A 115,595-nucleotide genomic window follows, 5' to 3' on the forward strand; every position below is an offset into this window, starting at 1 on the left:
AGACAATTTCCTGTGAGGGCTGCACTACGAAGGTCCTAATTTGAAGTCTACTCAATTTCATAATTTTCTTGGATAGATGTAACTTTAGCCTTGGTCATGTTTGCTTAGCAATTTCACAGGTATTGACACTAAACCATCTTTGATTTACAGAATTGATTAGTGAGTCCATTAAAAGAAGCTTACAAGTTGCGAGAGGTACCCCGTAAGAGTATTTCTGTTTGGCATACAGGTACCTTCTATGGCGATTTGGTTAGCCCTACAGTTCCCTGGTATATCTCTGTGGCCTGCATAAGATAATGTGATACTGTGGAGACATCTCATTTAGAGATTGGCGACAACGAAAGACACTTCTTGATGTTATTTGGAATGCATTCAGAGTCCGTAGCGCAGCTTGGCTGTCTGATAGAAAGCAGATATCTTTTGATGATATTCTGTTTATATTATATTATATCTAACAAACTTAAGGCTTCATGAATTTCGTTTGTTTTTGCTTGAAGAAATTTAGCACAGTTCGTAAAAAAATCCTTCTACTTTATCTTTTGGTGTAAGGCAACACTAAAAGGAGATCGGATGTAAGGTTTTCGTTGGACGTGGTGCTGTTTCTTTAGTTATTTACTATTAACCCAATATATGCGGTTCAATATGACTAGGAAAAGTTTTGGCAAAGAAGAAGTGATCTCATTAAATAATGTGCAATTATTGATCATGGAGCTTCCACTTGCCCAACTCCCCAGAGTTGAGATCGCTAAGTGCATAAAATTTGGAAAGAGCTTGAAGATTGAACTGGATAATAAAGCTAACGGGAGTACCCCGGGTTATGAAAGGCAACTACAGACAGCTTGAAAATATCTGAAGGCATGTGCGCTGGAGTATATGGCCCTAACACAAAGCTATCTGTGCCGATGTGCAGCTTTCTTAGTATCTTCTAAGCGGAAGTGTATGCCATCTGCCAATGTGTAGAGATGAATTAGGAAGAGTATTCGAGAGCGACAGATTGCCAGATTGCACTTAAGACTTTGCCATCCTATGAGGTTAAGTTCTTAATGGTCCTGGATTGCATAGCGAGATTATCATTATTAGGAGCGCGCAATCGCCTTAGGTTTATATGGGTTCCGGTGTTTAGGTGGTTACCTGGGAACGAATAGCGGGAGCATTGGATAGAGAGGCTGGGGTCTCAGAACTGGAAACACCACTACATTTGCTGCTCGAATACGATGCGATAGCGAGAAGAAGAAGTAAACGTCGGCCAGAAGAAAAGCAAGAAGGCGCAGTCCAATTCAGTTCCAATCCCAGGTTTATTGAGGAAATTGAGTTTGGATGAGTTATTGTGATGAATATAAGGCACAAAAGATCTCAAGGTCGAAGTACATAAACACATTTTATTATATTTTAACTTTTTCGGTGTGAATGCACCAAATAATCATGGATACAACTGGGGTGATAGGAGATTATGGTAAAAGTAATATTCTTTGATTGCTCACCAGTTTGGATGGATCACGCCTGCTTTAAGTCTGTCGGGAAGTAGGAAAATTTTACTCAACACCTTCTCAATAGTGATGGGCAGAAAACAAGTTATTATTACGTCCGACGATATCAACGTTGTGGGAAATCTACCTATTTGGTGGAACCAACCTTATAAAAGTTGGCTAACAAGAAAGTCTTGTTGACTCCAAACAGCACTGAATTCTTTTTTTCTGGCTTCTTATAAAAGTTGGCTGCAAACGGAGGAGGCTTTTCGTAAGCTCATTTCGAATGGGCGTTAGTGTGCTTTGGGAAGAAGCAAGCTGACGGAGTAATACTATCTGTGGTAACCTCCTTAAAGTGCGTATCCTTCTTTGATTTCCCAAGGCAAGAGTTTGTTGAGTTTGTTGTTTAAGAATATTCAGCTACACAAAGCAAACACCACTGAATAAAAAGGCAGTCCTATGTTGAGAAAGGCTATATTTATATGTATTTGGTACTTAAACCCATTTTTTTGTCTTTAGTCGAGTTCCTCTTTCTATTAGTGGCGTGCGTCTTGATGTTCTACCATTGAATGGAGGGACCTACAGTTTTATGCCGCCTCTGAACGGCTGATGGTTTTGTATGAGGAGTTTTTTACGATGACAGAAATATACTCGGGGGCTTGCTTCCTGCCAAGGAACGACGGCTATTAAAAAAAAACTTTTCTATCACTTGGTGTTTTATGGCCGTAGTTTCAAACCCGGCATTACCGAATGTTAGTAAGACACCGAACCATTAGTCTGCAGCGGGCGCCGTACAAGAAAGTAAAGCTAAACCGTGAGTCCGAGGCGATGGAATAGGAGTTGAAATCTTGGCATAAACATCGAAATCGTTCATTTAATTCTTAGATGCTTTCAAAAAAAGGCCTAAATAACATTGATACTCAAGATGATTTATGAAGGTTAGGCTCAGCCAGAAGAAATGGGCTGGAAATCTTTCTGCGACTTGTTTAACTGCAAATGTCATACCTAGCCGGGTCTCTAGACCAGTAAAAGTGGAAATGTTGATGAGTTTTAAAGGAGTATTGAAAGAAGGAAAATTATTTAGAGTATCTCATCAGAAACTACCTTTTCTTTTATAGTTTCGAGCTTAGAAAATGCAGTACTTAAACGAAAATAAGTTCAGAACAGCTCCTTTGGTCTGCACTCCCACCTCGTAATGCACCCCTTTCCAGCGAAGCCACCGTCACCACGTTGATAGCCGGTGTGGGTTGCTTACCTTCTAATTTCCGTATGAATTACAAAATTGTATGCTTTCAATTTACATTTCACAAAATATCTCTAGACGCCCACGAGCTTGCTTGTGATAAAACTAAAAAAAATTGAGAGCCCGCGATTACCCTACTCAGACCAACAAAAAGTGCCCGCGAAAAGGATATTCCATAGCAGACCAACACAGTAACATTTACATTCTAACAATAAACTATCAGCACCAACAACTACACTTTCAGCTAATTGCAATGGCCAGTAGTTACTCATCCGCTTGTGGTTAACAGGCCACAACCAAAGCCAAAGCGCTATCAAGTCACAACAACCCCCGCCATCAACAAGCCAGATTGTTGGACCATAAAAGACAACTACTACGAACACGTTAATATTTATCCACCATTGTTATTGTTGTTAACCAGTTCCAGGCTGGACTTGCGCGCATGTCCTGCCGAATGGCGCAGCATACGGGTGGATTACAGACAGGCAGGCGAACAGACAACTATAAAGTAACAACAAAGCAAACATTTGCTGTAATTCATTGTGAAAAGCTGCTGTGTGATGTTGTTGGTTGTTTTGTTTTTTTATTGCGAAACTGTAACCACCTTTTCCTATGGCGGTTTTGACCAACATTCGCTGGCAAATTCGCAGCTTACACTGCTCTACTCTAGCCGTACAGTCCCCACCACCAGTCAGTCACGTCGATTGTCTGCAGAATAACAAATGTCGCTGCTGCTGCTGCGTATTGACTTCTGCTCGGCTGCTGTTATTTCTCAACGCAGTTGCTTGTTCTTCTTTCACTCTTAGTTCGTCCCTCGCTGCTTGTTTTCACATTCGTCGCTTCTTGTGTTGGCATTTTATGGGTCCTGTTGCCTAACTGACTGCCAGCACACATACACACCCATACACGCACACACACACAAAGTATTCTTTGGCGAAAGCGAAATCAATTTTGCGAGCGAAAGTGTTGTGTTTTGTTGGTGTTGGTGCTGGTGTTGGCGTTGGCTCGACGCAGCCATGCCACATGCCCTTTGCTCTGCCTCGCACTTACCAGCCGACTGTTACCGTCGCCGCCCGGTCGCCCTTTGTTTGCTCCCAGCTCATTATTGTCGTCCCTGTTGGCGCTGTCGTCACTGTCGCCACTTTTGCCGTTGCCATTGTCGTTTTTGTTGCCGTTGTCGTCGCTGTTCTTGCACGACTATCTGACTATAAATACAAATGTTTTGGCCAGGACATGGCTTAAAGCGCCACAGTTATCCTAGCCGTTGTAGACGCCGCGAGCGAGAGCAGTGAGATCAGTGAAAATAAATTTGAAAAACAAATATAAGAGAGTTTTCATTTTGGAACTGCAGCTAATTTATTTACTTAGTAACTGACAATTTTGAAGAGAATTTACGATAGCGATCGCAAAATATTTAATTGCAAATTCTTTGCTAGAAAAGCGAATTCATTTTGAATTTAGTGACTTGACACAGTTTCGTGGAAGTGAAACGGACATTCAAATAACGGGCAGTGTGTCAGTGTACAGTGATTTTGAAATCATTCAAAGGTGAATAACAGTAAAAAGAATTCAAACTGCAAGTAAATGTAATTCAGATTTAAAGTATAGCAAAAATAATATTTAAGAGGTGTTAAAAATTATTTGGTTTGTGTTGCGGAACAGGAAATTTAATGAATGCTAAATTTTTTTCAGAATTTAAAGACAAACTGTATTAAACAAGGTGGCGCAAAATTAATCACCCGAGCTTTATAATTTTTTGCCAAAGGTGTCGTACAGCTATCTAATTTGACATGTGTAAACTAGACAGCTGCAGAATACAAACACACAGCGAAAATAAAGTTTTTCATCACTCCAAATATATATTTTTCATTTAGTAAAGAAGTTATCAAAAAACGGATGATTAGTTTTGCGCCACCTGTAGTTTTTTGTGATTTTAAAATAATTTATAGCCTTTGCGATGAGTAAGATGCCCTTTTCTTAATTGTCATAACATAACATTCATGACATGCCAAATAATACAGGAAAAGGAGCTCTCGAAAATTTATGAATTTATTTGCACACTCGTTCTCTTTGTTTCGGAATGAAGTGCTTGTTAGTTTTTAATTTGATTCCAACTTCAGGCTGTTTATACCGAATTTCTAAAGCCTTTTGATCAAGTCGACCATAATATTCTTCTATTTAAGCTCAATAAATTTGGTGTGTCCGGCACATTACGGAATTTCTTCAGGGGTTTTCTAATCGTTAGAAAGTTATTAGTGAAGTTATTAGTTATTAGTTAAGTTTGGCGAACTCTGAGATTAAGCTCATTACCGCATCGGGTACTCCTCTAGGAGCTCACATAGGCTCTCCATTATTCTTAGTTTTTATTAACGACCTATCATCGCACATCCCATCGTCGAACTGCTAAATGTTTGCAGACGATGTTAAGCAGACATCCTGTACTTCCTACCAAAAACACAAGTTACTCTGATATAAAGGGAACTCAATCGTTTGAAAAATTATTGCAATAAGTTATACAAAAAATACAGAGTTTCAAAAGGTTAGGAACTTTCTGATGTTCGTAGGAGGCTTGAATTTACGAGGCTTTATAAAGTTTTGCATAATAGGTGGATTGAGCGCAATATTAAACAGAACCTCAAAGCCTTCTGGGCTTTTAAATTGGAAAAATTGACTTACCGTTTTGTATACCAAGCCAAATATATGGCAGCTCCGCAGGAGAAAAGATAAATCTTTTTAAGGATTTTTTTAGTGCAAATTTCGAAACTGATCAAAGCTATACAGGCTGTTCAGATTCTTCTTTGTTCTTTGACGCTACTCTTTGTTCAGAGCAACTCCGGATGAGGGTCCATAACCGATGCTGATGGCCTTTAAACTGTTTTCCTCAAAAACTGTTTCTCACTTAGGTACACACAAAGCCACTAAGGTTAATTTTTAATAAATCGGTCTCAGCTGGACTATTTCTAAATGATTTGAAAAGAGCTCACACAACTCCAGTCTTTAAAAGCGGGAATAAGAAAGACGTCACAAACTATATACCTATTACGAAATTAACAACAATTTCGAAAACATTTGAGACTTTTGCTAGGACAAAGCTGATATAACGTTTACGTCCTCTCCTTGTTTGCTCTTTGTCCCAGAGTTGCTGCATTATTTCGGCAGCCATGGGCTGTAATTTGCTCCGTTTGTTCTGACTCGTCAACATCAGTGGCACTAGATTCTCGGGCGTGACGCTGCAGCCGAGGTTATTTTACAGTTTACACATTGCACCTCTGAAGCGGATACACAAGAAAAGCACATGCCCCACATCTTCGTCAAATGTTGGTGTGCACTGCTCGCAGTTCCTTCGTGCCCAAAGCGGTAAAGGTGCGCTTGAAAACCTTCGATTTGGGTGAGTTAATAGTCTACTTCTGCTAGACTAACCGAAGCGGTTGGTGCGTGACTACCATTCGGGCGTGCATAGGTATGAATTTCCGTGCATGAAACGGCAAAATGATAGAACCTGCCTTTCTTTGCTCTGTCCCATTGTGTCTGCCACTTTCAATCTGCACGGTTCATAGCAATAGACTTGCAGCTCCTAACTTGTGTCTTTTTCAGATCGGCTATGACCTGGTAAAGCCAGGTCTACGTTGCACTGATTTATGGCTTTTCTGTGTGCCAACTGATCGCTTTGGGCTTGATTGTGCGCCACCGTTCTCACTTCATACATCTCGAGTGGGCATCGCTCAGCTATGATGAGCGTCGCATCTTCTGAGACTGTTCTGAAGGCAGAGCAGTGTCTAAGAGCACATGTTTCGTGCGTAAGTAGCGTACTTGAATGCGTCACGCCAGACTGTCATGTCATATAAGATGATATAAGACCTCTGCTACGACGGAGTAGAAAACGGATTGAAGTGGTGTTTCATCCAGAACCAATTTGTTGCCACAACCTCGCTTCCAACTTGTTCAACGGTTATGTACATCATGGCTACATTCAGTCTGGGCGGTTTAGGACTTAATTAGGTTGTTGACGTCTAAGTCAGATAGTTGTTCGAGCTTCTCGAACAGTGCTTTGCCAAGGGTTGACATTCTCGCCTTCCATAGGGCAGGGCATTCTCAGAGAAAGCGGAAAATCGTTTCGTTTTGCTCTGGTTGTTTACAACTGTGACAGTGTGTGTTGTGAGTGGTGCCCATTTTGGGTTGCTTGTTCCCTGATGGACCAGAAGTCAGTTATCACTGTCGTGAGTCTGCAGGCCACTTCGTTTCATATTTGTCGACGTTGACGTTTGCTTGTGGATGTTCGCATGCCATCTGATATCTTCATCTGCAATCCGCGTTTCGTAGATATTTTGAGGCGATTGCACCTAGTGGTGTGAATAGGGATTTTGCGAGAATGTTATTCAAGGCAGATCCGGTCAGTTCATTCGTTTTTTCTCTTCCTTCAATGTTCCGATGTTCCGGGACCCGGATCAAGGTAACTTTATGGTTCACACTCAAGGTGGTAAGGCTATTTCTTCTTTGCTTCCACCAGTTTAAAGCTTGTTGTAACTCAATCCAGTGCATGGATTGCAGCGATCTTGCCCTTAAAAGAGCAATCTGCGATTATTAGCCTACAAGCTTTCCCTATTACCAGTACATCCGCCTGGAAAACACTCCAAGTATTGGGAAGACGCACATCATCATCATCATCATCAAGCAGAGATTACATCTCTGGGTGAGTTTTAGCTTCGTCCACAATCCACTTTCTATCTGCACGGTTCATAGCAATAGACTTGCAGCTCCTAACTTGTGTCTTTTTCAGATCGGCTATGACCTGGTAAAGCCAGGTTAGCCTTGACCGTCCTCGGGCCCAGGACGTTAGAGAGTTTGTTGTTAAAAAGGAGTTTTGAGGGCGGCTGGGAAGACGCACAGATTTTTCAATTCTAAGTCTATGAGAATATATATCAGCTCCAACAGCATAATACATTTTAGAGCTCTGTATAGTCTGTAGTGTCGAAGTTCTTTAGTGAAAGTCTCTTACTCCATTCCTCCCGAGATGGAAAGAGAGTGGCAAAATTCTTATTGAAAGTCACAGCCGCGATGATCTAATCCATTCTCCCCGAGGTGAACTGAGTTTGTCGTAATAATAGACTAAGTTTTTCTCTCCAGCGACCTGCTTCATTCAATTCAAATGCACTCATGACAGCCATCTTCTTGAGCGAGATCTACCGGAGCAACATGTGTCAGTGCATTATGAGCCTCCCTAGGATATAATCAAGTTGCTCCGACCGTAATTGCACAGGCTGCTCTTTTAATTTTACTGAGTAGTTTGATATTGTAATCCCTTTCAAGCACTTTCCAACAAATTACCGATTCGTTTGATGAAACTGGTTATACAGCCATAAGGTATCTTTAGGTTGAAGACCTCATCTACTTCAAAGCACACGTTTGCAGGCATACCTACATAGCAATTTCCATTTTCCTTACGCGTTCTTCAATGTTTCCAGTTTCCAGCTAAGTTTGGATTCCAACATTACTCCTCAGTACTTTGCGCTGGATGAAATTGGGAGAGTTTGTCCATTACGTTGAGACGGTGAGTTCACAACTAAAATTGAAGTTGTAAGCACTTCATTATCCTCCGTATTCACTTGACCTAATGCTTACTGATTATCGTTACTCGTTTTCAAAGTTTTGATTGACTCTCATTGTCCCGGTTTTTATGCCACCGGTTTGATCAACCTGATTTGCTCATAGGATAAAAGTATTTAGGTAATATCGGTGGTGCATAATTTGTCGGAAGAATAATTGCTTTTATGTACAGTATGTATTTGTAGGTAAGCAATCTAGAAAATGTTTCTTTCTTTTAATAAATTTCATATTCGACGACGTCAAATCATACAAATAGCCACTTTAGTTTGTCAAGCAGAAATATTCTTTGACCTATTCCGCATAAATGTATACAGTTATCTGCATAAAATATGTATGTATGTAGGCATTAATTACCGCTGCCATAAATAAAAGTATTCGCACTCATTTGTACCCGCAGCAGTTATGATTGCCAAGCTAATTAAAAAGTCTAAGTACATTCATGGAGGGCGGCATTTGCATAAATACATATGGATGGGATGGATGGGCATATGCAGGAATAGCATCTTGCTTTAGAGTCACCTATTTGTTAATACGAGTACACATACATATGCACCTGTATGTGTGTATGTATGCCGTACGTGGTGTGTAGACATTTCTTCGACTCGCAGCCAACAAAACCCTCATGCGAATACAAAAATTATGGTTTAATTATGTTGAGTCAAAGAAAAAAAGTACAAAAACAAATGAATGAAAAACTAAAAAATGCTAGTTGGTACCTTCTTTCGTAATGCTTACCGGAGTGCTGTGATTTTAATTGAAAATACACAGCCAACAGCAACAACAACGCAGCTATGCACCATACATTTGTAGAAAGCTATTAATAAGATGAAAAAAAAACAATTCGAAAAAAGCTACAATTACAAAATAGATAAATATACACTACTTTTAATTTCATCTGTACCGCAACGGTTCGTTAAATTTGCACAAAAAATCAAATGCATGCAAATGAAAGCGAGAAGTGCCACAGATTCAACGAAAGACACACACACACACATGCAAGGAAATTAGTAAAAAAATTGGATATGAAAGAAACTGTTATTTTGGGTTGTCAAAAAGTTAGCGTGCAAATCTACGTAGTGGCTGCGCAGACCCACATACAGCTGCGATGAAGATAATAGCACCATAGGGTGTTTCGAAATTCAAATTTCAAAAAGTTTGAAAAGAACTCAATTTTTTGAACATAAAAAAATGTTAGTTAATTAATCTATCAACATATTTTTAATAAGAAGAGACCCCATATTTCCTGTATATTTCAAAATATATTCACTTAATAAGTTATTTCAGTCAAAATAAGGCGGTTACAAAAATAGTACTTAAGGGTGGTTAAGTTTTAAGGGCCGGTGTTGATTTTGAGTAAAATACATTCTTTTTAGGAAGTCATTATCATTTATCTTTATTTAGATAAAACTGGTATGGCTCAATTACGCATGGAACAAAATATCGGCCAAATGACAGCCGCGGCCTCAGCGGCACACCTCCATCCGATGGTCCAAATTTTCGATGACGCTGAGGCATAATTAAGGTTCTATGCCGTTAATGTGCCGAATTATCCCATCCTTTAGCTCTTGAATTGTTGCTGACTTATCGACGTACACCTTTTCTTTCAAATAACCCCTAAGAAAGAAGTCCAGCGGTGTCAAATCACATGATCTTGGCGGCCAATTGACATCGCCGCGACGTGAGATTATTCGGCCATCAAATTTTTCGCGCAAAAGAGCCATTCTTTCGTTAGCTGTGTGACAAGTGGCACCGTCCTGTTGAAACCACATATCGTCCACATCCATATCTTCCAATTCGGGCCATAAAAAGTGCGTTATCATCTCACGATAGCGAACATTATTCACAGTAACTGCCTGACCGGCCTCATTTTGGAAAAAATTAGGCCCAATGATGCCGCCGGCCCATAAACCTCACCAAACAGTCACTCTTTGTGGGTGCATTGGTTTTTCGGCAATCACTCTTGGATTATCATTCGCCCAAATGCGGCAATTCTGCTTATTGACGAATCCAATGAGGTGAAAATGTGCCTCATCACTGAAGATGAAGTGCGCGATATGCATTTTGATTTGAACGCCCGTTTTCATAATAAGTCTAAATAGCTTTAACGCGTTGCTCGATTGTGTATCTTTCCATAGTTCAAATTGCGTTAGTCTAAAATTGAAAAATATGAAATGAAATGCAGAAAAAAGCTTGAAGTTTAGGTGTGATTCACATTCAATATCGGCTCTTGAAATTTAACCACCCTTTATTTCAATCACAATGTCGAAAACAAAAAAAAGTACCTATAAATGTAAAACAAAAGTACTTTTAATCCATAACTGTGCTATTTAACTAGTGCGTTAATACTTTGTTGAGTACCCATTATTGGCAATTGCGACGGCACAGCGCCTTGGCATGGAATCCACTAAATACTGGCATCTAGTAATCGGAATTCTCTCCCAACTTTCCTTTACAACGAACCAAAAGGCCACATTGCTAGTTGGATTCACCCTTGAAATCCTGCCTTTTTAACACCAGTCCACAAATTCTCAATTGGGTTGATATCTGGATACTGTGGGGGCCATTCCATGACGTTGATGGTGTTGTCCCCAAACTATTTTTTAGCATTTTTGCTGTTGTTGTTGTTCTTGTAGCAGCATAAACATTTCCCATACTTACATGCGGGGAATGCTGCTGGAGTGACAGTCCGTAGCCGGATATAAATCCGGGTCGTTTCGGTAACGTAGAATCGACTGCCGTGGAAACGATTAGTCGAATAAATCTTTCGCCTTTAGCCTTTTTGCTCAAGTGCTTGGGGTCATTGTCCTGCTGGAAGACCCATTTTAATGACATTTCATCCTCTGCATGTGGTAGCATAACATTATGTAGGATATCGACGAAGACGTGCTGATCCATGATCGTTCTAATCCAATGAATCGGACTTACTCCATGATAGGAAAAGCACGCCCATATCATAATGCTGAAACCCCCGTATTTAATGGTTTTTTTCGTGTACATAGGACAATATTCTTCATTTGGTGGTCTTCTAACGTAACTACGAGAGCCAGTGCCCCCATACAACACAATTTTGCTTTCATCTGTCCACAATATGTTTCTCAGCGTGCCCCTTTTTGCAACAGCACACTGTCCACGGAGCATATTTTAAACGACTGCAGTCAACTAAATGTCTTTCGACTAAAATTTTTCGGAACTATTTCACCCAGCACACTTCTAACTACTATAAACCTTGAAAACATGTCTAAATTTATAAACTATCTTAAATCTTGTAATATACTACATAAAATCTAAATAATTTTAAACGTTGTACTTAGATATTAAACATAATACATGTATATGAACATTTTACAGGATTAACAAAAACGCAATTTTAAAAGAGAGTCGAAGGCCTTGGCTGCTAGCACTCCTGTTAGTTATTAAGTATAATAATTGTATTATTGTACCTAATCATAACAAATAAATAAATAAAAATGTTTCTCAATTTTTCCACTGGCCAATTGGAGTGTTGCTTAGCAAATTTCATGCGTTTAGCTGCGTGTTTAATGGTCAAAAGCGGAACTTTGCTCGCACTACAAGCGTTAAAATTATTTTCTCTCAGTCGTGTTAAAATTATTTTCTCTCAGTCGAGTGTGAATGGTTTCAACAGATGCAACAATATTTAGGTCCTTTTTAAGCTCCGTTGCTGGCTTGAATGGCTCCTTCTTGCTCTGTCTAACTAATCGCTTGACGAGTAATGGCGACATAATGGACGACGAGACTCTACTTTTTGGACGAATTTCTTGGCATTACCAATCATTTTGTTTGAGCAGCCCACTTATTTCAGTGAAGGTTTTGCCCTCCTCAAGCATTTTTTAATAATTGTAGTTTTTTTCTTCACTGCAGTGCTTTCCGCGGCTCATATTTGAAAAATAGATATTAATTAGATGTTTTACCTTTTAAAAAATCACCTTTTCTAACAAAAACTTGCGCTTCCCAATGATAACACAGTCCTGCGAGGGTGAGTTTCTAGAATGGCTGTACTTGTTTCTTGTAGTTTTTTATGCGCTGAAAACGAATCGGACCTTCAAAATGCTCCATCACGTCAGGATTTTTGGTAAATGAAGCCTAAAAGGTCAAAAAATGGCCATTTTAGCCATTTTTGATAATTTTTTTTGGGATAGAAAATTTTTTTTTTCAATTTTCGACGAAAAGGTCGCATAGTACAACTCTTTAGCTTTAAAACCCATTTTTTTAAATTATTGTACGATTTTTTAAAAAAAAGTTATGACATTTTGAAATTAACAGTTTCAGTTACGTATACGTTGGGTATAACGTCTGTTGGCGTAACTGAAACTGTTAATTTCAAAATGTCATAACTTTTTTTTAAAAATCGTACAATAATTTTAAAAAATGGGTTTTAAAGCTAAAGAGTTGTACTATGCGACCTTTTTGTCGAAAATTGAAAAAAAAAAATTTCTATCCCAAAAAAAATTATCAAAAATGGCTAAAATGGCCATTTTTTGACCTTTTAGGCTTCATTTACCAAAAATCCTGACGTGATGGAGCATTTTGAAGGTCAGATTCGTTTTCAGCGCATAAAAAACTACAAGAAACAAGTACAGCCATTCTAGAAACTGAAAAAAGTTAAATTTCGCAGGCCTGTGTAATTTTCGCGCAAATGCTTTTTGCGACAAAAACGTGCGTTTGGTGCTATTATTTTTACTGCGCTATTTTGCATTCCTCTTTCAATTTTGCTTCGTTTGAGACTGCCAGTAAGACAAGAGAAAAGTAGCTGCAAACCAAATTCCTTTTAGTCATGTTTTACTGTGAAATAAAGTGAGTTGCTTGTTATGGTGCTATTGTTCTTAACGGCACTGTACATATGTACATCTGTGGACATATCTGATATAATTAAAATGTTAGAAAATATGATTTACATTAAAGAAGAGCTGGTTTTCAACATACATAACTCTCGGGGGAAAATTCAGAAGAAAAAAATAATAAAAGGAAAATAAAAAATTAAAAAATAAATAATTAAAAAAAGAAAAGTTACTGGCGTCTTTTAATAGTTTTCTGATTTTATTTTCCCTTTTATGGTGTCTCTTGTGTACCAGATCCTTAGTTTCTGACTGTAATTGCTTAACTGATTTTTTTTACTGTAAAAATGTGCGCTAGCTATCCTGTTGTACGTCAGCCTAACTAACGTCAAATGGAAGCCCCAAATGAAGTTAAATTTCTTTACTCGTCTGATCTTTGGAACTAGTTTGGGTTAGGATAAATGGATGCCACAGTGAGGGCCCCCTTGGACAAATAATGAAATTCGTCAATTGTGATGCCATACAGAGGAAAAACAGAGGGGGATGGGGGGTTAACGAGGAGAGGAGAGGGGATGCATAAGGGGCTTTGGACTGGAGATTAACGATCAAACGGTCGCTAATTAGATTGCGTTTACCGCTTCAAGCTACTAATGAATTCAACAATGTCCGGCCCTTTTTTTTACTACACCTGCGGATATAGCAGATTTCAACGTTACACAATCTGTTATAGCCGCAGGTGTAGTAAAAAAAAGGGAGCCCAGAAGTCTAATTCTTAGCCCGGACAGCTAAGAAGATGGTGCTGCGATGATTTCACCTCATCTTCCCGACAGCTTCTGCAGAAAGGACTTAAGGCATTCCCAAGTCTAAGTGTGCATGCTCACCTTCCGGGCAATGTCCGGTAAGGATATCCACCAAATTCGCGAGCTGCGGTTTTGTTTACCTCAGAAGTTCTTAGTGTTTAGTTCTTTGCAACTAGGATAGGTTAGGTTAAATAGTGGTGGCAAATCTGTAAAAAGACCCCTAGGATCCATTCTGTTATCAGTACTATGTATCTGAAGCCGAAGATATCATTTTATATAATTCTTAATGCACGTCTTCCCGAGTCTTAACAAGCTATTCAATGATTTGCCAGCAGGGCAAGCTGATCCTAGGAACATTTGTCGAGCCTTACAAAGAGCAAAGTAGTGGAAAAGTAGATGTTCCAAAGTAGCCCTGGCATTCACTTCGTTGCATGTGTTACACGCATAATTCAGGACTAATCCCATTTTGACTGCTTAATGTGCGTCGCGACAGCGTCCCGTCAGTACTCCAACCAATATTTTACGGTCTTTTCCAGATAGTGATAAAATAAAGTTAAGATTATAAAGTTGTTGTGATGTTGTTCTTTGGAACTAAGGTGACACTTAAATTTGCACAAGTGGACAAAATAACTTCGGCCTGAAGTACAAACCTTCGTTTCATTTAAATCTGATTCTGCCTCCCGATTCATCAGGCTATCAATTTTTTTCCATAACACAAAAAAAAGTCCATTTTATTCGGTGCTAGAACTGCCAGGCAATAAGACCTACATAATAAGGGATTTATAGAGTATCGTTTTTGTATGTCGAGAGAGCTTTTTCCTTTGCATTGGCCAGTAAAGCATCCTCTCCCAGTAACTCTCATTGAAAGAAGTATGCTTGAATGACTATAACACTACTGTAGGGTTTTCTAAGCCGACTTCTATTCAATTTATACCACGACAAAGCCTTGTTTTTGTTGCATCTGTTCACTAGGCCTGTCAGTGGGGTGTAGTCACTGATTGTCATCGTCTATCATATCTAACGGTCGACCCAGCAAACGTGTTGTTTCGACAGGTTGGGTCTAACATTCTGTACTGCTGACATCATGCCCGACCTACGGTGTGGCGCAGAAGTTTGGACGACGCCAATATCAGATGCGGCGTCCATTGAAATGCTTGAGAGAAAGATTCTACGGAAGATTTTTGGACCTTTGTGCGTTGGTGGCGGCGACTATCGTAGGTAATGGAAGAAGACCTTCTCTGAGTTAGAAAGATCAGATGGAGAAGGACTTGGCTTCACTTGGTGCACCTAACTAGCACCGGTTAGCACGAGAATGAAACGACTGGCACGCTTTTTTAAACTTGACAAACAATCAAGAAGAAGAAGAAAAGGTTGTAGGTCGCTATGGTATCATAAGGGTCCAGTTTGGGCTATATGTACGCTAAATTTGTAGCAGGTACTTCAGCCTGGCGGCCAGCGTAGCCGAATGGGTTGGTGCGTGATTACCATTCGGAATTCACAGAGAGAACGCTGGTTCGAATCTCGGTGAAACACCAAAATTAAGAAAAACATTTTTCTAATAGCGGTGGCCCCTCGGCAGGCAATGGCAAACCTCCGAGTGTATTTCTGCCATGAAAAAGCTCTTCATAAAAATATCTGCCGTTCGGAGTCGGTTAAAAAATGTGGGTCCCTCCATTTGTGGAAAAACATCAAGATGCACACCACAAATAGGAGGAGGAGCTCGGCCAAACACCTAAAAAGGGTGTATGGGCCATTTATATATATATACAATATATATATATATACTTCAGCCTAACCGAACAGAATGCAGATTTTAACAAGATTTGAAGTCCCTACTTTGGACCGCCATGTAGCTTTCTTACGCGTTATTGTTCTCATTGGGTGCCCAGCTATCCAAATAGTCAGAAGACTAAATCGGGGGAAAGAACTTAATCCAGAAATATCAGCGAGAAGCTCGAAGTTACTTTTGAATCTTACTAGACATGGCACAAGATAGGTTTTTTTATGTAAGTCCACTGATATATTTCACATTGTGTGGTGCAACTTGTGTGGTGGAGAACAAGCAGTATTTAGGAATAGCGTGCGTCATTTAGCCAAAGTTCAATAACCGAACAGCGAAGGAAGGAATCCACTCGGCTATTCCTAATCCCTCCTCCATTAAACTAACTGCATTTAATCTCATGAGTTTAAGCTTTCCCACAGGGTATTTGCTCATAGGAAAACTCATGCAAGTATTCACCAGTGCGTATGGCCCACATCAAAACTAGATAATAATTTCCACTTCGTAAGCACAACTCTTCTGTGGCAGCCCAACCAATCACACGGCTGTTGCTGGTGCTGTTGTTGCCCCACGGGGATCTGCCCCTAATCTCCAATTGCATATTGTTGTAAAAAATGTTGCTCCAAATTATACGCGCTTCCTTACTTTCACTCACACTTATACGCACATACACACACACACACACACACATAATTTGTATAGTCATAAGCGCGCATTTGTGCCTTTGGTTGTTACCCTTGTGGGGTCATAAATTACCGAGTTATTGCAGTTCAATTTATTGCAAATTGTGAAATTTGTTACCGCACACAGGCAAGCAAGGGCATTGAACGCATTTAGTGGACACACTATCGCATGCATACGCATATGTTTGTGTCTGTGTAGGTGTGCGCCAAAGCACCATTACATTTGCTTTGCATTGGCCTCGACCCCATGTTGGTTGGACAATATTACAGTTTTTATTAAACACTTTTCCACTCCTTACGATACATTTCCGGGCGCGTGTACCGCAACTGATAAGCGGGACTAAATTGTGGGATCGCCAAAAACATGTGTAGAAGTCAGTATGCAGCGAATTTATGATGTTATGAAATTAATTGCCTATGAAGCTGCTTTGCAAACAGTAAGAAAGGGTTACTTCCCACGCGGGAACTAAGTGGAGGCGAGTGGAAGTGGGCGCATGTCATGTGTCACAACTCTGCATATTTGAAAGTAAATACTTGCGGGCTGAAAGAAATGTTTCCTTTGCCCACGCGCAACGCAACTTTGCGAAAATTTAAGCATTGTTTGCTTTGAATGTCACCTTGTATGCACCTTGTGTCCAGCGTATGGAGTACCAATGAGGTAATCGTGGCAATCTATCTTTTTCACTACAGCAACAACAAATCCAATTCCGGTGAAATATTCATCACGATTTAATGTTTTTATGGTTGTATCCATTTTATCCAGTCATAAAGATGATATTTTCATTGCACTTTTATTGCGCGCGCGCCAGAGAGTGGACAGTGCGTCGCGACATAAATACATACAAGCGGCCAACAGCAGTGGAAGCAGGGACCTTTGCACGCTGACTGTGCGCTGACCGTACATGAATGTCATTGCATTTAATTTCGCAGCATTTTTAATAATTAAAAGTTAATAAATAAGTAGACACTGTGGTTTAACCAGCGTTTGGAATATTATTTATTAAAATTCGCCTACTTGCTCGAAAGGCATGAATATTTTTCAATGAATTTTTTCTTTTTTGGAAAGCATACATTTTTCCACTACATATTCGCAACGAGATTTCATTCATTTGAGTGATTCGGTTGGCTTTAAAGTATCCCATTCTGTAAACCGGATTTTATATCGCACATTTTCGTGAGTTTGCGTTCTTTAGCTCACAACTTCAATATCTTGTTTCAATTCTGGCACCTTCGCTGAATACTTGGCGTAACATTTACTCTTAATGACGGCCCTAAATGTCTAGTGGAGTTAAATTACAGTTTTTGTAGGGGGACAGCTACATGATTAAACTGTGCAACAGTAAAAGTTTTCCCATAAAAATTGCAAATGCACCGGAAACTACGAGTATACCTCTTACATAGTAATGTTGCCTACTCAGAGTTATACGGACTACTTACCCAATAACCGAATACTTGAACTCAAACATATTACTTAGCCTTATGACCCCGCACCTGAACTTGAACATAGTACTCATCCTCATAGCAGAGAATATCGAAATCAGAAAAACACTGGACAGCTGAAGACAGCGAGGGACAAAGAAAAATCTATGTTGCTCACCTATGCCGGTTTATTTTAAAGGGTGGTTAAGTTTTAAGGGCCGGTGTTGATTTTGAATAAAATACATTTTTTTTAGGAAATTATTGTCTTTTCTCTTTATTATGCTACTACTGGTATGGCTCAATTACGTAAGGAATAAAATATTCACCAAATGGCAGCCGCGGCCTCGGCAGCACACGTCCATCCGATGGTCCAAATTTTCGATGACGCTGAGGCATAATTGAGATTCTATGCCGTTAATGTGCCGAATTATCTTATCCTTTAGCTCTTGAATTGTCGCTGGCTTATCGACGTACACCTTTTCTTTCAAATAACCCCAAAGAAAGAAGTCCAGCGGTGTCAAATCACATGATCTTGGCGGCCAATTGACATCGCCGCGAGGTGAGATTATTCGGCCATCAAATTATTCGCGCAAAAGAGCCATTCTTTCGTTAGCTGTGTGACAAGTGGCACCGTCCTGTTGAAACCACATATCGTCCACATCCATATCTTCCAATTCGGGCCATAAAAAGTTCGTTATCATCTCACGGTAGCGAACACTATTCACAGTAACTGCCTGATCGGCCTCATTTTGGAAAAAATAGGGCCCAATGATGCCGCCGGCCAATAAACCGCATCAAACAGTCACTCTTTGTGGGTGCATTGGTGTTTCGGCAATCACTCTTGGATTATCATTCGCCCAAATGGGGCAATTCTGCTTATTGACGAATCCACTGAGGTGAAAATGTGCCTCATCACTGAAGATGATTTTCTTCGAAAATTGGTCATTCACTCTTGCCATTTGCTGCCACCATTCTGACCATTGACGACACTTGACACTTTAGTTCTTGAGTCAATTGCACCTTGTAAGCGTGTGAATGCAAGTCTGTATGCATAATCTTCATCAACGACGAGCGTAAGAGGTGCAATTGTTGGGCACGACGACGAGTTGAGATGGACGGCTCTTCAACCACACTATCGCGAACAGGAGCAATATTTTCTGTACGAACTGTACGGGCATGCTCCGTTGTTTTCACATCTCCTACAGACCCGGTGGTGTGATTTACATTCAACATCGGCCCTTGAAATTTAACCACCGTTTATAAGAATAATCAAACTATTAGAATCTTACGGTTTCTTACCAACCTTGTTAATGGCCCATAGGAGAGCAAGCTGCCAAAATGGGTATCCCTTACAATTCAACCTGTCATAGTTGTAAAATAAACGTCGAAGAGCTGGCTAGTATAGCTGTAAGCAACCTTAAAAGGTTTCTCAATCGCACAGACTGCCGATAGCAGTGAAGGAATACGGGTCAACTTGTTTGTGGCGAGGATGTGGCAACAAAATGGTGCGGAGGCGCTAAATTGGTTCTTGGAGAATCACCACAAAAATGCGATTCGAACCCACGCTTAACACAAATATTTTTTAATTGCTGGATATATTGTCTTTCGTTTGACATTTAAATTAATATCATAGTGGGAGTATAAGTATCTATTTAAAAAAGTTTTATGAAAACTTAGTGGGTGAATACTTTGAAAAATTAAATTTACACGAAAATCAGAATCTAAACTTCTCAGCATTACTAATAAAATCTTAAGTTTCACTTGCATGCGAATTTTTTCTAGGATACTCAAAAAAAGTTGATTTGTGACGCACGGTGTTAGCATCAAAACCAAACACCCAAGAACCAGATCATCCAATTCAAATGTAAAATCGGTTGCTGAATCAGAAAATGCACATACTTTTTTCTGCCAGTTTTCAAGATAAGACTAAATGATAGTTCTCAGATTAAAGAGAAGAAGTTAGATGAATTTCTAATATCTGAAGAATCCCTGAACCAATCAGAATAAGAGGTAATCAGATTAAAACTAAAAGTATTCACGTTATTTACAAATATAAAAATAAATCTTTTCTTTTGCAAAAATATCAGAATTTTCGTTTGTTGATTTATTTCTTAAATATTTAGAAAAACTTTGGACACAAATTGAAAAAATTCTTCATATCTCAATTTATGTGAAACCTTTCGAAAATTGTAAAAAATGGATTTGTTTTTGCAAAAATATTCAAATTTTCAATTTTTATCATACAAAAAATAATAGTAATAACAAAGAAAAATATTTGTGAAAAAATTTTGTTCAACATATCTATAAAAAATTTGGCGAAAAAATTGAAAAAAAATTCCTCAAATATAAATTTTTCGAAGGTAACAAAGAAATACGTTGCTTCACTTGTTCCCCATCGATCTGGCTGGCAAACCGATTGCAGCGAAAGCAGCGACACGCATGAATGCTTTATAGAATTGGAATAAGTATCTTGGCCATTCGGCCATACTGAATAGGAACACTGTTATCTCTTCCGACATAGACTATCATGTAAGTCTTCCATCACCACCCTTGATATTCTCCTGTTCACTCCCAACTAAGGAAGAATGGAAAGGAATGGAAATCTTACCGAAATCGATGGCCCTCCGATTATATATACAGATGGTTCAAAACAAGATGGTAATGGGGGATTTGGAATATTTTCCAATTCCCCTCATATCCATCTATCATTTAGATTACCCGACTACTGTAGTGTATTCCAAGCGGAAGTATGCGCTATCTGGTATGCTGCGAAAACTATCTTAGAAAAGAGAATATCACTAGAGGATATCCGCTTTTTCACTGACAGTCAAGCGGCCGTTCGAGCACTCAGCTCCTCTTATACCCACTCAGATGTGATTCGATCCTGTCTCTTATCTCTTAACGAGATAAGTGTTCAGAGTTCTGTCCAAGTTATCTGGATACCGGGTCACAGTGGATTCGAAGGTAACTGCAAAGCTGATGAGCTCGCAAGAGCTGGAGCTGCGCAATCAAATGTTAGTAACTTACCCACAATCCACATTCCGCTCTCAACATGTAAAATGATCATTGATCGAGAATTTCACATCATTGCTGATCGGAGGTGGCGAGTGGAAACTACTTGCGTTACGACCAGACAAATCTGGCCATCCTACAAGCTGAAAAAGACAAAAACCATTAGAAGTCTTTCGAAACACGAACTAAGGCATATAATATCTCTTATAATCGGCCACTGCCTTTTGGGCACTCATGCACGTCGGCTCGGGGTTCCTCAAAACGACCTGTGCAGATACTGCGAGGTCGAAGATGAGGAAGTATCGAGCAGGCATTTGCTGTGCAGTTGTCCCGGCCTAGCCAGAAGTCGACTCGCTTTTCTAGGCTCTCCAACAATTGACAATCTGTCAGTACACGTGGACCTGAAAATCGAAACTCTCATTAAATTCTCGAAACGAATTAATATCTTTGACCAAAATCTATAATAAAAATCTCCCAACTTGCGGTCTATGTGGCACTCCGATGCGGGGTCACCCTTAAACCAACCAACCAACGAAGAAATCTTTTATGCAAAAATATCAAAATTTTCGATTTGGGTCATAAAAAAATACAATAGTAAGAAAACAATTTTCGTTAAAAAGTTCTGTTTACTTATTTTCTTAACCTTATATATCTAGAAAATAATTTGAGATAAAAATTACAAAAAACCGTACGTATAAATTTAGGTATACATTTTTTAAAAATTTTACAAAAAAATTCTTGTCTGCAAAAATATCCAAATTTTTTATTTATATCGTAATAAATAACAAGTACATAAGTGATTTTCGAAACATTTATGTTCACTTTTTTCTTAAAACATATACATATAGAGAAAAAATTTGGGATACAAAATGAAAAAATTCTCCAGGTATACATTTTTCAAAAGTTGTAAAAATTGTTTTTTGCAAAAATATTAAAATTTTCAGTTTATATTTATTATGATATAAACAAGCAAACTATTTATGAAAATTTTTAATTTACTTAAGGCCTTACATATCTAACTTTCTGACAGGGTAGGGATTATGCTGCCGCTACCAGTCGTAAGCAGTGGGAATGCCCACCTGTCGTTGCTTAGGCACAACGCCTTCTTATTGCTTGAAGCGCCATCTGTGTGTCACATTTTCCTGGCAGAAGGATCGCACAGATGGTTGAGGACTTCGCTAAATTTGGTGTGTCGGCGCTATTACCGCGATTACCCGCTTCCTTTTGCTGGCGCCACTGATGCAATGTGTAACTGTGTCTTTTTCTTTGTTAGTTTGCTTGTTTTAGCAGCCACAATGCCAGTAATGCGCTGATTTTTTTGTGCGGGAGTTAGGATTGGAAAGATAAAGGTTGTTGGGGTTGTGAAATGAACTTTTTTTTATAGATAAGTGGAAGGAAAAGTGCGAGATGTCTACATGGATGGACTCGCGTTGTCTTACACCATCCCGTTCCCGCTCTTGCCTTGAGGGTAGGAGGGCCACGAACGTTGTAATGGCAGTTGCGGGTGGGAGTGCATAAACCACCAATCTGGGAAGCTTAGGGAGCTAGGATTTTACCGCGGCCGTAGTCCATCTTTGACTATTTACTTAAGCTATTTAAGCGAGCAATCTTGGCTGCAGATCCACTGCAAAGAGGTTTAATGTCGCATTTAACGTTCCACGATATTTATATGAATATAAAAAGAAAAATAATATTTTCAGCTATTAAAAATTCTTTTTAGCGGGGAGTTTCAGTGGTTCAAAATTTGAGAAGATTTTCGATAAGTGTTTTGGTTTCTGCTGACGGTGTTAAGCTTTTTATCCATATAACTAAAGCTCGAAATTTTTTTAATGCAAAAAATTAAATTGGCGAAAAACAAACTCTTATAACAAAATTCAATGGCCTATAATACTGAATACCCAGAATTTTTCTAAAAAATGTGATTAAAAAGTTTGAAATTTTGGTGAAAGTTTTTTGAATTTTTTCAAATTTTCTACAAAGCTTAAAGCTTTAAGTTAGATGGTTTTGTTGAACTATTGTTTTTTGTTTGTTTTTGTGGTCGAAAGAGACTAGCAAGTACAGTACTCAGACACAATGAAGTCCATTGTACTGTACTCGGGTGCACTTTTTAATTTTCTTTAAATCTACTCGACCTCCGAAGAAATTTGAGTAGATCTTATGGTGCCAAGGAGCCAAGATGGTCGCTTCTTAAAACATCAGTGCCAAAGATCTGAAACCTGATGCGAGCGAAGGCGGGGCAGACGCACGGGAAGTGATCCGCCGCACATAGGAGTATTTGTATGGAAAAGCCGGTCATAAGTCGAAAAAAATATGTGTAATCTCATTACAGAAACTATCTTCTTAAAGGTAGATAATCGGTTTATCAAATAACAGACAGACGCCAGAATTTTCACAGCGTTTGGTGCCTGAACAGTGTTCATTGGAACCTAGTCATTGTTTTAACCATACATCTTTCTTATCGTCAATCTTATATTTTCATAATGTGTAATGGCTAACTGTGCTTTTATTTTGTGAAGTGAACGAATTGTTGGCATGGAAGGGCAAGGTATGTACTTTATGATAGCAATCTATTTTTTTACAATAGTTTCATGACAAGATTGCACTCCAAGTGAGGATTTTTAAGTTCTAGTAAAAAGTATTTCTTTTTTACTAAATTTAGCAAACAATAGTGTTTTTAAATAAGTGTCAGACCTTCTCAAGTAAAATTGTTAGTGTGATCATAATATTTGGACCCTTGTCAAATATAAATGGTAATAAAATTTCCCCCGCATGTCCACAATTTTTTTTTCTCAATATGCACTGCAATAACAGGTTTCTTGGCGAAAACTCCTAATGGAGCTACTAAAATAAAGCTCACTTTACTGCAACGCAGCTACAGATACAACATCCACTATGAGGTGCTACATATGTATGTAACCAAACTTCGAAAGATTTTAGTAAGCTGAAGAAAACAACTGAGATAAATAACCAGGCACTCAAATTTTGCCTCTCGGTCCTCCATGTTAGAATTCGTTTCTTCGAGCCCCTATTGAATTTATCGTATAAGCTAACATTAAAAAAATGGCAAGCGCGATCAAAAGAAGCGAGAAAAATATTGCAGCAGACCAAAGAAAGTATTCAAAAACGTTTCAGAGAAGAAATGGGTATTCTTGTTGACATTCCGAAAGCCGGTTATGGTGACACCAACGATGGCATTACGTCAAGAAGAGTTTTTGAAGACCCAGAAACCTCTGTTCGGATCACTAGAATTAATCAAGAGCTTATAGAGCGATTGAGAGATATTTTAGAAGTCATTTCAACAAATTACAGCAAAACTTTACACAGAATTGTATGACTGGCACCCAATGTCTCCTACACTCAATAAGGTACAGGGTGGCTGATGAATTTTGCTACATTAAGAAACTCAAATAACTTTTTTTTAGTGTATGGAATTCATTTATTTTTTTTTCAAGTTGAAGGTCATTAAATTTTATTAAATGTAGCTTAACTAGTTTTAAAAATAATTGAATTTAAATGCCCCCATGCTCGTTGACACAAGTGCGGCATCTTAGTAAAAAGTTGTTCATTGCTGCTTTGAGAGTTGCGACAGGAATAGCCGCAATTGTTGCCCGAATGGATTGTTTTAGTTCATCCAAATTTGTTGGCTTTGTTTTATAAACTTCTTGTTTACATAAACCCCACAAGAAAAAGTCAGGTGCAGTAAGGTCAGGCGACCTGGGGGGCCAACGAAATTCGGAGTTTCTTGAAATCAGTTTATTGGGAAATTTTTGTCGCAACTCTGTCATAACAGTCTGGGCTATGTGAGACGTTGCCCCATCTTGTTGAAACCACACAGAGTTGAAAGGAATTCTCTTTCGGCGTAGTTCTGGATAGAAAAATTCTTTCAGCATTTTCAAATAATGGTCTCCAGTAACCGTAACGGTGTGACCATTTTCTTCAAAAAAATAAGGCCCGACAATACAGCGTGAAGAAACCGCACACCACACTGTCACGCGAGGAGGATGCAATTCCGTCTCGTGGAGTATCTGTGGGTTAGAAGTACTCCATATTCGACAATTTTGTTTGTTCACATTGCCGTTTAAATCGAAATGGGCCTCATCAGACATGAAAAGGCAGTTTAACATGTTTTCTTCTTCCACCATTTGCAGGATCTTCTGGCAAAATTCCAAGCGAATCGGCAAGTCTGCTGCATTCAGTTTGTTAACCATTTGAATTTTGTAGGGAAATAAGTCTAAATCTTTGTGCATTATTGTTTGCAAAGACTGTCGGCTGACACCAAGTTGAGCAGATAAGCTTCTTGTTGAAACCCTTGGATTGCTTTGTATAGCTGCAGCTACAGCAGCGATCGTTTCCTCCGTCCGAACTGGTGGGTTTCGATGATAAGGCCTTCTTGCGACTGTTCCTTGCTCAGCAAAATTATTCACCAGTCTCATTATGGTCCATCTGCTCGGGGGATCGCCGCCAAACATCCGCCTGTACTCTCTCTGTACCAAAACTACGGACTCCAGTGCGTGATAGCGGCGGACTATCCAAATTCTTGTTTGCGTGCCCCAGTTATCCATTTTAATAAATTTTAAAGATAAATCTGCAAATTAAAACAAAAATGGAACAGATAACTTAAAAAGAAAAAAAGTTACTCAATTTTTTTTTGGTAGCGGCTTTCATCAGCCACCCTGTATTAATACACGGTGTCAGGGTGATCACTCATGCCATTTTACCAATTGGACAGCTACCAGAAGAGGCAGCCGAGGCCAGAAATAAACACTTCCGAAAATACCGCCTGGATTTTTCCTAAAAATTTTCTAGAGTAGAGTGCAACAGAGATATTCTGAACAGGTTGTTACTAACATCTGACCCATTCTTGAGCTGCACTAGCAAAAAGAAAAATAAGAGAAAGGAAAAACCGTTTTCTGAAGACGCAAAGAAACTCCTGATTCCGGGTACATTGACAATGGACGAAGATTAAGTCACAGCTTATTCAAGTACTAGAAAAAAAATCATAAACCATTAATTATATGCCATTTATCACAAAGTAAGTGTGAAATAAATAGATATATTGTTTATTTAAATGATAATTTTTATTTAATTTGTTTTATTATTGTGAAATATATTGCCACGTGTTTTATTAATAAATGTATTTGAAAAAAAGCACTTAATAATGTTGACCGGTTTTTGCACTGAAATACTCCTATGTGCGCCATCTTATCCTCCTCTCCATATTCAGGGCGGAGTGCACTGTCTGAGATACACACCTTTTCCATGTGCTTCGCTCACAGAAAGTGACCCGTCATCAGTTCAACCAACTGTCTGCAGTCCCTTCAGATTTGTGACAACCGGTCGGACATGGCAGATAACATGAGTTTAGTTCACCTGCAGCCGGTTTCAGACTGCCGAGCTCACTTGTGGGTTAGAGTAACCCATTGCTCACTTGTGGGTTAGAGTAACCCATTGTAGTATAAATTTTAGTTTTATAAAAAATAAAAAAAATTAAATAAACTAAATTTTATAATTAATAAAACTAATAATATAACAAAAGCTCGAAATGTATTTACAAGACAAAAAATGATTTTTGAATCACCTCAAATTTTCATTTTATTATATTACATCACAACTCAATGGGCGGCCGCCGTAGCCGAATGGGTTGGTGCGCGACTACCGTTCGGAATTCACAGAGAGAACGTCGGTTCGAATCTCGGTGAAACACCAAAATTAAGAAAAACATTTTTCTAATAGCGGTCGCCCCTCGGCAGGCAATGGCAAACCTCCGAGCGTATTTCTGCCATGAAAAAGGTCCTCATAAAAATATCTGCCGGTCGGAGTCGGCTTGAAACTGTAGGTCCCTCCATTTGTGGAACAACATCAAGGCGCGCACCACAAATACGAGGAGGAGCTCGGCCAAACACCCAAAAAGGGTGTACGCGCCAATTATATACATATATATATATATAAAGGGCTATAAAACTGCATACCCAGAGATTGTCTAAAAAATTTTATTAAAAAGTTTGCAAATTTAACGAAAGGTTTTTGATTTTTTTTTAAGTTTTTTGAAACGTTGAGTTACATGGTTTTTGTTGTAGTATAAGCCATATTTTTATAAAAAAAAATAAGAAAACTGAATTGTGAGCACACGGATGCGTGCACAAGTATCATGATTCCGTTAGATCACATTTTGTGTAAAAAAAGAAGATTTTTCAATTTAGTACACACAAATTTTATTTTTATTGTTCGTACATATGCAGGTTTATTATGGTGTTTAGTGAATTTTAAGGCGTACAATTAAACTTTTTTTCACTTCCCTTTTATTTTTCTTCTTCTTCTTCTTCTTTACTTTCATGCTGATCGCACTTGAATTTTACTGCCGATTTCGCAACATTTCCAACATTTCGCATTAATGGGCCAAAAGCTTGGAAACCAAATACAACAATAACAACAGCAGGGACAAAGAAAATTCCGTCAGCTAAATATAGCAAAAGAGAGGAAAACAGCAACACAGAAGCCACAAAAATTGGCAATTGACTGTAGTAAAAATTCGGCGCCATTTGGGGAAGTCAACGACGACATTCCACCAAAACAGTAGCAGCAACAACAAACAAAGAATACAAAAAAAAGTAGCCGATACGCACCAGCACCAGCAACAACACTAACACGCACACCAACAGATACCCTAAATAAAAGTGAAATTTTTGCCACACACCGCCCAGTAAAACAACCGGAAACACAATGGTAACAGCACAACTGGCAGTTCGTCGTAGCAACAACAACAACATTACCAACAATAATAACAGACACAAAATCAACAACAAGAAACAGAGTGGAACTATGCGCAGCAGCAGCAGCAGCACCAGCGCCCAAGTGAAATGTCGCCGCAGTGGCGTTGGCGTCGCCTCAGCGTCCTCTCTCAGTCTGGGTCTTTGGCTATTGCCAGTGCTGTTGGTTTTGTTGGCGTGGCAGCAGCAGCCTTGCGAGGGACGTTATCTGCCGACAAGGTCACATGGCGACGAATTGGATAAATTGCGTGAGCTGATGTTGCAGGTGAGTGCAAAAAGAAAAAAACAAACAAAAATAAAGGTAAAAATTAAAATAAAATAAAATAAAGACGTAAGTGAAAGAGGAAAATGCAAATGAAAAAATACCGAAAAAATATCGAAAAAAATACCGAAAAATACTGTGAGTCAAGATTGGTGAGCTGCATGGGCGGACAGCGCTTGTGTGGGAAAGTCTTAATGCAAAGAGTAGAGAAAAAGCTCAAGAAAAATGCGCTTGGCACGGCAACATTTTATATGTACCTCGCTCCCCCTCTATCAACTAGCCATCCGGCTCCTCCACTATTTGTATTTGCATTATATGCACTTTTTCTTGCTGTCAACTCTGACAGCAAAATTCCACCTACTTACATATTAACACACACATACACACGCACCTATGTCCGTGTGTGTAGCTTGGGTCTGGGTATGCCACCTGAAGTGGTTGAATTACTCCAACTGCCAAAATTGGTTGATCGCCCAAATGTTTGCCAGCAACAGCAGACACATACACACATACAGATGCACAAATACGGCAGCTATTTTTTCTCGCCTGTATCGAATTGCACACGGACATGAATGGGGCGTAATTGATGCAATAAAGTAGCAGCAGCAGCGGATCGGCAGCAGCTCGCTGCTACCAGCAATAAAAGGAAATATTAAATGCAATAAAATTTTAAAATAAAACTAAATAAAATATTAATCAGTCGCAACGAAATAAATGACAATTCCAATCGACTGTGACGCGCATGCGCGAGCCACTTAAATTTCAATTATGCGCGTGTACGCAGTCCGGACAGTGACAGTGTGTGTGGTCGGGGCAGAAAAGGAGAGAAATAGACAACAACAAAAAAAAAACGCTTCGATTGACTTGGCATATTTGTGATGGGATAATTGTATCATTAGTGGGAATATTTTCAAGAAAGGCCTTTGAAACAAATTTATTAAATTAATGGAATTCTGTGCAGCTCACGAAAATGTCATTTTTAAACCGCGGGGATTAGGTCGATTTGCTCTCTTATCTGTTCGGCATACATTTTTCAGTTGCTTTTAAAGAGATGAAACACATGGGCTGAAAAGTCAGGTCCTAACAAAGAAAACTCATTTTTTTTGTTCAAAATTAGCTTTATTCATCAACGTAATTTCCATAGAGAGCAACGCAATCATTCCAGCGCCGCTCTCACATTTGAATACCACTTTTCTAGATCGAATTATCTTTTGCCTCAAAATAGGCCTTAGTTTCAAAGATAACCTCTTCGTTCGAGCGAAAGTTCTTACCGGTGAGCAGTTTTTGTGGGCCTACGAACATCCAGTAGCCGCTGAGAGCCAAATCTGGTGAATACGGTGGATGTGGGAGCAATTCTAAGTTCGATTCATTTAGTTTTGCCATTGTTTTGATTGACTTATGATTCACTTCTTTTTGGTCAAGAGTGATCAAACGCGGCACCTACTTTGAACAGAGCTTCCTCATAGTGATGGCGCGTGTTTGGCTGAGCTCCTCCTCCTATTTGTGTTGTGCGTATTGATGTTGTTCCACAAATGGAGGGACCTACAGTTTTAAGACGATTCCGAACGGCAGATATTTTTATGAGGAGTTTTTTCATGGCAGAAATACACTCGGAGGTTTCCCATTGCCTGCCGAGGGGCGACCGCTATTAGAAAAATGTTTTTCTTAATTTTGATGTTTCACCAAGACTCGAACCAACGTTCGCTCTGTGAATTCCGAATGGTAGTCACGCACCAACCCATTCGGCTACGCGGGCCGCTTCAAGTAATATGAAGCAAAGACGCCCTTCTGCTATCTTTACGATGCCAGCTAACTCACGCAACTTCACTTTTCGATCATTCAAAACGATTTTGTGGATTTTTTTGTGTCTTCTGGTGTTACTGCCTCATTTGGTTGTCCACTGTGTTGTGCATTATCGGTGTCTCTACGACCAAGCTTGAAGTCAGCAAACCATCGTTTTATTGGTGTTTCTGATGGAGCGGAGTCCCCATAACACTTTGCTTGAACGGTATTTTTCCCCATCGAGTAGTAGTGTACGAAGTTCTTTTTGATCCATTGTTTTGAAAATAAAAAAAGTAGAACGACTCTTGGCACAATAACTCTCGAACTAATGAATGGAATATCATCAAATTTTAACAGCTGCCTTTTTAAGGTTAGTACAAACTGAAAAAGAAGTGAGTGCAATAAAAGTAATGCCATCTATGTGTTAGGCCTGGAACTTTTCACCCCATGTGTTATGTACCAAAAAATATAGTGATTAATTTACTTTCCATCCTTCATTATACCAAAGATTGTGAAGGCGAAGCAAAAAACCATCGCCCATTATTCATTACGAGTATAATGCACACAAAGGAGGCGTCGATTGTTTGGGTCAAATGCGCACACACATTTCACATTAAAACGGCCAACAAGTCGATGGACCTTGGCTTTCTTTTGCAACATGTTGGGTGTCATAGCATTGGCAACGTTTTGTATTTGCAAGGAAGTTGATGAGCTCAGAAAAACTGATTCGAGACGAAATTTTTTGTCGACTTTAGCGAACACATTGGTCCTTGCAAACATCGAATATCGTATGAATATGATTTGTGAACATTTGTCTCCATATAACAAAGGACATTTTTTTTGTACGGAGAGAATGCAAAACCTCGTCAGGGCAAAAAATTATCAAAAACCAATGAACATTTTGGGCCTCTTCGAACTTGCACTTTGTTGCACTAAAATTTAAGAGGCTATAAAATTACGTACCCGAATTAAAAATATTTGAAAAAAATTTGCAGTACTTACAAAGTGCGAAACTTGGACTATTATGGTGTTTATTATAGAATAAACTATATTTTGATAAAAAAAAATATTGAAATTAAAAAATTAATAAATAAATAGTAAAAACTCGTCAATATGTGTAGCCCTTATAATAAGAGCCCCTTATAAATCGACCCCCATATGGAGCCCTAATTGTAATAATTTCGGCGTTTACTACTCCAGAATACTACCTTCACGAAATAATAAGGAGAAAACGATTAGAATTGTAGAACCAATGATAGATGTACCTCCAATGCAAGACGTCCGCTCATTCCACATTATCTGTCAATAGTTTACCAGACAATTACTATATGCCTATGTTAAATCATCCACCAGAATTTGCGCCATGTGATCTCACTCTGTTTTCTGAGCTGAAGCTTGCCTTAAAGAGAATAACACTTGAGGCGGTTGAGGCTGTGACAGAGAAATACGCGGCACGTGTTGTGAAGGAGCCAAGAGAAGACGACTTTCAGCAGTGTTTTTTTTTTCATGGAAGATCTGTATGCAGCAGTGTAGGGCAAGAGGCGGGCGAGTTAATATATTTAAAAAGTTTTCCTTTTACTAATTTTTCTCCGATTAGACGCTTTTTGCAAATATATAGCATTTTTGTTCAGAATTTGGACACTGTTTCGAAAACTACTGCAGGGAAGAAGCTTTGTGAGGTATACCAAGATTTTGATGAAGAGTCACGCAAAAATCGTCAAATCATAAAAATTACACTTACATCATAGTGGTAGGCGCCACCACAAAGAAAGAAAAAAAAAACAAAAAAAAATTAAAAATGAGAGAAAAAACGAGTAAATACAGCCATATAATAGCAACTAAGAAGAGACACACATACATACACATATGCACACACACTTACTCGTATAGCCCAACCTGGCGCTGTTGGCACGAAAATAATCGCAACTGCAGAAAAGATCATAAAAAGCGATGCAAAAAATAAAAAAAGCAAAAAAAAAGAATGCAATGCAACATATTGTGGCAGCAACGTGGAGACTGCAAAAAATGTTAAAAAATGCGTGCAAAATTTTGTTAATTGGCCGCAACGCCAAGTGGAGTGGAAGTGGAATGGCCACTGAGGTTGAACCTCAACTCACGCTGCCTTGCGCGCCTACTGTGGCATCAGCTGCAGCAGCAGCAGTATCCTTATTGCCTTGTGCTGATGATGCCGTTGTGTCGAATCGCGAGGATTGTTGATGTTTTTGGTGTTGCTTTCTTGTTGCAGTTTCTTTGGTCGTACCACAGTGCATTTGCCATAATGATGATGCGCTTGAATTGCACTTAATGCATCACAATAACACAACAGCAACAACTACAACCGAGGGGAACAGGTGAGCACTGTGGTGCCTTTTCAAAATGTTTTTTCAGTATTATTATTTCTTGCCGGTTTTTCCTTCTCTTCTTCCGAGTTGCACGAATTTGTAGCTAATTGGTGCCACTTGATTTCTTGTGGCTGGTTGCACGTGTGCGCGCGAATTGGATGCAAAATTTCCTGTTCTTTTTCGTAATCGTATTTTGATGCGGAAAAATGTGGTTTCCTTAGTATAAAATGTGAAAAACAGAACAAACAAACTGCAAGTATTAGAAGCTTTGGAAGCGGAGAAGTTGCTTTAAACTGCTATAATTAAGAAGCGCTAGCGTTGAAGTGGTTATTGCGCATGCGTAAATGTGCCAGTGGGCAGCGCAGTTGTTTCGCCTTTTTTGGTGCAGACTGTGCAGTAAATTGTGCGCGCGTGTGTGTGTGCATACTTGGTAGACTGCATTCACTGCACGTTGCAACATCAAATTGATTATTGCTACAACATATTTTGTTAGTGGAGTAGAATGGCGAGGCGTTCAGAAGATCCACACATTTTGCAACGGTTTGCATGCGTTAAGTGATGCGCCGGAATTTGAAATTCCAACGATTATGCGTTAACTAATAAAGTTATAGGCAGGCGATTGGTTTATTCTTTCACAAGTGGATTCTCAATTAAATATTTGTCAATGGAGGTTTTTGTGTGTGGTTTTGTTTTTGAGTAGGACGGCTTGTGTCTGAGCTGGCGTAAGTCATGTCTAGTGAGCCAGTTAATTGTGAACAATCATTATTGGGCAATATCTGTGCAAGTCAGATGAGGTGCTCGTATATTTTACACAAAAATTGGAAATTATGCTAAATGCATGAAGTGGCATTTGGCGATTTGCGCAAAAAACAAAATAGTTTTTAAAAAAATATATACTACCCAAAAATTGAGTAGGCAACAATTTTAAACCTCTTTTTATAATCTATTTTCTGTAACTTTAATTTCACTTTCCTGAAATTTTTTGACCTATACTTTACACTTTAAATTGTAAATATAATAGGTCTATTTATAAGTTCGTGCGGTTTTACAACAGATGGCGTAACTTGATTATTATTCCATCGATCCACATTTCCAAACATTCATTGGAGAGCTACTGTCGTAAGGCACAAACGTCAGTATAAGTTTTTTATTTGAAGCGTAAACAACAATATTTTTACCACACTTGAAAATATCGAATTTCGTGCCAAATAATGTGTTTTTGCGGGGAATTCTTCTTCATTATTTTAATATGAAGAAAAAAGCAGCCGAAAGTCATCGTATCTTGGTGGAAGTTTATGGTGAGCATGCTCTATCTGAGCGAACGTGCCAGAAGTGGTTTGCACGCTTTAAAAGTGGTGATTTTGGCTTGGAAGACGAAGAACGCGAGGGTGCGCCGCCAAAGTTCATGGATACCGAATTGGAGGAATTGCTGGATCAAGATCCGGCTCAAACGCAAGAAGAGGTTGCAAAAACTTTGGGAGTTGATCAATCAACCATTTCCAAACGTTTAAAAGCCATGGGAATGATCCGAAAGGTAGGCCATTGGGTGCCGTATGAATTGAAGCCAAGAGACGTTGAACGCCGTTTTATGGCATGCGAACAACTGCTTCAACGGCACAAAAGAAAGGGTTTTTTGCATCGAATTGTGACTGGCGATGAAAAGTGGGTCCATTACGACAATCCAAAACGTCGGGCAACGTATGGATACCCTGGCCATGCTTCAACATCGACGTCGGCGCAGAATATTCATGGCCTGAAGGTTATGCTGTGTATCTGGTGGGACCAGCTGGGTGTTGTGTATTATGAGCTACTGAAACCGAATGAAACGATTACGGGGGATGTCTACCGACGACAATTGATGCGTTTGAGCCGAGCACTGCGAGAAAAACGGCCGCAATACGCCGATAGACACGACAAAGTTATTTTGCAACATGACAATGCTCGGCCACATGTTGCACAAGTGGTCAAAACATACTTAGAAACGCTCAAATGGGATGTCCTACCCCACCCGCCGTATAGTCCAGACCTTGCGCCATCCGATTACTATCTCTTCCGATCGATGCAACATGGCCTGGCTGACCAGCACTTCCGTAATTACGATGAAGTCAAAAAATGGATCGATTCGTGGATTGCGGCAAAACCGACCGAATTTTTCACAAAGGGAATCCGTGAATTGCCAGAAAGATGGGAAAAAGTAGTAGTAAGCGATGGACAATATTTTGAATATTAAATTTGTAACCATTTTACGTCAATAAAGTTTCAAATTTCGAAAAAAAATCGCACGAACTTATTCATAGTCCTATTATTTGGCAACCCGGTTTAAAACTAAATTAATATAAATTTTTTCGTATGCGTACCCTCAATTCTTTAGTTACCTTAAATTATTTAAACATATTGTAGTGCTTAAACTTTACTTTATTAAAAACTGGTTCAATTCATACTTTTTAATATTAAAAAAATACATGGCAACTATATCCAAAAATATTTTTAGAAATCTCAAATAATATTACTTTTATAAATTGTATATATCTACTTTAAAAATCATTAACTAATTTTTTGATATTTTATTTTAACTCATCACCTGCTGTAAATATATGCGGTAACCCTGTTTATTATAATTACTTCACTTCATATTTTTATAATTGGTTTACTTTACATTTTTTAATATTAAAAAAAATATGTGGCAACCCTATGCAAAAATATTTTTCAAATCACAAATACTATTTTTATAAATTATACATATCTACGTGTAGTACCATTAACTATATTTTTTTGACATTTTATTCTTACTTACCACCTGCTGAAAATATATGAGGTAACCCTGTTTATATTAGTTTACTTTATATTTTTACACTTATTTTACTTCATATTTGTATAATTAGTTTACTTTATATTTTTTAATATTAAAAAATATATGGCAACCCGATGCAAAAATATTTTTATAACTTTTGTAAATTAGATACTATTAACTATTTTGTTTGGCATTTGATTTTTACTGAAAATATATATGATAACTCTGTTTAAAGGTTTACTTCATATTTTTGTATTTAGTTTAGTCTATATTTTTTAATATTAACAAAATATGTAGCAACCCTATACAAATCTATTTTTATAAATTATTTAGATTAGGTACCATTAACTAAATTTTTGGACATTTTTTGTACTTATCACCTACTGAAAATATGTGTGGTAAAGTTATTAATAGTTTGTTTAAATTTTTATAATTGTTTTACCTCACACTTTTAAATATAATGAGTTTACTTTATATTTTTTAATATGAAAAATATGTGGCAACCCTATGAACAAATATTTTTATAATTTATCTAGGGTAGGTATCTTAACTAATTTTTTTAGCATTTTGTTTCGTATCACCTACTGAAAATATTTGTGGTAATTCTGTTTACTCGAAAAAAAATTTCAATACTTAATAACATAGAGCAAATATTAAACTTAATTTTTTAGCGCACTTTTGTGAGCGTATGTTAGGTTAAATATACATATGTGGCAACCTTGCTGACTTCAATAATATTTTGCTGCTATTTTTTTGACTTTCCTTTTCCAATTAAAAATTTGTGCGGCAACCCTGCTTAAGACTACATTAGCTAAACTACTTGTATGTACCTTAAACATATTTAATTACCTTGTTGTAAAGTTTTTTAGTTTACTACTGAGATACTAAGTTTACCTGATAGTTTCTTAAACATGTGGCAACCTAGTGAAAAAATATTTTTGTAATTTCTCTAATTAGTTACCTTTAATTTATTGGTTTCGAGAAGTATTATATAAGGCAACCCTGCTAAAAATTACTTGAGTAATTATTTAAAAACTTAATAACCACATATAACAAAAATTAAATGTCTCTTTTCCGAAAATATACTAACTTAATTATTTTTATCGTACCTTAAGTAAAATATATATGTATGGCAATCCTATTCAAAGCTATTTCCATTCTGGAATTTTTTACTTTTCATGTAATTGCGCATAATCCAGCGTTTAAATCAAAATTTTGTAGAAACTTTAGGAATTTAGGAGTTTTTGGGAATTAGATCTAAAATCAAAATTGGGTGGTAACCCAGTTCGAATTCAAACATATTTTGGCACCTTTTTTAGGGTGCCGATAGTGTAAACTTTTTTACTCTTTATTAAATAAACTTTTTCTTTATATTAAAAGGTTAAGTTGCAATCCTGCTCTAGGTGCTGTTTGAGAAGTCGAGTGCTTCGAAACATCTTTCTTGGAAAACTCGCATTATATCTGCTAATCCCGCTCTTTAAGTAATTAATAATTTAAAAAGTTTGTATTAAACGATATGTGGCACCTCTGCTTTCATTTTTTTCTCCCTTCAGCTATTCTAATTATGTTCTGTTAGTTTTATCCACTATGATAATTTTTTCATCATCATCATTATCCAGCCGTTTGCTGGATGTTGAACATAGGCCTCCTCCACTGATTTCCAATTTTCTCTATCTTGAGCTGTTTTTACCCAATTTTCTGTTATACTTTTAATGTCATCGCTTCATGTTGTGGGCTGTTTTCCCATTTTTCTCTTGCCTTCTCGTGGTCTCCATTTTAGGATTATCTTTGTCCATCTGTTATACGTAAATCGCGCTATGTGGTGCTAATGAAGATGCTCTCATTTTGCTTTGGTAATCCCTCCGATTACATCGGAAACTTTTGCTTTCTGTCTCAGAGGATCTTATCTAAAAATGCTTTATAAATACATAACATTTTGTGTGAATTAAAAATTAGAATTAAATTGATAGATATGTGACCTGGAGTATGAAATCGGGGCTTTGCCGATCCGGATAGAGTGCGAAACGCTCTTTCATATGGTGAAAACCAGAAAGTCGCAATTTGTTGAAAAGTGGACTAAGAGTGGCGAAAAGAAAACACGGAGAAACTCATGAAACTCCTTGAAAACTTTTTTTCGCACTTAAGCCCTCTGTTCGTAGACTAGGTCGCTTATAGTGAATTGCTTGCGTCACTCTTATATAATATTTTCAGCTTTGTGTTAAATCTCTGAGAATTCATGGCCAGCCGGAAAGGGGAAGCTCCACGAAAAATTCGAGGTGTTAATATTCGACTCACAACCTTCAAAAAAGAAGGTTACTAGTCAATAACACCAAATTTTCGGAACGATAAACCTTTTCTTGAAAATATTACAATTTGGGAGAATCTCCAACAAGAACAGTAGTACATCTTGTCTGAGCTGGCTCAGGTTTTTTAAAACTAATTAGTTAGATTGGGCTACGCTAAGTAAAACCGTGACCGCAGAGGCCCATTGTGATACTCAAGAAAGATTTGGTCAGAACTGGTACACAATGGGCCCTAGAGGTCTAAGTGAGATCTTTTTATAGATCAGCCAACACTGCCTAACCTAACCAAGTGTCTGTATATTTAGATAGACAGATTTTATAAGAGGTTTGCACTTGGCCTTTTGTGCTCTCTACTCATCACAGTAGCTCACCCAGACCCAGCTCCCTTATTAATCTCAGGATAGAGCTGGGGGCACATACACCCCTTCCTCTGGCTGCAATTGGCCAAGATCTCTCAACCTTCTCCGTGCTATGGCACTGCATTCCAGGGGAAGGTGCATTGGAGTCTCCTGAGATTGGTCGCAGGAACGACATTACTCCGTAGACCACATCCCGCCTGTGAGCATCCTCCGCCTATCCTTAGCGAGGGTTGTGAGTTTTTTAAATTTCTTTTGCCAGTAAGGTTTTTGGCGTAGCCCTATAGTTTGGTGCCAGCAAACCTCCCTTGTCCGTATACACAGCTGTGAATAGGAATGAATAGGTAAAAGTTGATAAGCCTTCTACTTATCGCTTACTAGGTATTTTCAATTAAGGGAAGCACTTTTTAGATAGAGCCCTAAAAAGTAGCAAACTTCGCAATTGGAAATTGGTCTGATGGGAAAATCTGTGAAACCACAATTTACTTATTATTTTGGCCTTGGTATGCCGCATTTTTCCAAGTCAAGTCTATCTTCTTGCGATGTACTTGACATTAGATTTACTTGTAATCAAATAGTAATCCTCTGCTTTTCTAACTACCTCGACCTCTTGCAAGAAACTCTCAGCTGGCCAAAGTAAATAGTCTGCGTATGCAGTAAAAGCCTCCAGAGGGGCTGCTCATGAACCAGTAATTTTTCAATCTTATTCGTACCAAGAGTAATTATAAAAGTACCAAAAGTGAAGCAAATACGAAAACAAATCTTGTTTTCGACAGGTTACAAGAGCTGACCGCGTATGTGGTCATCCGCAAGCAGAGCTTTTATTGTAACATGCAGTGTAATCTCCTGTTCCCATACATATATATCATTTATGGATTATCTCAGCAACTAAGCCGCAGCAGTTTCCTTTAAAAAAGTAAAATTTTTGTACACAAAAGTAATAAAATTGAAAGTTGTAAGCTAACTGTCATTTATTGTAGTTGTTTTTCAGATGTGCCTCCTACTTGTAATTTATGGCTACTAAAATTCGACACACCGACACACTCGCTTACGTAATCGGCAATGCTTTGATCTGGTCCCATTTTATCGTGATACATCTTCTTAGTATTACGTCCAGGCATATTTCTTTATGTTGATTTTTTTATTTTCATACGGATCACAGCTTCTATTGGTTACATTTCTCATTGTTTTACTGTCTTAATGTGCTGCAATGGATCTCCATTTTTTTAATTGACTCGTAAAAATTACATAGAGACTGTGCAAATCTCTTTGAAGAAGAAAGCCATTACATGCGATTTGTAGTCGTTTATGCAATTTGCGGCGTAGTTATTTCGCAACAGGGCACCAATAACGCACAGTGTGCCGGTGTATTGCTGTCGTTCTCAAATATTGCTTTCTCCTACTTGGTTATGGAAGGTGCGTTAAAAAGGATAAAATATTTAAAAAGGAAAAATTAATATTTATAGTTTCACAATGAGAGACGCTTCACTTAATGCCTACGAAATGCCTACAATATTTTGATACAAAGCTTAGGTGAGCTTAGGGCGGCCGCCGTAGCCGAATGGGTTGATGCATGTACCATTTGGAGTTCAGAGAGAACGTAGGTTCGAATCTTTCTGAAACACTAAAATGATGAAAAAGTTGTTTCTAATAGCGGTCGCCTCTCGGCAGGCAATGGCAAACCTCCGAGTGAATTTCTGCCATGAAAAAGCTCCTCATAAAAAAATATCTGCCGTTCGGAGCCGGCTTGAAACTGTAGGGGAACAACATCAAGATGCATGCCACAGTCAGTTAGTTAGAAGGAAGTTTCCGTTGCTTGCACGAGAGCACTACGCCATCTCTTTTTTTTTACTAAATTTTACGGAACTTAACCGCCAATTGCTCCCCTATTCATTAGATTTGGTGTAGTAAATAAATATGGAAAGCCTTTTGTGTTTGTACAAGTCATGCAAAAGGCTTTTATCAATGTCGTCCTCTTTCCAAAAGAATTGAGTGATCAATAAACAACTGAAAACGAACGAACTGATCTTCTCATTTCGAAAGATATCTCCAAGTTGGACGGAAGAGTTGGTGGGGGTATCCTCTGCGAGGAGCTCCCTATCAAGCTCAAATTTAGGCTTCCGGACTTCGCAAGTGTTTTTCAAGCGGAGGTAGCCGTAATTACGGAAGCAGTAGATTGGTTGCTTACTTTTATAATTACTGTAAAGTACGTAAATATCTACTCCGACAGCCAAGCGGAAATTACGGCATTAGATTCGTTATTTGTGCATTCGAAATTAGTGAAAATCCTGGGCTGATAAGTTGGCTCGAAAGTGGACCCTAGAGACATTTTCATTGCAAAACGAGAGGATTGGAGTTCCATCGAGTTCCCTGTCATCTACTCTTGCAAAGATGGGACTCGCGTCAACTCAGCGAGTGCTGAGCTAGTGCGAAAGTTGCGATATTCTTCTGGCCACGGGTAGATCGGGGGCCCTCGACAGAACTTCTAAGGCTAACAAAACCGCAGCTCTCTAATTTGGTAGGTATTCTTAACGGACATTGTCCCTTAAGGGTATATGCGGTGAGACTTGGAATCGCTTCAAGTACTTTCTGCAGAAACTGTCTGAAGAATGACGTAGAAACATCTCAGCACCTTCTTCTCAGCTGCCCTGCTCTCGTCGGGCAAAGATTTAGACATTTGGGCTCTCACTTTTTTGCTGCACCTGAGAATATTGTGGTTTTAAATATCACACACCTGATGAAATTCATCAGTAGCTGCAAGCGGATAATACGAACGTAATTAGCAAACTTGTTGGCCGTCATACTCTAATTCAAAGCCCTTCTTCCTGTTTCCACCTGTTTGGTTCTTTTCCTTCTGTTTTCCCCAAAATTTATATGTCAAATATTTCAATTGCATTGCCAATTACAGTGTCCTAAATTTTAGGGCATATTTCAGGGCATAATGCCAGTTCATGTTATGATCTGGTTTTTAACAGCAAAGCTATGAGTTTGGGAGCGCGTAATTGACCTTGATTCTGATTACTTGCAATAAGGAGGGAGCTGAGAATTTATTGGAGTCGCACTCAAGAGATACACTACTCTGTTTTAGTTACCATATATTCGAAATAATCTCGGGAGAAGGGACTCGCCATCCAGAAGCATTGGGAGTTCTTTATATTTTAGTGCTACAATAAGATATCATCTTCTGGAAAGATATTGGAAGATAATCTTACGCTTCTCTGTTATGATTCGATTTGTATTTGAAATGACAGTAAAATTGGTCCCTTAAAAGCTCTCCGTTCGTTATGAGTACACCATTCGTTCGGGACATTGAGATCGTTAGCATTCAACTCTAAAGTTAAAAGGCAGCTCCATGGTTTCTAAACGTCTTTAAGTATCGTCTTGTATCCTTCAAAATGTTCTGGTTCTTGGTACAAATTTGTGTTCTAAGAATCCTACAAATCTTAATCCTAATTCCTATGGAAGGGGTTTTATAGAGCCATTGGTGGATTTAAGTTTCGTGATGGGGTTCACATTAATAGTTCGAGACAAGGTATGCAGAAAACGCCAGAAAAGCTACTTACATCAAATTAGTTAAGCTGGTTATCTACAGATTAAATCGCTTCCTTTGATCAAGATTTGGTAGGACTGAGAAAATGCTTCGAAAAATTTCAAATTTAGACCTGTCATTCACTCACTCAGTCAGCTCACTGTGCCAATGGTATTTTTTGTACCTCAAACAAGCATTTGAAATGCTCTCAACAACGTAGACAAACGACTTTCGATTTAGTAGCTTAGTGGCAACTTAATGGTCATAACCAAATACTTGCCGCGAAGTGCCTCTTCAGTATATCACTCTGTGCGCAAATAAGTAATACGTAATGAGAAAAAAACCTAGGGAAATTAAATTCCACAATGATTATGATTTTGGAAGGTTCGTTACAGTAATCGGCTAAACGAATTGATCACACTAATCTTCACTCAAATCTTCTGTGAATGTGTTTGATTTGGTATTCATGCGTTAAATGTTTTGCTCGTTTGCTTAATCGTTTAATAAGCGAATCCCGCTCTGGCTCTTCGCCTTATGTTCTTCAGTGAAGGTATTTAAAAGCGAAATGTCTACCGGCAAGCAAATTATTGCTTTCGGTATCAAATTTTATACGCCACCATAAGGATAAGAAATAACTCTTGGACGTTGTGTTATATAAAAAGTGCTATGGAATGCTAAGACTGGGTACTGCAAGTTCAATTGCTTACACATTTCATGAATTCTCTGCTTATATTCTGTTGCGCCAAGTAAACTACAAGTCAAGGAGCATTCTTATCTCTGCTCTGCTATTATAAAAATAGTAATAAAAAAATAATAATTTTAAAAATAATAAACATTTCTTTTACAAAAAAAAAACAAAAAAATAATAAGAAAAAATAAAACAAATTTTTATTTTTTTTTTGTTTGTAAAAAAAATTTGTGTTCCTTTTTTGTTTTTTGTAATAGACTGTAAAATAATTTTTGTTTACAAAAAAGAAGCAAAATGTTTTTTTGTAAAATCTCGAAGAAAATATTTTCTCAAATAATTTTATAAAAAATATATTTTTCCTCAAAAATTTAAGTAAAATAGTTAAGTTAAGTTAAGTTATTAATTCAAAAGAATTTTGTTTTTCTATTATTCTATTATTTTATTTTTCTCGGTAGATAGCTGTAGTGATCGATAAAATATCGATCAAACAATTTTAAGTTGATGGTCGTTGTCAAGCTGACATTTCACACTAAGAAAATTGTTTTGCTGTTTTTTGTTTATTGCATTCAATTGTGGGCGACAGGGTCTTAACAATGGAAGTCAACAAAGAGAAAATACTGTACATTTTACAGTTTTTCTTTGATAAAGGGGAAAATGCAAGCCAGGCCACTGAAATTGTGAATGGTGTTTGTGGTGCCGATAGTGTAACAGCTAATTACGTGCAATATTATTCTGATTCCGTTCAATAAATTTTGATGTTATCGAAAATGTCCATAAAATCATAGAAATATTCGAAGTTGACCGACATGTTAGTAGTCGTAGCATCGCCCAGGAGTTAAAGATCGACCATGAAACAGTTTTGAGCCATTTTTCCAAAACTGGATTCAAAGAGAAACTCGATGTTTGGGTGCCACACCAAATAACTCCAAAAAATATGATGGCTCGAATTTCTATCTGCGAAGCCTTGGCCGAACGGAATGAAATCGGCTCACTTTTTAAACGGATGGTGACTGGGAATGAGAAATGGGGCAATACGACAATATTGTGCGAAAACGATCCGGGTCAACGCGTGAGGAAGCAGCTTAAACGGTGGCCAAATCAGAACTAACGGCTCCACTGTGTCTTTGGTGGGATTTGAAAGGATGGCCAAACACTGAATTCAGATCTCTACTATCAACAAATGGACCGTTTGAAGCTAGCGTTTGACTAGAAACGGCCAGAAGTGGCCAACAGAAGAGGTGTTGTGTTCCACACACGTCTGTAGTGATCCGCCAAAAACTCCTGGAGCTTGGTTGAGAAGGTTTAATGCATCCACCATATAGTCCGTAAGCGATTACCAACTATTTATTTTCATTGCAAAACTTCCTGAGTGATAAAAAATTGGTAACAAGAGAATATTGTGAAAATCGATTGCTAGAGGTTTTCGCCAATACAGGTCAAGACTTCTATGAGAGAGGCATTATGAAGTTACCTTTAAAACGGCAACAAATTATACAACAATACGGTGCTTATTTGATACGAATCGGACAACCCGAAACATCTTCAGCAAAGTTTTGAATTTTACGCAAAAACAATGGATTTCTTTTTCCGCCATTGGCATTCTTCACAAGTTTTCGAAGTACAGAAAAGAGTCAGAATATATTCCTCTTGCGAATACAGTTTCGCATTTTCAGAAAGACTTCCTTAGTCCTGGATTGTTTTTTTTTATATTTTGTCGTCTTTTTTCGCCAGCTTCGTCGATTCGACGGTGCCTATTTTAGGCTGATGTGCAATGATTCCGATGTAAAATAAATTCTGATGTTTTTATAAATTTAATTTAGAGTTTTATTTTTTGTATATATAATATTAGTTAATTTTTTTCAGTTTTTACACTTTTTTTTTTACTTATAGATTAAATACACCCATTTAACCTTTTTCGGTCAGGTTAGGTTAGGTTAGGTTAAATGGCTGCCCTAGCTAAAGGGCTCACTTGGACAAATGTTAGTAAATTCATCCGTTGTGGAAGGAAGAAGGAGCCTTGGGATTAGATACGATGATGACCATACATTTTACGACGGCGCCGACGGGGGCTGATTTGCGTTCGAGGTTAGCCGTAACAAGCTACTAATGAACTTCACCAACTTTATGATATCTACACCGGCTATATCCGCAGGCGTAGCGAAAAAGTGAGAGCCCAGATATCTAAGTCTTTGCCAGACGAGAGCAGGGCAGCTGAGAAGAAGGTGTTGAGATGATTCCACCTCGTCCTCCAGACAGTTTCTGCAGAAGGGACTTGAGGCAATCCCAAGTCTTACGGCGTGAAGACCTAACGGACAGTGTCCGGTAAGGATGCCCACCAAATATGAGAGCTGGGGTTTTGTTAGCCTTAGGAGTTCCCTTGAGCGTCCCCGATCTACCCGTGGCCAGAAGGATCTCGCGACCTTGCACGTTTACGCAGTAGCCCAGCGCTCGCTGAGTTGACTCGAGGCCCATCTTTCCAGGAGCAGACCACAGGTTCTCAGGGGAACCCCAATTCTCTCATTTCGCGACGAAACCGTCTCCAAAGATCCCTGTCTAGCCAGCTCATCAGCCCAGCAGTTTCCCTCTATGCCGCTGTGCCCGGGAACCCAAATGAGCCTGATGATGAAGTATTCGGATGCAATCGAGAGAGAAGCCAGACAATCTCCGACCAATCTCGAGCGCACAAACAGCGAGCCCAAGGCCCTAATTGCCGATTGGCTATCGGAGTAGATATTTACTTCCTTAATTGTAATTACCGAATTGAGCAACCAATTCGGTCAACTTAGTAAATTTAAAAATTCGATGAAGAAGTGCTGCCTAGGGTTAAAGAGGTTCTGGAGGAGTGAAAGAAACAGCTAGGATGCATCCATCTCTATCTATACTAAGAAGAACTGACTGTGTCGTTCTCGAACTAAAGACCCAATTTGGCTGGTCGCTTCCATCCTTAAATTCTATGATTTCAGAAGCTCTGAACGGTACTAAAAATCAACTCTGACGAGCTACAAAAAGCAATTTTTTGAAAGAAACCAGTATTCTTTGCTTACATGGAGGAGGGATACCTAAATTTTGTAGTGAACTTGTTTGCAGATTTATTTAGTTTAGCTTTAAATCCCAAATTTGGCGCGACTAACATCCTCTTGCATCCTTCCATTCCTCCAAGTCCGAGGGTTCCATAAAGAGTCGTTCATAGGTTAAATGCTCTGGATGGTTGTAGTATAAACACAGTCCATGTTTTTCATAACCCACTTCATAAGCCAGAGAGCTGCGGAGATTTTATAGGCAAATCAAACTATGAACAGTCGACAATAACATAACAATAACTACTAGTACATCCCCCACGGAAACTTTAGTCTCATCCATCTTTGAAGGATGTGGCATTCATTGTGTTAAACGCAGTGTTTCTGATATCAAACACTAGGTTAATTGGAAGTGTAAAAAAACTACTAGAAGCTTTAACGGGACGACCAACAAACCAATTTTATTGAAAGCTCTGAGCAACGCATTAGTAGCATTTCTTCTAAACCAACAACAAACCAATGCTGAGTATTTACACAAAAATAACTTCAGAATCTTACCAAAAATGAATTGAAGGCTTTTCAGGCATATCCATCCCATCAAAGTTGCATAATCGGCTACGATGGTATAAAAATTATTAGTACTCTACTCTTATGATGGACCTTTTCTTCTTTTTTTGATTGCGTTGTGTTAAGGTTATCCGTGTTCATAAAACTTGAGCCCCGTTCCATACGTCCTATGCGTTCTCGACAAACCCTTTATAGAATCTTACTGCGGCATTAACAAAGACCCAACGTAGAATATGAGCCAATAGGCGACTCAGGTTGTGCTGAAATTTCATTTAGGACACCACAGGATCACCTTGAATGGGAGGCTATACCAGATGATAATAATAATAAAAATAAGTGGAGCTTATACCCTTTGTTGGATGTTTGGCCGAGTTCCTCCGCCTCTTTGTAGTACTCGTCTGGATGCTTTTCTTCAAATAGAGGCAGTTTTATGCTGCCTCCGAACGGCAGATGGTTTGTTATGAGGATATTTTTCAAGACAGAAATACACTCGGAGGTTTGCTCTGGTCTGCCGAACGGCGACTGCTCTTCGAAACAACTTTTTTATCATTTGGTGTTTCATGATGTTACCGAATGGTTGTCACCAACAGATTCGGTTACGGCCTCACAGGTGATAGCACGCGACAAATACTGATAAAATACTTGAGCAGTTTTAAGTGACTGTTATTGCAGAAAATTACCTGAACAGCAAGAGAAGGCTTCAGGACGCCTACGCTTGACGCATGCCCGCTTCTTCTAAAATAGCATCAGTTATTATTTAGAAGATACTTCTCTCAACAGTTATATTTTTCATAATTTTCTTTTACTTTCTACGTCCTGTTAAAAGCGCAATAAATACGCCGAAAATCTATTCGTAAATTTTTCTAGATTCACTAATTTTTACCTCTTTATTTATTTTTTTTTATTTATTTTTAATTCATATTATTTTTGGTCTTCCTCTTTAAACAAACTCGCCATTTTATGCTTGCATTTTTTTTGTAATTTTTATAAGAGTTTGTACCATTTTGTTTTAAAATCGTCTTCATCATTGCCGTTGCAGAAGAGTTAAGATAAGGCGGGTGTAAAAATCATCACGACAATTAACAGCTTATTTGCAGATTTTTGTTTTATAGACGAGCTGTCCAAGTGAATAGGTATGTATGTATGTGTGTACGAGTCTATAGGCATTTCTATGAGCTGTGTGATTACAAGTCACGTTGTGGAGTGGTAAAAGTTAGTTGTATGAATTTATCAATGTACAAATTTCGCCACTTCATCAGCTCAGATGCTGGCTTGAAAAGGGGTAGCTGGTCAGTGAAGTAAAGAAATGAAGAATTGACACAAATGCGATTAAACTTATACAAAATACTTAAAATTTGCTTATGGCAATGCCTTTAGGCATAAGCGACGATGAATATGATGGCAACGGCACTGATAAAATGAAGTGCCATAGCGCCGTTGGCTCCAAGCATTGATATGCAAATTAAATTTTTATTCGAACAACGGGCTCAGATCCGATTTGTTGGAGTGGATGTTTTTATTTTATTTTAAATAGCGATTTATTTATGTCTTTTTAATTTTTAGCACTTTTTTAGCTCAACTATAGTTTTTGCTCGATTCGGCAGCATGGAACAGATTTCTTTTGTTTTTATGTTTTTTATTATTTTCATGCTTGAGGTATTTTTTAAATTTTATTTTTACATTTTTTTGCTTTTATTTTTATTTTCTCATTTCTCATTTCTTTATTTCTATTTTTTTGTTGACTATTTGATGTTGATGATGTTGTTCACGTATTTTTGCTTGATGACAAGCAAAATATTTTCCAATCCATTAATCATTTGGCAAAACCTTTTCAGGTAATTTTCGTTAATATCAGTTTTGTAACTGTTGCTTTTATAAAGTTTTGCTATTTCGAGAAAATACATTTTTTCACCTGAAAGCAAATATTACTTGCCACCTGTAAAATTTTGTTTGAACGGAAATTAAAAATTGGCATGCTGTGACTAACAATGAAAGAAAAAAATTACATAAAATTAGGAAAAACTTATCTAATCAAAAATTAATCATTTTATGCATGCCTCCCACTAGCCTTACTATCTTCAGACATACAGGGTGGTCTAAATGCGGGAAAACCAAATAATATTTATTACCTGTGAAACTGTCTTGAACGGAAATTAAAAATTGGTATGCAGTGACTAACAAAAAAAAACTAAAAAGAACAAAAAAAGTAAAAAACAAAATTCATATGCCTTGATTAACCAAAAACAAAAAAACAACAACAAAACCCAAAATCACATTAAAAAAAAGCAAAGAATAGAAGAAAAAATTAAGAATTAAAAAAAAAAAATTGATAAAAAATACAAATAAAATATTTGGAAAATCTCTTCCAAACAAAAACTTGAGTTTTATTTATATCTCCCGCTAAACTACCTATTTTTAGTTATGCAGGGGGTCTATATACGGGAAAGTCCATTTTTTTATCTAAAACCCAATGATATTTGTTACTTGAAAACTTTGTTTGAACGGAAATTAAAAATTGGTATGCAGCGAAGAACAAAGAAAAAAAACAACAAAAAAAAAAAAAAAGGCGTATGCCATGATTCGCTGAAAAACAACAAAAAATTTAGAGACAAAAAAAATAAATTGGTATGCCGTGACTAACCATAAAAAAAAAAAAAAAATAAACCGAAAAAAAGGAATTGGTATGAAAAACAACCAAAAAAATGCACACAAAAAAAAACAAAAAAAAAATGTTTCATTAAAATATTTCGAAAACCTTCTCCAACCAAAAACTTAAGATTTTATTTATATCCCCGTCTAGTTTGCCCATTTTTAGTTATACAGGGGAAAATAAATATGGGAAAACCCATTGCTTTACCTAAAATCCAATAAATTATGACAGCTGAAAACTTTGTTTGAACTGAAATGCAGTGACTAACAAAAAAAAAAACTAAAACGACATAACAAAAAAAAAAAAATCATATGCCGCGACTCGCAGGAAAACAAAAATCGTAAGCCGTGACTTACCAACAATAAAAAAATTTTCTTCTTCTTAATACTTATACGTATTTTCAATTGTTTTCAGAGCAGTGCTTTGTGTAAACCCAATATTTCTCTTCGAAAAGAATACTCCCTGCACTGAATTGGCTGTTCGACAAAAGCGTGCGGGTTCTATTATCCTCGGAGTGATATGGACATTGATTTAAGTTTCTACTCCATTTAAGTACCTATTGATCCACCGTTTCATATATTTCGGTGGGCATGAAAAATTCTTAGGGAACGTGGGAGCAAGGAGGATATTAATATATTTTCCGGTAATCAAGCCGCGATCAAGGATCTAACAACGCCATGGTGCAGATCCAAACTAGTCAATTTCTGTGAGAAGGAAATCAAATCTCTTGTGAGTGCACGTAACATTTCTGAGAAAATAGAGGGAAAAGAAAAATTGCTGATGAGTTTCCCAGGAAGGGGATTAAATTGGTCTAAGAGACGGCCTATCCGGTCATTGGCATCTCTCTGACTGTTGTTAGAGGGAAATTGCACAAATTATATCTCAGGAAAGCGCAGAAAAGATGGAGCTCCATTTCTTCATGTGCTATTTCGAAAACCCCAGTTCTGGGAACTCAACGGCATTCAATCTCCAAACTCGGAGTTGTGGTCACCGGTCATTGGACGATCGGCACACATGCGGAAAAACTGGGTGTACCATTTAACCCTCATTGCAGAAGCTGTGAAAACCTTTCAGAGAAGGAGACTGTTGAGCACTTTCTTTGTAAATGCCCGTGTTTGGCAGCTGGACGATTAAGGTCACTGGATGCTCCTTTCTTCGACAACCTGTGGCAGAGCGCCAACCTAAATCCAATCAAACTTCTCCATTATATCAACAGATCTGGCTGGCTGTAGATATCTACCTGTTGGAGGTCTCATAATGGTATCAAAACGATGCTTTACTGCTATCTGAGGAGGGTCAGGGTGGTGCTTCAACCATTTCATCTTTTTACTTACATACCTAAGTACATATTCACTGTTCATAACCTCTGAGGCTGTGTTCTGTTGAAGAACTGTACAGTTGGAAAAGATGTCCTTTGGCTAAGTAAATCTATTGAAATCTTTTCGGAGCTAGTCTGCTATTGAAAATGTCGAGTCGAGTTTGGGTAATGGAATTAAATTGGCTTACCGGGATAACCGGAATAGTAATCGAACCGGAATCGAACTAGGGAAAAGTAAAAGATGGTTCCATGAAAGAATAAAAGTTGAAATAGGGGGGAAAATAATACCTGAAGGGACCTACAAATGAAATAGTCATGATTTCTAGCGCAGAGAAGAGTATTTCTATAATTTTTTTTTAGTTTTTTTGAAGACAAGAAGTTGGATAAAGGAATCGGGACCATCCATTTAAACGGAGTGCGATCAGATTATACGGATTGGGGAAGATATTTGCTTTAGAGCAAGCGGGTTATGATTTATATGGCAGTAATGCCACCATACGCGTTGACAGTCAGGCGGGACTGAGGGCAATAGGATCCATAAGTAATGGAATCCATCATACGTTGCTAAGGTCACCGAGCTACTTTAATATTTCTTTGCTGAGCTTCCAGGTATTTGTAGGAAAATTGAAGTGTTCCAAAGTTGTTCAACTGTGAATCGCCAGTGGCCAGTCAAACACTTATTGTTTCAGCAAAAACAAAAAAGTAACAACACAAAAATAAAAAAACTATTTGCATCACTCTGTATATACATACACACATACACATACATACATTCATACATGTGGCATATCATATCGCCGCTTATCGTCTATTTTCTACTATAATTTTCATTTGGCCTGCTGCTAAAAACGTTTAATTTTTATTGTGTTGAAAACTCATCTTTACAACCTGTCAGGCACTTATAACACAGCTGTAGCTGGCTGCTTAAAACCACAAACAGTTTATCAGCCAGTGGTAGTGGCGGATTTGGTTGAAAATCGTTTGCGGTTGAGGTCAATCGATAGTCAGCGTTCGATAATCACCGGCTGACCATCTAACGATAACTGGAGCTATTTTGTTGCTATTGACAATTAAATGGCATTACTATTTCATCATTGAACTTTGTTTCTTTCTTTCATTTTATAGTTTTTTTCTTTCTCTTGTCGGCAGTTTCAAATTTTTTCGCCTTGTAATATTTTTCAATTATTGTTTTTTCGCCACACACACAAATTGCATTACGGTTTTAATGATAGTTATGCGGATGTTAGATGAAAGTCAGCTACGATTTGAAGCGTTTTCGCGCTTCGAAATCCACTGCGATAGGCAATATTTTCATGCCAAACTCTTTCTGCCTTCCTTATTCTACATGAATCGTATGAAGACCTTGCGGTCATGTTAATAATAAGGGGGCGCATGTAACCTTGGCGGCTTAAAGGCCTTGCTTTTTCTACAATCAGCACTAACTTTTCAAAATCAGAGCTTCCAGGCAGTCAAACTTCGGCTGGGTAGCAAAATTTACGATACATCGAAATTCCGATGACTGTCAATAACTCAAAGCTTGTGGATGCTCGCCCGACTGGTTGTTCGCCTTTCTTCTTCGGCCACAAATGGAGTAACTTATATGTAAATTTAGTGATACAACGATGTTTTTACTAATCTCTTACTAGTAACACTTGGCGCAAAAACAAACGGAAAAACGTTGTTGGAGACAGAAAAGGCGATCGACCAACCGGTGTTTAACTAAACCCGAACCAAAATACTGGAGATTTGTTGAAAGCAGTGGATGAAGCACTAACTTGTTGGATTGCAGAATTTGTGCCTTCTCATGTCCACTGAATGCCACTTACGCATAGTAATAGATAAACAACGCACTGTTGCAGATGAAGATCTCGGGAGACGCGTGACCGTAGCATTATTTATATTTATAAGTTCTGTTACAAGTTAAGTCCGTTAAAGATATGAAACTATAATTCTTTTTTTAATGAAGCTAGTTTTATTTAATCAGTAAATATTAAATAAGAAAAATAATTGGCGCGTACACTTCGGTTAGGTGTTTGGCCGAGCTCCTCCTCCTATTTGTGGTGTGCGTCTTGATATTGTTCCACAAATGGAGGGACCTACAGTTTCAAGCCGATTCCGAACGGCAGATATTTTTATGAGGAGTTTTTTCATGGCAGAAATACACTCGGAGGTTTGCCATTGCCTGCCGAGGGGCGACCGCTATTAGAAAAATGTTTTTTTTTTTATTAATTTTGCTTTCACCGAGATTCGAACCAACGACCTCTCTGTGAATTCCGAATGGTAATCACGCACCAACCCATTCGGCTACGGCGGCCGCCGTAAAATATTAAAAAAGAAAAATATTTAAAGTAAATATTAAAAAAGAAAAATATTTAAATTTTCATTCGAAATGGTCACCATTTGCCTTTTACACAAGCCTTCAAACGATTAGGCCATTCAGCTATTGCAGCACGCAAAGTTTCCATGGATATTGAACTCGCTGCTCGAATCAAAGATTGTTTTAGACTCTCCAAATTTCTATGAGGTCTTCGACAGGTCGTGTTCTCCAATTCTGACTACAAACTGTATTCCAATGGATTCAGATGAGACGGCCAATCTTCTGCACTCCATTGAAATGAGTACTGCCCTAACTGCTTCACCACGCCTTCTAAGACATCCTGCTGGTACACTTTTGCCGTGCGAATTCTTTCTCGAACGTCTTTTATGGCTGCACTGGTTCGAACCACACGAGGACGACCACTTTGGGAAAGCAATTGATCGTACGGAAAACAAACATTTTCCAAATATTAAGTTTTTTCACCAGTTGATAAATCTCACTTGCACTTTTATCAGATTCTTGCAATGAATTCACTGTAATGCGATTTTCCTGAGCTGGTTCCTCCATTGCGACGAAATTGAGTACAATTAAGAGTAAACAATGCATACGAACAAAAGCAAAAATAACGAAACTTTTCTTTGCGAATTTGTTCTCGACGTATGAATTGTAAAGTTTGTCAAAGAATTTATGGCAAGACTAAGTGGATTGCCATTGCCTGCTGAAGGCCAACCGCTATTAGAAAACAAACAAAGTTCTATCATTTTGGAGCTTCGTGCCCACAACAGGTTTCAAACTTGTAGCACCAGCGAATGGTAGTGGTATTTTAGCAAATTCACTTTCCATCCATCCACCCAATATACGTCTTGCGAGTGAAGGAGACTTCCATTGCTGCTTATGTCCTCTAAACCCATTCATTTAATATCTTACGTCACCCCATCTAGTCGGGGTGTTTACGATTCCTGAACTTCGATAACAGATGTTTGGTTAGATTAGACGGCGGCCGCAAAGACTAATTGAGTTGTCCGGAAAAGATACCACATACCCAAGCTAAAGTACCGGAGATTTATAGAAAGCAGGGAATGAACCTTTCGACTTTCTGGAATGCAACATTTATTAATTTTCGTATCCCTGAATACCAATTAAATAGTTATAGTTAAATCACTACCTGTTGGAAATGACGAGCTCGGCGGCATAATTATTTTCCAGGTATTGTAGGAAGTTATTTGCTATCTATTTAATCCAAAAAGTCCTTACCTGTTAAGGAATTCGCCAAAAGTGCTGACATCCTACATGATGTATTCATAGAGTTCGGTCTCCATCTGGTATCGCCAGGGACCAAAAGGTCTACGCGTGGCTTATTGCCAACCAGGCAAACCTAACCTAACCTTTCAATTGATCTTATTTTGCCAGGTCTTATGGCTTTTTGCGCTTAAGCCTTCTTCTACATTTAGTTGCGTCAACAAGGATGAATTTCTCTGTGTTTCTATGTTTATTTAATCACTCTTTATGGAAATTCATCTTTATTTTGACTGGAACTAAATCAAGAGCGAGGCCACGTTCGAGATCAGAGCTACGGATATAAATACCAAGGAGCACCTTTCTGCACTTTATTCTGAAACCTTCGCCTGTCTCATCAACGAATGTTGCTGCCACGCAGTTTTGATTGCATGGCAGCTCAGATATAAACATTAAATGCAGGAGAGCGCGAAGCACACTTCTTTAAGGAACTCCAGCTTTTTTTTTCTTTGAGGCCTGAGTACGCATCTTTTTGTTTGAATCTGAAGTAACGATCGGATAAATAAGAACATAAAATGAGATAGTGCTGATTTGGTAATAGTAGCCCAGCATGACATACTTTATCAAAAGCCTTTGATACGTCGAGGCATACAGCAGAGCATATTTTTTTCTCTTCAAATGCATTCTCGATTATTTAAACAATCCAACGGACTTGATCAATAGTCGAATGTTTAGTGCGGGATCCAAATTGGTGCCCAGGAATTATTAATTTCCTTTTCAATTATTATATTGTATTAATTCGCTTGAATAATAATTTTTCCAAAATTTTTGATGGAGTGGGCAGTAGTGAGATAGGTCGGTAGGACGTTACTTCGTACGCTGATTTGCCTGGCTTGCTGAGCATTATGATTTCTGTCATTTTCCAATTAATTGAAAAGTAATTTAGCTTAAATTTGGCGTTGATTATACACGTTAAGTGCTCAATCGTTTTCTTCGGCAGTTAAAATTTCCGGTTCCGGTTATTAGGTCATATACCTAGATAATTTTGACTATTAGTTGCTGCCCACTTATTGGTGTCCACCGGTGTCTTGTTTGGTACACTCGGCACTGATGGGTGTTTTAATTTTTTTGGTGGATTTCCATAAGAAGTCCTTTGTCTGATGCCATCGTCGACACATTTTTCGCCTTTATAATATCATATCCTTTATTTCTTTAGTGTACTCATTGCCATTCACATGCCTACTTAACCCTAAACTATCCCGCACTTTTGACGAATGCAATCAACACACTAGAGCCATCATTCCGGGGTAGCTCGACGTTTCGTTACCAAGAATGTCACATTGTCGCCACATCTTAAGGCCAGGTATCCTTCTGCCGACGAGCTAAGTCCGTGACGTACATCCTGCACTGACTTAAAAGTTTCAAAATTGCTATTAAAGGACTAAGAACGCTTAAAGCTGCTTGGCTGTCCGGAAATATGGCTTCACTAGCTGCAGGTCGTATCGATTCTCTAGCTGTTCAAGCTTTTGTTGCGTTGGCAGCTAAATAGAGTTTCCGTGTTCGAAAAGTCGAATACTTTGCTGCTCTTGAGTGCGAACTTGCAGGAGTAAAAGTGACATATTTTTTGACTTGACCATTCACAAATCGCTTAGACTGATTAAAAGTACAAATTAAATTACATTTCTTCTGCTGCGTCGTCTTAGTTGTATTTAATAAAGTAGGTATTATCTTCTGATATAAGTTTCTTAATTAAAGCTGAGTGCTTCAATACATTTACGTATTTTTCGTTTCTCTTTTAGTTATTTTATTTTACTTTAATATAGTTTTCTTTTTTTTTTATGGGAAAAATTATATTTGGCGCCTTAAAATTTCAAGTACGTCTGCCAATATTTTCTTCCTTTCACTGCCAATATTTCCTTCCGCTCATTTATCATTCCGCACAACTTACATTTTTAGCAGTGGCAATAATATTTTCTGCTGACGTCATAATCTGCATCCTCTGCACTGCTAAAGGTAATGCATAAATTCCTTGCAAAATTTTTTATCTGCCATTTTTGTTGATTGCCTTTGTTGTTAGTTTGGGAACGTGCACACTTTTTTGGCGCTAATCCAGGTCATGCACTTGAACTGGAAATGTTTGTTTGTGTTATCACAAAGAGTTTTTGACTGGTTAGAAACAAAAAAAAAAAAAAATAAAAATAAAAATCACAAAAAAAAAACACTACAACAAAAAAGACGAGGAGCAACTACATATTTCACAGTTTGTTATTAAAAACCAAAAAAAAATTTCCTATTCATTTTCCTTCTCACTGCACCGCAGGTGCCTTTTATTATTTTGCTTGAGTTTGTGGGCGGCAAAATGTTTATATTATATGCATACACGTATATGTTTATGTAATATATTATATATATATATATATATGTACGTATGTATTGTGTTATATAAACGCTTTAGTGAGGCTTATTTGCACTTTGCTGGGCTCATCATTAGCTTTGGTGATAAATGTTTTTCTTCACCTTTAATTATATGCAACAGAGCCCAGCTGATGGTCGGTAATGCTTTTAATGTTTTAAAGTTGGGGTGAAAGTTTCGCGCAGACTAACTGCTGATATTTTAGTGCCAGTTGGGTAATGCAAGGTGAGTGGAATTTAGGTGAATATGCGTTAGTGAAATATTGTATTTGCGCTATTGACCTAATTTACAAATAAATACAAAAGAAAAAGTGCAAAAATGCAAAAAATATGTTATAAAGGGTGGTTAAATTTCAAGGGCCGATGATGAATATCAACTACACCTAAACGTCAAGTTTTTCTGCATTTCATTTGACATTTTTTAATTTCAGACTAACTCAATTTGAACTATGGGAAGATATACAATCGAACAACGCGTTAAAGTTATTCAGGCGTATTATGAAAACGGTCGTTCAAATCAAAATGCATATCGCGCACTGTGTGATTTTTTCGGTCAATTTAATCGTCCAAATGTGCGTACAATCGGAAAAATTGTGCAAAAGTTTGAGCAAACCGGGTCTGTAGGAGATGTGAAAACACCAGTGCATGCTCGTTTACCTCGTACTGCAGAAAATATTGCTGCTGTCCGCGATAGTGTGGTTGAAGAGCCGTCCACCTCAACTCGTCGTCGTGCCCAACAATTGCACCTCTCACGCTCGTCGTTGATGAACATTATGCATAAAGACTCGTATTTACACGCTTACAAGGTGCAAGTGAGTCAGGAACTAAAGCCTCTTGACCATTTCAAGCGTCGTCAATGGTCAGAATGGTGGCAGGAATTGGTAACAGTGAATGACCAATTTTCGAAAAAATCATCTTCAGTGATGAGACACATTTTCACCTCAGTGGATTCGTCAAGAAGGTCAATAAGCAGAATTGCCGCATTTGGGCGAATGAGTACAAGAGTGATTGCCGAAAAACCAATGGACCCACAAAGAGTGCCTGTTTGGTGCGGTTTATGGGCCGGCGGCATCATTTGGTCGTATTTTTTCCAAAATGAGGCCGGTCAGGCAGTTACCGCTATCGTGAGATGATAACGAACTTTTTATGGCCCGAATTGGAAGATATGGATGTGGACCATATGTGGTTTCAACAGGACTGTGCCACTTGTCACACAGCTAACGAAAGAATGGCTCTTTTGGAATGGTTATTTGAAAGGAAAGGTGTACGTCGATAAGTCAGCAACAATTCAAGAGCTAAAGGATGAAATAATTCGGCACATTAACGGCATAGAACCTCAATTATGCCTCAGCGTCATCGAATATTTGGATCAAAAGGATGGAGGTGTGCCGCCGAGGCCGCGGCGGCCATTTGACCAATACGTAATTGAGCCATACCAATATTATCATAATAAAGAGAGATGATAATAATTTCCTATATAAAAATTGTATTTTATTCAAAATCAACACCGGCCTTTGAAACTTAGCCACCCTTTATTTTAATTAAAATTTTCATGGAAATTTCTTACTGCGCATAGACAATTTTTATGATGTTTAGGATCTATAATTTATTAGTAGTAAATGCTCCGGTTTTTCTAATTCAGCATCAGTTTCGTTATTCAATAGCCACATCATGCATATCTTCTTTCTCGCAATTGATAATTTTTGAAATTTGCTTACCTTTCCACGGTTATTAGGGCTATTAGTGCTGATATCTGTGACTGCGGCTGCATAAACTTTAAATAATTGGTTCATATACATTAAAAAATAAATCTCAACTCATTAAATAAAATGCTGCTGACATTTATGAAATACTTCGAAAAATTGTATGCAAAATAATAAAAAGGCATTAAAACAATTAAATTTGCCTTAGGTCAGAAATAAGTCGCTTAACTCGGCCACTAGTCGTTGTGCGGAAAAGCAATTTATAACCAGCTATTCGCCCTAAATTTTTGTAAATATAATAAAATTATTTTGCATTTTATTACACACACACACGCACGTAGTGCAGGTCAGTTTAGCCTACATTTCAGCATCAGAGTAACGGCTACAACACGAATGCAAGGCAGCGTGGAGACCTTAATGCTGTATGAAGGTACTGCGCTGCGCCCTTGCCTTGATGTGGAAGTGCTAAGGTGAGAATGCGCACACGAAGGTGAGCGCTTTAATGCCTATTTATTTGTGTTTTAATTGTTCCCGTGGTGTGCAATTAAAATGCAAAACAAAAAACGAAAAAAATATGGCATTATTTACACCTGGCCACTTGACGTTTTGACCACAACGAATGCGTAGCGCTTGGAGATGAACTTTTGGCCCCGCGCTTAACTTGTTTTTAGCACCGATTTAGCTTGTATGGCATGGCTGGTTAAATCATTTGGTGGCTTTGCTGGTACGTGAATGTAATATATTTCACATCAGCGCCGCGTAAGAAACTCGTAATTGTTTGCTGGTATGTACGAAAAATTAAAAACAATTTGGTCAATTTTTCTTGCTGTGTGTAGCTAATAGCGCCGGCATTAAATGGAAATCCAGGACCGAGCATGCCTCCGGCTCTGGGGTCTACGTAGAATCCAGCGGGACAAAACTGCACTTTGCTCTTGGAATGCATGCATCTGTGTTTCAAGCGGAGGTGTATGCAGTTCAAGAAGCGATGAACTTTGTTGTGGAAAACCGATGGAGAGGCAGATCTATATGAGTCTGCAGCGACAGCCAAGCTGCGCTTATGGCCTTAGGCAGCCCCCCAACCACATCAGGGGTAGTCAAGTCCTGAACTATGTCGGTAGACATAATAGCCTGATGCTAACATGGGTCCCGGGACAAGTGGGTATCGCAGGTAACGAGACCTCTGACTCCTTAGCTAAGTCCGTTTTGCCACTCCCTTTTGCGGCCATCACAGCCACGGTTAGCAAATGGGTAGCTACCACCCACAAGCGAGCTCGGCAGGCTGAGAGAGGCTGCAGATAGACTAAACTGATGTTACCTGTCATGTCCGATCGACTGTCGGAAACCCTTCTGTCATTAAGCAGAGGGGAGTGCAAACGTCTGGTTGGACTGATGACGGGCCCCTTTCTGTGGGCGAAGCACATGGATGAGGTAGGCATCTCAGACAGTGTACTCTGCCCAGCTTGTGAAAAGGAGAATGAGACGGCGGACCACTTCCTGTGCGGCTGCCCCGCCTTCGCTCGAATCAGGTTTGAGGTCTTTGGCACTGATGTGTTAAGAAGCGACCAACTTGGCTCCTTGGCACCACAAGATCTACTCAGATTTCTTCCGAGACCGGGTAGATTTAAAGAAAATTAAAAGGGAATCCAAGTGTAGTACAATGGACTTAATTAAGGTCTGAGTGCTGCACTTGCTAGTTGTCCCGACAAAAAAAAAAAAAATTGCAATCTAGACGAATCCTCTGTGAGGAGGCTCTCGAGTAGCTGCAGAGCTCAAGGAGGAGTTGTAGGGACTCTACTGTGGACTTAGTTCATGAAATTAAATGCAGTGGAAAGGGTAATGCCGTATGTTGACGATATTGTTGTAATGGTATTGATAAGCTGACCAATTTCTTAAAGGTAGTACTCCACAAGTTTAAGCGCAGTAGCGAGCGCCTTGATGTTCAGAAATTTAAATAGAAACAGGTAGAATTTGCAAAACGCCAGATCCGGGGAATAAGCCAGTTTGTCTAACACTGAAAGGTTGTATCTTACTCGACTAGAAACCTGGCGACTGAATAAGAATAATGAAAATCAGCCGGTGTTCTATTTTTATACTAAACATTTTTCCTACGAAATAAAAAAAAAAAATCTCTAATGCGAACTAAAACTAGGGCTCACTGAATTGCTTACAGAAGCGAGAGGTACTGCATTGGAAGGTCCCCCAGTTTTTCTAGATGCTCGTGGAAGTGCCAGGATACACCCCGCTTACCCGTAAGCGCTGTGTTCTGCGCATCGTCCAGAAGTATGTATGAGAAACAGCAACGGCCACATGACACAGCCTTGTTTTACGCCGACTTTTTAGGCATATCGGATCCGAGTGCTATTAGTTTTGCAAAACTTTGTATTAAAAGTATTTGTAGTGTGCCTTGATGGTGCATAGAAGTGCGTAGATGGGAATAATCTCTGTGGGAGCTGGCTCTGCGTGGCACCAGCTTGCCTGATACATATTTACACATATTATTGATAGGCCAGGATCCTAATAGAACTTGATAACAAACTGTTGATTAACTATTTTGTTATTTTTTTATTGGGAAGCAAAAGTGGCAGGCGGAATCTATCTATCTAATTTTCGACCATAAGCGCTCAACTTAGGAACTCTCTGCTCGCTCTCAGTTGACAAAGCGCGGTACTTACGAAGCATTGCATGACTGGCTTTGATTCATATAGACGGGGTATTCTTTGGAACGATTTATGCCGAAGTTTTTGCGATGTAGAGCAGAAGGAGTCTATCCTCTGTCCTTGACTAGTATTATCTAAAGGCTCAAGAGTCCGGTAGACACTTCTCTAAGCAACTTGAGGAACTTAGCTCCATGATTATTAGGAAGCTGGATAAACTCATTTCGTGTACAAATTGGTTTAGAAGTGAATGACACCATAAAGCATCAGGAGTCGAAATGTATTACACTAAGTATGAAAGTTCAACTTTAACTTATATATACTTATATATTATATATAATTGGCGCGTACACCTTTTTTGGGTGTTTGGCCGTGCTCCTCCTCCTATTTGTGGTGTGCGTCTTGATGTTCTTCCACAAATGGAGGGACCTACAGTTTCAAGCCGACTCCGAACCGCATATATTTTTATGAGTTTTTTCATGGCAGAAATACACTCGGAGGTTTGCCATTGCCTGCCGAGGGGCGATCGCTATTAGAAAGATGTTTTTCTTAATTTTGGTGTTTCACCGAGAATTGAACCTCAACTTTAACTTGCCTAACAATAATTTATTTATTTTTTTTTTTTGTTTATTGAAAGCGAACATATGGATATTTCTTTTTTATTAGTTTTTTATTTTTATTCATATTATTTTTAATATATTTTTTATGCTTTGTGTTTGTTTTTTTCTTTTTGCTAAAATCTTTATTGCCAAGTAATTCTTTTATGGACTTTGTCATTTACAATTTGCCCTTTATTTGAATGCTTGTTTGCTCTAAAAGCCTTGAAGTGACATCTAACCGTGAAATCTAAACTTCCGCTCAGAGTAAGGCGACTATCACAGCCCGGAAAGAAGCTTCCTGATTTCCTAAGTGGCTGTAAAATAGCGAAAACCTGTTAATTAGACGAGTGAGAATTTCTGTTTTACACGGTGCTTACCTAAACTGAAGGCGGTTCGTTGGCGAATAGAACAGTAGGGCATGAATTGTAGCCACACATTAAAAATTAGTACAGAAGGGCAGCTTAAATACCAGTCACGGGTACATGAGTTTTTCGTGCACTCTTTTTATGTGCTATAGTTAAACATCAGAGCCGAATTTTTACATTTCAGATAACACTAATGAGCTGAAAATAGGAATTTAATTTATAAAAATAGAAAAATAAATACAAGCAACGTCAAAAGAAAGTGCACACCAAACATTGGCAAGTTTTGACTATTTATTTATATATATTCTTTTAAATTTCAATTAACTTTGTACAAAAACATAGTTAAGTTTACTGCAAAAACCAGCTAATGCAAAGTTTCAAAATTTGTACAAAAGTTATACAAATTTTGCTAGTTTTAATCAGAATTTTTAGAAAAATTGCAGGTATGCAGGTATGCAATTTTATAGCTCACATATTGATAGATTCTTAACCTTTTTACTCAGAATTTGTAGACAATTTTTGGGAATGTAGTTTTATAGCTCACTAAACTTTGGTATAGTAAAGTGCAAGTTTCAAGTAGGACAAAAATTTTGTTGATTGAGAATTTTTTTCTAACTTCACATTTTTTTTATATGGAAGAAAACACCTAACACCGTCAGCAAAAATTCTTAAAAATCAACGAGATTTTGGAACCACCTGAAACTTGCACTTTTTTTATCAAAACCAATAATGTATAAAACTGCGTACCCGAAAATTTTCTAAAAACTCTGAGTAAAAATTTTGAAGCCAAAATTTTACAAATTGTATACAAAGTCTGAAACTTTGCTTTATGTAAAGGGGTTTTCAATAACAGGTGTTAGGTGTTAAACAGGAGAGATGATTAACTATTTTTTATGGCCGGAAATGGATAGTATTGATCTAGACAACGTTTATTTTCAACAAGACGGCGTTACGTGCCGCACAAGCAACGAAACCATTCATCTCTCACGAGAAAAGTTTCCGGACCGTGTTATCTCTCACAATCGTTCACCGAGATCTTGTGATTTAACACCTTGTGACTTTTTTTCTTTGGAGCCACGTGAAAGAGAAGGTCTATGCCAACAGCCCAGGGTCGATTCAAGACTTCAAAGATGGAGTTAGTGAGGCTATCGAGGACGTAGGGCAGCCACTTTCCAATTCGGTTATGAAAAATTTCATGAAAAGGATATTGTCCTGTAAGCGTGGTCGTGGTGGTAATTTGCCTAATGTTATTTTCCTCTATCAACGGATTACCTTCCTCTTTATAATGAAATAAACATCCGATCATTCATATTAAAAAACAGCATTTTTCTTTGAATATCACAATAACACCTCTTATTGGAAAACCCATTATACATATGCCTCATGTTGTAGTATGGATTATACTTTTATAAAAAAATTATTGGAATCACAAAAATAAGGAAATAAATAGTCAAGACTTATCAAACGTAATGTTCACTTTTTTTGACGCTGACAGTATATACAGACATCATTAGAGTAACTCTTAATTGAGTAAGATATGTATGTAGGTAGGTAGCGTGATAAGTTTGCGTAGTACCACCAAACGCCCTTTCCATTGTCGTAACTTTTCAAGCACTTACCAACGTACTTATCTACCTATTTCCATATGTACATATGTATGTTCCAATATAGCTATGTATGTATATGTGCAGGCAAATACCAAAAGTGACCCGCTAAAATGAGGAAATTAAATTAAACGGGCCAAGATGGCCCCAGTGCGATAATAAATATTTAAGTGAAGTGAGAGGTAAAATCCTAACTAAAATTAAATAAGTGCCGGAGCAGAGCTGAAGTAGGACAACATGAAAGGTGTACACGCGGACATACAAATACGCATACTTGGTCTAATGCATAACCGAGCACGTGTTGCTTAGGCAAAAAATATCACACAACTATAATACAAAAATTAATTTTAAGGTAGTCAAATTAAAGTGTCAAAATGACGACTTATTGCACAGTGCAACAAAATGAAAATGAAAGAAAAGAATGTATAATAACTGGGCTCTCGATATATTTTTCTGGCAGTGTATGGAGCAGAAGATATCACATATTTTATCAAATATTTATATCAGTAATTTTTTTTGGTGTATCAAACTCGAAATTTACAGTTCTCATTTTATATAAAATTCTAAGGTATTATGGTTAAGTCCACAATCCGGGAACTATACAGGCTGCAAAGAAGTGTGTGTTTATGCATCACGGGTGCCATGAGTACAACCTCTGGTGATGCCCTAAATGCTATGCTTGGTTTGCTCCCCCTGGATTTTAAGATACAACAGGAAGCAATAAAAGCAATGTGCAGACTCCATAAATATGGTTTCTGGAACTTCGGGACACAGAGAAATCTTTAAGTTGCTATCTGAGCAGTATCCACTGTTTTTGGCACCTAAAGACGACCTGACACCCACAGTTTCGTTTGGAAGGAAATTTGATGTCAGAGTTCCATTGCGTGAGCAGGTCGTTTTAGCCTGAATGTTTTAGGGGCCACCAAATCTCCTGGTGCTCCTTGGCTCGACCTTTTAAAATTTCAAGGTATTATGGCAAAAATGATATAAGAAATTTAAACAATTTTAGGTACTCGATATTTTGCTTATGGTTTAACCTTTATTTTGAACTATTTTTTTTCCTTATTCACTCCTCTTGGGAGCAAAGGGCCCCGACAAGACTCAATCTTGCGTTGGTTTCGTTAATTTACATATTTTGATTTCTGCCAGGATAGGTGATTAGCCTGCCGCTAGAAATTGAAAATCCGTTGAATAGTTTTTGTTCTCTAAGAAAAACTGTACAAATGTTAAAAGCTTATGTATGAATAACACCATTTAGTAATGCTAATATCGAACGCTCCTTAAGAGACGAGCAAGCTGTATTTCGCCCTCACCGAAGCTGCATTAACTAATGCAACGCTCTTCGCGTCTTAGTGGAACAATCAGTTGAGTGGCGCTCCCTGTCGTATAAGTAGATACTTGCTGTTCGTTGACTTTAGGGGAGAGCCTGGTTTATGAGGTCTAAAAATTGCATCTCTTTGCGATTTTTGTTTTTTAAGGAAAAAATTAATTTAGCACTGCAAAGTTTTTTCTATCTTTTAATGAACATTTAAAAAGTATAACAAATTTTTGTACTGGTTAAAATAAGTTGAAAAAAATGTTTAACATAGAAATTAGCAGGGCGCTGCAACGCTGGCGTACAAGATACAGCTCGTAATTATTATCTAAAGCAAAAAATTCAAATGGATTTCTAATTATCACGATATTTTAATTCTAGGTGAACTAAGAAAACTGAGAGAAATTCCGAAATTTCAACTTTTTGGAGGTTTTAAAGAAAAATATGCCTTTCTATAAAAAAAAAATTCACTTCAACTTGGTATAAAAATCTTGAAAATTTTTTTTTAGCTATTTTGTTTAGTTCAAATAGAAGAGAATTTAATACTGAAAGGAACAAGCTATGATTCATTTCGAAAGGTTCATTAGTTTTTTTTCATTCATGTGCGCCAATTCAAAGAAATCATAAAAATGAAAAGTCGAGAAAAGAAGATAAAGTTTGTACTATAGCTGTCCGGTCATAGCGTAACTACCTAACGCTCGCCTACCTTTGGCTTTGTATCTACGGAAATATTGAGAATTAGGCTCTGTAACTTTGTGTGAATGTACTGAAATATATTAAGAATCGCTTAAAACGAAAAAAAAAGAATTGATTTTTTTGATCTTATAAACCAGGCTCCCCCCTTTAAGAAGGCATTTGCCACAATCAAACGAGACGAAATGTGGCTGGTGTTGAGCAGAAAGGGAGTTTCCGCTAAGATAATTCGTCTCATCAGCGTTCTTTACGAGAACTCCGAACTGGCTGTGCTATACAGTGGCAATATCAGCGACCCATTCACCACCAAAAGCAGGCGTAAGGCAAGGTTATTCGGCGTCACACCTTCTCTTCGCCATTGTCCTAGACGACGTCATGAGCCAATCGTCCCTGCACAAAAGAGGCATCGTTTGGAGTTTCATCAGACATCTTGAGAATCTGGACTTCGCAGATGACATTCGCCTCCTCTCTCACAAACTCTCTGACATGAAAACGAAGATGGACAGACTAGTCACGCTGGCACGCGCTGTCGGACTGAAGGTTAACATCGCCAAGACCAAAACTATGAGAGTCAGCTTTATTATGAGCAGGACATATAATAGTTGTCAGGTACCCTGTGGAATTTGTCGAAAGCTTCCATTACCTTGGTGTCAACTGCAGGCTTAACAAACCAAGAGCGGCATTCGAGCGAATGCATACAGTATGAACGAGCTCGCAAATCTCCAGGCACTCTAAACTGCGAATATTCAGCTCATGTGTGAAAACAGCATTGTTGTATAAAAATGAAACATAGCTGGCCTCTTACACTATCACACAGATGCTACAATCTTCCGTCTACCAATGTCTCCGCATCATCTGTGGAATATTTTGGCCGAGCACCATTAGCCAAGACGAGCTGTGAAGATCAACGAATGCGGAACCCATCCTATGGCAAATCAAACGCAGAAAGTGGCGATGGATACAGGGTACCTGTAGGTCACATGCGTAGAAAACCGCCAGAGATAGTATCACGAGAATAGCCCTGGACTAGAACTCACAAAAGAGCAGAGGTTGAGGTCGGCCAAAAAAGCACTTGGCGAAGGTCGATGTTGCGGGAACTAGCAGATGCCGATATTATATGGGACGGCGTGTAAGCAACAGCTTAGAACCGAGTACGATGGAAGAGTTTTTTTGAGGCCCTATGCTCTCGAACGGAGTGAACTAGGAAAAAAAAAATAATACTGATAAAATGGTACTATAGTACTAAGCTAAAAAGGTACTGGAGATCATTATTTTCCAAGTCATTTATGGTTAATTCGGTTATATGGCATGTTGCCCAAAACTTAATCGTTTTCAAGATATTCAGTTGTAAAAATTATTTTTAAAAATATTTTTGTTTTTCTGCATGTCCACTTTTTTTAAACGTTTGGTCAAATGTCAGTTGAAGGGTTATGAGAACTGATAGTGTTTGGAATGGTTTTTGCCATAATATCTCAGGCTTTCGTTTAAAATGAGAATTGCAAACTTTAAGTTGATATGAAATCAATAAAAAAAAAATTACTGATTAGTAAACACTTCGACGCGATGAATGTGGAACTGGTAGGACCTAAAGTCGATTCTAGACGCTTTTAATGGTTCACAGGCGGTTCGGGAACAAATAAAGGACGCGGAGCGGGGATCTATGCACCAAACTCTAAAATGTCCGAACCAATGGGATTTCAATTTGTGCAAGAATATGACGGGCGAAAAGAGTGTACCCATAGTTGTATACTCGGACAGTCAAGAGGCATTAAATGCACCAGCTTCACATTCTGTGCAATCGAAACTAGTGTACGAATGGCTTAGAGATCTTCATCAACTGGGTGCCGCATATAAAATTGTACTTTGCTGGATTCCGGGTCACTCTGGAATAAACGGTAATGAAATTGCTAATGAACTTGCATAGTCCAGAACCGTACTGTGATATCAACTGGGCAAAAGTTAAATGTTGAAAAAATAAATAGCGACTCAAAGAATTACGCATTGGGCAGTCGCAGAAGAGCTTCGTTGAGCCAAAAGGCGTATATGACTTTTTACCTACAATAGGGAATTGCTTATGCGTAGAGTAGATGTCAGGAAAATAACAGGTCTTCTAACAATTCACTATTGCATTTCTCGAAAATTCACACTGAGCGAATTTTGATGTCCAAGTGGGCCTGTCGCGTGGCCAGCCATTTATCCTAACCTGCCCCAAAATATTGGGAATGAGACAGAGCATATCTTGTAGAGCTGTATTGTCTTGGCAAGGAGAAAATATCAAATGGATGAAAGCAAGAATGTTCCTGTTGCTGATATTTTAAAATTTTTCCGCAAGGAAAATTTACTGAGTGAATTTGGCTTTCAATCAATTCCCTGCCTGAGGCAAAGAACATCTACAATAGGTTAAATAGAACCTGATGCAATAGATTTAATGGTAGTAGTGTCAGTCAATAGGACTTGTATAAACTAATTCGTTTTGGTCAAAGTAGCGGTCCTGGGGCACACTACTGATACAAAATTTTAATATAAAACAAATATTACTTTTTATTTTCCACAATCTATGGAAAAATTACTATGCGACCCCAGGTACTACACAATTTTTTCAATTTGTTTCACTGTGTAATAAGCCACAACTAATATTCAAGCGAAAGCAAGAGCAACAAATTTCCAAGGAATATACGAATGTATGTAGGTGCGTAGGTGTGTAGCATTCCTGGAGTAGCATTGTATAACCCACAACAGCAGGTGTTTTGCAGCTGTTATTTTAGGCGATGTGAAGGCGTCAACAATTGGCGTCAAGGTGTCTGTTTACCAAAATTATCCGAAAAAAAATGACAGCTAAATGATGGCAAGGCAGACGAATTCAGCCAAGTTAATAAGTAGGTTGTGGGTAAGCCACTAAGAAAAGCAGAGCAAAAGAAAAAAAAACACAACAACAACAAAGTAGTAAAAAACGGCAGGCATGAGAAGAGGAGTGAAATATGCAGGAAAATAGTCAACTGGCACCCTGCTGTGCTCCGTTGCTTTCCACACGCGAAAACCTGCTACACTCCAGTAGCAACAGCCGCAGTTTCAGCCCAATATAATGGTTGCCACATTTTAATTAACAACAATTCATTTGTTAAAGTTAATTTGTTATTATCGCGTCAGCGTAACTTTGCAGTGCCTGCAAAAGTGACACCATCAACAACAAGCGCGTTTGAACAGCAGCAAATATGAGATGAAAGCAAATGTGGATAAAACGCGTAGTAACCGTGGAAGCAACGACAACTAAAGATTAGACGGCGAGATGATATCGCATTTTTGGCACTTAACTACGAGCAGCACCAGCAGCCAGCAGCCAACAACTGCAACAACACTTGCAGGGCGCTCACTGATATTATGCTGTGCCATAGCTGCGAAAATGCTAGTTTTATTGTTGTTGCTACATCCCTGTTGTTTGCTTGCAACATCTATCGCAATTCTCTGAGCCACATGACTACAGCTCCAATTGGCGCTTACCCAAATACACACCAAACTCTATTAACAATGTTGCCATTATCACATTAACACATTCAGTGCTGCAGATGCAGTAGTAGGCACACACACATACACAGATAATACAAAAGCATTTACACATAAATATTCATGCAAACATACACACTCATGGATGCTGGAAAATCGGCAAACTTCCCACACAATCCGCGCTCAGACGAGATGCTTTCTTCCACTCCGCCTTCATCTCTTTCTACTTCTCTTTCTTCATACTTACGAATACTTCGTGTGGTTTAAATGAATTGTTGTTGTTGCATGGCCACAATGTATTGAAGGTATTTACAGAGTTGTTGTTGCTATCGCAGCCACTGACGAATGGTTGCAAATATTTCATACTAAATATTAAATCTTTTCCCGCCTTGCATGTGGGGGGCACTGCCTTCATTTGAAATGCGTTTCTTCTTATTGATGGGCGCAATAGCCGCTTAAGCAGTTTTGGTCCAGTTCAATGAAGCGCGTCAGTTGTTTTTTCTGCTAACCGTTGCCAATTATCTAGAAACACCAATTCAATGCAAATCCATTCCCGCCTGAAATTTCTAACGCAGCAGCTGCCTTTCGCTTCCGCGTCGCTAGCCGAGCAGTAGGATATTTATTCACTGAAGTTAGAGTTAGTACAACTCGTAGTTCCGCCACCGACAACACCTCCGAAATGTTCTCTCGAACACTCCAAGAATGCGGTCATCGTGCATTTTTCTGCACTAAGGAGGAGTGGGAAATTGATCATTAAAGTCCTCTCAGGATGCATTTCTCGGGTCTTCATAACAATGCTAATGTACGAGTATTGCGGAAAAGGTTCGATTTTGCAGCATCCGATTAGATGGATCTTGGATCGTCCCAGAGGTAGCAGGTTCAACGTTATCAGAATAATCCGACCAACGAGCCTCACTCAACAGCATTTATGGCGAATATTCATGTTGATATAACGACAGCACCAACAACGGCTCTTGGGTTGTTTAGGAAGGATTTTGCAGAAGATTTAAGCCAGTTTACGTCTTGACAATGCAAAATTTATCTCTTTGATATAGGAACATGGTAGGAGCTGGCAATAGTATCTAGAGTATCCGAAGTGGTATCAGAGAAGGAAGATATTTTTACAATTCCAGCTGGCTGTTAACACTTATACCTGCAAGATAGCAAAGGAAACGTGTCAATGTTACAACAAGTCCAGAACTGACGAGCTTTTAAGAAAGCCAAGAATAGACATCTTCAGAATTAGGTCAACAATAACCGATCATTGGCCCATCGGAGACGATGCTAGGAAGATGGGGTAGCCGTATAGCGATAGATGTAGAAGCTGTAATAAAGAAGATTCTAGACAGATATCTATGTGGGTGCCCAAGTCTGGGTGTTCTACGATATAGAATGCTGGGGAGATCCTCAATGAACAGTTTGGTAGAAATTGCAGGAAAAAAATAGATGACATAGTAGATTTATAGTCGAGCGGAGTAAACAAGGACAAAAATTAACGACTTAGTTCAGAGAATTATAATCTAATAGCTTTACTAACGCTTTAGTTCTGAAGCTATTCAGTGGGCTAGCTGATTTAGGATTTGTTGTGTACTGCTTGGGAATAACCAAGTTAGAAATAACCAACCAGCAAATAGGTTGGTGAAAGGAAAGACTGGCCCACTTTCCTAAAGTCTGCTTAAATTAAGTGGAAGACTAAGTTCACTATCGAAGCCTCGATATCAAAATAATTTCAGCAAATTGCGGCTTTAGTTGACTACCAGAGTTGCATAGTTTTTCTGATCGTGTGTGACCTTCGAACAGTGGTTGGGGTCTTAATCGTATCAACACAGTTTTATTATCAGCACGCGACGATTTGACATTCGTAATCTCAACTAGTCACTGTTCGCATGCATCTGATTTCTCTTTTTTCTAATTCTTATTTATTTACTTCACTTATCTGTCCATTGAGTGAGTCCATGTGAGTCCATTTCTGCTGCTGCATGGATTGTGATAAGGGAAGTCACCTCAGCGCATATTCCTCAGTTACTTTACTTTTGGGAGCATCTCATTTTCTGGCAGCAGCGCAAAATTTGTTGTCAGCATGCGACGATTTGACATTCATAACTTTTAACTAGTCACTGGTTGCACGCAACTGATGTACTTATATTCTTGCTCTCATTCTTTTTACTTCGCCAATTTTTTTGTTCTAACATCTCTACAATGGAGGTACTACTTCATACAAAATGTGGTTAAGTTTCAAGGGCCGGTGTTGATTTTGAATAAAATACAATTGTTTTAAAAAATTATTGTCCCTTCTCCTTATTATGATAATATTGGTATGGCTCAATTACGCATGAAATAAAGTATCGGCAAAACGGCCGCTGCGGCCTCGGCGGCACACCTCCATCCGATGGTCCAAATTTTCGATGACGCTGCGGCATAATTGGGGTTCTATGCCGTTAATGTGTCGAATTATCTCATCCTTTAGCTCTTGAATTGTTGCTGGCTTATCAACGTACACCTTTTCTTTCAAATAACTCCAAAAAAAAGAAGTCCAACGGTGTCAAATCACATGATCTTGGCGGCCAATTGACATCGCCGCGACGTGAGATTATTCGGCCATCAAATTTTTCGCGCAAAAGAGCCATTGTTTCGTTAGCTGTGTGACAAGTGGCACAGTCCTGTTGAAACCACATATCGTCCACATCCATATCTTCCAATTCGGGAACACTATTCACAGTAAGTGCCTGACCGGTCTCATTTTGGAAAAAAATACGGCCCAATGATGCCGCCGGCCCATAAACCGCACCAAACAGTTACTCTTTGTGGGTGCATTGGTTTTTCGACAATCACTCTTGGATTATCATTCGCCCAAATGCGGCAATTCTGCTTATTGACGAATCCACTGAGGTGAAAATGTGCCTCATCACTGAAGATGAAGTGCGCGATATGCATTTTGATTTGAACGCCCGTTTTCATAATAAGCCTGAATAACTTTAACGCGTTGCTCGACTATGTATCTTTCCGTGGTTCAAATTAAATTAGTCTTAAATTGAAAAATGTCAAATGAAATGCAGAAAAAAACTTGACGTTTAGGTGTGGTTCACATTCAACATCGGCCCTTAAAATTTAACCACCCTTTATATATTTGATCATTGTATTCCTGTATTGAACATAGGACCTCCACAAGTTCTTTCTACTGGTCCTGATTTTCTGCTAGTATCTTAAATTCCCTCCGTGTTTTGTTCGTCTTTTCCATCTTCGTCTGAAGAATGCTTTTCTAATGGTCAGACGGTCATCCTCTGTGGCGGCTGACCTGCTGGTTCTATTCAACTACAGTTCTGGTGACGTCGTTTTTGGGTCGGCGTAGTGTGTGGCCCAGCCAGTTCCATTTCCGTTTGGTATTTTCTTACGGTACTACATTAGGTCAGAACTAGATCTTGACCTTCATGTGTAAGCATATTGTTAATCAAAAACTTCTTTGTTAGATTCATCTTGGTGTGATAAGAAGCTGCGCTGATTAATGTCCGTGGAAGTTTTTTGAATGTCGTGTATTCCGCCCACTTGTGGTTGGTCAACATTCTTAAGTAACACTTTTGAGGTATTGAAGTAGTGTCATATAGGAAATTAAAGATATGTGAATTTTTTAAACCAGTCTATTAACTACTGCCGCAGAGCATATCGTCGCGCTTTATCCTGCTTTCTGGTTTCTCACAACATTAAGTATCCTAATAAACAGCACACGATTTAAGATGCACGTAAACAGTTGAAGAGCTTTCGAAGCCTATGACGATTCATCAGCTGCATTGCGCTGGGCAAAAGAAAATTTACAATTTCATGAGAGTAATGATGATACAGCAATAGAAGCTCATTTCAGAGAGGTTAGTTGGGAGAAGTGTGTAGTCCTGCTTGAATATTAAGTTCAGTATAACGGCTAGAAAGTAATTTTCATCTTTATTTTTATTAAATTATAAAACTCTTATTGTAGAGAGTTCTACGTTGATGTTATTCTACTTGTGAATTCGTTCAACCTACAGAAATTCAAAGTAACTCAAGTAAATTCTCAGAGATGTGAAATCACGGATTTAGCTCTTCATTGGTAGTTCTTCGTAGCTCTTCTTAGGTCGCTTAAGTTTTTAAATTCTGCGTGCCGACTGTAATGGATATGGGAAGTTATTAACACTTCGACTTCGCCATAACCCTTGTTATTGATTTCCTCATTAGGTAACATTGCGAATTGTTGCTCATATCTACAAACACATCACTAACCTTTTCACTTACGTTTTAGTGACTTATAGCATATTTTCAAAATCCCCGAAAAAAAGGCTTTCACTTATACACATAAATATATTTTTTCTCTTTTCACACAGATCTTGGAGTCCAGCAATGAGGAGCAACGTCCACCAAACGAGGCCAATGGCAACACACTGGCACAACGCGCTTCCTGGTTGAATAAATTGAATGGCATGGACGGACTGGAGACGTCACGAAAATATGGCTCACGTGGCACCTATGATAATGGGCGATATTATTAGATTAAAAAATAAACTATAAAGACCATAAAAAGTCGAGTGAAGAGAAGCCGTTGAGGGTAAAGAAATAAAAAAAGTGGATTTGATAAATACAGAAGGTCCCAGGTAGGAGTGGAGAGGAAGTGGCAAGAAAAACTAAACACAATTTAAAGTAAATGAAGCGTTGCTAAAATGCAACAAAAATATAAAGTAAACTGAAGTTAGTAGAGGAGTTTGAATAAATGAATAAAATTTAATGAGGACACTTGAACAAAATTTTTATGCAGAGAGTGAGAGAGCGAAAACATATGAATTGGGATTTCCATTGGGTGTTAAAAAAGTATGAAAAAATGTTTATCAGAAGAACTCATTAGTAGTTGTTCACTTTAAAATTATCCATATTCAGATTATAGTTTAATAAAGAAAAGCTTTAATTTTTTTTAAATTATATTTTTGCAATGAAAATAGAAAATGTATATTAGTAAATTTATATACCTAATAAGTTTAAGAATTACTTCCTAGGCAAACATTTCACATTTCGAATGCTTTGCGTGGAGCCCACAAGCTTTATTCTTACTTTTAAAAGTTGTGTGCTACAAAGCATGTAAGTTGAGTGAAAGTCTCGGTAAGCATTCATAGTCTGAAAGTGCGCCAATGAGCGCCTAATTGGAATAGAGTAGTTTAGTACTACAAATACAGCGACATAGTGAAAGTTTTATTATAACAAACATAGTTTTAATGAAAGTTGCGCTAGAGGCTCACAAATATTCGCAGAAACTTGGCGTATATTCGCGCATTCCTAAATAAAATTCTTAAAATAAAATAAAGAAGAGCTTTCGAATTTATATTTATTCTAAAAAGTGGGAGATTGCAGGAAGAGTAATATTTTAGATTAGGTTTAGCTTTCACTTTTTAAACTTTACTTAAATTTGTTCAGGGAATTTCAACTTATTTCTTACATTTTCAAGCAATTAACTTAACTTTTGAAATTTGCAGCAGAACTGAATTTTAAAGCTCTGTGAGTGTATTAAATGTGCAATTTTAGATACATTGTGAGCTTTAATATGAAAGCTTGAGCGCATATTTATTTATTTTTTCCACTTAATGAATTCCATACTTTTATTTTGTAGTGAAATGCTCGCAAAATGCATTATCTAAGCCTTACTGAAACGTTTTCGAGAAAGAGTGAGGCGCAGCTTCCAATTTTTATATGTAAAAAAAAATATTTTGGATTTAAAACAGTTTCTTTAACAACAACCTACACAATTAGGAGAGCTTTAATCATTCTGCCAGATGTTGTATAGAAATTTCGCCATTTTCAGATGCAGTTACTCAATTTTTTTAGTCCCTATACAAACTTTCATGGGAAATGTAAGATTATATGGATTCTTATATGATTTTCTCTGAACGTGTCTAGCTTGAAGCATCTCTTCTGAATGAAAAGCTTTGTAGAAATAACTCACGCTTTCATGTCTTCAAATTATGTTGAGCTATTTTGAGGTTATATGAGATATTCTTCAAAGACATGGCATTAGATATATGAGACCTTCTTTAAAGCTATCATTCAAAGAACAATGAACGTATTAAATTCCATGAAAAATTTAAATTTCAAACTATTCAGATGTAGTATTTAAGCTTTTGTAAACACTTTTAAAGCTTTTGTTTAAAATTTGCGAGCTTTTAATATAATTTGTTTTTCAAATTTCCCACTATAATAGCCGGAGTTTCGAGCTTGTTAATTTTACATATACTTCCGCAAGTAGTATAAAAGCTGTTCAAAGTTTTTCTATAGCAACGAAACTTGAGCTTGAGCGGAACTAGTTTTTTAAACTTATTACGAAATTATAGCTATAACCTCTTTGAATGCCTGAGGATAGCTTTCGTAAATACTCTTTACACTTTCACGCGGAATTTGGCGGCTATTGGCTTAATAGTAAAAATACTTTGACACAACTTTCATTTTCTCAGTTGTACTGAATGTTCTGTAGCGTGGATAGTAGTAGTAGCAAAGATAGAATAGATTGGTTTCAAACGAGATACCGATACTGTTACGATAACGAAGCTTCAAGCTTTTTAAATGCGTTAAGTTACTGTTCAAGCTTTCATGTCAAATTTGAGAGCTTTTGCTATAAAGTTATATCTTTAAAAATTTCATTGAATTTTTTCCTCATTGAAAGTGCAAGCTTATTAAATGTGCTAAGTTACTGTTCAGGCTTTCATTTAAAATTTAGGAGCTTTTACTATTAAGCTTGAACTTTATGAATTCGATTTTTTCATTACTGAAAGTTCAAGCTTTTAGTGTGTTAAGTTGGCTTTTATAAATACTGTTTACGCATTCATTTAAAATCTGGAAGCTTTTACTCCTCAAATGTTTGTTAGTAAATTCTAAAGTCTTATCATTATAAACTCAAATAAATTTGTTTCTTTGTTGAAACTCCTTTTTAATTTTGTTAAGTTACAATACTATTTAAGCTTTCATCTAAAATTTGGGAGCTTTTAGTCCTAAATTTTGTATCAATTAATTCTAATGATTTTTTTTCTTGAACTAAGATTTCTTGTAAATGTTTAATATATCTAAACATAAATGTTTAATATATCTAACATAAAAGCTTTCGTCCACTCAAAAATTACTCTACAAAATCAGTTCCTATCGGATGTATGCTCACAAAGATGTATTTATCGTTCATTCTTAGTAGTAAATGTTTAATTTAAGTCATTCACCCAATAAATAATATAATTTGTCTATATACTCGTATGTATGTCCTACATATATTTTAGACAAAAACTTAAATGTTCCTTAATATTTAACAACAACAACAATAATAATTACCCTCATGTATTTACTCTGTATTGTATTTAGCTTTTAATGGAAAATTTTTGCCAAAAAAGAAAAAGGAAAAAAGTTTGTAACTATTTACTCATCCGTATGTATTATGTAAGTGTATTTAAATGAGCGGCGTACAACAAAAACAACCACTATGTATTGCATATGTATTCATAGGTAAATAATTTACTCGTATTAAATATGTAATTGTAAATGTTGACAGGAAAACAATAATTTTTCGTAGTTTTTAATCAAATCCATGTGCAGAGAAAAACTACAGAAAACAAAAAAAAAAAAAAATTAAAAAAAAATTAAGTAAAAATTATAATTACCAAAACAGATATTTTAAATAGAAAAATATGTATTATATGGACAAGTACCGTTATATTCCAAATGGAAGCATTTTAAGTGAAGTTTTAAATAAATACATATATACTCGTGCATATGTATGTCGTATCAATCAGATCGGGGCAGCTTTATGTTTAAAAATAAATACATATTGACTATGTTTGTTATTGTTTTAATTGTAGTATTTGGTTTTAATGATTTTAAGCGAATATTTGCCATAAATATTCAATGCCACAATGTACATTCGTTCAAACCAACAGTCACTCGCAGCTTATTTGATGCAGATACGATTTTTTGTATACTGTTTCATAATATTTTGTGAAAATGGAAAAACAGGGTATGCAGTATTTTTTTTTTTAATTTCATTTATCAACATAAAAAAGATAAAAGTGCTCACACATTTCATTGTAAACAAAAAAACATATAGAGAATTCCCGCCGCAGATTAAATTTTTATGAAAAATAAAACACATTGCAAAAAATCGTCTTTGTATCGAAGAAACTGTGAGTGACTGTATATATCTTCTTCTTGATTGGCACGATAATCGCATAGGTGATTCTGGTCGAACACAGTGACAGAGCGCATGTCACAGAGAATGTGAAGATCCCGATACCCCAATCGTTGACGACGGGATTGTCGGGATAAGGTTCCAGCGAGCGTATTGTGTGAAAGGCTAAAGCCACCATCAACCAACTGATTGGACCTTATCAGTGTGGCTTTAGACCTGGAAAGTCTACCATCGACATACTCGCAATACGCCAAATCATGGAAAATACCCATGAAAGGAGAGTCGACACACCATCTTTTCGTCGACTTCAAAGCTGCATTCGACAGCACGAAGAGGAGTTATCTCTATGCCGCGATGTCTGAATTTGGTATCCTCGCAAAACTAATACGGCTATGCAAGATGACGTTGCTCAACACCAGCAGCCGTCAGAATTGGGAAGGACCTCTCCGAGCTGTTTGATACCAAACGAGGTTTCTCAGGGTGACTCGCGTCGTGTGACTTCTTTAACCTGATGTTGAAGAGCATCGTACGACCCGCAGAAGTTAGTCGCTCAGGCACAATATTTTATAAGAGCGTACAATTGATGGCGTATGCCGATGATATCGACATCATCGGCCTTAACAACCGCGCTGCTAGTTCTGCCTTCTCCAAACTGGATAAAGAGGCAAAGCGAATGGGTTTGGTGGTGAACGAGGACAAAACGAAGTACCTCCTGTCTTCAAACAAACAGTCGGCGCACTCGCGTATCGGCACTCACGTCACTGTAGACAGTTATAATTTCGAGGTTGTAAAAGACTTCGTGTATTTAGGAACCAGCATTAACACCGATAATGTCAGCCTTGAAATCAAACATAGAATCTCTCTTGCCAACAAGTGCTACTTTGGACTAAGTAGGCAACTGAGCAGTAAAGTCCTCTCTCGACGAACAACACTAACACTCTACAAGGCTCTCATCATGCCCGTCCTAGCGTATGGCGCAGAAGCGTGGACAATGGCAACATTCGATGAAGCGACGCTTGGAGTGTTTGAGAGAAAGATTCTGCGTAAGCTTTTTTGACATTTGCACGTTGGCAACGGCGAATATCGCAGACGATGGAAAGATGAGCTGTATGAGCTTTACGACGACATAGACATAGCGCAGCGAACAAAGATCCAGCGGCTACGTTGGCTGGGCCATGTCGTCTGAATGGATACAAACGCTCCGGCTCTGAAAGTATTCGATGGGGTACCAGCTGGTGGTAGCAGAGGAAGAGGAAGGCCTCCTTTGCGTTGGAAAGATCAGGTGCATCACACAATATAAGACTTTAATCGGATCCAAACCCCTTAGTTAAAGAAATTACCACCAATCCCATTTCCGTTAAGTAGTTAGGTTTAGGCAGAATTTTGAAAAAAATGGGGTTTTGTTTTTGCATTTTGTTGAAGTATAATATCTTAAAAATTAAAATTGGGTGAAAATTTGAAGTGACCTTGACAAATACTATTCGAGTTATTCAACAATTAACAAAGAGCGCTCGAGAGCTCCGGAGCGTTCGTGAACAAGTAACCAGCAGCAGCTGCAAGCAACCGCACGCATGAAAGTGGCAGACAAGCGCGCTAACGATAACTCTCGAGAAGGTAGAATGCTACGTGGGCAATCGTAGCAAATCGATATTTTGGAAGCTGCTATGACGGCTGAAGAACCATTATATGGCCCAGGGATACTGTGTCATATATTAAAGAAATGAAATAATTGGTATAACTTTGCGTAAATCGATAGCAAAACTTTAAATGCGTTTCTCTCAAAACTATGTTTTTTGAAGTGGTGATCAGTGTCACTTAAAAACCGCTTGGTGGATAATAAAATAAAATTTATACTGCTTTTGAGAAACATAAAAATCTCGAGCCTAGGTAGGTAGGTAGGTAAAATGGCAAGAGTGCCACAGGCACACTTCAGGTAGCACTTTCGTGCCATTTTGATACCATAATGTGGACCATTCATTACCTGTGCAAAGAAAAATTATTGGGAAGAGACAACTTTCTACAGCCATCCAGTGCTGTTGATATAGTGGAGGAGAGAAAAGGGATATAGGCTGGAGAATTTCTTCAAGTCATCCCCAAAGGGCACGTTAAGGAATCTCAAGCTCCTAGCAGCCAGAGCCGGACATTTGCAGAGAAAATGTTTAACAGTCTCTTTCTCTGCAGGATCCCCAGAGCTTCTGCAATAGGGGTTGTACGTAATTCCAAGCTTCTCCGCATGAGTACCGATCACCCTGTGACCAGTGAACACCACAATAAGTTTGGAAATTGAATGGCGGGGGATTCCCATCACCTTAAGCGTTCTGTTTCTATCGTATTGAGGCCATAGTGTTTTCGAAATAGCGCACGTTGAGACAGACCTCCATCTGTCTTGCGCTTTTCTTAGAAAGAAATTGTGTAGTTTCCCTTTAACAACGGACAAAGGGACACCGATGTCTGCGAGGGGGAAAGCTGAAACCGGTTCTGTCGACCCCTTCCAGGCTAGCTCGTCGCCAATTTCGTTTCCCTCTATATTCCTGTGCCCAGGAACCCAGATCAGGGAGATGTTTCCTGCTCGATCGAGAAGTTTGAGTTCCTGCTTACAGGAGTTCACCAGAAGAGAGCTGCAATACGGCGACGACAGTGCCTTGATCGCAGCTTGGCTATTGGAAAGAATATTATTGTCTCCCTCCCAACAGCGATCTTGAAGCATTTTGCATGCCTGCGGGATCGCGAAGACCTCTGCTTGAAAAACATTGCTCGTTTCCGGCAGTTTAAAGGATACCGAAATGCTGGCTGATTTAGAGAAAATAAAACGAATATCGCTTTTCCGATTGATTTTCGATGAATCTCCAAGGACTTGTGATGATCACCGCAAGGGACTTCTGGAGAAACGGGCTCCACACAACAGCGATTGAAATTTTGCCAAGGTCAAGTTGAACGTGATGTATATATTAATGCCATGTTTTTATTTTTGTAAAATAAAGCAATAGACTAGCGAAAAACATTATTGAAAATCATCATTTTTTCAGGGCTCTGACTACCCCTAACCTCTTAAGAGATTGAAGAGGAAATCAACAAGATATGCCATATGGGCAGGAATTGACGAATGTTTGTACCACTGGATGCTTTCCATGCATGTCTCATAGAGTTTCTTAGTTTTTAGTATAAATATTGCGAAATGTTATTAAACAGATGGTAATAAATAAACGGATAGCTTAAGGCCACAGTAGCCATAGCTATAAGCTTATTGTATTTTATAGTTAAATGTAAATACAAAAAAAAAACAACAAAAAAAATGGATAATATAAAAAATATTACGAATTTTGTTTACACCATTTACCAGGCCATGTCCAAAAGGCAAGAAAAGGATAGACCTTCTGCTTTTGAGGGACTTAACGGTAATCAAAAGTATGCGGTAACTGTACGGTTGAAGTGGAGAAATTCAGGGAATAAAAGGCATATTTAAGGAAAACCTTTTGAATACGCTCAAGTCTATCAATATGAAATTTGTGACAGCAAAAACTCAGCCATTAGTGAAACAAATCCGAAAATAAGTCTTGGGATGGGTGCTTTCCACAAGTGACAGAAAAATTGTTTTTTTAAATATATTTTATGCTGAAAATTATAAAAACAAAATTTATATATATATATAATTAACGCGCACACCCCTCCTCCTAATTTGTGGTGAGCGCCTTGATGTTTTTCTACAAATGGAGGGACCTACAGTTTCAAGCCGACTCCGAACGGCAGATCTTTTTTATAAGGAGCTTTTTCATGGCAGAAATACACTCGGAGGTTTGCCATTGCCTGCCGAGGGGCGACCGCTATTAGAAAAAACTTTTTCTTCATTTTGATCTTTAACCAAATTTATACAACTCTTAAAAAGAACTAAAGATATTTGACTTTTAAAAACTTTATACCAAAATTTTTTTGCATTATAAATTTAATTTTTGTTTTTTGTAATTTTTTAAAAGTATATTTTACGTTGAAAAAAAAATGTTTTTTAGGAAATTATTAAGCAGAATTGAAGATATTTGATGTGTAAAAGCTCTATACCAAAAGTTTGCATATCTCAAAATTATTATTTTTTATTTTTTATTTTACTTCTTATTAAATTGCATTTCCAATAAAATCAACAGCCCCCAAATAAATCAATTCCCAAATAATTTTACAACCAAGTCCAAAATACTTCGACCATTTGACGTGGAGTCGCTCACTTTTTCTATCAATTCATGTCCGACTGACAGAGATGGCTAAATCTACACTTCTTTTGCACGGGTAAAGTTATTGTACCCTGGAGAGTAGTGCAAACGAAAACGAAAAAAAAAACATGAAAACGAAATGTATTTGTGCGAACGCTTTTTTAATTTTATTGTTCTTGTGTTTTTTTTTTGAGAAATTCAGGCGCCCCTATTAACTCGAGCCACTATTCACTCGACCAAATACACTAACAACAAAGCGAAAAAAAAAACAACAATGATGACATTAAGAAGTCGTGCGGCAACAACGAAAAACAAAAGCCCAAGTTAACCCAAAAATAATGTGGTTTTTGTTAAAATGTTAAGATGTCATAATTAGGTTTGCGTTGTCAGTTAAAAGCTCCTCCAACCACGCCTGTCCTTTACTGACAGCGATGAGGGACCCATATTGCAAAACCAAAAAACAAAAACCTACAAGTAAACACAAAAACAATGTCTTTTTCTGTTAGCGCTACGGTTGTCGCTTTTGTTTTGCGGTCAAGCTGGCGCTGTTTGCCGCTGATGACGTGCGAAAAATTATGTTGCGTCAAACGGAATACACAAAAAAAGTGATAATAATCAAAACAAGACAGAAATAGAATTAAAAAACGAAAATGACAACAAAGAATACCAGAAAAAAAAGGAAGAAAAGAGAAGTGACCAAAATAAATTTTGCCCGAAATTGTTCGTTTTTGTATGCGAAATTTTTGCTTGCTGCTAATAGCTTTTCTTTTACTGCACCACTTTTTCTGGATATAAATGGATGTGCTGTTATCTACATGCACACACAGTGAGTTAAATAAGTTTTGGCACAGCGATTTTTTTCCAATATTCGCAAAGTTTTTATATTCAATTTTTTTTGTTAATTTTCTGTTTAAAAATTTGGTGCGTACTACAATAAAAACTTTATATTTTAAAGTTTCAAGCCTTCTGAACATCAATAAAAGGTCATACAATTTTTAATAAAGGGTGGCTAAGTTTTGAGGGGCGGGTGTTGATTTTGAATAAAATAAAATTTTTTTAGGAACCTATTGTCATTTCTCTTTATTATGATAATATTGATATGGTTCAATTACGCATGGAACAAAATATCGGGCAAATGGCTACCGCGGCCTCAGCCTCGGCGGCAAACCTCCATCCGATGGTCCAAATTTTCGATGACGCTGAGGCATAATTGAGGTTCTATGCCCTTAATGTGCCGAATTATCTCATCCTTTAGCTCTTGAATGGTTGCTGGCTTATCGACGTACACCTTTTCTTTCAAATAACCCCAAAGAAAGAAGTCTAACGGTGTCAAATCACATGATCTTGGCGGCCAATTGACATGATATTATTCGGCCATCAAATTTTTCGCGCAAGAGAGCCATTGTCTCGTTAGCTGGTGACAAGAGGCGCCGTCCTGTTGAAACCACATAACCACATCCATATCTTCCAATTCGACCCATAAAAAGTTCGTTATCATCTCACGATAGCGAACACTATTCACAGTAACTGCCTAACCGGCCTCATTTTGGAATAAACATGGCCCAATGATGCCGCCGGCCCATAAACCGCACCAAACAGTTACTCTTTGTGGGTGCATTCGTTTTTCGGTAATCACTTTTGGATTATCCTTCGCCCAAATGCGGCAATTCTGCTTATTGACGAATCCACTGAGGTGAAAATGTGCCTCATCACTGAAGATGATATGCATTTTGATTTGAATACCCGTTTTTATAATAAGCCTGAATAACTTTAACGCGTTGCTCGATTGTGTATCTTCCCATTTTTCAAATCGAGTTAATCTGAAATTGAAAAATGTCAAATGAAATGCAGAAAAAAACTTGACGTTTAGGTGTGGTTCACATTCAAAATCGGCCCTTAAAATTTAAGCACCCTTTACAATTGTCAATAAAATTTCCATTTTTTTTTATTTTTTATTCAATAAAATTTCCTATTTTTTTTAATTTTTTAATTTTTTATTTGTACAAAGTAAGACTACAGTCTGTTAGAAGTACAATTTCAACTTTTACCTAGAACTAATTATTAATTTTTTTCCTGCGATTCAGTTATATAACTCATTGTATTTAATAATGAAAGAAAAAAGATATAAATTATTTCAGACAGTTTGTACACAAAGTAATAGTTTTAGAATGTTGTTTACATATATATTTATTACAAATGTCGCAAACTAATCCTGTTTTGTTATCAGTTTTTGGGCATAGTTGACATCGACTTCTTTTAGTTATTTTCTTTTCCGACGTGTTTCCAAATTGACCTGATGATGATGGTTGTGCATCCAGTTGAGAATCCTTTCGTATTTTTTTGGCAATTTCAAGTGAAAAATGTGCTCGTGGTAAAGTTTGTCGCTTTTTTATATAGGGTATTACGAGCTGCATACCAAGGTTTTCCAAGTAAAATTGTAAGACATTGAATTGAATAAAACGAAAGGGTTATAAGCTGAAATGTCTATTATGTTACTAAAAACTACTTGAGGCCACCGTTTTGTCATTCGTTTGCAAGTGTAACCGCTTACAGCTTTGTCCAATGTGTCTACACCACCTTTACATTTATTGCAGTCCAGTATTATTTCTGGCTTTTTACCCCGACGACTACTAATTTTTGAATCATGGTGTAGAGTGTTAAGCAGAATCACAGCTCTATTCTTCTTAGGTATGTACGAAACGAGAGTTGTTTGTTCGGTAAAAGCGAAGATTGATGAATTTAGTGGTCTTCTTTTTATGTTCACTAAGTCTGGTGGTAGTTCGGGCTTGTTTTTGCGTATTGTTCCTACTATCGTAATACGTTTTTCCAATAATTTTTGTGCCAATTGATAAGACGTGAAAAAATTGTTTGTGTAGGTCAATATCGTACGTATCAAAGGAGGTGGAAGAAATAGTTCAAAGCTAGAAATTTCTTTTTCGGTAATTCGTGAGCACGAGTAACGCGTTAGTCCAGGAATCAAGCTGATAATATTTTCTCTTGAAACTCTTCCGGCACTTGTTACAAGAGGGGTTTTTGAAAAGTTTATTTGACCATTTTTTGACGACATCATTTCAGAAGGCACAAGAGAATTTTCGTCATCACTAAAATCACTGTCGGAAGAATCTGCAACCTCAACATGATCTTCGAATTCAGAACATGATTCCTCATCATCCGAAAACGCGGCCAAGGAGAATTCACTTTCACTATCACTCATCGTTACGAAATAAATAGTCGAATAACCAAACAAAGCACGTGCTTTTAAATTTATGTTTACTGTGAACTCAATAAAAGCAGATGAAATAATACAATGCAACCGCTGAGCCGAAAATTTGCAATTAGCAAATAAATTTAATTCAAATAACGTCTGATTTATACGTTGGGTCAAATTTGACCCGAGGGTCGTAGACTCTAGAATCTATGTACTCAAACTTTTTTGGCTAACTGTACATCTGTAAATAAAATCACTTTTTCTTTCGTAAGTTGAGCAGCCAATTTGTTTTAGCTGTTGTTTGACCTTCGCTTTAGTTGAAATGCTTTCGTTTAGTTTAATAATTTTGAAATAGATGTTATTTTTAAATCTCTACTCTGGAAATCTTGGTTGCATGTCGCAAGCATAAAAAGCGAAGTTATTCCGACTGCACTCGCAATTGGCTGACTCATATTTTCATATCAACCAGCATGGTGTGGGACGGGGTTCTCGATTACATTTCACATGAAGGCGCTTAGGCAAATGCGACAATTACTTTGATAGAACAAAATACTTAAATGATTTTAGCTGATTTTACATTTGAAAAAATCTGCATGGATAGATGGGCTTGAGTAAGCTTGAAACCCAAGCACTCAAGTTTAGATGCCTTTTAAGACTTAAGGAAGTGCGGTTAGGGAAAGCGGAAAGAGAGTGTGGGATATTACACACTTCTTCTCCAAACTCTTCTAGGGATTCAGATGGCATGCATCTGCGCAATCTATTTAGGGATAAAGAAAATAGTTGATCCTTTTTGAAACTCATCTCATCCAACAATTTGCTTCTTTAGTCTACCGAATGTGGGGCGTAATAAAATAAGAGTTAAAGTGCATTTACACTTGCATTTTCATGCTGCTCCCGATAGGTGGTAAATACTGGATTGTCTGTTATAAGTCTGGGTACCATTATTTGTCTCCCTAGATGCATTATCCTTTCTCAAAAAACTTGGCGAAAGTACACAATTTGGGACCGCAGTTGTTGTTGTTGGTGGATGGTTCCGTGTGTAGAAGTTCACGCAAGTGAGGAAAGTCGCAGATTGCCAGTCACTTGAGAAGCACCAGGCCGATTCTTCTGCATACGGTCCAAGTAGCACACAACTTCCGGGCTTCGCCCAAGTATGCTTTGGGTAGCTCCGGAGCATTCGTTTAAGAGTGAGCTGATTGAGGAGACGAAGCTTCTCTAGATATCTTGTTGTGCGCTGGGTTTGGGACCCGTCGAGTAAAAATCCTTCCCCAATGAAAACGACAACAAAACCTCAGATGAGAACTGCTTATTCGGGAATGATGAGCTGTATGAGTTTTACGACGATATAGACATAGCGCAGCGAATAAAAATCTAGCGGCTACGTTGACTGAGTCATGCTGTCTGAATGGACACAAACGCTAAAGCTCTGAAACTATTCGTTGGGGTAGCAGTTGGTGGAATGCCTCCTCTGCGTTGGAAAGATCAGGTGGAGACGGAGTTAGCTTCACTTGGTGATTGCAACTGACGCCGGTTAGCACGAGAAAGATACGACTGGCGCGCTTTTTTAAACTGAGCCAATATCGCGTAAGCGGTAATCGCGCCAATTAAGAAGAAGAACAATTTTGTATCGTTCCATTACAAACTCCACAGCAGAGATCTATAAGACTAGTAGCGATGTATGGATATGAAACATGGCCTCGGCCTCCTTCGTAAAGGCGCAACGTCTTATACGGCTAGGACACGCAATTCGAATGGATGGCAACAGAATTGCAAAGAAGACTTTTAACTATCACATTTTAAGCAGCAGAAAGCACCCAAGAATGTTGGCAAAAGATGAGGAAGACGACCTGCAAAGAACCTGGACTTATGAAGCGCAATAGTAAAAGTAGCATTGACTCACCTCAAGCTGTAAAGGCTATGATGATAATAAGTTGTTATTGTTGTACCTATTTTATTAAGTTTCAATCAAGTAAGGAAGCAGTAGTAATGTATATTGCTCTGATATCTGCCCAAATAAACACCATTTCCCACCATCACTTGAATTTGGCTGACTGAAAGACTTATTCTTTACACCTCTAGAGAAGGTTAGTTCAACAAAAACTTAAAAGCGGCTCCCAAGGTTTGGCTACGTTATCTTTACGATACGTCGTAATGTTACGTCATTATATGGTGTACTAGAAACTCATCATTCATTTCTTTCCTCTATTATCGCGATTTTGTATACTCGTAGTAGCCTTGTCAGATATGTTTCTCTGCAATCTGCCCAATATTGAGTAAGCCTTAGAGTCTCATAGTTAGTTTCAAAAACGAGATTTTGCTAAATGTTTCGCCGAAACTACCCAAAACTTGGAGTGCTCGGTTTACCTTTAGCTGAGCATAAGTCTTCCATGCCAGTCCGCTGTCCAGTATAATTACTCGATATTTTGATTTCAGATTTCCTCTTCCGCCTAGATGGCACTCAAAATATCTTTCTTGAATTGGCAGCAAGTTGGCAGCGGGAGGTGTATTATTTATCAATTAAGATCATTTAGGGTCAATTAGTTAGGATCATTTGTGACAGTCCTAAGATGACAGACAGTCTGAAGATGTTTTTCTGGCGTTTGTGCACAAACACTGACATCATAAGCTTGGACGTGATGAAGTTTAGTATCTCCGTTAAAAACAAGTGAACTACCAGACAACTTAGGAGTAGCGAGAGACTGGCACCCTGAAGGCGATATCTCCAAACATCTGCATTGGTAAAGACGTATTCCTTTTCTCCTTCTATATAACATTGAATGAAACTACCGTATGATGATCTCAACCGCTTGAGCCGAGCACACATCATCAAAGAAAGCATCTCCAATACCTCCATTACATCTTCCACTGCTTCCATCTTCACTCCAATCATCAATTCATTCCCTATTTAATGGGCTTCACTAAAGCGTATTCTCTTTGCAATTGAAAAGTTAACTTTTTTACTTCTTTTTCATTTTTCAAATTACCCATATTTTTTTTTTTTAAATATCATTACCGCATTTTTGGCAATATTTCCACGAATTATGCACAAAACGTGAGCGGCGATTTGTGGTGACCATGAAACCAAGATCATTTACAGCGATTATTTATATGTACCGAAAATATTGCAAGCCTTTTACTACGCCGAAATATGTTATGAAGAAATACTTATAATCAAAATGCACGAAAATATCTTTTGTAGACGTCAAAAAATGGTTGCGTTTTCTTAATGCGAGCAAATCAATACGCAAAAGCATGCCGCGAACGATAGCAATAAGTGAGCGAATACAATTGATTTTTTTATGATTTTTTAAATGATTATTTTTTGTGATTTCTTTTGATATTTGTAATGATGCAAAAGTGAACTCAAAACAATGTAGCAGAACAGAAATATAAATGCGAAAACTTGTTCGTAAAAAGCATATCCGTCTTCATAAAATTGTCGCATATTTCACGCATTGAAAAGTTAAAGTAATTGCACTCAATTAAAAAAAAAATGTCAACAATTATTTGAAAAAAAATGAGAATTATACCTTGTACGGCATTTCAGCAATTAATGGAAGAACAAGTTACAACTTTTACTATAAAACTGTGGCCATATTTGTATGTAAATTACTTCTCGTAAAAATAGGAAGATTTTGTTTCCAGTAGTTTTACTTATAAATGCATTTTATCATAAAACAAGAAGATTATCTTTAACTACTAGATTTTTTTTAATAATGGAATGAGAAAGAATTGCTAACAAAGGAAAGAAAAACTGGCAAAAGAAGTTTTATATTGAACAGTAAACCCTCCCGGTAAGTGAGCTGAGTGAGGTGGTTTGCGAGTATATTCCATGAGTGTGCGATTTTCGGCTTGAAAATTTAGCTGTGCCTTATTTTATATAACGAAATCTATATTACTCAAGTATGAAGAACTCTATAGAGTATCGTCTGCAATCAGCTTTTAGTAGACTTAGGGAGAGAAACCATTAATTCGGTGACGAAAAATCATATGTTCAAGAAATTTTTTTGGCGATCAGATAGTATGCGTTTATTTAGTGAAATATTGGAACAATATTTTCGTTAAGAAATATTGAAAATTTAGTGTCAGAAAACGCATTGAAACTGAGAGAGTAAAAAACCCCGTCTGAAGCAATGGATGCCCACATACTCATAACTTTGTCAATTTTGCTGCGATCATCTTAAAGGTTTGACACAATGTTCTTGAAATTTTATGTATTCACTAAAAGAATAAAAAAAGGCAAACAAAAGTTTAAATATCTCATATATTCAATACATACGTCATTGACTGTTTGACCGAGCCCCTTCTCAAGTTCGTGTTGTTTCACAAATGGAGAGGCCTGCAATTTTATGACGCCTCCGAACACCAGATGGCTTTTTAGGAGAAGCTTTTTGATGACAGAAATATACTTTGAATTTTGCCGTTGTCTACCTCGAGGAGACGCTTTTAGAAAAAACTTGTCTATTATTTTGTGGTTTTACAATGGATATCGAACTCGGGCTCTACCGAAAGATAGTCACACATAATCGTGTTTGGCTACAATGCCTTGCCACTTCAATCTGCTTCCTAAACCGAATTGCCATATGCACTAAAAATAAAAATGTTTGAGTCTATTAAAATTGCGAGAGAAAAAGTGGCGCGCATTCTAAAGGAGCTGAGAGAAGAATATTTCAAATATGCCGAGAAATCAATTATACCTTTTTTTACAACGTCAATCTTGATATTTAACACATTGGCTGACATGCGGATTTGACGAAAATTCTCAACGGAAAAAATCAAAAATTTTTGTTACAAACCGGTAAGAAAGTAGTGTATCTGCTCTGTGATCTGCTCTGTTGTTTACTTGGGATTTTATAACGTGCGAAGTGGCACTCTAGGAAGTGTTAGGTGTCGAACAAAAACATGTGAGGTGGCAGCCAATGAGTTAATAACCACAGTTCTTATACATGACGCGTAAGCACTGCCTGTCATGGTACCACAGTTCTTAGAAAAAATAAAGCATATGCCATGTATTTATTAGTGTATGTCGATTTTGACTAATAATCGTTGGTGGTGTTGTTATTCCCAGCGTGAATATCTACGCCAATTTCCTTGCCCTATTGTGATACTCAATCTCAACAACGAAGCGTACTATTTTATGCCAAAAATCATGATGAACGGCGAGGCGCATTTCCACCTAAGAAGAGTCTTCATTTCTTATGGCACCTGATCGGTTTGGCAAGGCCAGTAAGATCGCAAGATTTAACCATACCAGACTTATTCTTTTGCAAAAATCACATAGAGCGGAATGGGACCCTAAAATACTTGTAAAGTCAAAGTGCCTTCGTTGGCAGAAGAACCAAGTTATCGCAACAAGCCCGGGCGCGTTTGCGGAATGTCGGATAGCTGCGTAAATAATCGGCATGCCGTAGTTCATTAGTTGGCTTTGTGATATTCCTTTTTGGCCCGCGCACATTCTATGTAGATTGGGATACCATGACCGATACGCTTGGGTTTATTTCGAAAATTCTCGCCATTTGGCAGTAACTTCTTCCTTTACAATTATTTGGCTGCCTGAGCTATTTTTGGTAGAGCTTCTGGAAATCAACTTCAACTCCTCCCAACTTCTTCAGAACCAAGCATTGCTCAACTATGGGGGTTTTAAATATGCAGTTGGAGTCGATCAACTGGCTGAGCTTAAAAATCGGTTCTATATCGGTTATGTGATCAATAAAAACTGAACGAAATTTGTATTCAGCGCAAACCGGTTTTTTTATTATTCGTGATTGTAAATGTTTTGCTACTTTTAAATATTTTTTTTAGTTTCGGTAGTGGGATGTGTTACTCTAATTTCCCGCTTAATCGTATTAGGCACGTTGTGTGGCGGCAGAATCTGTTAAGGTCAACATTTTTATAATCATAAAAAGTTATTATTGTTTTCATTGGAAGACTTGTAATGGCAGTTTATTCGTACGCAAGACTTTATTGCTCGTTCAATTGCGTCTCCCCCAATAAAATACATACATACGTGCATACTTATGTATCTATTTTCATACAAGTTTTTATGTACAGATGTGATTCGCACATAAGTGGGCACTCATGCACACGCACATACCAATTTTTTTCTATTAATAGGAAAAACAAATACAACCAGAGGATAAACCGTGGAAAAATGCCTATGCACGCAGGCCTGTGGGTATTAACATAAAAATTGTCAGCAAACAAATTCCATGCGGTTGGTAAGTTTTTTTATCTACGTATTTGGTTGCTAACAAGTCGCAGGCAGGCTAAAAATATGCCACACGCCAGTTGCGATGCGCATGCGCGAATGTTTGAATGCAAATAACAAATCGTAAAATGCCTCATTGCGCATCGCGAATCGCACAGTTGATGACTGACATCGACAATTCAATGACAAATTTATGAAATTTATTAGTCGCACGTTTGAGTGAGTCAGTTACACAGAAAGGAGGCAACACACAACAATAACAACAGAAAAAACCGCAAATGGGTGTTACCTGACAATACAAATATTTATAAATGGCTTACATACACACATACACCTACAAATACACATATATGTGTTTGCAAGTGTATCTAGCCAGAGCCTTTGCGATTTTTTTGCGCTAAATTTCAAGGAAGACACTTTGAGCGATGGCGCCAGCTAGCAGTGATGACACCAGCTGCACCGATTTAAGCTCATTGAAATCACCTGCCATTGGGGGGAGCAGCAATGGATGTGCGTGTGCGCCAATTGGTCCAGTGTTGACAGTTGTAAATACGCCACAAACAGGCGCCTCCAGCAATTTTCATTCACCACTTTTCGCCTTTTTTTGGCAAGATATCGAAATGAGGAAGCGGCAGCGCATACGCAACTAACCAATCGATGGCAGTTTGCTTGTGCCGTTAGATGGTCAGCGAAATTTGTGCATCGCAAAAGTCGAACAAGTAGAGGGTGTTGCTGGTGTTTGTGGGAAAGTTGTTACACATTTCTTTTTGGCTTTTGGTTGGTATTTTAAGCTTATCGTAGGTTGATCTAAATTGGATTAAAGTTGTATGGGAAGAGGTACGACTTTTCAAGGAAGTTTAAGTTTTCACTGCACTGCACTCAAGGAAACCAATCACCTTCTTTCAAACGAAAATCTTTAGCCTGTTAGTGGTTTGAGTACTCGTAGTAGGTAATCCGATTGCACGGAATTTTTGCAAAAAGTGCAATCGATTTGTGTCAAACTGTGTAACTCTAATTGAATATCGCATTAACAGCACTGCTTCCGCACTTTCTTTTTTGTAGGTGCGGTAGAGTGTTTTAAACACTTATCGAAAGTACTATTCTACAATATACCGATATATTTGACTCTGCAATCACTACAGAACATATCTGGCCTACCCTCTAAAATACGGGTACTAATTTCTAGCGCGCGTACATAACTCAAAGCAAGCTTACAAGCTTAACCTAACTCTTAATGATGTTGCAGGAAACGTAATGAGCCGGGTACAAAAGAAGCCCTAGAGCATCTCATACACTACTGTCCGGCTCTCTCGAAAACTAGACTATGCTACATGGGTGCTCTCAGTTTTGAAAGACTAGAATGTATTCCTGAACTGTAGCTGGAGTGATTCCTAAAATTCGCGAACAGTACGCACATCGAGATTCGTTCGCAGGAGGACGCGGCAGGGAGGTGTTCTTTCGCCCCTACTTTGGCTAGTTGAAATTGACGAAGTTCTGATAATGCTAAATAAGGGTGGGGTTAAGGTAGTAGCATGCGCCGATGACTTGGTCTTGATGGCATCGGGACCGTTTCTCTCAGTCATGGCTGAGATTTTAGAAAGGTCACTGGCTGTACTCAGTCACTGGGCTGCCACTTGTGGCCTCCGAGTCAACTCTGACAAAACGGAGCTGGTGCTATTTACCAGAAAATATAAACCTCCACCCTTTTGACGTCCCAAATTAAACGACCACGTTCTCCCGCTCTTATCGGAAGTAAGGTATCTTGGAGGGACACTTGACTCCAAACTCCATTGGAAGCTACACATTGAAAATCGGGTAAAGTAGCCTTCTACTCCTGCAAATATATGTTCGGCGAAAACTGGGGGCTTAAGCCACAGGTCGTGCTGTGGATGTACAACGCAGTGGTTTTGCCAATTTTAACATATGGATGCTGGTTTGGTGGGAAGCTCTTCGGAAGGACTACAATATCACTAAACTGGGGAGGGTGCAAAGGACTGCATGCATTGGCATCACCGGAGCACGTAAAACTTGCCCCAGGGCTGCCCTGAATGTCCTTTTGCACTTACTTCCCATCGACTTCTCCATCATTTCCATCGCAGCTCAAAGTGCAATCGGGTTAAAGAAGATTTACCTCTGGAGACAATCTCTCAAGGGACATGATAGCATTTTCGGGCAGTTAACTCCGTATTTCTCCGAACTTCGAACAGATCTCTCTATCCGCAAACTAGAGTTTGAGGGTCGTGCTAAAGCAAATAGGCAGGATTGGATCGAGGGGAAGGTTGCACCTCTCTCTTCACTGACGGTTCCAAGATGGAATCGGGAGTCAGAGCAGGGGTTTTCTCTAAATCAGCCAATTTATCTATCTCCTTTAAACTGACGAACACTACTAGTGTTTTTCAAGCAGAAGTCTTTGCGATCCTGGAGGCATGCAAAATGGTTAGAGAACGCGGGAGCGAGGGAGATATTAAAATTTTCTCCGCGATTAAGGCTCTGACGACACCATGGTGTAGAACGAAATTAGTAAACTCATGTAAAGAAGAGATCAAATCTCTTGGGTGTGCACGTAAGATTTCCCTGATCTGGGTTCCACGACATAGAAACATAGAGGGAAATAAAATTGCTGATAAGTTTGCCAGGAAGGGGACTGAATTGGTCTCAGAGACCTCCTACCCGGTCATCGGCATCCCCTTGACAGTTGTTAAAGGGGAACTGCGCAAATTATTTCTCAGGAAAGCGCAGAAAAGATGGAGCTCCATTTCTTCATGTGCTATGTCGAAAACCCTTTGGCCCCAACACGATATACGAAGCACTCAGAAAGTTCTTTGGACTCCTCTCCATTCAATTTCCAAGCTCTAAGCTGTGTTTACCGGTCACTCGACGATCGGCACACACGCGGAAAAGCTAGGGTTACCATTTAACCCTCATTGCAGAAGCTGTGGGGACCTTTCAAAGAAGTAGAATGTAGAGCATCTTCTCTGTAAATGTCCGGGTTTGGCAGCTAGAAGACTAAAGTCATTGGGTGCTCCTTTCTTCGACAGCCTGGAGCAGTGCGCCAATCTAAATCAAATCAATCTTCTCCATTATATCAACAGCTCTGGTTGGCTGTAGATATCTGCATTTTGGAGGTCTAATGGTATCAAAACGGTGCTTTAGTGCTACTTGAGGAGTGTCAGGGTGGTACTTCAACCATTTCATCTACAAAAGGACTCTGATCTATTAATTCCATGGCCCAAAATGGCATTTGCGTGGCGTCGGCCAGCTAGGAAAACCTTACCCAACCTGGCGTGCGTGCGTTAACTGGAATGTTATAACTTCGAATTCGTGGCGGCGCTAAGTGATTGTTAGAGATGCTTTCCATTTCAATTCAACCGGGCTATTCGGGTCATGTTCTCCGATTTCGATGTAACTCAAATATGTTGCTCTCTGGTCAAAATAATGAGACACGTACTTTTTTGTTCGCCCGAAAACAATTTTTTTCAAGAGTTATCGGCAATTTTGTTTTTCGGCTCAAAATCGATTTTTTTTCATTATATAAGAATTTTTTTTTTTAAATGCTCATAACTTAGTCAAAAATGAATCGATTTTAATAATTCTGGGTTCAAAATGATCGTCATTACTTACACGAATGACTTCATGTAGAAACAATTGCAAAAAAGCTGTTGAAAACTTTTTATTTTCCAAAAAACAAAAAGTGCGAAACGAGTTTTTTACTCAAAAATTCATTACTCAAAAAAAAAACTCATTTTAGCTACTGGGCATTCAGCTCAATTGAAGTTCGAGGTGTCCTCTTGATTTGAAAAAGGTTATAAAAAAAAACAAAAATACACTTTTTGAAATATTGAATTTCGAAAAAATTTAAATTTTTTTTCTTCTTTGCTAAATAAAAAAATTTCAACTACTTTTTTGCAATTGTTTCTACATTAAGTCGCCCGTGTAAGTAATGGCGATCATTTTGAGCCCAGAATTATTAAAATCGGTTCATTTTTGACAGTTATGGGCATTTAAAAAAATTGTTTTCTTATATAATTAAAAAAAATCGATTTGAGTCGAAAAACAAAATTGCCGATAACTCTTGAAAAAAATTGTTTTCGGGCGAACAAAAAAATACGTGTCTCATTATTTTGACCAGAGAGCAACATATTTGAGTTACATCGAAATCGGAGAACATGACCCGAATAGCCCGGTTGAATTGAAATGGAAAGCATCTAGAGATACGATCTCTTAATGGCATTTTTCATAAGATTGCTCTCAATACAAAAAAGCATTCTATTTTGCAGGTGCATTCTAGGTAGGTGAAATGGTTGAAGTGCCAGTCTGGCACAAGTAGCATTGAAGTGCCGTTTTGATGCCATTATAAGACCTCCCATAGGCAGATATCTACAGACAGCCAGAGCTGTTGATATAATGAAGAAGATTGATGGGACTTATGTTGACGCACTGCTCCAGGCTGTCAAAGAAAGGAGCACCCAGTAATCTTAATCGTCTAGCTGCCAAACTCGTTTTCCACAAATGGAGAGATGTAGGCCGCCTCCGAAAGGCAGATGGTTTTTATGAGGAGCTTTTTCAAGGTCGATATACACTCGGAGGTTTATCTGCCGTGGGACAACCAACAAAATTGGTCGAAAAATCATCTTGTGTGGCATCATAAAAATTTTGTTTGCACGATTGCTTCATTCTTTTTGTTTTTGCTTTTCAAAATAAATGCTGAGCATCGGAAAAGTATTAGCTTAGCATTTGCAACATGGAGGCAAACAAACGTGGATAGGTGCTGAGGCTTTCATTGGGTGCATTAGAAATGCAAAAAAAAAAAAAAGATATTTATTTAGAAAATAATAATTATGTAAAATAAGTTCATATATGAGTGAAATATGCAAAAACTATTGAAAGCCATTTTTAAGACTTGTTATGATTTGCATAGATATTTTGTATATTTCGTTTTTTCTACGTCGAATTTCCATGCCCTTTTCATTTACATGTAATATAAAGGGTGGTTAAGTTTCAAGAGCCGGTGTTGATTTTGAATAAAATACAATTTTTTTTTAGGAAATTATTGTCATTTCTCTTTATTATGATAATACTGAAGCTCAATTACGTATGGAACAAAATATTGGCCAAATAGCCGCCGCGGCCTCGGCAGCACACCTCCATCCGATGGTACAAATTTTCGATGACGCTGAGGCATAATTGAGGTTCTATGCCGTTAATGTGCCGAATTATCTCATCCTTTAGCTCTTAAATTGCTCCTAGCTTATCGGCGTGCACCTTTTCTTTCAAATAACCTCAAAGAAAGAAGTCCAGAGGTGTCGTTGCCGTTCAGGTGTGGTTCACATTCAACATCGGCCCTTGAATGCTGGCATGCATTACAGTGAGGGAAGCGCAAACAATCGCTCTTCAAATTCACGCTCAAGTCAAATGCCATAAATGCATTATTTAAACAATATTTAATCGCCTATTTTTACAACGATTTTTTGCACAGATTTTGTAGCGTTTTTATGTTGAAAGCATATTTATTTAAATCTACTCAGACTTTGCCGCGAGTGTTATTATGACAAGTTCAACATTTTCGCATAATCCATTCTTTTACGTCCAATCCATTGCTAAAGTAATGGGATTTTAATAACTGCAAAATATTTTACCAACTAAGCTTCAATCCATCAAAGAATTGACTGACGTGCAAAAATGCTGCACTCGCCATAGCCAAAGTACCTTCGAAACCGTTAATCATTCAAGAAACAATTGATTTTTAACGCTTCTTTCGATACAAACGATTAAAAGTATGCTTTGTTAGCAAATTGCAGAGGAGTAGATGAGTTTTGTAACGAAAAGATTGATGGCGGACAAATTTAAATGGAAAGATATAAAAAAAATAATGCAAATTTAGATGTAGAAAGCTTTCCATTACATAATTTAATTTTATTGGCTTTATCTTTTATTGGACGCATTGCATTAACTATTTGCAAGTATTGTTTTCCATCAGTGTATGCGCGAGTACGGCGTATCATGACACAAAATATATAAAGTAAGAGGCCTTGTAATGTTTCTATGCTGTTGAAAAAAGATAAGGAAACTATAAAGTAAATTATAAAAACTTAAACCTTTTGCAATGCAAGGCTTTGTGTGTTGTCTCGTTGGAGATACGGTTGGTATGTAGAGTATAAGAAAAAAAAAATAGAATAAAAGAAAATACTTTTTATAAGGGCTTGAGGAATTATGAACACTCTAACAGGCAAAATTGAGAGCCTAGAAAAAGTCTGGTAATTTTGTTTTGCGTAAGAAGTTCGAAAAAGGTCAAAAAAAGTAAGTGTTTGTATGCCTACAATGGAAACCAATTTGAAGTTGGCCTCGGGGCGGCCTTGCCCGCTTAGGTCAATGAAAACAAAATTATACATTGTGTAAAATAAGTACCCGGAATTTATAATTTAAACTCTCCCGGGAATACCTGACACTTCAAATTTGGTTTTTTCATGTTGGTACACATGTCCTTGAATGCACAAGCCTTATTAGAACGGGATCTATTACTTAGTGTGTTTTATTCTGCAGTCAAAGTGAGTTGATCTTTTGTTTACTTGGCGAATTTTACTATGGATAAACTTGTGGAGCAGAGGGTTTGCATTAAATTTTGCGTTGCGAACAAAATTACGTGTGCCAATACATTAAATATGTTGCAGGAAGCCTATGGTGACTCGTGTTTATCCAAAACACAAACCTACGAGTGGTACAAGACGTTCAAAGAGGGCCGTGAAGTGGTAGAAGATTTGCCTCGCTCCGGACGACCATCGATCGTTACGACCGACGAAAACGTCGAAGAAATTAAGAAAATTATATTTCAAAATCGTCGTTTGAGTACCAGAGAGATCGGTCGTGAGCTTAACATCTCTCACATGACCGCTCAGAACATTTTGACTGGTGTGTTGGGCATGCGCCGCGTCGCCGCTCGGGTTGTTCCGAAAGAGCTCAATTTTTTGCAAAAAGAGCATCGGAAGGAGGTCTCTGAAGACATGGTTTCCCGAGCTAATACGGACCCTACGTTCATGAAACGCATAATAACTGGTGATGAGACATGGGTCTACGAGTACGATATGCAAACCAGTCAGCAATCGTCTTCGGGGAAGGCGTTTTGAGTCGATTGAAGACATTAAAAAAAATTCGCTAAAGGAGCTGAAGGCCATCCCGGCGCCGGCCTACCAGCGGGCCATGGATGACTGGGTTGTTCGTTGGAATATTTGTATCGGCTCAAAAGGAGCCTATTTTGAAGGCGATCCAACAAATAATTATGAATAATATGAAAAAATGTGTTTTTTTTTAAATTCCGGGTACTTATTTTACACAATGTAAGTGAAAATAAATTTAATAAATAAAAATAAGTGATTTCAAATAAATTTCTTATTATTTCCTATGGTAGTAATCAAAAAACAACAACAAAAAATGTATTTGCAGAACTGCAAAGATTTGGCTTGCATTTGGGTCAGAAGAATTGCGTCTTTGAAGTCTTTTTTTACCGTCACTTTTAGAAAGTTATACCGAAAACTGATTATGAATCAAAGCGTACATCTGCAACTGTATGCTCAGCTCCTTTTCCCACACTTAAGCTCTTTCTCATTTTTGTGCTGAGCTTGGACGACTAGCAGAACAATTGTTAGCAGAAGCCACAAAACCAGCATCAATATTTTCCCGGAAGCCAAGCAACTTCGATAGCATCCCTTTTCCGCCAATTTATTTGAGTCATAAGTTCTTCCGCATACAGTCAGCGGTACAGAATGTATGCATTTGTCGCAGCCATATCAACAAAATGGCAAAAACGTCGCGTCAATGGGTTTCGAGTTTAAGCTTCAAAATAGCAACGCTCCATAAGACCAGCCATTAAGTCCACTTCTTCATATTACTGTTTTATTTGCGTACAATTCAATTGACGTCTATGTGCTGAATTGGCGTTATTCAAGGGTGGTCCAGTCTTTCAGAGCAATCATTTCTGATATGCCCATTCTTTTTAGTGTTTTTCGGACTATAGACACTACAAGCTTTGGCAAGCTCGAACATGAAGCGATACTCAGTTGAACAACGCGTAAAAGTGATCCAAGAGTTTTATGGAAATGGACGTTCTGGACGATGAGCCACATTTTCATCCAAATGGATAAGTTAACAGTCGAAAATGTCGCATTTGGCGTACTGAAAATCCACATGTTATTCCATAAAATCTATGCAGCCCCAACGAGCTACTGTTTGGTGTGGTTTTTGAGCTGCCGAAGCTGGGTACTTCTTCAAAAATGATGTCGGCAACACTGCTATGATAAGCTTTGGACGTTATTGTGATGTGATAACAACTTTTTTTTTATCGTTTTCGTTAGATGACATGGACTTGGATAATATGTAGATTCAACAGGATGCTGTCACACAGCGCATGAAGTACTAGCCCTTTTGTGAATGAAGTTTCTAAGACGCATTATCTCATGAAACAACGAGCACGAATTTCAGCCGAGGCCTTTCGATTTGATAGCATTGGGCTTCCTTCTATGGAGTTATGTAAAAAGTAACTAAGAAGTAGATCATAAAACAAAAAATAAATAAATAAATGATGTACAGCCCGAATTATGCCAAAAAGTCATCAAAAATTTTTAAATTGAAGAGTCGTGGTGGGCATTTAATGATTATTGTCTAAAAAATATGATGAAATAAAAAAAGTCAATTCGACAATTTTTTTTGTGTTTTATTTATAAAAACAAATTTGCGAACTAATTGAATCGCCCTGTATATGTTCCTATTTTATCTTCTTGATAACATCCAACTCTCCAATTTTTATCGTCTACGCGATTTCAACCTGTTGTAGATTTGTTTACATTAGATTTGGGGGGGGGGGGGGCTGACTTTTGTCAGGGGGGTGGGGGGGTACGTACTACTCTCGGATGGATTACAGTAGAAAGAATGAGGAACAGGATAAATACCATATGGATGCTAAGATAAAAAAATTGGTTTGAGGTCAATCTTCAGCACATCGTTTGTATTTATTGATGAATCTTAAGAGATCCAGAAGAGGACGAGTATGAACTCTATCCATACTCAGTACGTCGCAATCCAACAGCCTAAGTCTGATTCTAGAAAATGCCGGATAACTTCAACCTGTTATACTTAGACATTCAATATTAAGAACTCTTTCAATCGTCTTAGTTCTTTCACCAATCTGATTCCTTACCAGATTGCATTTTTTATTAAACCCTTTAAGAATCTGAATACCGAAACTACTTGAGCTTCGTGTTGGACTTTGCTTTCCATCCCAATTCATATGGATTGCATAGGGAAGGGCATTAGTTTCATAATGTGAATGCAACACAATTTTGCAATGTCCTGTTTTGTTACTTTCACTTTCGTGATGCAGCCATAGAGATTATTAACCTTAATACCATGTCAAAGGGTTGTTCGTTGAGAAATAATGAGTTTTTTATGAAACTATTGCTCGGTGCGTGTTTCATACCATTTGCTTATGATAAAATATTATTAAAATAAAAAAATTTTGAAAAAATCTCTTCGGATATGATTAGTTAAAGCTTAGAAGATACCTTATGAATTTTTTCTAATTTTCCTGTGAGGGTTTATATAGTAGAAATAAGCGCCGGACGCGGGACGACATGGGTGCGAAATGGAACAACATGGAATTAGGGTTGGTTTGACAAATCTCAGGTCAATTGCTTTAACACAGTGTGAGTTTCGTCAATGTTTTCTATGTCGAACAGTCAAAAGTATGGCTTGGTGGCAAAATGAGTTGCAAAAAGTGACCGGATCCTTATTGATCATTCGGTTTGTATAGTTTGGGATCAGCAGAAGTTCGTTTCGCTGTATGAGCTTTACGGCGACAAAGACATAGCGCAGCGAATAAAGCTCCAGTGGCTATGTTGGCTGGGTCATGTCGTCCGAATGGATACAAACGCTCCGGCTCTGAAAGTAATTGTTGCGGTAGCAGTTGGTGGTAGTAGAGGAAGAGGAAAACCTCCTCTGCGTCGGATAGATCAGGTGGAGAAGGACTTGGATTCACTTGGTGTGTCCAATTGGCGCCGGTTAGTACGAGAAAAAAACGATTGGCGCGCTTTGTTAAACTCGGCAAAAACGCGTTAGCAGTTATCGCGCCAATTAAGAAGAAGAAGAAGCTAACGCTGAAAACACTTAAGGGGGGATTCTACTGTAAAAATCAAATTTTCATGGATTTTGTTTTCATACTTGTATTAATTTAATTAGTAAAAAAAAGTTTAGGGTTACATAAACACAGGTCTTGAGTGTACAAAAAAATTTTTTAAATTTATTTTCATTTCAAAATGGCAGCTGTACAGCCGCTCCCCCGAAACGCCTTTTGAAATCTGCCCACACTGTCGCGCATTTAAAAAAAATCTGAAATGAAAAAAACCAATTTTTTTTTATTATATATCATTATTTTTAGTTGTTAAGCCTATTACTTGCAAAAAAAAATTTTTTTTGTAAAATTTTTGAAGTTTTTTAAAAAATCGACATTTTTTTGTTGTCATTTTGTTATTAAAAAAGGGGTTATAAATAATAAATTTTTTCCCACCATAGTTTTAAAAACTAGTAAATATTGTTAAAAATATACTATCAAAGTTTGAGCTTGATATGTTAATTTTTCACGGAGCTGTGATGTGGGCAATTTTGAAAACGTGGTTTCGAGAAAAACACGCTTAAACAAGCGCATTATCAAGCGCATATGACCGTAAACCGCTCGAGCGCTCAGTTTATACCTGCTTTGCTAAAACTTTTATAACTTGAAAACTATTCAAGATTTCTTTTTAAGATTTTCATGGAACATTCTGGAGTTGTTTCTAAGTATGTTTCAACAAAAAGTAAAAAATCGGTTTTTTTTAAGTTTTACAGTAGAGGCCCCCCTTACATATTCGATAGCGAAAAGAAAAAAAAAGGCAGCGTAATTTTAATTGGATTTAAGATAATCAAGGAGTGGAAATTTTCCTCTTAGGAAAAGAAAACGATTCAATTTTTGGCTTTAGCTGTTATTGATAAAATTGCGGACACCTAAGAGACCAAAAAACTTGTCCGCTTATAACAAAAGTGTAAAAAAGTTATTAATATGCCATGGAAGGGTTGGAAGAATTTTTGGTATGTACTGAAAAAAGTACCCGCTTATGGGAGGTGTCCGTTTAAGAGAGTATTTGTAGCAGGAATTATAGGCAGTCCGTAGCATGGCAATTTTAAAAATGTTAGTAGTTATCGAAATCGAAATATACAAAGTGATTAAAAAAAAACAGATGCAATCAATTTAAAAATATTCATGAAAGCAAAAATGTGCATGTATGTGATTAAGAAAAAGGTACGAAAAGACGAACACTAAAAATTAGATGGAAGAATAGTCAAACACTCTCTGAGAAACCCACACAGATGAAAGCGCGCTAAATAAACAAATTTGCAACTTGAAATTTATAACTAAAATTACTTAATTATGACAACAACACTAACGGCATTAGCAAGGAAAAAGCAACACGCGAACACTCCGCACAATTGCACACAATCTCGACCGCCCAACGCCACTTGAACTTTTCTGACGACGCGTTGAGATAACGAATGAACCAGCGGTTAGTCGAACGCCCGCTGCAATTGCCACTGCAAGTGGCAAATAGTTAAGAAAGCGTAGAGAGAAAATTCGTATACGTAAGTGGCTTTTCTGACGGCAAAATGCACATTAGAGTTGCTAGTCCCGAAGTTTCAGTATCTAGTACCAGAAATGTAGAAGCCTTAGGGTTACTTCCATTTTTTTAGCGAAACATAAAAATTTTTCTAATTTATTTAATTTTTATACAATATAAATTTTAAGAATACAAAAATTTTAACTTAACGAAAGTAAGAAAGAAAGTTCTTTTATTCTTGTCTTCTTTATATGTATGCTAAATGATAATTCTAAAAAGTTTGGGTTCTGTTTTCTTTTTCTTAAGGACTTTCATATCTATAAAGTGGTTTCCCTCACCAGTTGGATTTACCGAGTTCATCGCATTTAGTGTTGCTAGTTTTCTATCTCGCTGGCAGCAGATAGTGAAGTACTGCTATTTTTCCAAGGGTGAACTAAAGCCAGCAAGTCTAGGTTCCGTGGTGTGGGGTTTCTGTGGAATGAGCTACCACATAGGATGACTGGCAAAACCGACTGTAGCGACGTGAATGAGATGCCTAAGAATAGACCGAGGTGCCAAGGATGCACAAAAATGAAGATCAAGGAACGACAGCTTCCTATGCTCTCTGATTTGAGTCTGCTCCATATTGGGGGCAGTAAAAATTGGCTTGGTGTAAAATAGATGCTATAGTAAAAACATACGAAGTGGTAAAAAAGTTTCTAAAGGCAGACTCAAATTTCAATCACTTACTGAAACAAATCTCAAGTTGACGAAAGAGATGTAATTCAAAAGAAAAACGCTGGATGTATTTAACTTCTGCAAGAGTTTTATTTGTAAAGAGTAGAGAATACGTGATGGAGCACGAGAGCTATGACTATCACAACGATAGACTGTAGCCACATATTTCACATTCACTTCCTGTCAGATGCGTCTGGAAATCTGAGCTACAGATTTTAAGATTCTCTTATTCACGAATGGTTCGAAAAAGAAATACCAACACGGTATTTGAAGGAGGCTACAATATAGCTTTCGCTATACACAGTCAAGCTGCAATGAAGGCTCTTAGAATGGTAGCGACTTACTCAAATTGTTTTGAAAAAGACCGAAGATCTCTGCATTATCTTTGCAATCTATACTGTGTTCCGGGGATATGGTGGTTCTTCGTGGAATGAGAAAGTAATGAGTGCGTTAGGGAAGGGTGGTCTGAGACGGGGCTTAGGGGCTCGAGCCCATTCCTACAAGAGTCTCTCCGTGGTTTTTCTTTCACAAAGTGGCAGAGAAGGCTAGGCTAGCTAACTACAACAGATGAATTTCTTTAGAAATCAGCAGAGTAAGACGTTCAATTTGGCCAAAACGCGATTAATGAAACCTGCGGAACTTGCTGAAGGCTCCCAAAAATTAATGACAGCTTCTCACGGGTGTAATTACGAGGCACTAGGAATACAACTAGGTATTATATGCCATATGACTGTCAGCTTCGGAACCCCATAATAATGTCTTCTCCAGGTGTTGTAGTTAAGAAAAAGATGCGGAAAGAGGCTTTCGAAAATTCCTGTGCAAATGCATCGCTCTTCGAAGAAATCGCTTAAGCTTTTTGGAGGACTGTTCTTGTGAGCTCTGTAAAGACTGATTGGCTTCTCCAAAAAATCGGGATAGTTTAAGTAAGTGTAGGGGCAAGACTTAAAAAATCTTTGCTAGGTGACGCAATGTAGCCGACAAGGAAACTCTACCAAAGGCAGCCCCATATTATCAGACAATGTTCACACGGCGCATATTTTTAATTCTTGTTATAGAATTTTTTATTTGTACAAACTTTAAGATACAAAATGTATAACATTTGTTCAAAATATAGGAAATTTGAAGCCAGAAGTAAGTCCCGAAATTTCGAGATTATATTTGTAACCCAAAATTGTTGAATTATTTTTTAAATTTGTTTCTATATTTTTAGGATTGGACTTCGGGGTCAGTCCCGAAATATCGGGATTATAATAGTAACCCCATAATTTTTTTCTACATTTTTTTGGTTTCATATTTTTAGAAAATTGAATTTTGGGATCAGTGCCGAAATATCGGTGTTCATTAGTGACCAAAATTTCGTGAATTTGTTCTACATTTTTAAAAAATTCAATTTCGGGTCCAGTCCCGAAATATCGGGATTATGTTAGTGACCCAAATTTTGTGAATTTTTTCTAAGTTTTCAGAAAATTTGAAATTCGCGGCCAGTCCCAACATATGGGTAATACATTATTAACCCACATTGTGTGAATTTTTCCTACATTAAAAAAATTAAATATATATTAGGCATCAGTCCCGAAACAGCGGGATTATTTTAAAAATTCAAATCAGCATACACCCGAAATATATATGCCTAGCTTACACGCAAGATTGGTTTAAAATATATATTTACTTGGAAATTAAATGAAACGAGGAAAAGGCGTAAAATGTGTAATGAAAACTTTTGCCTAAGACGCGATGCACCAAACTCATCATAAACAATTACGTGATGTATCGCAGAGATAAGACAAGAAGACAAGTAGCCTCAGAAGGTGTAAGCTCTGCGTGGTAAACGCTCGTCAAACCATCAGCACCGCCACCGCCACTGCCATCTGCGGCCGCAATTGACGCGGGAAGCGTGCTGCTGCAGCTGCCTGGAGTTGCAAAAGCAGTGTAAAAAAGAAAACAGTGAGGGCAATGCGATGCCAGCTATAAGACAGTACGTACGTATATCACTCAGACGGCAGTCAGTAAGTCGGACGGACTTAATTTTTGATGCAATCTTGTAGCTGCTGCTAGGAGTTGGAATTGGGAATTTGGAATTTGCTGCACGAAGCCGCTAAGTGGCGAGTAGATTTTGCTTTCGATTTGTTTTGCTTACATTTTTATTATTTTTTTATATTTTTTTTATTATTTATTGTATTTTATGAAAATCACAAGCGTTAATCAAAGCGAAAATGTGTCGAAGTCTAACATGAAAACAATCGACTACCACCAAGCCAGCTGCTGCGCCTCTTCCTTTCACCTTCGCTTTGCCGCAATATGCCTCATTACATAAATCTCTACGCCACTTAAAATCGTCGAAATGCAATTGAATGGAAAAATGATAAAATTAGGTTAGAGCACCTCAAAAACAACACTTTTCATTTCAAAATAGTTTTTCTTCTTGTAATTGTGAGTGATTGCGTTTGTGTGCGTCTATTAATGGCTGTTAATATTTCATAAAAAACGGTACTTGAAAGAATACACTTACCGGCATGGAATTGAAATGCGTGGAAAATGCGGAGTTGTGGCGCTCAAACCAATTAACACTGATAATGGTGCATTGGTAACAAAATAAAAAATTAAAAAAATAGAAATAAATAAAAAAGGTTAAAAGTTTATTTAAAAAAAAACCAAAAACTTTTGAAAAGAAAAATATTGGAAAAATAACAAAATATCAATTATCAGCGCATTCACTTTTCGCTTCCCCTTCAACTCGATCAATAAAAGTAATTTCAAAGCCTTTTAATTTTTATCACCTCATCGGCTAAACTACGGCCATCTGGCGCAAATGCAGTTGCAGGATTTGATTTGGTAATCAGCTCCATTTCTGTTTTCTTTTCGGATTTGGATTTTTGATTTCAAATAATTTATTTTATCAATAACTCCGCATTATTGGTTCGTACAACATTCTTTGCTTTGTCAGCGGTCATTACGTGTTGCTCAACTCCTGCCATTTACAGCCTAAGCTTTACTTTGTTCAAAATGAAGTGTTTGGCAGCGCATCATCCAAAGCTGAGTTTATTACATATATAACCACGCACACCTTACAAACCCAATTGCTGCGAGTACAGTATCTGTGCCACGTATTAGGAAAAGTAAGAGCAGCTTTCGCATCCAATTTAATCCAACCAATAAAGTGAACTTTACTAATCCTGCTGATAAACTATTGCGCTATTTAAGGTGTAATGTTAAACTCTCTCAATTCGTTAGTTGTAAAAGATGTCGGAGGAAAATTTTCTAGTTCAGAATACTATTTTGTTCAACTTTTTTCAAGACTGGTAACGGTGGCCGCCGTGGCCGAATGGGTTGGTGCGTGACTACCATTGGTGAAAGATAAAAAATTAAGAACAATTTTTTCTAATAGCGGTCGCCCCTCGGCAGGCAAAAAAAAAAAAACAAAAAAATGTTGGTAATTTCACTTCACTCTAATGTAAAGCCTAACTTCACGACAGTGAAATTTCGCCAGCCACATTGATTGTGAAATGGGAAGCAGGGTAAAATTGTTGTGCTTCGCCCCAGTTGCCAAATTTTGGTAACAAAAGTATTTTTAAATAAATTAATACAACAAAAATAGAGACTTAAAAAATATAAAGAAGATTTACTTACACTTTTTCCCAAGACGTTTCGCTTAGAAATGCCACATCTTCATAGTATTCGAACTCGCTTTGGCATAAACAATATTTTTTGTTTTTCTATTTGTTTTTGAGTAAATATAAAATATAAATTGAAAATCAGGAAAAAAGAAGATTGTTTTTAAATTTCAAATCAACGCATATGAATAAACAATCGTCTTTTTTCCTGATCATCCATGAATTTTTCGTTTCAATTTATATGTTTTATTAAGCATTGGAGCTTTTTTAACCATTATCCATTCATATTTTTCAAAAAAAAAAATCGAAAAAAATTGTTTTTTCACGAACACATAATTTCATTTGAACATTCGGATTTCACATTAAATTCTCAAATTTCGTAAGAAATTATTCACTGTTCCAAAATCCACTCCTAAAAAATTCACAAACAATTTTTACATGTTGCACTTACGTTTTTTCCTTATGGCATCCAAATCAGAAAGAAATATTGACACATTGTAACTCACACTGTCAATTTGACAGCTCAGTTCCGCCCCAAGCGTTAAAAAAGTAAGCGACATTATGGCTGGCTCAAAAGAACGCTGTACCCGTTGCCAGTGCTCCGAATTACAACCAAACTTTACGAAACCCATTTTCAATACTTACTTAATAATGTGCATAAGTTTGGTTTAATTCGGTGCAAAGACACGGCGGGTCCACGTTTTGGCATATATTTCGAGACCCTAGTCATCAATAGGTATGAAAATTACCCCGTATTAAAGCACTTATCAACAGCTTTCATTTGATACCCATATTGTACATTCACAACCAAAGGTTACCCGGGTCCACGTTTTGACCTATATCTCGAGACCCTATCTACCAATAGGTATTCAAACTATACGGAAACCATCTTCAATACCTCCTTAACAATGTGAGTAAGTTCGGTTTAATGCGGTGCAAAGACACGCCGGGTCCACGTTTTGGCATATATTTCCAAACCCTAGTCATCAATAGGTATGAAAATTACCCCGTATTAAAGCACTTATCAACAGCTTTCATTTGATACCCATATTGTACATACACAACCAAAGGTTACCCGGGTCCACGTTTTGACCTATATCTTGAGACCCCAGTCACATAGCGGCATGAAAAATACTCTGTACTAAGGCATTCACCAACAGCTTCCATTTGATATCCATATTGTACAAACTCATTCTAGGCTCCACGTTTTGGTCTCTATCTCGAGACCCTAGTCACGGAGCGGCATGAAAAATACTCTGAACTAAAGCATTCACCAACAGCTTCCATTTGATACCCATATTGTACATACACATCCGAGGGTTACCCGGGTCCACGTTTTGACCTATATCTCGAGACCCTATCTACCAATAGGTATCCAAACTATACGGAAGCCATCTTCAATACCTCCTTAACAATGTGTGTAAGTTTGGTTTAATTCGGTGCAAAGACACGGCGGGTCCACGTTTTGGCATATATTTCGAGACCCTAGTCATCAATAGGTATGAAAATTACCCCGTATTAAAGCACTTATCAACAGCTTTCATTTGATATCCATATTGTACAAACACATTCTAGGGTCCACGTTTTGGTCTCTATCTCGAGACCCTAGTCACGGAGCGGATGGAAATACTCTGAACTAAAGCATTCACCAACAGCTTCCATTTGATACCCATATTGTACATACACGTCCGAAGGTTACCCGGGTCCACGTTTTGGCCTAGATCTCGAGACCCTATCTACCAATAGGTATTCAAACTATACGGAAACCATCTTCAATACCTCCTTAACAATGTGAGTAAGTTCGGTTTAATGCGGTGCAAAGACACGCCGGGTCCACGTTTTGGCATATATTTCCAAACCCTAGTCATCAATAGGTATGAAAATTACCCCGTGTTAAAGCACTTATCAACAGCTTTCATTTGATATCCATATTGTACAAACACATTCTAGGGTCCACGTTTTGGTCTCTATCTCGAGACCCTAGTCACGGAGCGGATGGAAATACTCTGAACTAAAGCATTCACCAACAGCTTCCATTTGATACCCATATTGTACATACACAACCAAAGGTTACCCGGGTCCACGTTTTGACCTATATCTCGAGACCCTATCTACCAATAGGTATTCAAACTATACGGAAACCATCTTCAATACCTCCTTAACAATGTGTGTAAGTTCGGTTTAATGCGGTGCAAAGACACGCCGGGTCCACGTTTTGGCATATATTTCCAAACCCTAGTCATCAATAGGTATGAAAATTACCCCGTGTTAAAGCACTTATCAACAGCTTTCATTTGATATCCATATTGTACAAACACATTCTAGGGTCCACGTTTTGGTCTCTATCTCGAGACCCTAGTCACGGAGCGGCATGAAAAATACTCTGAACTAAAGCATTCACCAACAGCTTCCATTTGATACCCATATTATACATACACATCCAAAGGTTACCCGGGCCCACGTTTTGACCTATATCTCGAGCCCTATCCACCAATAGGTATCCAAACTATACGGAAACCATCTTCAATACCTTCTTAACAATGTGTGTAAGTTTGGTTTAATTGGGTGCAGACACGGCCGGTTAGCGAACACACACAAAAAGTTGACTTTATTTTATATATACAATTTTTTTCAGTTTGTGTCCGAAAAATCCAAATATCTTACGGAACCCTATTTTTTTTTTAAATAAAATGTAATCCATGTTACTCTTGGATAATGTAGTTTTCGAATGGTGAAAGAATTTTTAAAATCGGTCCAGTAGTTTTTGAGCCTATTCGTTACAAACAAACAAACAAAGTTTTCCTCTTTATAATATTAGTATAGATAAGTGTGGAAAAATGTTGCTGGCGTCATATTGTTGGGAGGTTGCGCGATGTTTTTACGGCGTGCACTGCGTACTACTTTGCCATGAAATACGTACGAAATTTCACGCATATTTCACGGCACCGCAATTTGTACAGCTTAGTACTATGCTTAAAGAAAAATTTTAAAAGACACACTGTGATTAGAAAAATCAATTGTATCCCCTTCATGAGTTTAGAGTTTTTCTCTGAGCCCTATTTCTTGAATAAGTTTTAGTAAATGTCCTATTTTAATGAGTTTTATTCCCTCCTTTGGTAAAATATGTATACCCAGATATATTCCCCCTCAATATTGGCCACGATGGCACCACACGTTTTGCGCGTTCATCTTCTTCCTTACAGCAACTGCTAGTTCCTTTGGAGTATATTCGCAGGTTAGTAAGATTATGGTTCAATATGTAAATCCCTTCTTGTGATTCATGTATTTGATGAGAGATACTGTGATGATTCTTAAATTAAAATACATACGTTTGGCCGAGCTCCTCCTCCTATTTGTGAAGTGTGTCTTGATGTCGTTCCACAAATCAGTCTAAAATTATTCTTATTTAATTCCATAAAATTTATAAATCGGTCTAGGCTTAAGCCTAACCCATCACTGACTTTGATTGCGATAAGTTCGGTAGATTGTCTCAGTATAATCTTCTTTGTCTTTCCTCTATTTTCTGAACACGAGAGAAGAAGTTACCTTTTCCTAGACCGTAAAATGGGCAAAGATCCTTTGCCCTCATCAACTAACCTTTAAATATATCAGATTTAGAGGGAAGCTTTTGAAGGAAACAAATATCATACATATAACTATTTGTCGGCATGATCGACGAGCAGTTAGTTGCCCTATAAGCTTCCACTGAAATTTTCCTTTATGTGTATAATGCCTTTTAAAGGCAGCTCTAAACCCGAAACTAACACACTTGATAGGTCGGAAACGCTTGCTAAGGGCTCAGTTGCGTGAGCTTGTGCCTTGAACTCAGCCTATTGGTGCAAGTAGGTTGACCTGGCTTGCAGAAAGTCATCACATAAACCTATTGGACCTTAGCACTCGTGTGAATCGGCAATAAACTTGGTAATTACAGAGTGGAAAGAAAATTTGTCAAAGAAGGAGATCACAATATCAGTTTTTTTAGACTTGAAAAGAGCTTTTGAAACCGTAGACAGAGACAATTTAATAAAGAAGCTACACAATGTTGGCGTACAAAACCAATCTTTAAATTGGTTTGAAAGTTATCTAAGCGGTAGAAGACAAAAAACGGTAATAGGAGATGCTGTCTCTTCAGAAATAGATGTTCCAATAGGATTGCAACAGGGCTCTGTGCTCGCACCAATATTATTCATAGTATACATCAATGATGTTATTAAATACCTAAAATTTTGTAAAATTCGTCTATTCGCGGATGATGCCTTATTAACTCTGAGTGCTCCAACAATGGAAGAAGCTATATCTAAAGTGCAAACAGATTTAAATACGATATACATATGGCTGTGCCATAACAAACTGAAAATTAACATCGATAAGACAAAATATATGCTGATGACAAGAAGAACAGTGGATCCAGACATTATAACGCTGAATATTGCAAATAATCCCTTGCAAAGAGTTGATAAAATAAAGTATTTGGGAATAATCATTGATGACAAGCTAAAATTCGATGAGCACTTGAAATATACAGAGGCGAAACTAGGTAAAAAGATAGGTATTATGTTCCGCTCATGTAAATTTATCAGCAAGAAATACAAAATTATGGTGTATAGATCAATGATTGAGCCTCACTTCATTTACTGTCCGACAATTCTATTTACGCTCACCGACACTCAAATCTCGAATCTACAAAAGAAACAAAATAAAGCGATGCGTTTTATTTTAAGAAAACGATACGACACGCCAATTCTAGAAATGCTCAGAGAATTGAATTGGCTCAGTGTGAAACAACTAGTGACATACTACACTTTGAAATTCATACATAATATAAAATTAGGCAATCTGCCTGGATATCTAAGTAATAGAATGATATACAACAGTGAAATTCACAACTACCAAACAAGGAACAGAAATAATTTTCACGTCCCAATAGCCAGAAATGAATTGGACAGGAGGAGCTTATACTGTAGAGGAGTTAGAGCATATAATGAATTACCTGTACACTTAAAAAACTGTGAGAGTCCAGAAATATTTAAGAAACTTTTATATGAGTATTCTAAGCTTTCCATAGCATTTAGATAGTTAGAAATAACATATATAATTGAAATTTATTGTGCCAATAATACCCACCTTATATACTTGAAGTTTGTTCAGTATATACTTTATATCTTTTAGTAGTTTTAATGTAATTTTGCCAATATTATCTAGGTCTATAAGACCGTAATAAATAAATAAATAAATAGTGTTACCAGATAGGGCTAGACATTTGCTTTTCTTTGCAGTAGACATCTTGTAATGCGTCTGCGTGTTTTGCGAATCTTAGTTAATTCTGAAGCTCGAGAGGCATTTTAACTTCTCATATTGTGGAGCTCCTAAACATTGGAGCAAGTAAGATGGTCGATAACTTTATCTTATGAAATATTTATAATAAAGTCCTCTTTACTTTTTAAAAGTTATCTTCAGCAACGAATGCGTCCTTGAAGCCGTGATGGAGGTCGTCAGTTACAGGCGCAAGTGAGAGAGGGAATGGTTTACTACTTATATTCTTATGTTCTTACATGGCTGCAGCATTCGTTTTCAGTCGCGATTTGGAGCTGTATTTCAAACCAAGGAGCTGGGCCAGTACATTTCGTTGAATAATGAACTAGTGTCACATTCGAAGCTAACCTCATTAAGGGGGGCCTCTTATCAGTCGGCTTAAAAAAATCGATTTTTTTACAGCGATCGATGGATATATTATAGAAGAATATGCCCTCAAAATTTTATAGCGGAACTCGAAGTGATTTCGGAGTTACAGGCCTTTGTACTGTTCCTCGTGTAAGTATTCCTTCTGAAAACTTTGAAACACGTTTTCTCAAAGCCATGTTTGTGAAAATAGCGTATAAGATTAAAAAAAACCACGAAAGTTATCGTTTCAAACCGATAATCTATATAAAGATAATTAAAATGCGCAACTAATTAACTAACAAATTACAAAAAAAAATTCATTTTTTAATGTTATTTAACACCTTTTTTGAAAAAAAAAAATAGCAAAAAAAAAACACTTTTTTTCAGTAATTAATTGTGTGTTCATTTTTTCATATTTTTATACAAGAGTGGTCTATTATATGCGGAAAGCATTCTGAATAAGACAATATTTTTCTTTCGCGTTTCAGGTGAAAACTACGACCGCAATCTTACACGCCGTTTCAATAGCACGCAACGAGAAGCTGTGTGAGATCCCTCATATGTCCGCCATTTTGTTTTTTATTTATGTTAAAAAATTGTTTATTACTCTTCAATCATGCCTTCAAATAAATGCAGAAGATTATTCCTGTGTGTCGCTTTTTTCGCCTCGAAAAAAAAATGAGAAAAAACACCAAAAACACTGCTAAGAGGTTCCTTAAATTAAATTTTAATTCAAGATGCAAAGAAGATGCACCTGGTTGTTTGGCAAGAACAAGCTTAATCGCCCCATTGAGTTGTACTTGGAAGACTTGCTCTGGCCCCAAAACTTGCAAGACTTAGACCTGATATTTGTGGCGCTTAAAAGAAAGGGGTCCAAAGAACAGTAGCAATTTTAAAAAAGAATATAAAGGATTTGTATGAAAACTGCACCAAATTGAGGGAAATTACAAAAAATAGCTTCCGTAACAAACGCGCATTAAAGAATAAGGACATTGTTAAAGAGTACATTTTTTGAAGAAACAAACAAAGATCATATAATTTTAACATACATTTAAAGCTTTCGTTTAGATTAAACAAGCAATGAAAATTAAATTACGAGAGAAGTTAAGCCACATTTGCGAAATTGAAGATGGAGCCGACAACGTCGAAAATAGTGGAGTCGATATGTCAAAAGAATGGCTGACGGGCGACCTGCGAATGCAGCAATGCTAGAGAGGCCGAATATGCAGAGGCCGCCAGATAGACACCCAAGAAGGAGGCCTGAGTGCTGGACTTCCGGTGCGCAATACGAATAGAAAATATATGCAAGTGTATGCAATGTACAATATAATTTTTATTGTTAATCCAATGTTGTTATAAAACAGAACACAGTCTTAAATAAAGTTGAAGAAAAATAAAATTTTATTGCTAATCTAAATTGGAGTTTGTACTAGTTACTTATCGTTCGCAATTCGTTGGACAGATACTGTATGCTGTGTATGTGTGTCGAGAGTTGGAATTGCTATCCATCCCCAGTGCACCTACTTCTTCATAGCTGCCTTACTTAGCTATAAATATATGTCGCTGCAGCTGTTGCATGTCAAATTGGAGACAAAAAAGAAACATAACAAAAATGAATTTAAGTAAGCTGAGAAAAATTTTCAATTTTAATTATTAATATTTTTTGTATAATTACAATACATGGCATTTATTTATGGAATCGCTTAAAACTAAAGCTTAACAATGAGTTTTTAACCAATGGCCTCTTCTTAGTAGGCTTGTTTGGGGAATTGTACATCATACATAAGGCAATTGCAACTGGATGGGGGGGTACTGCAGGTTTTTGAGAAATTTTTCTCAGCACTGCGAATGCCCAGCCATATAGAAGGAGAAAATGTCAACCGTGCGCCAACCACTGTTCGAGAGACTCAAATAACTGTCTGGCTTGGACGGCAACAACGTAATTAAGTCTTAGTCATTCTCTAAATAACCGTTAAATAAGTGGGAAGCGAGGATGTGGCAACAAAATGGTGCGGTAGCGCTAGTTGGATTGTGAATGAATCACCACTTTAACCAACCACCCAATGAAGGATAGGCCAATAATGAAAAGGACTTTATTGTTTTTTATATTCTCCTTGGCAGTCAACACATTCCAGCATTCCCTTAAACCAATTTTCAAAGCACTTGTGCCACTTAGAAGTGGACAACTCCAAAAATAGCTCTTTGTAAGCGGCAACAACTTTTTCAGGCGCTGAAAAACGTAGACCTCGCATTTTATTTTTGATGTTCGTTAACAAAAAGAAATCAGTAGAAGCCCATGCAGAGCTGTAGGTGGATGACACATTAATTCGAATTTTTGGGTGCTCAAAACTTTCTTGTGTGAGCCGATACGTGACAGCTCGTACTGACTTGGTGAATGATGATTCGTTTCCAGCGATTGGGATTCCTTAATTGTCCGAAAATTTGTGGGGAAAAAATGGTTGTGCACCACTCAGAATTGCCTGCTTTAAGTTTCTCTACTGTCACAGTTGCGATATGAACAGATTTTTCTGAAAAAAACAGGCGACCATTTGCTTTGAGTTGCTTCTTCCACAAACAACTTTTGTTGCATTCAACTCATCACGGAGCACCCATACTGTCGATTGCTGTTTTCTTTCCGTCGCGCATGCATAGATTCAACTTTCATCGACTGTTACGATACCACAGACCTGCTTTGAACCACCGAAAGTGAAATTGAGAAATAAATAAGTGAATAGGTGAAACTTTTTAATATGAGACGCTGTTGTAATAATTTCGGGGGTATATAACCTAAAAAAAAAGATGCGAAAAGTATTTGGAAAGTAAGATATTGGGCAAAGTTATTCCATCAAATAAAACCCGTCCTGTTTAGGACTAGCCCACAAACCTTATTCTAGTCTTGCAACATTCTGTGTAGCTGCAAGGGACATACAGCGCAGTTTGATCCACCTCCGCTTGTACTCCAGTCCAGTGACGTTTTCTTTTGCGGCAAAGTAATTAATTCAGCGTTTTCTTTAATACCATTCACAAGCTTCCCTTTAATCATGCCAACGCTTGTTAAATGAATTATTTTTTCTAGTGTATGCGTTACCTGATGTGGCACGCATGAAGATGCATGTGCCAGCCAATGAATATGTATGGTATGTAAAAGTCTACGTAGAAGAGCAACTAATTCATTTGAGGACGGGCAGGCGACTATGTGGCAATAGATTGGCGACGACGACCAGGCCGGTCGCAGAATCTGTTCAAGTACATACATACATTTGCACGTAGATGGGAGTTTAGTTGCTTGTTTGGAGCGCCACATGTGGTGCACCGAAATAACTATGCTGATGTATGTGCACTGCCAGATGGGTAACTAGTCTGCTATTTTTTAACAATCAAAATAACTTACAACACACCAAAATATTTGCCTTATTACAAAATGCTTACGTCTGTATGTGTGACATTACGTATGAAAATTTAATTAATTAAAATGTGATAAAGTAAAATAAGATAAAATAAAATAAAGTAAGTTAAAATATAAAAGTAGATAAATAATTGGCGCGTACACTTCTGTTAGGTGTTTGGTCGAGCTCCCCCTCTTATTTGTGGTGCGCGTCTTGATGCTGTTCCACAAATGGAGTTAAAATATAATAAAATAAAAAATAATAAAAAAATAGCCTAACAAAAAATAAAATAATAAATTCAAATATCCTACATAACATAACACAGCATAATATAATGCGAACGAAACATAACATCACATAGCATGACATAACACAGCTTAACATAGCATAACATAACATACAACATTCAATAACTTGGCTACTACAATTTTGTTCTTGAATAACTTTTTTACAAAAAAAAAAAAAAAAAAAAAAAAATTTGAGAGATGGCAATTTAAATTAAAAAAAAATATATATTACAATAAAAAACATTATTATAAAAAATTAAAAAAAAAAAAACATAAAAATATAAGTAAGGGAGAATGGGGAGTTTTGAGATGGGTTTTGTTTTTGGACCCGTATTACTCAAAATCTCAATATTCTGCATATGTCAACGATGGAATCTTTAGTCAATGAATACTGGAAGCTATTGGTATGGCCTATTTAACAAAACTACAATTTTCCTTAAAATTAAAATTGTATATAATAATGTAAAATATAATACAAAATACAAAAATGTGGGGAGTTGTGAGACACCATGGTTTAAATCAATAACAATGACTTATTTTAGTTGTTAGTTCTTTATTAAGATGAAAAATAGAAAAGAAAAGACAATTGTTATAAAAAAGTGTATAAAAAATGCAATGCCATCAATCTGATGATTCGCAGTGAGAACATGTATAATAACCAGTCCGTAAATTTGCACACTTTAGGTGCACAGCTCGATCGCATACATTGCAATGAATGGAGTTGTTTCTGCTTAACTTTTTCGGCATTGCACCTTTGCAGATGATATATATACAAACAATGCATGAATATTGCGAAGTACTTATGAGAGATGCGTTAAAACGGCGAAAAAAACGGTGTCTCACAACTCCCCATATTTGTTGTCTTACAACTCCCCAAATCGTTTTTTTTTATAAATGGCCGCGTAGTCATAAACACATCGAACGTTCATGCCCAAGTGAATGTG

General features: G+C 37.7%; 1 protein-coding gene across 1 annotated transcript; it reads left to right on the plus strand.

The window, feature by feature from the left end:
* Positions 1-3,964: 3,964 nt before the first annotated feature.
* Positions 3,965-75,328, plus strand: LOC128863948 (uncharacterized). Its single transcript, XM_054103381.1, has 3 exons — positions 3,965-4,257; positions 27,204-27,832; positions 71,921-75,328. The coding sequence occupies exons 2-3, from the start codon at positions 27,521-27,523 to the stop codon at positions 72,083-72,085; spliced, it is 477 nt and encodes a 158-aa protein (XP_053959356.1). The 5' UTR covers positions 3,965-4,257; positions 27,204-27,520; the 3' UTR covers positions 72,086-75,328.
* The last annotated feature ends 40,267 nt before the right edge of the window (positions 75,329-115,595 follow it).

The sequence above is a fragment of the Anastrepha ludens genome, chromosome 5 (genome assembly GCF_028408465.1).
Source record: "Anastrepha ludens isolate Willacy chromosome 5, idAnaLude1.1, whole genome shotgun sequence".
NCBI lineage: Eukaryota > Metazoa > Arthropoda > Insecta > Diptera > Tephritidae > Anastrepha > Anastrepha ludens.

Bases quoted from the DNA above. Each gene is read 5' to 3' on its own strand.
- LOC128863948 (XM_054103381.1), top strand. From the start codon at position 27,521: ATGGTAACAGCACAACTGGCAGTTCGTCGTAGCAACAACAACAACATT. The intron at 27,833-71,920 runs GTGAGTGCAAAA...CTTTTCACACAG, and splicing joins TGCGTGAGCTGATGTTGCAG to ATCTTGGAGTCCAGCAATGA.